Here is a 144,179-nt window from a genome sequence, read left to right on the forward strand (position 1 = left end):
GATAGTGCTACCCACATTTTCATTACAATTCAGAAAAAAATCATTGACATGGTGTCCCTGACAATAGCACTTGCATCAATCTTGGGCCAATTGCAAAATTACACTGGGAGTTATGAATATGACAAAATGCTTGAATGTCCCTCGTGTATTTGTTTTATATTAGTGACTATTAGGAACTAAGAACAAGTACTAATCCACATTTTACTGAGGTGGGTGAAGGAAAGTACAAACAAACATGTAACAACTCATTTTCAGTTCAATTAAAATTTTGGATTAAGTTAATTCTATCCCTTTTATCAAGCATACAATATGACTTTGTCAAAACATAGGTGTTGGTTATCATTATATTACCTCAACCCCTTCAAGTTATCCCCACTATCCAAGGAATTAAACAAACATTGAGCTCACTTTTTGATTAAAACTCCTAACGATCACTCTATTCCATGCAAAAACAACAAAGCCATCATCTGTCTGAATTCAACAGATACAAATTTAACTGTATTAAAAATTAACTCATTATAATTGAAAACTTCAGGACTTACTGTATACACCTTGGCCACAAAAAAAGGTGGGGTGGGGGTGTGTGTGTGGGGGGGGGGGGGGGGGGGGCTGACTTATACACTGGTGCAACTTATACACTGTTTTTACAGTAACTACAGAACCATCACTGTAACTGTTCATGGGTTCAGTGAACGCTGATGAAGCCTATGGGCGAAACATGTTCGTGACTGAGAACTGCACATTAAAAAAAATAAAAATAAATGACATTTAAATAAAGGAAATCATTTCTAATTTTTGAGAGCTGACCTTTTTTGGTTTTCTTCCACTGAGTTAATAAGACGTTACTGAATAATAGACAGCAAAAATAACCTTTAATATTTTCTACCAGCAAGCCTTCTCTAAAGTTAGACAGAAAACATTTATATTGTAATATAATTTATGACACACCTGGGAGCTATCGGATGCCAAGAAAAATAAAACTCTGAAATGGCATTAATCTAAATCAAATATCTCTAATTAAAGCTTCAATTAAGAAAACAGATTTTAATCCTATTGGCTGCCTACTCTATTTTACAATGTTCTACTTCTAATTTACCCTGCAGAATGTTTTACTAATTGTTTCATTAACAATGCCCACAACTGATGCCTTCAGTAAAGAAGATGTCAACGTGAGTTATCAAATTCTTTTACCTAAGTGTCTTAAGTGGCAGGCATATTTCTGAAGTGTCATATGTAAACACATCAAACCTCAAATTTATGGAACCTAGTCAAAAGGAAAAAAAAGCTCTTATAACACCCTTTATAAACATTCCCCACAGTAAAAGCATAGAAAAGTGTAATAAAATAGAGGGAAAGCGTGGTAAAGCAAAGGTAAGTGTTGTAACAAACAGCAAGATATTGTAAAGCATATTACGGCACTACCAGAGTGAACAATTGTAAATGCATAGTACAACCATGGGAAACGCCAAAATAAAGTGCAAAAACTTTCATAAGGGACTCGCAGACCATCAAAACTTTTCTTTTTTTTTTTGTTTTTAAATAGTTGAACTATAAGGTGTATCTTTATATTAGAATATTTCACAGAATAAGCCTATTTTGTCTTCATTAGCTTTTGCTGTATGGGAATGTAAAGCCAAAGAAAATAAGGTTTTCTATCTTGTAAAAATCTCCTATCCTTAAGACGTGAGCAGTTGACTCACAAAAGAAATGTATGAGTTTGGAAAATAAATAGTTAACAGTACTGCATTCCATTACTAATGCAAACAGAACACACACAGTATGTACTCTTCTGAATTATTAAAATATTAAAATGACAAATGCCATTTTAAAATATCTGTCCCAAAAAAAAATCAAATAAATCAATAATTGTGAAAAAATAATCTGATAGCAGAAATTATAAGTCCTCAATGTTGAAATATTTACTCTGATAAAACCCCAAATATACACATAACACCATTCAAGACAGCAGCATATGCAGTTCTTATACAAATGTTCAACATGCACTGTAAAGTATAGCAATGTTAATTACCTGTGCAATGCATTAACAGCGGTATCTCTCCAGCACAACGGATGGACGCTGAGTCCATTGTGCCCATAGTGAAAAAGAAATGGATAACTACAATACAGATACCAAAAGTGTCTATCACAAAAGTAATTGAGAATAACAAGTTGTTTCACAACCATGCAATATACCTGACTGACAGTAAATGAAATAAAATACACAACCACAGGTGTAGATAGAAACCAGCTGCATTGATAATGATAAACACTCAAACTATTTAGAGTTTTGGATGATTTCCTAAATGAAAAGAACAACTTAATTAAGGCATACTGTCTTAATTCGTCCAGCGATACCGCTGTTAATTAAGGCATACTGTCTTAATTCGTCCAGCAATTGTTTTAGGAGACTGTTGATCAGGAATCACCCTTTTAAGAATCACCTCAAAACCTATGTACTAAAAATTCTGTGTTTATATTTCTTAGCTTATTCAGGCTATTTGCCCCAACTTTGGGGAAAAAAAAGGAACATGGCACATTGCAAATAGAAGATAACAATAAAAAAGTACAATAGAATATGTAGGAATATGGAACTTCACATACAAACTCATGCATGGAATGCAGTCTGGATGGGTTCTAGAAAAAAAAAAAACAAAGAGATACAGATCTCTAAAGAAATTGAATAAATAATTTAAACTGTAAAATGTTCTGAAAGGACTCTCTTAGGAGAGTCTACAGACAGCAACACTGTACTTTAAACTAATCTTCAAAGTACTGCTGTTTTACAAAAATAAATATGAGACTGGTTGTGAGTTTCCTATCCGTTCCGTCGCGGGTTGGATACAGGATAGTAACAGTCAGCTGGGTTACACCTTCCATTCAATCCTTGGGGCCCTTGTGGGCCTGCAGGGCCAGGGGAACCAGGTAGGCCTGGATGACCTGTCCCGGTCGGGCCTAGGAGTAAACAGAACAGGTGTTAATACAGTACATTATCCAGAGCTTCGAAATACACAATCATTCTAAGGTAAAGCTTCTAAGAAACAGGCATGATCAATCCATAACCCTCTGGGTACACAGAATCAAAAAGTACCCCTACCGACCAATAATGTTTAATGCAACAGGTGGTAAACGCACAGCTGGAATATTTAACAACCTATGAAACAGCTTGTATTTTTATAGCTTGCTCCCTTTTTAAATGAAATGACCTCTGCATTTCAGTCTAAAAATAGGTATTTCTAGATATTTCATGATTAAACATAAAATCAGAAAAAAACTACAACAAATGTTCCTAAATATTTAAATGCTTACCTGAAAAACAGTAAATGATACCTTTTAAAGATTCTATTTTCACCATCAAACAAAATAAAAACAGAAATAAATGTAAGAATATCAAAAGATGTGAAATGTCCCCTTCCTTACTGGGCAGAGTGACCTTTAGCAGAAATATTTCTAATCTTTGATGCAGCTGGTGTCTTTTTTGTTGAAAACATTTTAAAGAAATCGTGCAGCTCTACGTAGTGTGTTCAATTATTTACCGAAAGCAAACTAAACTGGATGCCAAGTTCCTATTGTAAATGCAGTGTAACAGGTAGTGTGTCAATAAGGCAAATGTTTTCTGGATTTATTTTTAAGTGATAAAAAATATGTATATTTACACTATTCTTTCAGAAATGTGAAGTGAATAATCAGATTTGTTTTATCTTTTTATTTCTGTTGTGTCTTTCCTTTACTGTCTTTTGTGATTTTTATTAATCTTTATCCAACAAAATGGACGCTTTTCAGATTGGTGCATCGAATGTTAAAGGGGCCAGAAATCCTCAAAAGAGAGTGGCGTTTTTTTAAAATTTGTAATGCAAAAAAATGTAATGTAAGAAACGCCAGGCTGTTCCTGGGTGAGACCGGGAAGACCCAGAAGAACTGTGCCGGGCTTTTTGAGAAAGTCCAGAGCAAGCTGAGGTTGTGGCGTTGGTTGTTGCTCCAGCTCTCTTTCAGGTGCAGAGCACTGATTATAAACAACATAGAGGCCTCTATGCTCTGACATAGTTTCAACAGCCTGGACACAGTGGATGAGTGTTGACAGCCTGGCTAAGAGGCTGGGAGTCAGGTCAGAAAGAATTGTTTCCAGGTTCCTCTCTGCCCTGCAGGTGGTGTTCACCCCTGGTGCTATGGAGAGTCTGATTCGCTGGCCTGATGGCACAAATATTAGTCCCTAATATTAGACTGCTTCAGACTATTTCAGCCACTCTCTGTACTGAGGAAAGTGTTCAATGATCTCACCCTGGATTTCTCCCCCACTGTGTTTATTTTCAGGGTGCAGTACAGAAAGCGCTACAAGCATAAGTACCAAATGGCAAATTTCCTGGTGGGGCAAGCCAAGCTGGCTATCCTGAAAAGTAGGAAGAGTCAGGACTTCAACTATTACACCCTCACTAAAGACTTGGGAACTTTTGAGCACGTGTGGGGAGCACAGGTGACTTTGTGTGCCATAGATAATAATGAGCTGCTGCTATTCCTCTGAGAGTTTCTTCTCCTGCTTTTTAATTAGGGATCTTTTTAATTGTGTGAGAAAAAAACAAAAGGTGAATGGTTTTATGATTTTTTTTTTTTTAATGTTTTGTGGTTGGTATATATATATATTGTTATTAACTGCATGTTTGCACTGTGTCAACGGGGAGCCACTGTCTGTATTGGGGCTGTATTGCCTCCCTTCTTTAGGGAGAGGGTAAATGTTGTGCATAGTAAAAATAAAGGTTTGTTGAACATCAAATAGTCTCTCTCTCAGCTTTCAATGTCACATTAGTTTCACATTGCCACAAGACATTGGAAACAGTGTGCAGTAGTAATGGCTGGAATGAATCATGACTCTCTGCTTACCTGGAGGCCCTGCTGGACCTGGATCTCCTAGAAGTCCTATGCCAGGTTGTCCTCTTTCTCCTTTCTGGCCGCGGTAGCCTACACAAAAAACAAAGTCGACTGTGAATTTATATACAGTTATATGCTAGATACCTGTAACCCTTTTGTGTCATTGTCTAATGCTTTCCCACACTGTAGATTTGCTTAGCAATACGTTTGCACACCATGGATGATCTGGTCAGAGTATTTATTTGTTCTCTTTTTCCTGCAATATGGGACCGACATTTTTATTTGTAATGTGCTTTCAAAGTCTCTGAACATCTTTTTTTAAAATTTTGTTGTTGAACTGTTTTTCAAAACAGCATCACCTGGGTACGTGCTAGAGATGTGGTGAGTATGAAAAGACTGCGTATGTGTATTACATATTTCAAAATGACATACTTGCGATTGAGTATGCGAATGCGTACACACGACCTTCATATTTGCGTATTGAGTACGCGTATAGCTCGGAATTTGTACCGCTTTTACTAAATTCTATGCCAGTAATTATGCAAATACAAGCATTTTATGAAAACAAAGTAATAGACCACATGTAACAATAACAACAACCTTCCTCAACCTTCAGCCACACCTTCTGGAAATGTCCAGTAAAAATTCAAACGGTCCGCTAAAATATCTAATAATGCAGCCCAGGGGTCTTTCTCTCTTTTTTGTTCTTTTTTTCTTTCAACGCACGGGAAGTTGTGTGTGGGCATGACGCATTATGACACACTATAATACAGGTGAGTTACAGCACAATGCGTTTATGTACTATGTATTAAAATCATTCTGGACTACATTTCCAGCAATGCTAATTCTGTCACTCTGTTCTGTCTGTGTATTCTGGTTGCTCAATAAAAACTTCTCTGTCCAAAACATACTTAAGCAAATACGCAATCTATGCGCAATCCAAAAATATTGCGTATGTGTATGTGTAAGGAATTTTGATTTTGTGCATCGGTATGGGTATGCGTATACGCAATGAAAAATAATGCACATCTATAGTATGTGCTTGTACTTTTTGCTGAATAAAACAAAAACACTCCAAATGAAAATGCACAATGATAATGGGAGGGCTGGAAGTGGTACTAAATGTGATACATTCAAGAAGCGTTAAATGCCATGTGTATCACGGGCTCTGGCAAGGATGATAACCCCCTTCATTATCAAAACGACTAATTGCTACCGCTAACATTAAGCTCTGAGAGGAGGATCCTCTCTTGAAAACGCCAATACTTTATGCTTCGACCACTGTATAAAAAGCACTGCATCTTTGTTTGATCCCTGTTGACAGACTCTGCTACAGCTTTATACTTTAAAGTGTGGTAGGATTAGGTCTGGTAGTACTCTAGTAAGAAGAAATGGTAGAAAAGCCAACATGTTTTACCTGACCTTCTTATATTCGTATCTAATCAAAGAACACCAGAGCTAATACATATCACGTATCTTACAACCTATAACATTAAACATGACTTTTACATTGACACAAAGGAAGCTGATGACTGCATTCTGAGGAAGCTGTCTGGCTGAGCTAAATAACAAGCATATCAATACAAAGTATACAAACCAAAGGCAGGCCACAATGCATACTTTGAAAGTGGAATAGAGCGCAAGCAGACAACAGTATCAGTATACTGTATACTATTTCCTGTACATAAAAAAAAAAAAAAACAGGACACACCTTAAAACTCTGAGGATACAATATGTGTATGCTTGCGGTTTACTGTTACTACTGTATAATATACTATACTAATGCATGTATAGTGCACAGTGTAGTAATATATTTATACTGTATATGTATTAATTGGGTACTTCCTACAACTTTTAAGAACTGACATTTACAATTACCAGCGACCATAAAGAAAACATTTGAAATGATTCTGCAAAGCACAACAAGCAGACTAATTCTAACCTTCAGAGCGCCAGTCAATGACGTAAAGGGCTCTGCAACTTCATGACCACAATGCAAAGCAGGCAATATGACTGGTTTAAGATGCCAAGCACATAAGCAAAACAGATGTCTGCTTACAAAATGAACAAAACCAACAACATTCACAGCACACTTGGTGAACACCCAGCAAAATGCAACATCAAACTTGTACTTTCGATTGCATATGTACCTCAATTATCAACAGAGAGGAAGCCACATTTGAAGCAAAGCAAGCCACAGGACCTGCAATTTAGGCCTACAGCACATATAACTTATTTCTGAATAAATCCAGTCAGGGTAAAGGTGTCCTTAGGTTACAAGGGTGGGAGAATAGGTTAAACTGTGAGATTATACTGTATACCGCCACCATTTCAAACAGTAAAATGTCCCTTCCTGACGTCACATATTTTGATTCAGAAATCAAGAGCAATAGTTGTTGTTGGTTTTTTTTGAGGGGGGGGGGGGGGGGGGGGTCAGGGATCGTGAATGTGTTGTGTATGCTTCCACTGAAGAGCATTCTTGCAAATATTAATACGGACACAGGGGCTTTGAAAATGGAAAAAAAACACAATGACACACTATACATTGATATTGGTTTGAATAATCTTGGTACACAAAGTTCCATTCTTAATGATTTACATTCTGTTACAGAATGACTGGCTAGGACCACGCTGTGTTGGTATGTTTTGCTGCATAGTTTCTGGCATTTTAACCATTTTATACTAGTTTTGCACTATAATATGGTATATTGATACTCTGATACAGGTATCTTAAAAGATACATGATTTAATCTAGGCCAGCAAAGGCATTTTATATAATAGATGCACTGCCTATAGCCAGCAGAAAAACTAAACAGTGTATGCATGAAATCAGTGGAGCATTGTGAAAGTTGCCTTTAGCAAAAAATGTGTCACTCTCATACACTGAAAATTTGAAGCACACTCAACAGCACTGCCAGAGGTTCCAAAACAACAGTAAGGGTAACAATACTTATAAAACCTATAGATTAAAAAAAAAATCAAACATGAGATAATCATAGTATTGATTTGTAATAACCAGGCTGCTACGGTACAGACAATACTTCAACTTAGAAATTAAGACAAAGCACAGGTGTTTCAGACTGATTATAATGATATTATATAATTGTTAATCAAATGCAACAGTTTTCTTTGTTGTTGTAATAATAATACTAAAAAGAGACATTGTGGAAATGTTTGTCTGAGTTGAAAGTTATGGTTGAACACAGAGTTAAGTATTATTTACCTCAAAACAAATATATTATTTGAAATAGTCTAATCTGAACTTTAATGACAGCACAAGACAACAGAACATTTAAATATATCTTATACATACTATACCTAAGTACAAAAAGGCCACACACTGAGTCAGGGGTTCCCAGACTTTCCTAGCTCAAGGCCCCCATGACATTAAGCATCCTGGTTGAGGATACCCAACTCAAATGTTGATATCTCTAGTTAGAGGTTGTTCATGTGTATCGGTAGAAGTACTACTGCTCTCATTATGTTTGTGGTTGTGGTTTATTTATGTACTGGAGGTGGAAGAAAATATCAAGAACAGAAAAACCACACATTGGCAGAAATGTTGCATTTATTTTTTAATAAAGTGCGTTAATATAATAGTTTTGGTGTATAATGATACATACTGTTAGCATGGGCACAAGCTGACTTCAATGTAACATTTGAAATATCTCCAAGCACCTAACAACAGCATCCGTGTAAATGCATTGATCCCCTGTTCTGGGGAGCATTGCTGTCAGGGTCATCTGGGAGAGAATTTTTGTATGTGCTACTGCCCCCGTGAAACCATATTCGAGGGCCCTGGTTTGGGAACCCCTACTGTATGTTACATAATGCAAAAAACACAAAACACATTTACAATGTAAGAATCTAAGCAGCTTTAAGTTGTGGCTTTTTTTAAAGAGAAAGCTCTATATGGTAGGTCACTAGTTGAGGTAGGTGTCGAATCAGCCCTGATACAGGTATTTATTTCTGTGGTCTTAGTGCAAAAGAACTTTAGATGTCTGTAAAGTTAAAGGTAAAATATCCCTTTAAAAAAGGTATCTGCAGACCCATTTGTAATCCAAACAGGTACAGACATTAAAACAGCAAATCATCATTGATGTGAGAGATATCACTAGCAACACAGAAGACAGGCAGAGTTTAAATTAATTATCTCCTTGGTAATGCTCAAAACAACATTCGCCTTAGCTTCTTCTAAAGTGGGTTTCTTTCACAAGACTGTCCACATTGATATGAGATTCTCTTATTCTCAGACAATTCTTCATTTATCTTCATATTCACTTGAGTCGATCTCACTTGGCAATTCTTTCCTGGTCTTCATTCCACATCCTGCTCAGGTCTCAGATCAAACCAAGATATTCAGCTAGCAAAATACAATAACTGTGAATCCTTACAAAAAAGTTCAATCTAGTTTCATTAATCTCACTGGCGTTTTTCTTTGGTCCCCTTTACAAATCTTTTTTTCACCCTTCTTGACTGCACTATACGTTTCTATCATTTCTTTCTCATTTTGCTATTGCACAATGTTTGTATGCCCTTTGGATAGAAACGACAACGTAGAGAAATATAAATAATGGTGCTACCATGATGATCACCTGGACATTACTGATTGGGTCAATTCTAAACACTATCAGTTATTAGTAGGGGCATGAACTAGGCAGTACTCTGCATCGATTGCTACAAGTGCTATAATTCTGATAAAAGCCAGGCACAGCTTATTATTCTAAAAGTGTTTAATAAGTAGAACTAATTGTCATGATCTACCAATGAGAAAAATCTGAGAGTCAGCACCTCAAGTTGCAGAGTAAGTGTAAATGCTTCTACCTTGAGGTCCAGGTGACCCAGGCTCCCCTGGTTGCCCAGGTAACCCATCATTGCCTGGAGGGCCTGGTCTTCCATGAGCAGCTAGTATTGCAGCTGGGTACTTCATGTGTGGGGCAAAGCCAGACATCCTCTCTGCAATACAAGATAGGTGGAATGTCAAGATGCAACACCAAGGCTGGCACCACCAGGGCATTTGTGTTCTAAACTGTATCTAAACAATCATTTCTGGTTTTCTGGTGCACACTTGGAAGAATGAAAGAATAAAGGCTGATGATGCACCGTGTTTTATTGGGCAATTTATTCGCTCACTTAGGTAAATGAAATAAACATAAAATAAATAATCAAAAAGTAAACATTTTAAGAAAAGTATATTTCAGCTAGCTGGATCTAAATCAAGCTCGTACATCCACTTTTGATGCAAATCTCCATGAAATGTTTTAAGGAATCATATTAATGCAAGACTACACCTTCCTAACCCCCCTTGATACATACAACACCATACAAAGGTGTTATAGATTAATTGTGCTATTTCCCCTGTGAAACCATTTCGAGGACCCCCAGTTTGGGAACCCCTGCTGTATGTTACATAATACAAAAAAACAAAACACCTTTACAATGTAAGAATCTAAGCAGCTTTAAGTTGTGGCTTTTTTTAAAGAGAAAGCTCTATATGGTAGGTCACTAGTTGAGGTAGGTGTCGAATCAGCCCTGATACAGGTATTTATTTCTGTGGTCTTAGTGCAAAAGAACTTTAGATGTCTGTAAAGTTAAAGGTAAAATAGCCCTTTAAAAAGTATCTGCAGACCCATTTGTAATCCAAACAGGTACAGACATTAAAATAGCAAATCATCATTGATGTGAGAGATATCACTAGCAACACAGAAGACAGGCAGAGTTTAAATTAATTATCTCCTTGGTAATGCTCAAAACAACATTCGCCTTAGCTTCTTCTAAAGTGGGTTTCTTTCACAAGACTGTCCACATTGATATGAGATTCTCTTATTCTCAGACAATTCTTCTCAGGCAGAATTTAAATTATTTATCTCCTTGGTGATGCTCAAAACAACATTTGATTAATCAGTGCTATTTGGGTGGTAACAACATTATCAATACCTGACTGACTTTTTGTAAGTGGTTGCATAAAGAAAACAACAAAAGACAAACATGATTGCTGGTATTCCAAACCACTGGTAGAGAAACCGCAAATGTGCATAAATGTATATAAACGTTCTTGTAAAAAAAAACTCCACTTACGACTTACCTTCAAATACCCTTAAAACTTCTTCTCGAATAAATCTTCTTAATTCCTCAAAAAAAGCCGCATCAGCCTAATGTGATAAATGAGAGTTGTGGTTAGATATTACTTTAAAATGATAACAAAATTGGGTTGTGAACAAAATCACACTCTTCGCATCAAATACATTTTAAAATACTGAAACGACCCTGGGTCTGCTGTAACCATGTTCAGGGAGGTTCTGTGACCCAGAGTCAACAGTTCAATTGCAGCAGGTGTTCAGGGACATCAGATACGGGAGAATCGCCACCAATCAGGGGCTCTGTGCGAGTGGTACCCAGTTGCAATATTGTTGGAACAAACCAAGGGACGAGGTGTTGCAACTATCAAGGGATCAAGAGCGGGAAGCCGTGTCTGCTTGGGATTGGTGGCTGGTGCACCGGGAGCGTGCCCTGGATACGGGGAAATTTAGCAGGCTGCTGCTGGGAAAGAGAGACAAGCTGGAGTGAGAGAAAGAGCGCAGAAGAAACAGCCAAAGAGAGCAGAAGAGAAGTGGGACTACAGAAAAGAGTAAACAGAGACAGTACTTGGTGGCTGCAGCACATGGCCGAAACAGTGTATTTTTGGACTTTTTTTTTTTTTCTTATTTGTCACAGTCTGAGTAGCACTACGCTGTTCAGCTGCAGTTGTACCACTGGCTGGTAAAGCAGCATGCTTAATGTACCATGAATTCGAGAACCTGCAAATCCTGTGTGAGCCTCCTTCATTTTCACGCAAACGCTACATTGGTGTACAGAAGTGAGATTATGGACCGTATGCTGTGGGAAATGGAGGCGAGGATCGTTGTAGACCTTGCCGTGTCAATTTACCCTGGCACCGCGGCAGAGGCTGGACTATGGGGCATTGATGGGGGCATTGCAGTGCTGTTATTCGGAGCAGCCTACAGCCTGGTCTGAGGAAGCCACTGAGGGTATTAGCAACAGAGGTAGAGGAACTAACTAGGAAGGCCTATGCCCACATGCCGCAAGCGGTCCAGGAGCTGGGTGGGATCAGTTTTTGGAGGCCCTGGGGCTCAGGGAGCTACGTGTGCAGGTCCAGCTGGCCCGGCTACAGGAATCGTTTGAGTTAGCGACCGAGAGGGAAGATGTTTGGGCCCATGCGAGATCGGGGAGGTCAAGAGAGGGTGGGTGTGGCAAAGTGGTTTGCAGGGAAGAGACAGACAGTGATAATGCAATCAGAAAGTGATTTATTTTGTAATCCAGGTCTGGTGACCTTAACCCTTTGCGGTCCATTTATTAAATGCGCGTCAGGCACGCCAGGTCTAATTTATTTTCACACGCGCAGTTAATTTTAGACGCGCTGTTTAAAAGTATTTTTTTTCACAGTCAAACGGGTTTAAAAGGCCCTGCATAACAACAAAGCACTCACTAGGCATCTCCAGCCCCGCCCCACCCTTTCGTTCGCTATAGCTTTCACATATGCTAAGAAATAAATAATAATAATAATAATAGTCGTACATACCGATCAATCATCTCCTGATCATTCGTTTTATCACCAAACTCCTCAATAATGCGATCCGAGTCATTATTTTATTACTATAACATCTCAAAAAAGCTCTGCAAATGTCTGTGTTCTCTGTGCGCTGACTTACTATCAGCCAGCTTGTTTACTTACGACCGCCCCGTTATCTGATACCAGGGCCATGTATGACTATTCATGAGATACGCCTTTTTTTTTTTTTTTTTTTTCGACTTGTCTCGGCTCCTGTCGTTCCCACTCGGCCATTGAATGGTTTTCTCGACTTTTTCCGGAGAAAAAACGACTAAAACCTGTTTTTTGCGTTTCTATAATGATGTCGGACAGGGTCCGACAATGGACCTGATAGGAATAATTGCAATGTCGGACCAGGTCCGACAATGAACCGCAAAGGGTTAAACAATAATCCCAGGCAATACAAAGCCATGTAAATGAAGGGTTTGCATTATAAATAAAGGGTTTGCAGTCCCAAATAATAAAAACACAGTCAATTTACACACACAATATACAAACACAGTCACCAGTCCTGGGTGTGTGATGTAATGCTCGTGGTGTAAATACAATCTATATCGTGATACAAGTGCAGTGATGTCTGGGTTGGTGCTGGCCTCTGGTGTCGGCTCCAGAACGTGTTAGTCGTCTACTAACAACAACAAGCAAGGATTAGAGACAAAACAAACAAACACTCATGGTACGATATATGGGCCACGTCCACACAGGACCTCCGCTCGGCCGGTCCCCACACACAACCGGGACACCTGCAGCAACGGGAGCTGCGCCCATGCAGGGAAGAGGGACCATGGCGATCCAGGTGGGCGGCTGGATGGTGAACCACCCCATGTGGGTAGCTGAAGTACAGGACCCCTGCATCCTCGGCCTGGACTTTGAGAAGCACCAGCAGCCAGCTGGAGCTCCATACAGGGAGCCTACACTTCCAGGAGGGCCCGGCTGTCGCCATTGCACACCTGGGAGAACCAACCACCCCCCCCTAGGGTGGCCTGGCAGGGGCCAGAGCCCCCTTGCACGATGACTGCGAATGAGACCAGCTCCTGTGGGGGACCAGCTTTGGGTACCAACACAAACCCGAGGACAGACCCGCAGGGGCCGGCGAGCTATGCCAAACAACCACCAACACAAAGTCACAGAGCACCTCCCAGGCCCCACCCTAGGCCGAAGACAGCCAAGACGGGGACCCAACCAACCCAACCAACCCAACCAACGTGCCAGAACTCGAAACTACCACCGTCTTCCACCAGGGAACCACCACCGTCTTCCACCAGACCCACACCAGCCACCCCAGCCCAGTCGCCAACTCCAGGAGAGGACGCTACTGTAGCAGCAGTGACTGCCGTCTGGTGTTGCAGCTGTGAGGGGCTGCTTTTGGAGTACCGTGACAGCTTTGTCACCAGCTCAGAAGGAACAGGCCGGACTCACATAGTACAGCATCACATCGAGACGGGGGAGGCCACACCTATCAAGCTGCGATGTCGCCACGCCTACCCCTGGCCAGACAGGAGAAGGTACTAAGGGAGATGCAGGAAGCGGGTCTGATTGAGCTGTCAGAGAGCCCCTGGACATCACAAGCGGTGATGGTTCCCAAGAAGGACAGAGAGTGACGCTTCTGTGTCGACTACAGACGGCTGAACGAGGTGACCAAAAAGGACTCCTACCCCCTCCCGGGCATCAATGAGTCCCTGAACCTGGTAGCAGAGTCTACGTGGTTCTCGTTGCAGAGTGGCGGTACTGCGTGACCCGGAGGGAGCTACTAGCAGTTGTCGCGGCAGTCCGGCACTACCTTCCCTTCACCATCCAGACAGACCACATAGTGCTGCAGTGGCTCCTGACCATCAAGGAGCCGGAGGGGCAGGTCTCCTGCTGGATTGAGCAGCTCCAGCCCTTCCACTTCAAGATCCAGCACCGGGCTGGGGCTTGCCACACCAATGCGCCCCTGCGTCAGAGAGGAGTGCAACCACTGCCCGAAGAGGGAGAGGGAGCTGACAATTGGCAGAGACAGGAGAGGACCATGACCAGGAACTGAGCTGGGAGGCATCGGTGAGTGGAGTCGGGGCAGTTGCTTGCTAGGAGATGACCACAGTCGGAGCCGAAGAATGGAATCAGCAGCTGGACTGGAGCATGCCAGGCTGCTACAGAACAGCCTGGAGTTGGCCCATGGCTTTGCCAGGAACCAGTTGCAGGCTGTGGGCTGCCAGCAGAAGAGGAACTATGACACTAGGACACGAGGAAGGTACTTCACAGCAGGGGAGATGGTCTGGGTGTACAGCCCCTGAAGGATGTGGGGCCACTGCCCCAAGCTGGACAGCCATGGGCTAGGAGCTTGCCAGGTCTTGGAGCGAATTGGGGAGGTAATATACTGGATTCAGTTACCCCCCTGTAGGACGGTGGGTGATGCTCCACCATGATCGGCTTGCCTCCTAATGCAGACAGGATCCTGTACAGCCCGGCCCTGCAGCACCTGCCACCCTTCAGCCCTGGCCCTGCCCTGCTGGATAGTCCCCCTTCATCTGGACCTGACAAACCACCACCTGCGGATGCAGGGTGTCCCAAGTCACCTGGGGAGCTAAGACCCCGATGCCAACGCAGACCTCAGTGTTGTTTTTGGGACTTTGTTGGTCCCCTAGGGGATGAGGGACTTTAAGGGGGGAGCTGTGTAATAACCCTGAGTCTGTAACCGTGTTCAGGAAGGTTCTGTGTCTGCTTGGGATTGGTGGCTGGTGCACCGGGGGCGTGCCCTGGACGCGGGGATATGTAGTTGTGAATAAACCGTGAATTCAAAAACCTGCAAGTCCTGTGTGAGCCTCCTTCATTTTCCTGCAAATGCTACAATATAATGCTGTCAAAGATTATATATTGAGCAAGTCTATGGTTGTTTATGCACATACTGTTTCATGTGGGTCTCAATGATTTATAAAGCATATGTAGTAGCCGAAAAATATTGAACATAATAATAATAATAATAATAATAATAATAATAATAATAATAATAATAATAAATACAGTAATCAGTCGAGTATCCATCCGTCACATATCCGCCCTAGCCATTTATCCGCCATGTTGAACCTCTTCAGCAACGTTAATTTATTATTGAACAGAGAATATTAGTTCAGAAAATGCAGATCCTACCAAAGGTTTCGTACACCGTGTTGTATAGACTCCGTGCGCTGCCATTGCTAGTAGTTCACATGAGCTGTTCAGTGTGTTGATATGTAAAGAAATCCTGTTTATCTGCGGGGCGTATCAACTTCAATCTCCGTCTCGATCTCCTGCCTGTCACTCGGCAGCGAATGCACGCATTCCACACAGCAGAAGGCTACCCTGTTACAAGCATTAATACCCTATAGCTTTCTAAACAAGGAATTTAGGGGAGCTCCCTAATAAAAGCTGAATCCCAAAACTATAATTGTGTGACTATAGTAATTGTTACAGCTGAGTAGAATGGTATTTAAAAGAGGATTCATTCATCCGCCTTTTTACATATCCGCTCTTACTCTGGTCCCACCGCAGTCGGATATTCGACAGATTACTATAATAATAATAATAATAATAATAATAATAATAATAATAATAATAATAATAAGGTTAGAAAAATAATACCACAACCTGGCTCAGAGTGCTATTATAAATTACAACATGTTAGTTTATTTATGCAGTCTTGTTTTTAACAAGAAACTGATAAAGGAAATGCATCAGGTGCCAATTAATCCCAGTTAAATTACCAGAGCCCAATTCATTATGAGGGTTGAAAGTGGTTTGAAAATCATGAGGCAATCCCATAAGAAAAAACAAGAGGTGGCTTAGATTGTGATGGCCCCATAAAAAACATCTGAACAATTACCAAGCTGTCTTACCATCGGGCCTGGAGGACCAGGTGAGCCCAAGGGCCCTGGATTCCCAATGTCTCCTGGTGGACCTTTGGGTCCTATAGGTCCCACATCCCCCTTGTCTCCCAGTCGTCCTCGTACCCCCTGAAGACCTCTTTCTCCAGGTATGCCTGGATCCCCCTGTAAAGAAAAGGGGAAAACAGATGATTTGTGGTTTGCATTACAGTGTATTTCTAAGGTACAGGTAATTATTATTATTATTATTATTATTATTATTATTATTATTATTTATTTCTTAGCAGACGCCCTTATCCAGGGCGACTTACAATCGTAAGCAAAAACATTTCAAGCGTTACAATACAAGTAATACAATAAGAGCAAGAAATACAATAACTTTTGTTCAAGTAAAGTACAAGTTTGACAAACCACAATTCAATAATACAGCAGGTAATAGTGATAGTTACATCAGGATATGATTAAATAGTGATAGTTACATCAGGATGTGATTAAATACAAAGTACTACAGGTTAAAAACTTGGCAGATTACAGTATTCTGAAGTACAGGATTAAATGCAGTAAAATAGGGGCTGATAAGAGCAAAATAAAGCACATTTACATGAAGGGTGATAGTGTCCCAGGATACAAACAGAGGAGTTCTACAGGTGCTCTTTGAAGAGGTGAGTCTTAAGGAGGCGCCGGAATGTGGTCAGGGACTGGGCAGTCCTTGATAGTTCACCAGCAATAAACATTTCTAGGTTCCAGTTAAGTCAACATGTGTAAAGTTCAAGTGAGCCTTCACTCTGTATGCAGATCTTGCATAGATACAGAAATAAAAGCTAAAAAAACAAAACAAAAAAACATGCATGGAAACTCCACCAGTAACACATGCATACCCTCACTTTGTGGTGTCTCCTTGGTGGAGTTTCCATGCATTTTTATTTTTTTTTTAGCTTGAGACATTTGCTCGAGAAAAATGTCTCATGCAGAATGCATTTTTGGGTTTCCATTCGCTCCGTTTATTTTACTCAAGAAAACATGGCTTTTTACCAGGCGTCAAGCAAATGCAGGGGAAAGGTGGGGGTTGATATGTAAATTAGTTGTGTGTAAAGTTTTCTTGCTGTTTTCACAGATGGCTTGTGGAAATGTTATTTCCATGCACGTACAGAGAACTGGTACACGAGAGAATCTAAGCTGCAATTTCTAAATACCTAAGTTAGAGAAAGGAGACAGCTGAGGAAGCAATGGAGAAGAGCAGAACAAAGTCAGAAGGAGGGACTCAATCTCTTACAAAGGGTCATAAAAGATAAGCTTGCAACATTGCGCAGAGCTGAGCACCTACGGAAACGCTACAAAAAGAAGGAGCGTGCGAGAACTAACTTTTATAAAGACCCATTCAAATTTGTACAGACGTTATTCACCAGTGAGAAGAATGGCACACTAAAAGTATCTAAGTTTGAGCTGGAGAGATATTTGGAGGAAACACATACAGATTCAAAAAGGCAGGAGCCTATGCCAATTCCTTCAGACATCCAACCTATCAATCCACCAGAATACCAAATGGAGGACTGTGCATCTAAGTGGAAAGTAGAGCAAGCTGTGAAAAAAGTAAGGGCTTCATCATCTCCAGGGCCTAATGGAGTTCCATACAGAGTGTACATGAGTGCTTCAGGAGTTCTACGAATTCTGTGGAAATTGATGAAAGTGGCATGGGAAAAACAGGTTGTACCAAGAGCATGGCGTCGAGCAGGTGGAGTCTTTATACCTAAAGAAAAAGATTCTACAAGCATCAGTCAGTTTCGTCCCATTTCCCTATTAAACATAGAAGGCAAGATTTTCTTCAGCATTATTGCTCAGAGATTGTCAGCTTACCTATTAAAGAACTGCTTCATTGACACTTCAATACAAAAAGCGGGCATTCCAGGTTTCCCAGGTTGCTTAGAACACATCAATGTGATCTGGCAACAAATTCAATCAGTTAAAAAGGAGAGAAAGGAGCTCCATGTGACATTCCTGGATTTGGCTAATGCATATGGTTCAGTGCCACATGAACTACTTTGGGCAGCATTTGATTTTTTCAGTGTACCGATGACAATAACAAATTTAGTGAAAGCCTATTTTGGAGATTTGCAATTCAGTTTTTCAACTTCAGAATTCAGCACTACATGGCAATGCCTAGAGGTTGGAATAATGGCAGGATGCACCATTTCTCCACTGGCTTTTACCATGGCAATGGAAGTAATCATTAGGGCATCAAAATGGGTAGTAGAAGGAGAGCGCTTGGCTTCTGGAATGCGACTACCACCAATTCGAGCATACATGGATGACATGACAACCATGACTACAACAGTAGCCTGCACTAATCGATTATTGGGCAAATTAACCAATAACATTGAATGGGCACGAATGCAATTCAAGCCCACTAAATCAAGGAGCATCTCTATAATTAAAGGCAAAGTAGTAGATAAAACATTCTTCATTAATGGTGAGGCAATACCAACAGTGTCTGAGAAGCCAGTGAAGAGTCTTGGGAGATGGTACGATGGGGATCTAAAGGACACAGTTCGTGTGGGAGAAGTTAGACAACAAGCAGTGGAAGGGTTGAAGAGCATAGACAGCTGCGCTCTACCAGGTAAACTAAAACTCTGGTGCTTTCAGTTTGGTCTACTGCCGAGGTTGCTGTGGCCACTGACTGTGTATGAGGTTTCTTTGACAACAGTAGAGAAGCTGGAAGCTTTAATCAGTTCATACATCAGGAAATGGTTGGGAGTTCCACGCTGCCTCAGCAGAGTGGGACTTTATGGTAAAGGAATACTGCAGCTACCAGTCTCTGCTCTAACCGAGGAGTTTAAGTGCGCCAAGGTCAGACTGGAAATGACATTAGTAGAGTCATGCGATAAATGCGTAAGGGAGGCAGCACCTGTGTTGAAAACTGGAAGAAAGTGGGCGGCAAAGAAAGCTGTGGAGGATGCAAAGGCTGCCCTTCGAATTGGTGATATCATGGGGCAAATTGCTGTAGATGAGGCGTATGAGAGGAAGAAACTGCGGTATGCTCAACTAGCCACTGAAGCGGAACAGCGAGGATGGAGAGTTCGGGTTTACCCAGTGGAAGTGGGTTGTCGAGGATTTGGGGCACACTCTACAACCAGGTTTCTCAGAGACGTCGGATTCAGTGGCCAAGAGTTGCGTCGCACAGTGAAGAACTTATCTGAAGTAGCAGAGAGGAGCAGCAACTGGCTGTGGTTGAGACGGAAAAATTCTGGCTGGGGATCTCAAGCATAATAGAAAGAAAGAAACGCTGATGTACAGGTAAGTAAGCTGGGCTGAGTTGAGTGGGGGACGGAGGGGGGTGATGCTGGGACGCCAGAATCACCGTCGAGCCCTCTTGAGGTGTCGTGGGCTAGTCGACGAAACACTGAGGATGGAAGGTGCCCACTTGAAAACCCCAGAGATGTACCCTACTTAGCTCAATCCAGACGGTTGTCATGCTGATGCGCTGGGAAGGCCGCACTGTGGTTGATCCCCGGAGCCAGCATCGCAGCCGTTGTGTGTGCTGATGCGCCAGGGAGGCAAAATAAGCTGATCCCTGGAGCCAGCATTACACTTCAGCCATTAACACCAGACAGAAGGATATCTACATCATCATATGGAAGGAAACGTAAATGGATGGAGACACATATGGATCACATTAGTTTACTGTAAAGCTACGTCTTAGTTGGTGCTTATCTTGGCGAGAGCCGAGTTCAAATCAGCATGAAGTTTTAACATCTACTCTCGTGTAATGGAAATCATTAACGTGGAGGGCAGACACGCGTTGTCTTCGGACATAGCTGGGATCAAAAAAAGCACGGGAATTAATTCAGTTACAGACATTTAAGCAGCTCACTTGCTCTTTGTGTTTAACTTTAGCGTAGTTTTCACAGCAAGGGTATTCTCAAACAGCTGCTTTAATACTATAACAAGTGTACACCGCAGTTCATGGTATATTTGTAAGTGGTTTTATACAGAACTGTAAACCCACTTGAGATATACAGCATGACAGGGCAGACACAGCAAAAAACAACAATAAAAAATTGCCTGCATTATCATTAAGGTGAAAAACACTATTGCTAACCATAAAACCACCCACTTTCTGCTGTCTTGGAACCCACAGTAACAACTGACCTGTTCCCTTGCAATATTTAGAGCTGTGTCACATAAGGATAAACAAGCTCATTTACATTTTCACGTGAAATGTGGGTTTCCATGTGAAAATGGGCGTGTTTTCCAGTGTTTTTCATCATTTACACAAGTAAATGAGGTTTACCATATCCCTCTCTTTGGCTGTTTTTTTCGGCCACAAACCTGATTTACGCAAGTAATTCTCCCAGACTTGCACGCACATCGCCATTTCACGTGTAAATAGCCCTGCATGGGAACTGGCACATTGTCCCAGATCTCTGTCCACGATCCCCAGTTCACTGTTCTTTGTACTGCACAACATCATTTTAATATTATGTAAAAAAAAAAAAAAAAATTGGTGTTTTTTTTTTGTGTTATGTCCAAAAGAAACTGGAAATGACATTTGATCACTACAAGTCTTGGCTGAATTTAAATTAAAGACCTAGATGTGAAAAAAATGTATACCCTAAAGCCAATCAGCTCAAACCCATGGCAGAACTAGTTCAATTCCGAAAACTAGATAACTTACACGCTCGCCTTTGGATCCTCTGTCTCCGGTTCTACCAGATGCTCCCTGTAATAGGGAAACACAAGTATAAAAAAATGTATTCAAAACTCTTGAATATGTGGTAACCATGCCAACATCAATCACAGGCAGCCAGCAGCTCAGATCAACATCTTGTTGCTGGACCCTGGAGCTGGAGCTGGAGAATTCACTCGAGCAGCACATTACGCATAACTAAAACAGGCTGCCAACTTTGGTCAGACACTTCACCACCCCCAACATTTCAGAAAGCCACTTAAAGGAATTATTAAAATGCTTTCAATTTTGCTGGAAGCCTGTATTTTAATTGCTGTGCTGTATTTAAATGATGCAATTGTGTAAGGTTAATGTAATCAATGTATGGATGCTGTGGCTGCTGCCCTATTTGTACCCGCTCCAGGACATCTTGGTTAATGAGATGTACATCTTGGTCAAAACAGATTTTTAAATAATTACATTCTCCAACGGCTGTTACAGCATTTCATCTTTAAACATTTTTTTTTTCTCAAAGTCGTTTCAGCACGGAAGGTTTGGTATCTTTTAAGCCGGTCCCTGAGTCTGTATGTTCTGCTTTTACCAGTAAGACAGATTTAGAATATTTTCAAATGGTGCTGCAGCAGGAAACAAGGTGCTGCATCACATTAGCAGTTATGACATTTATTTATTTATACAAATGTATTTTTACAGGGGTGTTCTTGCAAGGCAATATCTCTTTTACAAGGTATCAGCAATACAGATACACTTAAAACACAGTAACAGCAAAAAGATACAGTGCAATATATAAAACATGCCTGAATACCTTTCGGTATATATACACTGCTGTGCAAAAGTATTAGACATGTTGCATTTTTCTACTCTGATGCATTGTGAGCATCAACAATTTACTCAAAGCCTCCACTACTGTTTTCTACTATTATAATAACATTGACTTGCATAAAGAAGGAAAAACATTGAGTGTACAGAAGGCACAGGTGTCGTTGTGCATCCATCAACAGTCCAAAGCAATTTCTGTGTTCTTGTGCATATTTTAGCCTTTTAGTCTTGTTCCCTTTCTTAACAGAGGGATTCTTACTGCAACACATCCTTTAAGTCCTGATTTCAAGAGTGACCTTCGTACTGTTGATTTGATGGACAACGACACCTGTGCCTTCTGCCAGTTCTGTTGTCAATTCAACGCTTGTCTTCTTTCTATTCCTTAAGGATATTATCTTCAAGTATTGCTCATCCTTGTTAGACAGCTTCCAGTCTTGGGTTTGTCAATTGCAGATGATGTTTCTCTGTACTTGTTGATTATGCTTCGTATACCACACCTTGAAAATCAAGTGATGCAAGCTGTTTCACTCAATGTTTTTCCTTCTTTATGCAAGTCAAGGTTGTTATAATAGTAGAAAACACTAGTGGAGGCTTTGAGTAAATTGTTGATGCTCATAATGCATTAGAGTAGAAAAATGCAACATGTCTAAGACTTCTGCACAGCAATGTATATATATATATATATATATATATATATATATATATATATATATATATATATATATATATATATATATAAGTAATAATGTAAATACAATATATACATGCCTCATAGCCAGGTATCCCATCTTTCCCTGGTCTTCCCTAACAAAATAAAAATAAAGAAATGCATTATTATGAGCTGTTCGAATATACTGTAATTGAATATGTTACAAGGAAAAAGGTGGATTTTGTCTTTAAATTGGCTTCCACTTACATAAATGTTTTCAATGCTACAGTGGTTGTGTTTCAAAAAGATATGTGACAACGTTTTCAGGATAGGAGATACAACTATAAGAAATGTATTCACTAGACCTTTCTTGATTTTCTTAATTTTAACTCTAAATGTATGCCTTGAAGTGCTTGAGGTTATGGCTGTAGTTAAATCATGGTTCATGCAGATAAAGCTGTTATAATCACTCGCTCTTTTACTTGATCCAGCATGGTCTCTGAAGTCGACATGCAATTCAGATAAGCTTGGTTAAGTCCAAACCCTAATTCAGATAAGCTCTGATAAAACCCTGACAGTGTGTCCATCTTTAACAAGTAACAAGCCGATAACCACCAAAGCAATATACTGCCTAGATTCCTTAGCATTATCTTGAAGCTATATTTCTGTTGTGGATGTATTTGCTTATTGATTATACTGTATTCTTCAAATGAGAGATATACATGTCACATTCTAGTTGTGAAGGTGACATTAATAAAAGTTTGTCAGATTAAAATATACTTTACTGTAAAATATATCTTTACCCTATGTCCTCCCATGGATACAGTTTAATGCCTTCTAAGGTACAACAATATAGATAATATAGCATTGTAACAAGTAGTTTACACTTGCTCTAGATTTACAGTGGTTCACAGTTATGTGTGGTTTGGGTAGTCCATTTACATTGATTTTCATTAAAACAACTTGTGAGAATATATATCTTGATGATGTTCGGAACTTACTGAAGGTCCAGAAGGTCCTTCAGGTCCAGGAAAGCCAATCTCACCCACAGGTCCCCTCTCCCCCTGTCAGATCAAAAGGCACCCTGTTATTAGTATTGTGTGACATTGATCATGAGCACAATATGATGTTGAACACAGACTTGGAAGAAAGAAACTTACAGGTTCCCCCGGGAGTCCTGGTGTACCTGGAGACCCAGGCTTCCCCTATTGGACAGAGGAGAGTAGTGTAAGGAGAAGGGATTCTTTAACACATAAACCAACTTCCTTCTATTTATAACGCAATAAACAGTTCTGTAAGAGGCTAGCTGGAATAGATGTGCACTTACCGGTGAGCCTGTTTCACCTGGTGTACCTGGAACCCCTGGATCTCCCTTTAAAGGAAACATTGAAGCCATCAGTGAACATTTATGAGCTACGAAGCACCTTTGACCATTGTTCCATAATCTAATTTCCGTGTTCTTGTGCATATTGTTCCCCTTTCTTAACAGAGCTATTCTTACTGCAACACATCCTTTAAGTCCTGATTTCAAAAGTGACCTTCGTACTGTTGATTTGATGTCAATTCAATGCTTGTCTTTTTTCTATTACTTAAGGATATTATCTTCAAGTATTGCTCATCCTTGTTAGACAGCTTTTTGTGTCTTCCAGCCCTGGGTTTGTCAATTACAGATGATGTTTCTCTGTACTTGTTGATTATGCTTTAGATACCACACCTTGAAAATCGAGTGATGCGATTTATTTCACTCAATGTTTTCCTTCTTTATGCAAGTCAAGGTTGTTTTAGTAGTAGAAAACACTAGTGGAGGCTTTGAGTAAATTGTTGATGCTCATAATGCATCAGATGAGAAAAATGCAACATGTCTAAGACTTTTACACAGCAGTGTACTTCCGGTTGAAAGTGGGGTGTTCAGCAGACTGGTCAGTTTGTAACTTTGGAGTTCGTAACTGTATAGTTATTTCCTTTAAAATATAAATCTTCGTCAGCTCCCTACCTTTGCTCCTGGTAGTCCTTCTAGTCCTGGCAATCCCATTGCACCTGGTTCTCCCTACAGCAAATATAATATCACATTTACAACAGGCAAATTAGATTATACCTTTTAGTGTACTGAAGCAATGAATTGTGCAACATATACTGTACAGCAGTGCTTACTAAACATTTTATAACAGGGACCCACTTTAAAGTGACTTTGGTCTAATGCAACTACTCTATTGAAAAAGTATTTGAAAATCTAAATCTACATTTGAATTGTATATACAAGAAATGTATTGATAATAAAGCAAAATGGCATTTTGTATCTACCTTCTATAAAATACTTCCTGCCATGCACTGTAGGCATTATATACAGTAGGTATGCTGATAGCTGTAAGAATATATACTGTATCTATGTTATTACACTGTAGGAATTTTATGTATGGCAAATAAACAGTAAAATAGAGCATCCCATGGACTATTCTTTAAAATGTTATTTATACAATATACCTACCGCTAAACCTTCATCGCCTTTTGGACCCTGGAATTAAAAAAAAAAAAAAAAAAAGCATATTGGTAAAATATATTTGTGAGTTCACAGATGTCTACACTAGTTCAGCCACAACGACAACCCCTCCTAAGGTTAAGTTTAACTTACTGGAGGACCTGGGGGACCAGGATAGCCAACAGCACCTGCACCTCCCTGGAAAATAATTAATAGTTGGTTTTAAAAAACAGAAGTAGAACAAAAATCCACCAATGATAAAAAAACAACCATTTCACTGGAAAGTATACTCTACCTGCAATTTGTAGAGGCTGCTCATGCCATTTCCCTCAAGATATGGATGGCCCTGAAAAATACAACCAGCAGAATTCAAAGCATCTTCCACTTCAAGGTATCACAATACAGTACAGTACATTATGTCACCTCTACAGTGCTAGGAGTCACGTACAAAATCCATGGCCATATTTACTCAGGCATCTTTGATCATAGACATTTTTACATGATAGCCGCCATATCAATAGCAACGTATGGTGGGGAATCTACTGAAAGTTATTCCCAACTTGTTCTGTAATATTATCAGTTTCTAAAATCTTCTGTTATAGATAAATCCCAGAACCCATACATGCAGGAGTTTAACACTGACAAAAGAAAATATGGGCAACTTACGGGAGGTCCAGGAAGTCCTGGTCTGCCAGGCGGCCCTTCACTGCCCTAAAAAACCAAGGTGAAACAATGTGTCTTTGTTATTTAACCAACATGACCATTTTTTGTCAAATAGAGAGCGTATTAAATAACGTTCTTACTCTTTCGCCCTTAGTTCCTTGTTGACCATGGGGTCCAGGTCTTCCCATAAGGCCCTGTAAATAAACAATGGCCACATATTTTAGTTCTGGGTAAGTGATTTAAAACAGATTTATTTTCAGTGAAATTGAGGGGAACACTTACAGGAGTTCCAGTGCGACCTGTGGGACCTGAGAACCCTGGCACGCCTGGAGAGCCCTGCAATGTGAGATGTCATTTATTTCCATTCAATGGAGGTATTTAAGTACTTCAACACCCAATCATGTCATAGTCAGGAAAACTAATAATACTAATGTTGATCTATGCAGATGATGTATGGATTTATAGGGGCCATAGGAGAGGGGTTAGCAAACCAGTGAAAATATGGATTCCTTTATGAATTCTGTGATTTCATATCTACCACCTTATTGATACATACAATAAAATGGTGCTATACAGATTTGACAATGGTAAACACATAATATATTTAAAGGGCATTGTGACAGGCTAGCTGTTGGGATGATGTCAGGCCAGAAAGAAACACTCAGACAGGCAGCACTTGCAGTGAATCTGAGACGCGGCAGCGCTCAGTGTTTTATTGTAGAGTAAAAGGTTTAAACAGAAAACAGGACACGGCTCTTGAGGCCAAAATAAATAGACAAACAAAACGGATTAACACTAAACAAACAGTGGACAAACAGACAAACAAACACGGTGAGTAAAAATAAACACACAAGTATCGTGCTGGTCCTTCCAGCACGAAATAGCAATGGTATGCTTTGCTTTAAATTTACTTTACTTTAATTCTTACTTTCTCCTTCTCCACACCCGTTCTCCACTCACCGAACACACAACCCCGAGTGAGTGCTTTGTGCATCTATATATACTGTTGTGCCGGGATTCAATTACTAATTAATTATTCACTTGAATTCCAGCACGTGAACTAATTCTGTGCAACCCCCGTGCTCACATATTAAATACTTTAAATGCACGTGAAGTGAAGTGCAATCCCCGTGCCTAAATACAATTACACATTTTAAACACTCGTGCTCATTACCCGCATTATATTCCGTGTACCAACTACAATACACCATCATTAACACACGCAACATACAATGTAAAACACAAAAATACACACAGGGGCGGGGCACATTGCCACAGGCATACACACTTTCTTTTTACATACCTCATCTCCCTTTTCTCCAGTAGGACCTGGAAATCCGCGTTCCCCTTTAACTCCCTGAAGGGGAGGAAACACAGTTGATTGTTCAACATGAATAAAGAATAACACCTCGGGCAGATGTAAATAAAGGTATATACACACTTCAGATAAATCATAAACATAGAATATCAACAAATACAAGGTTTAGACAGAGAAAGGGTGTTTCTTTGGTACAGCACAGTATGTACAGAATATTTATAGTAGTCTTTCTTTATTTTCTATAAATTTGCTCAGTTGTTTAAGCATTTTAGAAACATGTACTGTATCCTACCTTGGGGCCCTCTCTCCCAGGATTCCCTGGAGGCCCTCTCAATCCTGGGTCACCCTTTGAAAAGAAACAGAGAATGAGGGGGCAAAAGAATTTATTTGATTCTATTCTACAGGTGAAAATCTATTGTACAGTACTTTTTTTGTAATTACAGGGCTGCAGTACTAAAATATGCAGATGTTTAGACCATTAAAAGTAAATAGAGAATACTGCTACCATGAGTAACAATGAAAATATGAGTTTGTGGTATAAACAGCGATGCCTGAGATGAAGCACCTACCTTCACACCTTCCAGTCCTTCGGCACCAGGCTCTCCAGGCACCCCTTTGTCTCCTTTCTGTCCAGGCAAGCCCGGTGCTCTCAACTGGCACACATGGCATGCATTCTGTTTGAAGCAAACAAAACAAAACATGTTCATTACTACTACCTGTGATTAACCGATTCCTGTAAAGCCTCAATGTCTAACTGGGTACACAAATAAACCAAAGCCAATTGTGATGTTCATTACCTCATTGAAGCTCTTTACTACAGCATTATTATTACTATTTCCTACTATTATTATATTATACAGGGCCTATGTTTTGATTTATTAGAGCTTTAATGGTAGGGCCTTTATGTGCAGATGAAGTTTAATTATTCAAGAGCTTTTTTTTTATTTTTAAACAAAGAAAGCCGTTTATCTCACTATCTTGTAATAATGAACCTGCCAATCGCTGACCGTTACAATTTCTTATAAGTAATGCTGTTTATGTAAAAGTTGTAAATGTGTCACTCCTGGAAGTAAAAAAAGGCTTTTAAAATAAATAATGCTACATATTTTACATGGTGTAGGTGTTCATTTAATCGTATATAGTAAATCCTAGAACCGCTAAAGATCTAGGAAATAATTTCAGGAAACAAATAAAATCAACACGGAGGCATGGCACGGTAAAGACTGGGTGGATACATGACAATTCAAATGAGCAAAACATTTTTACATTTTTATTTATTTGTATCAGTCATTTAACTTAAAAGGTGCTAATTTTACAAATGGTTCAAACTTGGCGTAGAATGAATAGGCAAACTATAAATCATAAGCAAATTTAAGAGACCTATGAAGCAGATGCATACACATCTCCTGATGTCTTGCTAAATTTCCCATGTTAGCCTCGGCTAAGAATTTCACTTCCATTACGAGGTCGAGAAAATGGTCTATTAGGTGCATTGTAAGGCAGCATGTTTCTTTTTTCTTACTTTTATCTCTTTCCACATTTCTTATGGATTTCTAATCCACTTCAAATTTCTTAATAATAAATTGCTTGGACTTAGCATGCCAAATCAGGCCAAACACTCCAGGAACTGTAAAATTAAATTTGATTTGTTTCCCCCTTTATTACAGAATATCCTGTCCATCAACTGTTTTATTTGAAATCGATCACACATGTGATCATGGGCTTGTGCTTTCCACAAAGATGCGTAGTATTACTTTAAAAAGAAAAACTGAAAAACAAAACTGAAAAAAGCTATTACCTGTTAGCTACAGTGGCTTGTTAAACTCAAAACCCATTAAATGCCTGCTTTCTTCTCTTCGAGTGACATTATTAAACAAAGGCAACTTGACAGCGAATGCAGGTACGCTTTATTCTACTAGATTTGAAAATCGCCCTTATGACATAACTTTTTGATGTCTGCTTAAAATATTTTTTTTATTTGATTTAATGTACTCATTTTATTCAAAAATAACCTCACGACCCACAATCAGGTCTTTTATCTTTCACAATCATTAGAGGAGTTAAGAAAATGCATTAGCATGTACATGTACATTCCACCCTGACACTTACCATAAGAGACCTTCTCCCCCAACTCAAATTGCTCAAAACATGTTATTCTGAATATATACCATTCGAATTCTTTAAGAATGTATAGACATATTTTCTGGTTAAATAAATAAATACATGTTAGCAGTATAAAACTAAATGTATGGCTGTCACTTGAAGATGTCACAGAATGTATTAATATACTTACCCTTTTTTTAAGGTAACCGTTTCAAAGTGTGGATCTGTCTTGGATGTACTAACCACAAAGGCAAAACGGTTGTGACTATTCATTGTTACTCAGAGTATGCAACTGTTAAAGCCCCTGCATATATAAATACTCCTAGTTCCAGACAAGACTACAAGTTAAGCTGAAGAAGCTCTTTCCTGCCTTGAATTCTGCCATGCATCCTGTGTTTGTGATGCTGTAGGATTGGATAAGTCTCTCTAGGTGGCAGTGTTGAGCTGTACATACAGACAGGAGCCTCCGATGTGAAATTCTACACTTTAAAAAGATAATTACTTTTTATCATATTTCTAAGAGCCTCCAAATATCATGCAGCAGTGAGTACATTTGTTCTGTTCTTCAGTCGCAGCTCTATTCATCAGGCTGCTAAAAATATTGATCGGTACTGTAGCTCCTAATTACCCCTTGCAAGGAATGCAGACAGTATTCTTAGACTACTTAATAAGATCCTACTCTCCATGGAGATAAAATAAAGATTGAAAAAAACACATTTTTCTCTCTCTGTGAAAGTGCAAACCTCTCATTAACACTCTGATCTACCATTGTGAAGAACAACTTCACCCACATCATTACACTGCCTCTATTTCAAGACTCAAACAGCCTTTTAATATTCTAAATGTTTCTTATTGTGGGTTTAAACTACCGTCAATTAGAAAAGAGGCATGTGTGAACAATTAAAAGATGATCACTACCGTGGGACATGTAAAACTTATCATAGATGACCACCCACACATTTTAATACCATGGTAAATTTGCACTTTAATTGCGTAGTGCACGGTGTCTTTTCCATTCTTACTATGCATTTCTAGGGATTTTCCATTCGTTTACTATACATCCATTGTATCTAGAGTTTACCATGCCTGTGTGTTCTTTAACACATCTTTACTATGCTGTTAATATATTTTACTGTACTTTGCTACATGTTTACTGTTCTGCAGTATATGTCTGTAAGGTTTAGTACAGGTTTACCTGTACTCAGGGGAAGGGATGAAGACAATTTTGTTAAAAACCTAAAATGTGTTTCTTTCAATATTACTGAAGGTTTTTAAACTAGATTAAAAATAAAGGACCTTTGTGGGAGAACTAATCTACAAAAAATATATATATTAAAAAATTAAAATAGGGAAACTTACCTTTAAAAGAGCACCCATGTCTCGAACCATTGGCAGTGCAGTCTGCAACATGCAAAATTAAATCAGTTATTTAATTGTATTTTTAAATTACCAAATGTTATACAAGAACAATATCAGCTGTGTTCATGGGGCACATGTTGGTACTGTAAGTCTACTACAAATAGTTTTTGAAAGAAAAGTGGTACAAACTTTGCACTGGAGCAAAAACTTTGTAATTGTGGCCCATTATATCCAAAACATTATTTCCTCCAACATACGTTTGCTAAATACCATTGGAATATGACTATTATTATTATTTATTTCTTAGAAGACGCCCTTATCCAGGGCGACTTACAATTGTTACAAGATATCGCATTATTTTTTACATACAATTACCCATTTATACAGTTGGGTTTTTACTGGAGCAATCTAGGTAAAGTATCTTGCTCAAGGGTACAGCAGCAGTGTCCCCCCACCTGGGATTGAACCCACGACCCTCCGGTCAAGAGTCCAGAGCCCTAACCACTACTCCACACTGCTGCCCATAAATACCAGTGTAACTCCTGAGTAGCATTACTAGGAACAAATATTTCACAGTGGTTCTATTTTATCAATGGCTTACAGCATTGTACAGTAGCTGTCTTAGTGCTATCATTGACACACCATTTCATTACAGTGCCCTAGCATTGCCATTGAACATTACTGGCAAGGGTCTCAGACGGGCACTTACTGGCTCTCCCGGGGGACCAGGGGGACCTGCTTTCCCATCCCTCCCTGGTGTTCCCTGGTTTCAGAAATGAAAAAGCATTGCTTATTAGAAGCAAAAAACACCGGAAATGATTTTCCGCAAAAACTTATTTGCATTCAATTGAACAATCTTGTAGTTAAAAATATAACTTCTTCCAGGATCTGGTCTGTTCTGGATTAATGATGACTAGGTGATAATGAGAGTATTCTGAACATGAGTAAACCACCATAAATACTTTTATCCCATCTTACTCTGTATTATTATTATTATTTTTTACCACACTTCTATTTTACCATGCTTACATTGTGCTTTGCTGCATTAAAATGTTTTAACATGGTTTTAGGGACTACACAATAAATCCTACTTACTTCAACTCCAGGTATGCCTGCTGTCCCTGGCAAACCTGGTGGTCCTCTGGGCCCCTGGAAAACAGCAGCAGCACAATTGTATATGTCATTGTGCAATGTATTAATCTATACCCTATTCTATAATCTATTCTATCACTAGTGACCAGAATGGTGGTGAAGGAAAATACTGAAAACCAATGCTCTTACCTGAATACCTGGTTCTCCAGCTGGACCATGGGGACCCTGAAATAATATTTTATTAATGTTGATAAAAAGTTAATTATATTTATTCTGACTTTTTTTGTTTTGTTTTCCACAGTCAATCCCTGTCTTGCTAAATTAATTTGGAATAAGAAATGATCTTCCCTGTAAAATAAATATATTTTTAAGACTGAGCAGTAAACTGCAATCTATTAGATGCATTATCGTTTCCCTTTTGGACATTTCTTAGTCCAGCAATGGTTGAAGTGCAATGAAAACTCACTGGAGGTCCTTGATGCCCTATTCCAGGAAGTCCTCTCTTCCCAGGATCTCCTGCAACACCAGGCACACCCCTCTCGCCCTGCCGAACACACATATTGAAATAAATACATTATTTTATATTTACCAAACAAAAGAAGATTTATGATCTTGGTGTTCTGAAACAGTCTGACTTGCTCTGTGTGAGTAAAGGCCCATTTTTATACTAACGGCCGCTGGCAGGTGACTAAAGTCAGCATCTCTGCACTGAGCTACAGTAAGTAAGTCAACTCTTTCTGTTGACTTACTTACTGTTGTAACAAGACAAGACAAGAGAATTTTGGGTAGCCACATTATTAAATGTTATTCCCTTTTGGACCTTTCTGATCTAAGGATCCCGAGTACAAATCTTGCTGTAGGCGTTTACTTAGCACAGCCTCCTCTTATTTGGCCAGAAAATATTTTCTGCCCAAATAAGTGTCTGAACCCAATAACTCTCTCTCACCAGCAGAGTGGTCGAGACACCCAGCTACAGTAGCCTGATTGTGCCGTCATATTCTCAAAACAAGAAGTAGACAACAGGGCCCAATTCAATTGACTTTTAATTGGGAGGTGGGAGCACTTTAGGAAAATATAAATTCAAGCAATAAATAGAGAGAATATGGAACATAAATTGTATTTCTCGTGGATGAAGTGTTTATCAAATCAAACATTTGCTCGGTTTATTACATTGAATTTTTGTTATAAAATCATTTTTTCCCCCAGATACTGAGGTTTATTGAATTGTTCCCACAGTCCCCATGGCTGTGCTGTTTATCATCTGTCTTATCAAAGCATACCTTAGACCCTCGAGGTCCCCTAGGTCCTGGTGTGCCTTCTCCCTAAATAAAAATAAAAGGAAAGCATACACTTTGAAATAAACTTTAGTAAAATAATAATAATAATAATAATAATAATAATAATAATAATAATAATAATAATAATAATAATAATAATAATAATAATCAAAACAAAAATATAACAATAATCCTATCAAACTACAATAGGATCATACAGTAATATATGATTGCTGTAAGTAGCTGTGGTCTTTCCTAAAGGATTAAAAGACAACCTACACCCCATGCCTACTTCAATGTAAATTGAACAGCATGTTATTAATAGTGTAAACAGTGTTAGGCACAGGTTACTGTCAGGTATCACAGTTCAAACACTTTAATTATTGTGGAAATGTCAATTAATCAATGTATTATATTGCTGATCGCAGCTAAACAAATTCTCCAAACAAAACATAACTCCACATCATTAACAAGAGGGCACTATTTAAGAAAGCATAGGTAGTGGCTGGCAAAAGCATTAGACAGTGTATTTTTACAGTTATAGATGCATCAGTCATTAAATAAATAAACTACAACATTGTTTCATAGCAATACATTTATAAGACGTTGCCTGCCACATGACTCTTCTAGCATAGCAAGGTCACAAGAAATACAGCATTTTTCACAAGTTTAGGCACACTGTTTCTACTTAAGACAATTAATAGGAATCCCCATGGATCCTGCACAAGTAGAATAATTTCTTAATTAAGTCATTTATAAATGTAATCATGTTGTGCCAAGTGAGATGTATGTGTGTTGTTTCATAGCCTGCTGTGCTTGACCTCCAGAAGTTTTGGAAATGGAAAGAAATCTACCATTAAATGGCAGCATTGAGCTGTGTTTTGTTTGAGTTCTGTGTACTCCACAATAGTAGGTAAACAGAAATATCTATCCATTGTGATGGCTTGGATATCCTGCTGCTTTTTTCACTGTTTTTCGAATTTCAGTGCAAAACCCTAAGGTCCAAAAACCAGCATTTAGCACCCCTAGTCATCCTGTTCCACCTACACCCATCTTGTTAATGTATTTTTTCTTCTACAAAAAATATAGACAAGAATATATTGTTTTATGTTGAACTGCTTCTCGACTTGTGTCCTTCACATTCATAACTTTCAGGAACATTGAAACCTAAAACATAGACCCTGAAGCGAATAAGCACATCCTACAACCAAAAGTTGTCACACGCTGGTCAGGATATATCATGTCATAGGTTTGCAATATGAATGACAGCATGTACTGTAAGATAAAATATGTTAGCATTATACCATAACAACTTTTATGACACGTGGCTTTTTAAATCTACTGTATAACTTTACTCAATAGACCCACAGTAAAATGTTAATATTTATAGTTTCTGTATTTTTGTGTCACTAAATTACCCTATACAGCCCTTTTAAAACTGTATCATAGTAAAAGCAAAGCAAAATGTAATAAAGCATAGTGAAAACATGGTAAAGCAGAGGTACATTTCATAAGTCCAGAGATGTATTGCATAGTAAACATGGCAAACCATGTTAAACTATGGTAAATGCATAGTATAACCATGGGGAAAGCATAGCAGATTTGAATCTTCTATTTTAAATAAAGACCTTCCTACTAGGCAATGATCTTAGCTGGAGAACGGCTAGACAGAAACATTCATCAAACATTATGGCATTATGTTTTGCATACAAGCCTATGAGTAGGGTGCAGTAACCCACCGGTTTTCCAGGAATTCCCAGCCCTGAAATCCCATGTTCTCCTTTGGGACCAGGGAGTCCTGGAGGCCCTGCCACCCCACCAGAGTCTCCCTAAGATCAGAAGAACCCAAACAGTTCAAAATATTGCAGATTTACAAAATTACCATTGACTGAAGCAATGTTTAGGACAATACATGGTGATTACAGAAAAACAAAACAAGCAAACAAAAAAAAAACACGTACTTTATATCAAATATCATTAGCATACCTAAGGTTGATATTTCCTACAGTACAGAACTGCTAAATATAATATTTTGATTTGGTCACCAGTGGGGAATGCAAGTGATACAGTAGGGCCAATCAGAAATAATGTTGCACATTCATAGTTTTTGAGAGATGTCAGAATGGTAAATAAGTTATCTGGGGATTTATTCACCTCTATCCAACACTTTGTAATGGAATATGAAGATAATTACATCTATCAGATTAATTTGTTTTGTTTCAGTCAGTAAAAATGATTTAATCTAATAAGGACTGGGTGAACAACAAAAGGTACAAATACAATTCTAATAAGCCAGGATAAGTTATGATAGATATCCAAGCTTACACTATTGCTAAATAATTGATAGGACTGTTACCTTTTCACCCTTCATGCCATTGTTTCCTGGTACTCCTGGGTCTCCTGGTAATCCCTGTAAAATGAGTGCAACACAAGGATACTTAATTCATATCTTTGTCTTTTTTAACATCATTTACTCCTCATAACAATTTAATTTTGCAAGAACTTGTGCATGCAGTCTTTTATATCGGAAAACATGTTGAACAGGTGTGGAGAACCGATTGGGCCGATGCCTACATCCTTGCATATAAAAAGTTTAAATAGTAATGTATCCACAAATTTAATCTCCAATTTGATTATTGGTCATCTGTGTAACAATTCAGGCTGCAGTTTGGCTACCAGTGATAGCAATATAAAATAACAATTAGCGACAAGTAGCAAAACAGTCTTGCCAAACTCAATATGCATAATGTGAGAGTGAAAACTCTTACCGCTTCCCCTGGGATACCTCTGGGCCCAACAGGGCCTGGTGGCCCTTCTTTACCCTGAAAAGAAGATATTAAAGGATTAAAAATGAGGACTTGTAAATGTGTTAAAGGCTGTAATAAGTCCTACACTTCTGTTAGAAATAATGCTGACCACTGCGAATGAGGCAAGAACATCCATAGAAAATGTCTCTGCCTGTCCTTTACCATTTTCTGTATTTGTGTATATAACAATCCCCTACCTCTGGTCCTGAACTTCCAATAGAGCCTGGTGGACCCATCTCCCCCATTTCACCCTGGGGTTAAAAGAAGAACTCAGATGAAGAGAAAGACACAATACAATACGTGTTGAAAAGATCAGAAGTAAAAATAAAAGCTTTTTACCTTTAGTCCTTGTTGTCCCTGGATGCCCTGAGGAAAAATAATAATAAATATAACAATAACAATAACAATAATTAAAACTGTATGGTTTCAGTTTAACAAAAAATAAATAAAAGGTCAAAACCAGCTGTTTTGTGAACAGGCAACTCTGATTCCTTGCACAGATTACATTTTTTAAACCATTATCACAGAGGAACTGTTTTTTGAAAATAAGCCCATATTATATCAAAATCTTAGTCTTGGAAAACTGATATGCAGTACTGAGAAATCTATGTAATCAGCCAACTGACATTATTTATAAATAATGTACACTTTTACTACATGTTACAAACTGTAGTATTAGTTCAGCTGTATTTTGCTACTTACTGCATCTCCTTTTTCTCCTTTGAGTCCTTTCTCCCCCGATTCTCCCTTTGGAAACAACAAGAATTTGGTTAGCAACATATTTCTATATATCAGCCATTCCTCTGGTGAGATTTAACATATTGTGACATTTTCTTCTTTTTTCTTCTTTTTTTTATATAACAGAATGAGGGACAGTATGGGACTAGAGTATACCTGGATTTAATCAGACCAGTACCTGCCACCATTCATGCCCAAACAACTGCCAGATTTTGCTGTTATTACTCATGGACAGAAGTATTCCTGTTGAGTTACCGTGTTGGCATTTCCATTGTCCTTTGTAACAAGTAATAATTATGGAGTTTGGATCTTAAGACATCCACCATAGACCATAAAGTTACCTGCAGCTGTAGTTAGAAATGTAGTTGCACCCACTGCTTAATATGATCAATCAGTACGTTTACATGCCACAAGTATTGAGAATACTAGGTAAACGTAATATTCCTTTTATGCCATTGTAACGGGGGGAGGTCTGTGCTGACTATCTGGCACATGCGTGGTTCTGCAGGAAGAGGGCAGCAGCCTCGTAAGATCTGCCTGTCAGTCATGGCAATGACACGTAGAGGTGGGGAAGAGGGTGTGTTGGCTTTCCCTCTGTACTGCGCTTGGTTATGCATTCGGGTGGCTGGAGAGAGGATACCCAGTGACGCTGGCGGAAGACGCCAGTGTAAACAAAGACCAGGCAAACACAGCTGAGGGAGACAGCCTGCCTCAAAACAAACTATAAAGTAAAAGAAATAATTACATACCCAAGGGGATGTGTGTAGTTATACGGGGAACTCTGGCCACCCCAGTGTATAGAAAATAGCTGAGCGTAGGTCGGAGGCCCGTACTGACCGACTTAGCGGCAGTGGGGGCACTGCGTAAGCAGCACTTTTGTTTTGTAGTTTTATTACTGTGTTTTATTTTCCCTTTTTCATTTCGCCTTTGGTTTTCATTATTATTTTTGAGCACCTGTGAGTGCGCCTGCCAGTACCTGTATTGGTATTACTGTGGACCTGACTACCGTTGTCGGTATTCAGGCCACAGAAAACAGCACCCTCTGCAGGCTAAAGAAAATAAAGCCAAAAGAAAATAATAATAATAAAACTTCTGTCTCCCGTGTGTGTCAGTGAATTGCCCACCACCCTTCCACAGCCATTAACGCATGTGTACCGTGCTTCCCACTGCAAAACAAAAGAGTGCAGATTGCAGGAGAATATTTTGTTGTTTATTGTAAAGAGCTGGTGGTGTGGACGCATATTTCTGTTATTTGTTTTTGTTATTTCAGATGTGGAATCTGATATTTTGAGATTGTGTAGATGCTTGTGGGTCTTAATTCAGTGCAATGTGTTCACGCAGATATGCACGCTTAAAAACAAGGAGACAGATTGAAAATTAGTTGCCCTTGTTTAGCCAAGCACATCATCAACAGAGCCTACAGTAAACACATGTACAGTAGAATAATAACCATAGTAAATAAATAAATAAAGCAAATACTGTGTATATATATATATATCTGCCAAGCCCCCGCCCTGATCACACCAGATTTTTATAAGGAATTCCTCCTCCACACCGACACTTCGGATGTTGGTCTGGCGGCAGTCTTGTCCCAGCAGGTCAACGGAGTAGAACACCCTATCCTGTATATAAGCAAGAAAATGCTCCCTTCGGGGCGCAACTGCTCCGTCATAGAAAAGGAATGTCTGGCCATTAAATGGGCCACTGTAGCAATGTGCCCCGCCCCTGTGTGCATTTCTGTGTTATATGTTGTGTTGTGTGTTAATGTTGGTGTATAGATATGGCTGCACGGGATATAAATGGGTGTGTGTAGCACAAGTTATTTAAAATGTTAATTGTATTTAGGCACGGGGATTGCACTTCACTTCACGTGTATTTAAAGTATTTAATATGCAAACACAGGGTTTTCACAGATTAGTTCACATGCTGGGATTCAAGTGAATAATTAATTGGTAATTGAATCCCAGCACAATTGTATATATAGATGCACATTTCATTCACTATATATATATGAGAGTGAGGAGATAATTAAAGTTAAAAAGCAATTGCTACTTGGTACTGGAGAACCAGCACAGTATGTGTTTGTTTCGTGTTCGTCCTGTTCGTTTTGTTTGTCTGTTCATTTTGGCCGCAAGTGCCGCGTCCTGTGTTTTGTTTTGTTCAAACCTTTTATTTACAATAAACCGGTGCAAGCAAGCGCATTTACCATTTCATCCATCCTGTCTGTCTTGTACGTTCCCTGGTTCTGACGTCACCACTCAGCCAGCCTTGTGACAGCCACTCAGACCTTTACGCTATTACCTCTTGGGACATTCATTCAATCTTGTCACTGACCACGCCCCACTCAGATGGTCAAGCACGATGAAGGATAGCAACGCCCGGATAACTCGGTGGTATCTGGCGCTGCAACCCTTCATGTATTTCATGACACACCGTGCAGGGAAAGATCACCAAAATGCAGATTACTTTTCCCGGGAGGTGGGATAAATTCAGCCGAGTGTTCCTTCAGCTCCACTCTGAGCGGTGGGATATGTGTCAGAGAACAAATTAATCCGAATCAACAATGTCCCTCTCGACTTGTGAGGGCACTGTATAACAGGAACTGTGTGCCTCGTACTGAATGGTTGGGCAGTTAATTCCGGGGGCAGTCGGAAGCCGGACATTCAGGAAGGGGGTGGCATCATGGTACCATCGCCCTAGTACGGTGAGCAAAGTTTCAGTCATGAATTGGAGGAGACGTGATTGAAAAAAAAATGGCGGTATGCCATACCAGCAAAAAAAAAAAAAAACATAATAAAAAAAATAACATAAAGTCTTACTATTGATGCAAAACGAGGATCTTGTTTTCCATCAACAGAATTACCTGAACCAACTTATTTGACAACCTCAGTTATCATGGGTTGATTGACAGGAATTCCCTCCACTCAATCACTGAGACTGACATTTGCTCTAGCCTGTTGAGTTGTTCTGTTCTTGTTTGAACAGGTGCAAGTAAAATTCATCCAGCTTTCAGTAAACACTGAGCTGAGAAACGCCACAAACTGGAATGTGAACTATGTGGTGTGTTTAATGAAATTAGATCAAATTGGCTACCTCTGCTTTTATTTGATTAATTATTACAGTATACCGGTTTTCTTTTTTGTCTACCGTTGTAACAAAAAAAAACAAAAAAAAAAAACATTTCGCACCGCCACAAAACTGCTTTGTCTGTTTTGTCAAAGAAAAGTGCATGGATTAGCCTGCTGCACTATACCGGAGAATATAGTGTTCTTAAAGACAAGTGAATATGTAAGTAAAAAAAAAAACAACAAAAAAAAACATGTTCAGATATGTTCATATTACTATGGTGTTTGTAAAGCTGTTCTGGAAAAAATCTATCAAATCCTGTTTCAAATCACAGCATGTTTAACTGTCCCCAGCATGTAGTCCAGTTAACTTGGTTCAAGCTAATATGCTGCAGTACAAAACTTAGCCTAGTTGTGTAGAGTATGCAGGTGCACATGGAGAAAACAGGACACATTTTTAGCCTTTTTTTTCCATCGTATCCCCTTACATGACATGACGTGCGCATGTTAAATGCACACTGCTGCGCTGAAGGGGTGCACCATCTCACAGGGTGCACTTTCGAATGCTACACCGGGTCGGTGAAGACAAAGGGCAATTTACCAGTATGTCCTTCATAAAGTTGAAGTAAGGAAAAATGTATAGATTCGCCCCACTTATGTTATCTTTTTATTTTGCTTTTTGCTTTTAAAACCTTACATCGATGACGAACTTGATCCACAGTTCTCTCAAATCCCCTTCATGATTTTTTTCCACCACCCTTTTAAACACTTCTGCACATCTCTGTTTCTTGCCATCAAGCTGTTTCACGACTTTAAAAGCCTTAATAAAAGTGATGTCTCCTCATCAGACCAAAGTAGCTGCGTTTTCTCGCATGTGCCATCATGTTTACTGCTGTGAGTATTTATTATTGTGTGTGTCTGTTGTGGGTTATGCTTCATAGTGCTGTTTACATGGCTTTATATAGTATTCCGCATTCTAGTGGAATATGCCAACTCCAGTATTCCGAATACGCAGAGGTGTAATATTCCTCTTCATATTCCGAATATGCTGTTTACATGATGGAATATATATTCGGATTATTCAGTATTCCAAATACTAGTGGAATATTACTGGCCATGTAAACGCACTAAATGTTTGTCTTGAAGTGTTAGTGAACACCCTGTAAAGTTTAAAGAAACGCAATACGTTACCTTTGCTGTTTACAGTGTTGTCTGTATCGCAACATTATATTTTTACATATATTTACATACATTTTTTAATCATACATCATGTTTAATAAATTATCACATTGGGCAACACATTTCTAAACATTAACTTGGGAGCTTTCGCCAGGGGAAAAAAAAGTAAAAGTAATCTAAGGATTACAGTGTATCCAGATTTTGCTCCCTCCTGCTCCCCCCAGCATTGTTGCAGGAGGGAGCACGAATTGGATACACTGGGATGTGAAGAAGAAACATCTTTTTCTCCTGGCAAACGTTCCCAAGTACAAACTGAGAAAAATCAATTCCCCAGTTTATTTACCTATGATGTGTGAATAAGAAAAAAAATATTCTGATGAACAACATCAAATACAGCCAAGGCAAGTAATGCGTTTCTTGTGTTTCTTGTAAACACTGCAGGGAGTCTTTTGCCATAAAGATCCTTTATATCAGTAATGAATGAATTTGTTTTATAACCATACTGTGCACCAGGAATCACTTTGTTATGAGTTGCCAGAAGGTATGGAAAGAATGGGGATTGACAAGAAATATTTTATACAGCATATCACTAATAATCACATTCAGGATGCAGTACATTTCTGGCCTGTTAAAAAGGTTATTAAAAGGACTGAAACCACTTTTAAACAGTATTAGGTTTTTGGAAAATATATTTGTAATTAAGTTAAACTTACAGATCCAGTTAGATGTCTGAGACCATGGAGTGTCATTATCTATGAAAAACAAGTTATATTTTATTTGAATTCCCATGGCAGCAAATGGATTACAGTCTTGGATCAGTAATGGCTCGACTCCTCTTCACAAGGTGTCTAAACTATAGCATGTATCTTTATTGTTCATGTTGTTCCCTACTATTTCCTATATCAACTGTTACAACTGTCGGGATTTGGAATGCTTACATCTGGAGCAGCACTTTAAACTCTTATTGGCTTGTATCAAGTTATTATTATTATTTTTTTCTTGTGCAACTGTATTTAAAAGAAAAACTAATAGTTTTCATTTAAAAAGTTATTATTTTATACATGTAAGTAATCAAATAACCTAGCTCTAGTAATATAATTCTTAAAATGTTTGCATGTATAGTAATAATTATGTATTTTTAGTAAGTATATATTACAGTAAATTGTATACATTATATATATATATATATATATATATATATATATATATATATATATATAATGTGTGCACTTTTTTCTGTTTACTGCAATCTAATTTTCTAAGTTTTCAGAATGAACAGACTGAAATGAAAACCACCTCTCCAATCTCTAAATGAAATGTTCCATACTACTGTGACAATTCCAAGCAGAGAGCAATCGCTTCAGTACATTTGGCCAAGTCTCAGGGCTCCTACTAATGTCCTGCAGTGATAGCCTGCCATCCCCTTGGCAGCAAGTAGAGAGCTCTGGAACTGGCGACAAAGCTGATCTGAGTTTACCCTTGGCAGGCATAGACTATACTGCGCTCCCCAAAGAGACTGACCGCCTGCTGTGAACAATCAAGATCCTGAGCCTCAACAAGCCTCAGAGGGAATCCCAATCCCAGCCTGAACAATGCAATTGACCCACAACCTAAGGAAAACTACAAACTGTTCAAATAACCCTGTTTGTTCAGAAATACCTGCTTACGTAAGCAAACTGAAGCTAGCTTATTTCCACACACAAATCAATTTTCTAAATCTTTAACATACCAATAACTTGCTCAATCCACTGAAAACGCCACTATCTTATGTGCAAACGGGTCATCAGTGGATCCAGAGTGAAGGGTGAGTCATGCTAGCATGGTTGGAATCCCATTCATGATGAATTGCCAATCTTGGCTGGGGGCCTACTGAGGGTACTGTGTTGGCTTTTACACTGGGGACAGTTTACCTCATTTCTTCTGCAATCCTTACTGTTCAGGTGCGTGACAAGCTTGCTTTTAGTTGGCGGGAAAAGCTTGATAGCAGCTACTGAGGTTGTACACTGATCATCAATCCTTCAATTTCAAACTTGGTAAAAAAAAAAAAAAAATGGGGGAAACTATGATATATTTATATGGGTGTATGTAAAAAATAACTTTCATTTCTGTTGCTGCCAATTATAAAACTTTTATGCATTTGCTATTAGCCACAGTACTGTAAATTACTATAAAAGGAATTGTTTCATGGATCTTATTTATTAAATTGCTAAATTCTGACTACAATAGTTACATGCTTTTTGTGCAAGGGACAAAAAGAAATGCGCATGCTTATTAAATGAACATTTGTTGCATGTTAAATTTGGATATAGAAACGGATCCCACGTGTAATGGCAAAAAAGTTGCCGCTTTAAACCGTATAAGCTGTTTGTTGAGACCTTGAATTAATTTAAAATGTAAAACTCCCTTCTCCTTGGCAAGTGTTGTACACATAGGACAGCTGAGCTGACTCTCTCTCCATCCATTATGCACCACTTTCCACAGTCCGTATTACTTTCTACAATAAGGCCCCCAGCAAATAAACAAACCAGAAAAGGTTTATTCAGCGAGTAGCAACTCACACTGTTTGTTTGCAGAGTGGAATGTAATGATTTTATCCTGGGGCCTTTACTTTACATAGCATTCAAATAGCATCCATTACTGACCTTGTTTTCTACCAGAATCTATTACGATGATTTCTGGAAGAATACTGAAATACAACTGTTCCTTATATCAAATTGGTGTGTAATACTGTACAATAAGTATAAGGATGTTTTAGCTTTTATTGCTTTTATTGTCTGGGGTGAATGCAAATCATAATGGCTCAGGTGCAGCTCTGGTCTGATCATCTGTGTAACAATTCAAGCTGCAGTTTGGCTACCAGTGATAGCAATTTAAAATAACAATTAGCGACAAGTAGCAAAACAGTCTTGCCAAACTCAATATGCATAATGTGAGAGTAAAAACTCTTACCGCTTCCCCTGGGATACCTCTGGGTACTACAGGTGCAGATCAGATACTTGAACCTTTTTTGCACCAGGGAGCAAATTTTACTCTCACTAGCTAGACAGATTTAGGCTCCACCAGTACAGTAATTTCAGAACAAGAGTCAGTCATAATTTCTATACAGTTCTGTGCAACATTTCAACATCAGCTTCATTTCACGCTGTGGACCGGAATGCACAATATCAAACACCTCTATGATGGGGATTAAATTATCCTTAAAAAAAACCAAAAAACAACAACAAATCCTGCATCACCTGGTAGGCAGAACACAAGCAGAAGAAACACTAGAATGGGGATTCATTTATTTATAAGCTTCCTACTGTTTTGTTAAATAGCATTACAACATAACAGATCACTGTGACCTAAATCCAACATGTGCAGGTAAAAATGTGTGACACACAGAGGAACATATCATTCTTATATTCCTAGATTCGGATGACCTCTCAATAACTTCATCAGTTTCACCTAATCACCTAATCACAAACCGACAAAGGAGTTTGGCAGAAATACTTACTGGTCCCGGTGGGCCTCTAGGTCCAACTTCCCCCTTATGAAACACAATATATAATATATTAATATTTGAAATATACAGGTTTTGTTTTTAATACCCCAAATAAGTTTAATCATTAACAGTTATCAACTAAATCATTTTTCACTGGCCTTTCCACCGCCTCCTGAGGACTGTCAACTAAAATGTTAACAACCATTTAGTCTACAAAAAACGATAATGTATAAAATCTTATGAATTACCTTTTCTCCTCGGGGACCGGTTTCTGCTGGGTGACCCTGGGGTGAAAAATTGTGTTAAATGTATATATATATAAATATAAATGCAGTATATATATATAATATAAATGCAATATATATAAAATGCAGAAAAATCAATGACTTAAACTCTTACAGGATCGCCTCTCTCTCCTTTTATCCCATCCTTTCCATGGTCTCCCTTTTCTCCCTGTAAGAAAGTAAAATACAGAAAATGTATGTTATTTTTTTTATTAACATTCCAGAATAATCAGGAAATAAATGTATTCCATAACATAAAGTAAATTCACCATTTTCATTAAATTTACAAGCACGCAACACTCATCAAGTGGAGAATTGGGCTGTTATAATTTGTTTAAGATTTAACCCAGAAATATGCATACACAGAAATATAATTCAGTTACTCCTATTCCAGATGTGAATGTAGACCAACCTGGCTTCGTTTTTTGAAGCCGACAGGATTAGGCAAGGTGCACTGTCATTAAGCCTGTAAATATTTTGTTTCATTGATGATCCTTGAATTTCATCTCTAGATCCTGAAATTTTTAACATACCTGTACAATCGGTTATGTAGAACACTTAATTTGTACAGCACTGTAATAACATTGCACATGCAGTATGACTATTTAAGTATATTTCGTGTAGCACTGCATTGTAAGTTTTAGGTTCTGAAATTGCAATGGTCAATGTACTTTATTAGAACTTGGATGTGGCACAAAGAAAATACACTTTTTCACCAATAGATGGCACTTGATCCATACAGTTAAATTTCATTTGCTGCTTTTAAAAGAAACACTTCTTACTTTAGAGATAAAGACAGGCTAGTTTGCATAAATGTACTTGAATAGATGCATAAATGCATGAATATCACAAAATAATGAAGAATTAAATTCATTTTGCTTTTATACGAGTTGTAAATATTTTTTGTGAAATGCGACAGTCAAGTCTGATAAATAAAATGTATATTTTCATCATGCTAACATATTTTTCATACTCCAAACATAACATGACCATATGCGTACTCGCTGTGAAAACAATTTTTAATTATCAAGTATTTCTGGGACTTGCTATATGTTCAAGTGTTTTTCTGCTGCTCTGAAATTGAGGGAAATCTAAATAATTGACATCTGAAAACTGTTTGAACATTTTCAATAATCCCATCTCTATGTCTCTGACTAAACCCTTAAAAATGCTCCTTGAATTGGAAAACCTTAAATCAAAATGTACAATATTTTATTTAGGTTACTTGTAACACTTTTTCAATGAATATGCAGTAACATGAACTTTGCTAGAAAATGCATTTAACAACTTGAGAATCCTGCTGTTTTTCATTTCCAAGCCCATTTCCCATTACATGACAGACTGTTCTATACATTGAAAATACACTTTCAAATAAAGGCCCAGACACTCCTGTCACCCACAGACTCCCCTAAATAAATAAATATGACTAAAAATACTGACACCAGAAATGATCAGCAGCAGGTGTTCAGAATAAAACTGAAGGCTGTTAGAAATTTAAAGCCCCTTAAAATGAATGGGGGAGGGGGTTGACTGTACATTTATAAACCTTGATGCTCAATATTAACTCATGAATAGGTCAATGAGATATATTCTCCACATACATACATACACAGAATGCAAGTTCAAGGAATAGAAAAAACACTAACGCCTCTTGGCAAACACATGGTTAAATATTGTCTATATTATCTGAATTCAGCTCCTAATGTACTGTTGCCTTGGTACCTGCAAAGAAGAATGAGGTTGATTCAAGACGTGAAATATGACTCTAGTCAAAGTCAAGGAAACCAGGCAGTAGTAATGCATCTTGGATGTTAAAAGGGGAGGGGGTTACTGGGCTATAAGTGTATGATGTATCTTTCTGTGTTGAACTGGGATAAAGTCAGGCTTTACTGTACTGCACAGATGTGCAGTTTCAGTCATTATCTTATTAATATCATTATTGTAAAGGGCTACACCACCATTCATGTGTCTTGTTTCTGAAATGTCTCAATTTATATCACCCCAAGAAAACGAGAACAGATGCATGTCGAAATCCCAGAGGAGAGTCTAACTCCAGCTTGGAAGCTTAACCCACTATTAATTCTGGAACACACACTGTAAAATATCTTGGTGGGTGACAGAAATCTTTAATGGCTTGATACATTTGACACCCTTAATATTTATTCTTCCTTTCCTATCCTACTATATTGACACCTTTTTCTAGCCATTTTATAGGTCCCTTTCAGGTGATGCAAGATTAAATTACATATCGACTTGCAACATTTAAATTATCATACAACTGGGTTATTTCTTAAATGTATCTCTGTTATTGTTGACTCAAAGAATAAAAGAAAGCTGTGAACAAAAGCATGATGTAGTTCGAGCGCTGCATTAACCCAATCTCTGCATTACAGAAGGTTTATCTTCCATGTGGGGTTTGTGACACTGTGAGAGGGCCCTGTAAATGTGCCATGATGGTTTATCTGTGTTAGAGGACCTTAATTGCTTCACACCTACTGTAATTGCTTCAAACATCTGCTCTTGATTGGTTTACCTAGTTCATGATTGTCCACAAGGGAATACATCTCTTAATGTTACATACATCTTCAAGGGTTTTAAAGGTAAATCTTTAATTACTCACACAATACCCAAGAGGTCCCAAACATGAGCATTCCCAGTATTCCAAACAAGCTGCACAGTTTACCCCTGGAGATTGGTGCATTTAACAATCTATATTTATTTAAGTACTACACTTTACATGTTTTAACTCTTGTATCCTGACACACTATTGGGTTCTGTGAAATACACAATGTTAGTGCAATGTGTCCTGATTTGGGATTTCTATTCGGTGCACTTACAGTAAATGATGGAGAAAATTCGGTTCTTTCTTTTTGCTGCATGAGATGCTGCACCCTACGCTCAATGAAAAGTATTGCAGAACTTTACAGACAAGTTGTGCCTTGTTCACCATGATCATTGTTATATGCCATCTTTATTGATTCAATTACATATCACATCTTCATATTATTATTTGTATTATTATTACTTTCCTATATTTGTATTTGTGGAATAGTTTGGTCAGCTTGGTGCAACACTTAAGGTTTTGAAATGCATCATGGTTTTAAAAATGAAGAATGCTTTACTGTGGTTGTTAAAATACCAGGTCCAGCTGGTAGACATTTACTGCTGCCAACAACATGCCCTTGCAACTAAAATGTTGCTGAGGGGTTAATGTTTTTATCCTCAGTCAGATACTTAATCAGTATATGAAACCTAATATTAATTGTGATTCTTTTACCTTGCTTCCCGATCCAGTTAATGCAGCCAGAGGACCCTAAAATCAAAGAAATAATGAGAAGTTTTACAGGATGCAGGAGGTGTGTGCCCTTCTTATGCTAGAGTCTGCCAAGTACTTTATGTTATCAGCTTGGTTCAGGTTCAGGTCTTTTCTCTGTTCCTAATGAGCAACTGCTCTCTATACTGTACTGTGTAGTGTCGACAATGTTCTCCTTCCCTTGCAATATCAAAAGCAAAAGCTCGCCACACTAGATCTATGATTCTGAAAGCAAAAGCTCGCCACATTAGATCTATGATTCTGAAAGCATACCACATGTTTTAGCTGAAATTATGGGCCAATGGTCATCAATATGGCAGAAACAGAAGGTCAAAAACACATCTCAGAAAGCTGTTTGTGGGTGAAAGAAATTTAAAAGTTCCAAGGAACTGAAAGTCTGTCTCTAAGAATCAGTGTATTTCTGTCAGACATGATGTTCAGTGAACCCAATTAAAAATGTACGTAATATTTCATAAAAGGAGGAAGAACACCAAACTACAGGGTGTAGTCATAATATCGGTGATACAGTGATTAAAACCATAAAGAAGGACACAGGCAATACGCAGAACACACCTATGTGTAAGCAGTAGGTGTGTGCTGTTGCTCGTTAATCATACTTAAAAAAAGAATTGCTTTTTTTGGCAGGTATTCCATGTACGAGTAACAAGATACAGCACACCCCTAGTAAACAGTCCCTCACATGACTTGATTTATTTGCTATGCAAATGTGTGATCCCTGACATGCATTCTGTAACATACAACATCTGGACCTCCTAGTTGAATATCAGTTTCAGTCATGAAAGGCAAGACAGTGTAAGTTCTCATTGGCAGATGCTTCTGCACTACTGAAAACATTTCAAATGTGACAGTTCTATTGGCCATTCTGAAGAACCCACAAGCAGTGGTTATCCAACCCAACATGAAAGAATTTGAAGCAGTAACCACTGAAGAACAGTCCTGTATCCCTCCAGATGATTACATAGCAAATGTAACTATAATATTCTGTATATAAAACTACAGTACGGATATTACAAATTCCTTTTACTGTACAAATTTTGATGCTCCTGTATGAGCTTTTAACATGCACTTTGGATAATCTAATTTTAGGCCAAAGCATAAATCATAGTGGCTTGCATTAGTTCTAAGATATGGTGCCATCTACTCATAAATATCCATTAACTCTGGGGCATCAAGTTAAATGATGAGTTGCTTAGCCTAAGCAATGGCATAGAGAAGCATCACATACTGTATTACAATCCAACACAGTAAAAGAGCACCATTATTACACTTGTAAATCTTCCTGCCATTAACGTGGTATCTGTTGAAAACAGGTTTAGGTATTTGAGAGAGAAAAAAAAAGACATCTGTAGACCTGAAATTATGTAATTCATTAGGAAGCTGAAAAACTTTAAACACCAAAAAAGTGAATAAGCTATAAGTCAAATATATTTGACATTGTACATTGTACAAAGTATACAGATCTATAATGAGACCCTCAATATAAAGAGGTTTACAGTGTCAAAATTACAACAAAATGGTATTTTCTCCCCAATTTGAAATTCCCAATTATTTTTAGGCTCAGCTCACCGCTACCACCCCTGCGCTGACTCGAGAGGGGCGAAGATGAACACACGCTGTCCTCCGAAGCGTGTGCCGTCAGTCGCCCACTTCTTTACACTCTGCAGACTCACCGTGCAGCCGCCTCAGAGCTACAGCGTCGGAGGACAACGCAGCTCTGGGCAGCTTACAGGCAAGCCCGCAGGCGCCCGGCCAGACTACAGGAGTCGCTGGTGCGCGGTGAGCCGAGGACACCCTGGCCGACCTAATCCTCCCTCCCCCGGACGATGCTCGGCCAATTGAGCGCCGCCCCCTGGGAGCTCCTGTCCACGGTCGGCTGTGGAATAGCCTGGACTCGAACCGGCGACATCCAGGCTATAAAGCGCATCCTGCACTCTAGCGAGTGCTTTTACTGGATGCACCACTTGGGAGCCCCACGTAAGGTACTTTCTGTCGGGAAAATGTTATTTTAAAGTTTACTCACTGGAGGTCCTGGGGATCCGGGGCTCCCAGCAACACCTGGCCTTCCTCGTCGTCCCTAAAAGAACAGAAGAGGTGCCTCAATTCACACTTTTTGCATTTGTTTTGATGTAGTATTAAAAGTTTTCCTATTCATGAATCTTGGCTGTTCTCGGTTTCCTTAGTAACAGTGTAGAAAAGTTTAATGTACTGTATACAATTTCTGTATCTTGATTTGGGGGTCACAGAGAGTGATGCATTCGTCTTTGCACTTCTGTGTGCTGGGGTGGGGCTGGGGTTTGTGGGCTGAGATTGGTTTGGCTTAGTTCACCTCATCACGTTTCAGTGACCCCCAGTGGTCAGGTGCAACTGCAGGATGGGAATTCCCTGACAAGGCATTCACCTCCAGTGCTCAGTAACTTGGTAAAATCTGTTTCTTAGGTGGGTGAAAAGAGGAGATTGGCTTGACAGCGGGAATAAAGCTTGCCAGTTGATCTTTAGTCCTTTAGATTAGTGAGTGGGTTGCAGTAGTGAGGTGATCAAAGAATTGTACTACTTAACTTTCTTTTAGTATTGCTCTGTAAAACGAAGGGTGAATTGAGCAGTAAGTTGCATTCATTTGCATAAATAATTAATACAATCCTGACTTTCTACTAAAAAATTGAATACTGAAGCACACGCAGATATAATTTATTTAAAACACATTATATAATTTAAAGCTATAGTGAGACCTTACACCTGTGTATTTAAATAGTAACAAGATACAGACATTTATATTCATGTTTGACAGAAAAATCCTTCAGATTATTGACATTTTTCTTTTCTAAGCTTAAGAAAGCTGTACTGAAACATTTCTGAAAGATTTATAATGTTAGCAGTAAATATTTCAAACACTTTTTCTACCCAGATAACGATATTCCTGGGGCATGTTAATGTGCATTTTAAAGGTAGGGGCTTAATGATGAAGACTCATATATGTCATTGCTTACAGTACTTTGAAGCAGAGCCCACTCCCCAAGGAGCGAACAAAAATAGGTGGTGTGCATTGCAGCCTGCAAAAAGGTGTTTTGATGAATCATGATGTCATTTACAGTATGTTCCATATTTATTATAACTTCTGACAAGAAACACATGCTTTAAAAATTGCTGCATTACAAAACTAGAAAATAATGTATACTGTATACAAAATGAAAGTGACACATTGTGTTGCCATAAGGTTTAAAAAATATCTAATAATATACAAATGTGGATCATTAAATTAAGACACTGAAGTCTTATTGCTTAACAGGTGCACTGCTGTAATCGATACAGCCTGTAATGTTTAGTCTGTTGACTTTCAGATGTCACAATCGTCTAAAGCTGTTGTCTGCCTATGACAGCTTTCGACAGCACAACACCTATCAGTGGTCTGCCATCCTCTGAAAACGTACGTCAAGGCATGGTCTTACAGATGCAGCAGACATTACAGCTTGTCAGACTCTGCTTCCACTACCTAACAGCTAACTAATCTGGTACTTATATAGTTTGCTGTCCATTGTGTGACACATTACATGGCAAGGTGTACTTGTATGTGGATTTTGGTGGCACGTACTGGTTAGACTACACCGTTCAGCTGAGTTTAGGAGGCTATGGAATTAACACATGTATGAGTAGCTAGTAGGTATTGTTTTTTGAGATTTCAGCTTTTAAGGTCTATTCACACCAGACCCGATGAGATTTGTCCTTTGATAAAATTAAACTTTCGGTGCGACACTTACCTTTAACACATGGTGACAGACGCACGTGGTGTGATGATAGTCCTGTTATATAGCTAATACAAATGTAGAATACATAATAGCTTTTTGCAGGGTGCTTATTTCAATAAATGTAAATGAATCATACACACCAAATATATCAAGTTCCCTGGAAATAGAGTCCCAGATGTTCTCCCTCATCGCCATGTCTTTGTCATTTTTTTGTCCTTTATTATACAGCTCCTGGTATTTTGGTACTCCAAGAATTACATTTTCTTCCAGAAAAAGGTGCACAAGGGAAGCTGTTCTTCGCTGGTCAATTCTCTAGTTGCCGCACGATAAAATCTTCAGTGTTGCCTCAGTGTCGCCCGTCATATTGCAGGTAGTGTGAATGTTTTTTTTTTTTTGTCATGGTGCGGTGTGTCATACTACACATTCGCTTGTCGCATCACGTCTGATGTGAATAGGCCTTTACATTGCAGCTGGTAAATCAGTTGGTTGAACTTGTTTTAACAACAGCACAAGCTCCACTTCCACTTGGACTTTGCTATACTTACAATTACTTGTTCTAGCTGGAGGCCCACTTTCAAAGACAATTTGACTGGTTTAATTCAGAACTAGGCATGGCACAGAAGCAGATGGTTTACTTAAAGATTGAGTTATCATATTAAATTAATCATTTGTTTCATGAAAAAAGCTGGGTATGACACAAACATTTGTATTGAAACAGCTCCATATTTAAAATGAGTCCTATCATTTGTGTCACAATTTATGCTGCCATTAAATATTTATTTCCCACAAGGAACATTACTGGGTTATTGGTATAGCCCATTATAATCCACACGTGCTTCAAAAAATCTGTATTTAATAAACAATAGTCTTTCAGAACATTATAATTAGAAGAATTCTAATACTAATTATTTGATATTTTCCATGGCAGTGTTAGTTGCTATGCAACTTCAAAATCCCCACAGTTTAAAAGCACCACTTCTTGATTACTATTTAAAAGTAACAACGTACAGTAATCTGTTGCGTATCTGCCTGTCACATATCTGCCTTATCCGTTTATCCGCCATGATCAATCTCTTCAGCAACGTTAGTTTATTATTGAACAGAGAAAATTAGTTCATAGATTGTAGATCCAACCAGTTTCCGCACACTGTGCTGTATGTACACTGTTCGCTACCATTGAACTGTTCAGTGTGTTGATATGTAAATAAACCCTGTTCGCCTGCGGGGCGTATCAACTTCAACCTCCGTCTCGATCTCCTGCCTGTCACTCAGCAGCGAATACACACACCACAAGGCAGACTGCTACCCTATCACAAGCATTAATACCCTGTATCTTTCTAAACAACGGATTTAGGGGAGCTCCCTAATAAAAGTTGAATCGCAAAACAATAATTGTGTGGATATAGTAGTTGTTAGAGCTGCATATAATGGTGTTTAAAACAGGATTCATTTATCCGACTTTTTACATATCCGGTCCCACGCGACAGATTACTATGCTTCATATCACTGAAGTAGATTTTAAAACTACTGTTAGTGATAACACTCAATTACTGCTCTGTTCGGTAAACAATTATGTTAATTCAAAATGGCTCTGAATTCAAAATATGAGGTATAAGTATGATGAAAAAGGTGATGACCATAATACATATCAACAGTGTGTACAGAATACAAATTAGCAATGACAAGTTTAATCATAATTTGATAAGCGATTCTCTAGATATAAGCCAAAATGTAGGTGTGACATACAGATAGACAGGTGAACGGACAGACAGACACCCCCCCCTCTATATCTCAGAATAAACTAATTCATGTTAATACCAAGTTTCATGATAACTGGATATCCCCAGATACGATCGCATTCCACAATATCCCCTTTATAGGGAATTTTGTGGGAAATTAGACGATGAATATCTTCACATATCACTGCTAGCATGTATTCTGCTATATTAAAGGCTATTAATTAAATACTTTAAATTGGTTTTATTATCAGAAAATCTATGTTGTTTAAGTCCTTTAATGTTGCACTAGGAAATGCTGGGAAATATCATTAGATTTGTACAGTAATTAAGTTTGGCTTCAAAGTGTGCCCACACAGAGGGGCAAGGAGCAGAAACATGATAACTGCCATTTACTTACTTTAGATTTTTCACTACCTTATATACATATAAGATTTAAAAAATAAATTGAAATAAAGCACCTGTTCAATAACAAGATAAACAGGGCTTGTAATGCCAAGGGGGAGTTTAGATATTTCAGATTGTAATTCACTGAGACAGAAAGGTGAAGGATTTAGGAAAGTAAGAGGTATATTATTGGCTTTAGGCCAAAGAAGCTATTTCAAGAGCTGCCACTAATCCACCAAACACTGAGACATAAGCCAAAAGGTCAGATGGTAAGTCACAAGGGGTTGTCATCAATATCTGGCTTTAACATTTATCTCATCTCTTCAACACATAAGAAACAGCAGAAAGACCATAAATGATCCATGTACTGTATTTAAAGGGGTTATAGCTACGTAAATAATTCCAAAATTATAGTATATGTAGATATCATATGTGCAGTTATAGCCAATATAAATATAAAAATATATCTGGTACCACAAAAAGTTAAATAAAACTCAAACTTTGCATGCCAAAATTTCCAAAATTACCATCAGCATTATTATTATTATTATTATTATTATTATTATTATTATTATTATTATTATTATTATTATTACTACATGATTCATGGGGTTTCCATGCGGGTCAATTTACACGTGAAATGGCGATGCGCGTGCACGTTTGGGAGAATTACTCGGGTAAATCAGGTTTGTGGCCAAAAAAAAACGGCCAAAGAGAGGGATAGGGTAAATCTCATTTACTCGTGTAAATGACGAAACACATGGGAAAACAACGCCCAGTTTCGCATGGAAACCTGCATTTCACGTGTACATGTTAATGAGGGTGTTTACCCTGAACTATAAATATTGCAAGGGAGCAGGTCAGTTGTTACTGTGGATTCCAAGATGGCAGAAAGTAGTGGCTGATGGGCGATTTTACGGTTAGCAGTGGAGTAGTTCACCTTAATGCTAATGCTGGCAGTCTTTTTTTATTATTGTTTTTTGCTGTGTCTGGTCTGTCATGTTGTATATATCTTGTGGGTTTACAGTTCTGTATAAAACCACTTACCATGAACTGCATTATGCATTTGTTATAGTATTAAAGCAGCTGTTTGAGAATACCCTTGCTGTAAAAACTACGCTAAAGTTAAACACGAAGAGCAAGTGAGCTGCTTAACTGAATTAATTCCCGTCCTTTTTTTGATCCCAGCTATGTCCAAAGACAACGTGCGTCTGCCCTCCACGTTAATAAATATAGTTGGTGAACTGGATGTCATAAGTCAGCTTGATAGCGCAACAACATCCAAGTTGTTGATGCCCTCTCAGAACTGACCAAATAAAATTGCAAATGCACATATTGATTGTGTTTTATTTGTTTTCATCATTAATATTTAACAAAGCAGTAAATTCAACACAAGTTAAAAGAAACGAGAGCATCTTTGACAGCACGAGCCTCCTCAAATTGAAAAACAATTTGGTCAAGAGCAGTAAAGCACATTATTAACCAAGCAGGCACAGGGTATTTTGCTATATTACAGCAGCTTAGATTCACTCGTGTACCAGTTCTCTGTGCATGGAAACCACATTTTCACAAAATGTCACTAGTAATCTTCAAAAACAGCACAAGTACTTTACGCATAGTTAATTTACATATCAACCCCCACCTTTCCCATTCATTTGCATGACGTCGGGTGAAAATCCCAGTTTAATAAACTGAGCGAATGGAAACCCCAAAGAGCATTTTACACAAGACATTTTTCTCGTGTAAATGTCTCGAGTTAAAAAAAAAACTCGCATGGAACCCCCATGATTGATGGAGCAGAACCAATCTGTATTTTGGAAATGATAGCACTTTTAAGAAAGCACAAATTAATACAAAAATTATACTGACAAAGGCTGGGACCAAATCAAAACTTTGACAACCCGCTAATCGCACTTAACAAAACTGTATTTGATAGCGTTTCCTTTTTATGAGTAGAAGAAATAAGATACTTACAATAAAAAGAAAACACTATTAAATACAGTTTTGTTAAGTGCGATTAGCGGGTTGTCAATGTTTTGATTTGGTCCCAGCCAAAGTTAGGCTGAAAGTTACAAGGAAGAAGTATTTCTACTTTCTGCCCCCATATTTTTCTGCATGCTCAACAAAATGTTCTTCTACTTAATAATAATAATAATAATAATAATAATAATAATAATAATAATAATAATAATAATAATAATAATAATATTTTTATATAGCACCTTTCATAGTGGACCATCACAAAGCACTTTACAGAGGTAGGCTGTGAACTGTGCATTATATGCAGAGTCACTTACAACAGGACATTGATTTAACATCTCATCCGCACAAGGAGGTTAAGAGACTTACTCAGGGTCACACAACGAGTCAGTCAGAGGAAGAGGTGGGATTTGAAATGACAACCTTTTGGTTACAAGCCCTGCACTTTAACCACTGGACCACTGGACCACACTGTCTCCTTAATTCTCGTAGCCACTCTTCATTTCATCCTGTAACTACTCTAAACACAGGTGAGGCGCAGCTGCTTCCTACTTTTAGAAATGAGACTCCACTCATTTAGATGATTTAAATGGAGAAGCAGAGAATTACCCTTTCAAAAGTATAATGTCACCAAAGTCTAAAGTAATCCTGGATAATTAACCTCTCGCACAAGAGCTATTAATAACATCAGAAACAGTTTTTTTTGTTACAATCCAATTACTCTCCGGGATACTTAATGGCTATAGCAATGTTTTTTTTTTATTTTATATATATATATATATATATATATATATATATATATATATATATATATATATAAACAAACAAATAAATAAATAAATAGATAGTATATTTATTTATGGCATCTTAAATCCTCCAAATTGATGTGAAGAGTGATCACCTCCCGTTCTAAATCTGATGGGTGATTTGAATACTGAAAATTGAAACCAGTGTCTCTCTGCTTGCACATAGTAAATAAGGAAATTAGTGAGACCTGAAGAGACCACCAATCACATTTTTATACTCAAGCAAGGAACATGCCATTTGCCTCATATGCATTTTACTCATCCCTACATATACTTATATACACATAAACCCTATATACTGTACCCACTTGCTTTGTATTTCAAGCACAGAAACCACTGAAGTAGCACACATGAAAATGGTGACTATGCCCGGATGAGAATGTCAAAGACATTTGGAGAACAGTGCAGCAATCGTTCTGTTCTGAACTGAACTGAACAGACTTACCAGTCGTGAAAAAGTTCTGCCCACTGCTATAACAACACACTCATCCTCAAATTCTTCTGTATAAAGTATTGGCAATGAGGCTTCATTTAAATAACTGGTTTTGGTTGGGTTAAGTATTGCATAGGTATTTTAATTCAAACCCCAACTTAGTCCAAGTGTGGCCGAGTGTGCTAAGAGTTTTGAATCTTGTTCCTTTAAAGCACATATTTATCAATGTTATTACCTTCCATCTGTAAAACACCATTATCATCTAACCCTAATAACAAGATAGCTGTACAGTTATTTCACACAACATATGCAACCCAAAAAAACTAAAATTGTGTACACACAAATAAATGGGTAGAGTGCTTATGTCTATGTAATTATATAAAAAGAAATGCAGCTTAGAGTACTGCAGGGCAAGTGATGAAAGCTATTATCATGAATATAAGTAACACGAAAGCTGAATAACTAAGCATTTTTTGTATTATATTATAGGACCATAAGAATGGAAAATAATTATTTAGTAACAGTGATACAATTTCCCCAATTAAGAATAAAAGAATAAAAAAATATCTTGAAGGTACCAACAGCTGTGAATGTAATTTACCAAGTGTATGCACAACAGGCGGTAAATTGAGTGATTTCAGGACTAGAAAACTGGAAAAATTGATGGTGTACACCAGCATACAACAATATTATGGCTGCACAATTTCTCTTCATTTAAATAATGTATACTGAATTTCTCATCATAGAAGAAAATGTCTGTAAGATAAAGATACATTTATTCTAAAATAAATAAATAAATCTATATATATATATATATATATTTCTACTTAATGTATACAATTTAAAGTGTATGTCGCCATTATCATGTGTTGACATAAATCTACTCAAAATCCTCCAAATGTCTCTTGCGGTTTCCATATATTTTAAAATGCCAGGGCTTAAAGCTCCTTGGGGTCCTTCATATTCTGAGATCTGAACTAAAATCGGATTTGTTCCAGTAAGGGGTTAAGAGCAGGCCAGAAAAGGAGCTGCAAAGCTGACAGCTGCTTGGCAATGTATCAAGGACAGCTTAACAGAATGTTAGCATCATACAATATTCACTTTGGCTCTTCATATCTTAATATTTATGAAAATGTGGGGACAGCATAAGGGACCTGCAGGCCCATGCCAACACCAGCCAGCTCCACCAACATTCCCAAAAAAAGTATTAGACAAAAAGTCCCCTCTACCTATAATTACAATTGTATACGCCTTTAATAAATAGGGGTTTTAACCTTTTTAAATTAAATTTGGAACTGCCAAGGTGCCACACGTATGAAAGGCTGTGTCGCTAGGTTCCATGGATCCAAATAAACATCTCAGTTTTCTTAAGCTATGTCTATTGTGTATTTGCGTGTAATTTTTTTCCTGTCCCACACTGGTTACAAACTGCTTTTGGGTAAACAGTCAATATTCTAAACATGACATAATATTTAATAATTAGTCTTTCTCATTCAGTGTCACCACTTTGCCTTGCTTCCCTCCTAAAATGGACGGCTGCCGTCAGATATACCGATAAACCTGGGATTTTTTTTTCCACCTCAGGATGCAGTATATTTAGGAACATGTCAATTGTTAACAATGCATCATTAAAAAGAATCCACCTTGTGATGGAACAGCTACATAAATGACTTGCTTTCAGCTCCTGTGCTATGTACCCTGTGTCAGCCAGCGGATTATTTCTCATAATCCCTCGTTCCCTGTTGTGTATCCAGTTCCCGGAGAACGTGTAATTAAACACCCTCCCTCTTTCAATGTCCTTCTCTTCTACATCACTTACAACTAACTAATACAGCTGATGTATTTGGTGTACATGTTCTATATAACTGCCAAATACGCAGATCCATGGCAATTATTCTAGTAGCACAATTACTACCCTTTCATCTGTTGGAATAAAAAGAAAAAGAGTAATAAAGCCAGCAGTATCCTTGGTATGAAAGATAAATTCACCCTTTTCATCAGACGTAAATCATAAATCAAGTGCGTGGAAATCCAGTAGTAAAACCTCAGCTGTCTATTATTATTATTATTTGTTTATTTAGCAGACGCCTTTATCCAAGGCGACTTACAGAGACTAGGGTGTGTGAACTATGCATCAGCTGCAGAGTCACTTACAACTACGTCTCACCCGAAAGACGGAGCACAAGGAGGTTAAGTGACTTGCTCAGGGTCACACAATGAGTCAGTGGCTAAGGTGGGATTTGAACCGGGGACCTCCTGGTTACAAGCCCTTTTCTTTAACCACTGGACCACACAGTCTAACAAAGAGACCTGTAAATTCTTCACAATGTGTCATCTGGTTATGCATTATTAGGTGCATATGACTAACTTCTGCTACTGTACAGTACATACTGTATATCTGTGTTTTCAGTCTCTTTGCATTTTTTGTCTAATCTGCATATTTGTGTTCTCCAGAACAGTTATTGTTAGTTCTTATAAATAATCAACTGTCATAGATGCTGTAAGTCATTATTATCGATGCCACAAAAACAAATGCTGAGTTACTAATTTTGCTTTATCTCTTTCCATGTTGGACTTAAATAAGAGCCATCTTTAAATGCTATTAAGGATACAAATGTCAAGGGCTGCAGGGTGTTTGTTTGGAAGATATCATATAGCGTACATAGGCTGCCGTAATAAACTGTTCCTCCATGATTCTGGTAACTTACCAGTCATCTAAAGCTTCAACTTTACATTGCCTCCAGTCAAGAGTAGTTTTGAAATAACTTACTTTTAAACACAATCTACAGGATACAGAACAATATTATTGTTATATACTATATATTATTTAATATATTCAGTATTATTTAATATGCTTTTCCTAATATCTAAGTTAATGTGTACTGTTGATCCAGATTAGTGTGGTATAAGACTGCTTTCTTGTAAGCAGCACCAACTGAATTTATTGTACCCCTCTGCTTTTTGTCAGACAGAAACAATTAACCCATAATGTCACCAAACCAGAAATATACAACTCATTTAATTTAGGCACTTGTAAACAGTCTTAAGTTATTTATTTATTTATTTATTTATTTATTTATTTTAAAATTATGTTTTGGAGTAAATAGCTTTGAGAATCATGGTGCTTATAATATGTGAAATCAAAAGATATAATTATGCAGCAGAGTAATCTTAAGGAAAACAAGCAATTAGTACTGAGCTTCCAAAACAGATATGTTAAAGCCAGCTCTCATCGGAAATTGTGCATTTGCTAAAACAACACAATGCTGATCTGAGCCACCTAGTCTCTAAAGCTGTCACTTGTTTTAATATATATAGATACCCTTTGTGTGCCTTTTCCATTTGTTGATAAAGTGACACATGGACAAGTTACAAGTCACAGTTTATTGACACCTGCCAGAGATCCAGCATGCCTTTCCTAATGGATAACAGACAACTGTAAAGACCCGGGAATTTGAGCACTATATCATTACAACTTTGTTTTAACTCTAGATTAAGAACAGCTTTAAACTGTATTCTGGTAATACTTGGAAACCAAGTTAAAATAAACATTAAAATAAATAAATACATTTAGTATGGTATATTGCAAATATTGGACATTTCTAACGCACTTTCCTTTACTTTATAAGACCATCATGGACTTCTTCGGCTCTTATTACAACACATGTAATAATGTAACATATATCATTATTGCACACAAAATACTCATCTTCCTTGGATCCATTAACTGCATACATATTTAGTTAATCACACATACTGCAGTAAAACAAAGTTTATAGATGACATATTTTGAAATTATCTTTCTGTCTGCACACATGTTGAAGCGTTTTTCTATTGAACTAAGAAAGTTCTAAGATTTTACGAACAAGTGTGTTCAATCATTAGTTCTGTTTGTTACCAATATGGGAGGTGGTTTGTTTAAGACCAGACATATTGGGCTCAAATAATGTATTAAAAAGCAAAATGTTTTTAAAAGAATGTTATAACTGAGTAAATAAATCTGAATTTATCATAAAGTACGGTATCTGTGTAGGTTCTTCTCATCCCCCACACTCATAGGCAGCTGTTATCGTAAGTGGTTGGCATCTCAGCCAGACATTATACAGAACCAAAAGTAATATAAATCAACTGAAATGAATTGGTTAGTTTTGTAATTTTATTATATTCGATGTATAGAATATATAGTAATGCATGCCAGTAATGGCTTGAATGGTCATGTCTGCTAGGCCTGCTTATGTTACATGGCAGTAAAGCTTTACTGACTGACAACTTTCTATAGCAGCTGGTAGCAACCTCTTTACATGAGATAACTATTTCCCAGTTTGTTAAACTTAACATAAAACTTTTTTAAATCCAAGGAAGTCTGTTTATATTGATGTAATTTCATTCATATGATGACCTTGTACTATGAACTTTTTAATGATAATGTTCTACTCGCACATTATTTGTTTATTTAGCAGATGACTTTATCCAAGGCGACTTACTGAGACTAGGGTGTGTGAACTATGCATCAGCTGCAGAGTCACTTACAACAACGTTTCACCCAAAAGACGACACACAAGGAGGTTAAGTGACTTGCTCAGGGTCACACAGTGAGTGAGCCAGGATTTGAAATGGAGACCTCCTGTTACAAGGCCTTTTCTTTAACCACTGGACCACACAGCCTCCACATAAGACAGGCTTGAATCTGTACAAATTGGTATACAACAAATTATTATATACTTGCTAAGCATGATCAAGGCTGAGTTTACTTTGTTTGAAAATTATTACAACACAATGATATTCCAGGAACAGTTGATTTGTGACATGAACCTATTAGGTAAAGCTGGTGGGTGGGAGGCTATAGCAGTTATCAACTGATGAAAAATATTTAACTGTTTTTATCCTGAATCCTCCAGTGGTTATACAGTATTGGCAGCTATGGGAATTCTATTCTAGTTGTAGTTAATAACTACCGACTAACAAAAAATGGGGTTCAAATACAAAAATAAAAATCCTGTTTTCTATGAAAGGAGTTGTGACAGCAAATACACCTTCAGGTGTTTCTAGTGCAGGTAACCATTACTAACATTTAATTAGATCCAAAATATATGTCTTGTGTTATGCAACTGTCAGCTTAGACTTGCACAGTATGTAATGTATGTTATACATTAATATGTATATTATTTATACATAAATCTTCTTACAGCCTCAAGTTGTCCATGGATATTTTGATTTCATGCTTTCATACTACCATAGCCTTTGAGGAACTGAATCAAAGGTAAAAGTAGCAGTCTCCTTGTGTGGCAAGCCTCCGGGATGCCTTTTAACTAGTCAAGAAAATGATCTTGGGTTAGCACAAAATAACATTTCTTCCTATTTAAACCACACTTTAAATGATTTTAATAAATAAACAATATAGTCTCCAGGGAGTGCATAAAAAAACTAGCATTGGTTAATTATTTAGTTGTTAAAACTCTGAAAGATTATATTATAATGGCCCCAAAATAATGCCTGAAGAAAGCAACATTTCTAGCTATGAGTACTGGGCCACTAATGGAAATCATCATCTAGTATGCAAGTGCATTTATGTTCTATGAATTTACTTACATGCTAGTTCTTTATTCAGGCTGGCAACAAAGAGCTGTAGATTGAAAGCTGATTGGTTTGATCTATAGACACTAATTCCATGACTGACTCCCCATTGTTAAGAACTTGGGGCTCTACTTGGACTTGACTAAACAGAATTAGATTCAAATCCCACAAAGCACAATTTCATTCCAATACCTCCTTATAACATGTTTTTTTGTATCACTGCTAGTAAATGTAAATGTAATAATTAAATGAGGCCAAACAGAAGCTGTGGAGGTTCTCTGTTCCTGAAAATAACACATGTGAGGTTTTAAATCCTGTTGTACTGTATGTTTTGAAAGCCATTGCTAGATAAAACTTGCCAAAAATGTTTTGAACACAGGTCGACCGACAAGTTAGAAGTCTGCGTGTGATTCCTATCTTTAAAAATAGCAGAAACGTTAGTGCATTTGCAGTCATGAGGAAGCTGTCCAGCCACCAAAGAGTAGTTATAAATAGGAAGCAGCGTGCAGTCCTCCCGTTTTCCTGCTCTCTAACTAAGATTGGATCCTTATTATTGTTAATGAAGCAAAACTATGTGTCACATTTTGTATTCCCAGACGTGTTTATTGTTCTTTCTGAATGAAAACTTGATGCCAATTTGTAACCATAAGGAAGATATGATTTAATCCCAGTAAAGCCTTCATACAGAAATATATGAACCTTAACCAATTAAGAAAATATTTATTGGAACCGGGCAAGATGTTGTCATGAATTTCTATAAAAGGTCAGCCATTGCGAGACCTTGTCTTATTCTCTTTACCATGTTGTTTAACACTTTAGCTGCAGTTGCTGAGTTTATACTTGATCACCAATTTGTTGAGTATAGCCTGTTTTTGGTTACTTTTTGTCAATTACAATTTTAGTATGGCAACTTGTAGAATATTAGTCTATTTACAAAGCTTACCTGAAGTGTTTCCAGTACATTGGTCTTCTTTAATAATTTTTTATGTGTGCTTTTGTACATGTCTGAGAACAGACAGGACAGCAGGTACAGATACAATCTTTGCAGACCATGACTTATGTCATTTTTTTGATTAGATGTGGTCAGGTACAATCAAGTGTTTAAAGCATAAAACTGAAGCATAACAAGCAAAACATCAAGGCACTTGTGACTTTCACTTTATCCTGCCAAAACACAATTCATTTTTATTTGTTTTCTATCCCATTACACATATTTTCCTAAGGGCAGAATGAAAATGCTTTCAATGAATTAGTTCATATGACATTGGAGAACCACATTTTATTCTGAAACCTATAAAAATAGCACTAATTGAAAGGGTAATCATATATGACAGATGCAACATTTGCCAAGAGTGTCCTCAATCTCTAAAGGTCCTTGAAAACATTTAAAAGCACATTACATGTTCGTAACAATCAGCAGACAAAAAAAAAAAAAAAGTAGCCAGCTCAGGGAGTGTGGTGTGGTCACCTTTCAGGTTAACGACAGTTCAGTAAGCTGGCATGGTTCATTCGAACGTGTATGAAGCTGACCACCACACACGATTAAGGAAACACTACACAACCTGATTATTTTCACAAGAGTCAGATTTGAGTGGTGTGTAAACTCCTCAAGATCACATTTCCAGTATAGGATGTTGAGAATATGTTTGGCTAATGTGATTCATTATCTATATAAGTCCATCGTCTGTGCTGTCAGTCACAGCAGGAAGTGCACTCAGGAATGTATCAATTATTAAATGTCGTTAAATTAGAATCCCCAGATCGTTTTCTAGTCTCAAGTATGCTCCTTGTCTTCCACAGCTGCCAGTATCTCAGTTAAGACAGTTAACACACTGCGCAAATGTTAACAAAGTTTACTCACCCTTTGACCTTCCTTGCCTGGTGAACCTGGCTGACCTTCTGGCCCTGGTGGACCCTGCAAATATAAATATTAGCAAACATAACATATCAGATTCATTGGTCGGTATGGCATTCTTTAAGCCTGTAGCTTGTGTCTTTGTTTGTGAGTCACAGAGGCAGATGTCTGGGCTAAATGTTCATTCCGAACTTGGATCTTGTGACTCAGACAACAACTCATGAGTCACAGGCTTCTGAGGAGATATATTTTAACTTTATACATCTGGAAGCCAATATAATTACCTTTTCTCCCAATGGACCAGGTAAACCCTATTAAAGAAAAAAAAAGACTTTAATTAGATTTGAAAAAAAAAAATACTTCAAATACAACTATAACAAAATAGCATTTTTAGCTTTAGATGTTCTATAATGTACAATAATAGTGTACATGCTGCTTAGAAAGAAATCCAAGAATCAGGAATGCACATAGGCTATAGCCATACAGCATTAATGTACAGGTACAGTGAGTGCATTGCAATTGGTTTGAAAATTAAGTTCAATCTTTTTAAGTCATTTTTTAAAAACTGTAACTGAATTTTGATTCAGATTTAATATGAATACTTACTGGTTCTCCCTTCAGTCCTTCAGATTGACACTAAAAGAAAATAAAGGTTGCATGTTACAGGCAATGCTTGGTGAGTTTTTTGTAAGTCAATTTTTAATAATAGCTATTTAGATATATTTTGACTGGATTCAAATTGAAAGTGATGTTAGTCAATATATCCAAGGAAGATACATATTTTTTGGAAACAGATATGAATATAAAAATCTCCATTAGATGAACCCGCTTTATATCATGATTGCCTTGCAGGCATAATTTGTGATATAAAGTGGGTCATGATATAAAGCGGGTTTCATGTTTGCCTATGACAGCACATTACGAGTGCGAAAAATAAAGAAAACTAAGAGCAGTGTTTTAATACTGTACATTTTAATACTGTACATTTTAATACTGTACATTTAGTCGTTCTTTACATTTAAACAAATGCATATAGTTTACTACAGGACAAATACGTGTTGTATCATTAACTGGAACGAAACAGTTTGTGTCATTATCTAAAAGGCATGAATTGTCGACTGATGAGAGCTATCAATTAGGCGTTGACCTTGGTGTTTTTTTATGTGCACTTGTATAAGACTGACTATGGGCCGGACCAAATCAAACCCTGATCGCTCTTGCGAAAGAGTATTTATTCAATAATATCGCTAGTTTCCATACCGCATTTTCTTTATCACAAAACCAAAACTAGCCATTTCCAATCCGTGAAATAGGCGGAGAGAAGGTTTGCAGGAGTAGAAGGGACCGCCGAAAGCAACATGAAAACATGACCAATCCCCAGCCGGTATCTGTGACATTTTGAAAGGGCGGAAACAAGGCGATAACATGCGAAAAGACAGGCGAAGACAGCCAGGAAAGAAAAAAAAAATATATAAAAATCTGTGTTATACTACTGTTTCGTTTAAATATCAGTGAATGAATGCTATTGCATACAACTACTATTAGTAGTAATAATTATAAAAATATGTTTATTATTATTATTATTATTATTATTATTATTATTATTATTATTATTATCATTATTATTATTAATTATTTTTTCATGATTTTTGTAAAAATCCATACCGTGCCCTGGCTTGTGTCAGCACCATGCAATGCCAGCATCCTCATACCCGACTGGCACGGTGCTGCCCAGAGCCCTGTTGTGGACAAAGCTGTATAGTAACTGCACAAGAACGAAGATTAAAAAAAAAAAAAGGTTAGCGAGTATTATAAATTAAAATGCTGATTAAGAAAAATAAATATATATATATATATATATACACACACACACACACACACACACACACAGTGAATAGAACATCCAAAAACCAAAGTAACACTGTCGCCAGGATCAGTACTGGTACATCATACAATAAGAAGTCGAATGAAATGCTGTTCAGTGCCGTGAAAAAATTTTTAAAAAAGTTTTTAAAACAGACAGAGTCCGGGTAGTTGTATTTGTTATTATTATTATTATTATTATTATTATTATTATTATTATTATTATTATTATTATTATTATTATTATTATTTATTCTGCCGAAAACCCAAAGCAAATTTAAAAACTTCATCTTGATGCTTCTGAGATGACCTTTATAGGTATTATGTAATTTTGTTCTCTACACGGATTTATATGTTTCGAGGGGACCGCTTGGCATGCTGACACGGTATAGCCAAAATGTGCTCCCTTGGAACAATGGGCTTTTTCTTACATGTCGAGAATTTGGGCTTCATAATGTTTCTGTGTAGGCCAACATGTTGAAGTACTTTACGAGAGTAGCCAAATGTTTAAAACTAAAAGTTTATACCTTTAAAGTGGCTAAAACATTCATACATTCTTTATTAATATTCTAGTTTGTTTACATTTGTTAGCCTTGAGTTTGATCGAAGTTCAATGTAATGAAACACTGTGCCTTTAAGAAATGAATAATTTGAACAGAGGTAGGTGACGTCGCAGATCATGGATGAATATGTCCATAGACTTAAAAAAAGTGTACCGTCCGCAGTTGTAGCTTGCTACAAAGATATAAAATACAAGAAAATATATCTAAAAAGCTTTACCATCACTGATAGAGACATTGCTTTAAGCAAACCTCTCCGTGAATAGACAAGTTTATTGTTTGTACGTATTAAATAAATAATACGTATTGTTTTATAAAACATTTAACTCGAACTGTGTCAAAAACAAAAAAAATAATAAAATAGGCTAAAGAAGAAAACGGTCTTGTTCGTGTTTCGTTTAGGGTGCTACAAACACACAAACACATATGATAATAATAGGAATAATACATATACTAATATTTGATACTGTAAATCATTAATTTTAAATTATTCAGTGTTGTCTGCAAGTGTTCGATACGTCTGTGGAGCGTCTTGAGGCATGTTTTTTTTTTTTTCTTTTGCAAATATCAGGATGTTTAGTGTTATTTATTTATTTTTTTACTATTTGCTTAATACGCGATAGCTTTCGACAAGTTTGAAGTTGACTATAAAATCCGGTCCTGCGAAAGTCTTTCGATTTGATTTAAAGCTTGAATTGAGTAGTCCCCCTTCACAACCCACTTCTAGTCAACAAGCGATCGCTGCTTTTTGAAAGGTGAAAAGGGCATGTTTTGGTACTGCTAGATTTCGCTTGGAATTTTTCTCGTGTTTTATTACCGCGAATGCTTTCGTGTCCTCGTTCGCTAAGTGCTGACTTTGTTTGATTTGGTTCGACCCTATTGAATAACACTTTAGTGACGTTAGTGTTTTGTAACTGAACTGTATCCCGTTAAGACCACCGATGCAGCATTTGATAGGCTGCACACAATGTCAAATTATCAGCCGAGATGATTATTGGTCATTTTGAAAATTAATTTAACTTGTGGTTATTTAGTATAAGCCTGCCACACAGAATTTGACAGGCTGCACAAAACGTGACAATAAGCTGGTTTGTGAGATGAGAGAGGTAATTTCTCAAATAACCTATGGTGCATGGCGACTGGTTTTTGAAAAATCGTGATAATAAACGGGGTATGATATTAAGCGTGGTTCATCTGTGTGTGTGTGTGTATATATATATATATGTGTGTGTGTGTGCTTTTGTCATTTGTACTTTAAAATAATAATTGTTAAAGGTTAAAAATTAAAATATAAATACATGAAAACGATTATTAATCTAATCCTTTCAAAAACTAAAAAAAGTTCCTTTGTGTATTCCTGTTGCCTGGTAACGGATTCAGCAATCACACATAGAAAGAAAATAATGAAATTATGAAGACATCTGACTTGAAAACAATTCAAGAGAACTCACTTTCTGGTGACATGTCTAAGGTTAAGTATCTGACATGTCAATAGAGGTTAGAGGTCACATTAGTTAATAAACTCAGGACTGGACAGAGATGTTTGCATTTGGTAATGACTGGACAGTGTTAAATACTTTATTTGTTCATCTACTTAAGCAATATCTTTCCATGTTTCAGACAGCATCCAATTACAAAGAGTACGGTTTCAAAACCTGCTGACTTTTCTGGGAAATGGATACAAATATCCAGAAACTATTTGAAACATTTACCCAGTGTTTCACTGACAGTCCTGCCATTAAAAAATGATTCATAAAATATACTAGTCCTTGTCGTGGGTGATGAAACTGATATTCTTGTTCAGTCACTCCTCTTTGTAATACAATCATATGTAGAGCAAATAAACACAGATGCAAAAATGACCTCTGATTGTTACGCATGAAATACTTACATCAAATAACTGTTGTAAAAATAATCACTACTTCTAAACATTCTGTGTTATCCTGATAATAAAAGACGTCAAACTTGCTCTTTTGCATACTAATAGTGAATGTACATTGTTGATAAGTACCTGTAAAAATATGATAGTTCATGTAGTCACATGTACAATGTTACGTGTCGAGAGCACTTCCAAGCAAAACATTTGCATCGCAGGTCACCAATACCAGGGCACAAGGGTCTCGTATTACTGGCGCCATCATACAGGACCATTACACCAAGCACACCGATCCTGCTTTTCTGTGTCTGATAACTGAACGAGAATGCTGTTTGAAGTCAGTGTGAGGTTTAATCTTATCCTGGCCAGGGCTGAGTTGCAAAATAAAACTGCAGCAAGCACCTACCTCTCTGTTGCAAAACACTTTTTTGGTATCTCCATCACAATCCACAATACGTGCTTAGGGCTGGATTAACCCATCACTGGGCCCTAGGCAAGCATACACTAGCCCTGAACAAACAGCCACACACACATATACAGTACCTACACACACCTCTATATACATTATAGCCTTTATAACTAGCCCTCCACCATTTTACAACAGGTAGAATTCTCAGTTTGAAGTTATTATGAACAACTGAATGAATCTGACAGAAAATTAAACTGTAGGAGATATGCTATATACATTTCAGAATAAAACCGGAAAAAAATGAAGCTTACGTTAAATCCTGCAGCACAGCTCGACAATGGCTTTAACTGATTTAGCTACTGAATAAAAAGGCAACAGTTCAAACAAACAATGAACACCATATGAAGGTGTTTAAACTTTTTTTCACCAACGGTAGCTTCACAATAGTCCACGAAAATAAATATTAAAAAACAAACATACCTGTACATTGTTGTGTAGTCAGATATGTTACAGTTTACTGCACGCAAAGTTGTCAATGTTTCTGTGTTTTTTTGTTGATCGGGTGGGCTTTGACTTGTTTCATTAAAGAAAATGCCCTTTTCTCAAGAGCAGAGAAATCACCAATGTTTTGGCATACAAGTAAGTTTAGGTGTTACGTATGGTAGATGGCTGTAGGCCTACCCTATAGAATTCTGTACCCTTGATGATTCCACGCCGATGCAGCTGAATTTATTCAGAGACCGCTGGACGTGAACGCTTGATGGTTTTGAACAGTAGTTACATGTAATACAATGAAAATGTATATGTAAAAAAACAAAAAAAACAAAAACAAAAACGCACACATAACCGTTTTGGGGCCCCCCTTGAGTTTGGGCCCTAGGCACATGCCTAGTTTGCTTATGCGTTAATCCGGCCCTGTATGTGCTACTGCTAGCACAAGCTAAACAACAGCATGTTATATTAATTTGTGATAAGACAAGACCATATCAAAGCATTTTCTTCAACTTAAAAAAGTGCCAAAAATAAGTGCATGTTCCTCCCATACATATGCTGCTGTCTGCATGACATGACAAAAAATATCATGTAAAATATGTCATACTTTTTATATTTGTATGATTGGTTAACCTCTTACAGAACGTTAAAGCTTAAAATTACATAGCCTGTGGCCACCACTCCCACACTGAAGGGCAATTTAGGGTTGTAAATTGAAAATGGACATGTGCTTGTATCCCTTTAACATAGGACTTTGTCCTGTATTGCCTTTTCCCTCAAGCGTCTTTTAACAAGACTTTTAAAAATGGCATTCCAGTTATCTGTTTAGTAAGCAGTTACTGGGTACTTGCAACTGATTTAACTCCTGGCTTCTGTATAAACACATGGTGCCATCTGGGTGAGTATTTTGTAACTCCTGAAAGAGATTGGTCCAAAGGAACGTAGAGACGGATGGTCATTTTCCTGGGAACCAGAATCAGGGGATCGAATGTCAGGAGACAAGGCTGTCATATACTGTACAAACAGCCTTAGTGCTCTACCTTTCACCTGTTCTTCCTTTGACAGGTTACAGGCATGGGCTGTTAGTGCAGCAGTCTAGTGTGTCAGTTCACCAAAGTCTACAGCCCTGGCCAAAGGTTTTGCCATACATTAAATATTAGGATTGAAACATAATTTAAAAACAAAAAAAAACTATATGAACATAATTTAGATCATGGAATCAAAGAAACTACAAAATGATATCGCAAAAGTCTAGAAGCCATAATAGTACAGTATTTCATGTTAGATTTTGAAATGTCAAATTTTTCAATTTGTGTCAGTTTTTCGTTAAGTATATGGAAAACTACAAAGCGATATGTAATTCAATATGTAAACTTAACATTATTCAGCAGGTTTCATTTGACTTTATTCAGCAAAATTAGTTCATTCTGCAAAGCTTTTGGCCATAGCTGTACATACCTTTAGTTAAATCATTTGCATTTTGTCCTCTACACATACTGTACTATCTGTTTATTTTTAGTTAATAAGAGAGCCATTGCACTACAAGCAGGTGTAAGGATCAATAATCAATAAAATATAATCAATAAAATATCAAATGTTAAAATATTATAATAAACATACAAAGTTATATGCATACAAACAGGTTGCTATGCATACAATACAAAAATATGTATTATTATAGCATATGTATATTCTGTACCATATAAAAAGCCCATGATTCTTATTTAAATTATGCTATTAATGGAAAAATGAATGTATAAAAAAGTAATTGCTGAATGCACTTACAGATAGACCTGGTGGACCTGGAATACCTATATCCCCCTATAAAAAAAATAAAAAAAACAATGAATCAGCTGAGACTTTGTTGTATATCATTGATCAATAAACTTGCAGTAAAAGCACGATGTGTGAAATATATTGAAATAGACACAGTCAATAAGTCCTGCAATTTAGTTTCAAAAAGGTAAATTAGCACTGTGCAAAGAGATTTTACTGGGGCAAGAGCAGAATTAAAATGTCCACAAAACAGCCTCTCAAGGATTCTTAATCTGCAGAAAATCAATGAACATGTAACACACAATGTAACTCTCCTTACTAGCCCTAATGCAAGTTTACCATGGTATGTGCCGACAGTAATTTTGAAACTGTATCATCTTTTTTCCATACTAACCTCATATTCAAAAATACAACAAACAATTATAACCATAAACTACATATTGTTCTTCTTTTGGAAGAAACACCCTAGCACTTCCTGTTCCATACTAAAAACTGAATTTGAACCAACAGCAAGTGCATTATTTCTTTTAACAACGCGTTAAATGTTGCTGATTATTTCCAGTGTAACACAGTCCTAATTTCAATGCAGTTGCTAATACAAAATCAGAAGGATTGTCTGCGGCCTACATTCATGCAATTCGAGTGTGCAATGTACACATGACAGAAACACAATGTGCCGCTAGACGATGGTATTGACATCTCTATTCATTCCAAGTTCATTTTGTGTTCATATTTGGAAAACACAAACTCAGGTCAAAATGACTTGGAATTTTTTAAAAAAATATAGATGTACGTACAGATCTGACATACTTACTTTTTCACCCATGGGGCCGCTAAGACCAGGAGGGCCAGGATCACCTTTCAAACCCTGTTTAAAACATTCAAACATAGACCATTTAAATAAAAGAAGAATCACAAATCATTTGATAAACTGTTACCATATTGTGCATCCAGCAATGCTGTTGTTGTCATCATCAATCATGTACACTTAATTCTCAAGTCTTAATAAGACTTGCAACATAAACCTGTTGGGAGGAGGCATATTAATGTCCTTTTCTAAAACAGTAAACATATATGCCAAAACAGTTGTGGTGTTCATTTCAGGGAGATGTCTGATTCAATCTCTGCCATTCCAGTACTTCAAGTACAGAATTTCAATACACACTCTGGTCTGTAAGAGGGTGTGGAGCTTGATTCCCTGCCACTTTGTGGCCAATATCAGAAAGGTTGGTCTTTGCACTGTGGGGTGGGAAAGTTACTGCTGAATAAATACTGTGAATAAAATGCTAGAAGTAATTACTCACGGACAAGTGCTTAATTTAACAACAAGCTGTGTCTGAATTTACTGCAACCCATGTCAGCGTCCCACTACACACATTAGATAAATCTTGTAAAGACAAATTCATACAGTGATGCAATATGAATGTGTAGGATTATATCAGTAGATTATTAATTAATATAAATGAAACATGAATTACTTAATAAATAGGGCAGCAATGTGGAGTAGTGGTTAGGGCTCTGGACTCTTGACCGGAGGGTTGTGGGTTCAATCCCAGGTGGGGACACTGCTGCTGTACCCTTAAGCAAGGTACTTTACCTAGATTGCTCCAGTATAAACTGTATAAATGGGTAGTTGTATATAAAAACAATGTGATATCTTTTAACAATTGTAAGTCGCCCTGGATAAGGGCGTCTGCTAAGAAATAAATAAATAAATCAATAATAATAACACTGTGTAACAATTTTTTTTTTTTTTTGTTCCTGGGTAGTAAGTGTTATTTCCTAATTGCTTATGCCTCAAAAGTATAGAAAATGGCTATTATTCCCCACAAACTTTGCTTTTGTGACCAGGACAGTGATATTTTGAAATTGACCTATTTCCAATGAGAAAACGGGCGAATTTGTGTCTTTTCGTTCACATAAAGATTATACTGTAAATCACTTTCACGAATCAGCCCCCAAATGTAGTCTCCCATCATGTTCTCGTTATACTGTCCTTCACTGACAGCTCATCCAGGAGCCTCAAAGCCGTGCTGCTCCATAATGGTAACAACTACCCGTCTCTTCCCCTGGCTCACTCGGTGCACCTCAAAGAGGATTACAACAGCATCAAGACCTTGCTGGACGCCTTGAAGTATGATGAGTACGGCTGGGACCCCCGGAAGGTGCTGATGCCACCACTGCACATCAAATTGGGCCTTATGAAACAATTTGTCAGAGCTCTAGATAAGGAGTCGGCAGCCTTCAAGTACCTTCAAGACTTCTTCCCTAAGCTGTCTGAGGCAAAGGTCAAAGCCGGTGTCTTCATCGGACCACAGATAAAGAAGATCCTGGAGTGGAATGAATTCCCCAAGAAGCTCACTAGTAAGGAGAAAGCGGCTTGGAACAGCTTTGTCGCAGTGGTTCGGGGCTTCCTGGGCAATCACAAGGCCGAAAACTATGTGGAGCTGGTTGAGACTCTGGTGAAGAACTACGGCACAATGGGCTGTAGGATGTCCCTCAAAGTCCATATCCTTGATGCTCGTCTTGATAAATTCAAGGAGAACATGGGAGTGTACTCGGAGGAGCAAGGCGAGCGCTTCCACCAGGATATACTGGACTTTGAACGCCGCTACCAAGGACAGTATAACGAGAACATGATGGGAGACTACATTTGGGGGCTGATTCGTGAAAGTGATTTACAGTATAATCGTAAATCTCGAAAAACTACTCACTTGTAAATCTTTTATAGTCATTTTTGTATTACTTTAGTATAAATACATGTTAATTTGGATTCATATGTTGTTTTTTTCTGACTTTATGTGAACGAAAAGACACAAATTCGCCCGTTTTCTCATTGGAAATAAGTAAATTTCAAAATATCACTGTCCTGGTCACAAAAGCAAAGTTTGTGGGGAATAATAGCCATTTTCTATACTTTTGAGGCATAAGCAATTAGGAAATAACACTTACTACCCAGGAACAAAAATTGTGTTACATAGTGTAATAAATACATTTTAAATACAGCCATTTATAAAGAGCTACTTTGTAACAAGGCTGTCTTACAGTTAAACTCTTTTAAAAAATACAACAAATGTACAACGGAACAGGTGCATATACAGTGGCTCTCAAAAGTATTCACCCGCTTGGACTTTTCCACATTTTATTGTGTTACAACATGGAATCAAAATGGATTAAATTAGGAGTTTTTGCCACTGATCAACACAAAAAAAGTTCATAATGTCAAAGTGAAAAATAAAATCTACAAATTGTTCTAAATTAATTACAAATACAAAACAGAAAATAATTGATTGCATAAGTATTCAACCCCTTGAGTCAATATTTGGTAGAGGCACCTTTGGCAGCAATTACAGCCATGAGTCAATTTTTGCCCATTGTTCTTTGCAAAATTGCTCAAGCTCCGTCAAGTTGAACGGGGACTTTTGGTGAACAGCAATTTTCAACTCTTTCCACATATTCTGAATTGGATTGAGGTCCGGGCTTTGACTGGGCCACTCCAGGACATTGACCTTTTTGTTTTTAAGCCAATCCAGTATGGCTTTGGCTGTATGTTTGGGGCCATTGTCCTGCTGGAAGATGAATCTTCTCCCAAGTCCCAGGTCTCTTGCAGATTTCAGCAGGTTTTCCTCCAGGATTTCTCTGTACTTTGCTGCATCCATTTTGCCCTCTATCTTGACGTGCTTTCCAGGCCCTGACGCAGAGAAGGATCCCCATAGCATGATGCCGCCACCACCATGCTTCACGGTAGGGATGGTGTTCTCAGGATGATGTGTGGTGTTACGCTTGCACCAAACATAGCGCTTAGCGTTGAGGCCAAAAACCTCTATTTTGGTCTCATCAGACCATAGAATCTTCTTCCACTTGGTCTCAGAGTCTCCCACATGCCTTCTGGCAAACTCTAGCCGAGATTTGATGTGAGTTTTTTTCAACAATGGCTTTCTTTTTGCCACTCTCCCATAAAGGCCAGTTTTGTGAAGCACCTGGGCTATTGCCTTTAGAGTTGCCATAGGCCTCTTGGTGGCCTCCCTGACTAGTGCCCTTCTCGCCTGGATACTCAGTTTTTGAGGACGGCCTGTTCTAGGTCATGTCATGACCCACATGCAACCTAAGTTGCGATGATGGTTTTCTATAAACGTTGCCATTCCAGGAACAGTATACTGAGATAGGTATTTTTGCCTAAACATTTGATGCAGTTTTATGCTCTGCTGATACAGTGTCCTGTATGCAATTTCAGTGCTCTCCCAGAAAGATCCTGAATTTAGCAGCAGTATTGTGCTACTTTATTACTTTACTACCTCCATTTGGAACAACTCATCCAGGGAAGTGAACCATTTTAAATGACTTCCACAGAATCACAACTGACATTGATCTGACATCCGTTCCTGAACAATTTTATATGCAATTTAATAAATATAAAATGCATATGTATGCTCATCTGAGACAGGCTAATTGCATTTTTATGTATCAATCATTGAAAGGTCCTGCAAAGACGTATTGCAAGCTACAGCACTGCACAAGCTTCAGCAATTAATATAAAATACGATGGCATTTCTTACAGAAATTGTTTGTTTTCAGTGTCCCCTGTGCATTTAATGAATTTACTGCCCTCTATTATATTTGCTTTCTCTGCAGCAAGTCAATATTTATGGCATAATGAATAAGCCATATAGACAACCTCTGACAGCTCATCTCCAGGACCACCTGCATGGACCTTTGCTACCCTAACTCACCAATCTGGGACATAAACACTGACCCTGCAAATACTGTAGATTTACTATGGAAACATATTTAATAAATGAAAAAGGATTTTCATTTTTTTTTTACAGTTATGATTTATATTATTATGATTAAACATTTCTACTTTACATAAAGGGCAGTTTTGTTGATTCATATATGGCAATGTATTTTCATGTCAGATAACTTATTGTAAAAAAGATTAAGAAAGCTGTGTATGCTAGTTTTTCATCCACATGACTATCTATATCTATATCTATATATATATATATATATATATATATATATATATATATATATATATCTATATATATATATATATATATATATATATATATATATATATATACACACACAGTATACTGTTTTTTTTGTTATAGAGGTGGACATTATACAAGTAGTGCAAATTATACAAAAACAAAATAATATAACCCAAGGTAGCTCAGCCTATTACATTAAAAGAATTACGGCATACATTCAAGCAATCACAAAAAGACATCTTAGAACATAAAACATATAAGAGAAAATATTTTTCCAAAGGTCCCTGATCCCCTCTAGGAGATCTCTGCTTCGCGCTGCCCTATTGGGAACTCAGTTGCTGAAGACTTCTCTATAAGCAGCCCCATCTTGAACACTCATGTGCAGCAGTGACTGGTTTGTGATTACATCCCAAGGTTGCCCTGCACACACAGTCATTGTCAGGAGACGATGTTGCATTGTTAGCCTCTGTTCAGATTTCAGCATGAATGGGAGAATGGGGATTTGGAGTTCTGATTTTCTGAGACACAGGTTTAGCACACCAGGGCACAAGTGTCCTCAGCCACTGGTATAGCAAGGCTGATTGACTTCTAATTATAAACATCCTGTGTATATGACAGAAAACTGCTGAAATACTGTATCAGCTTTCATATCCAAAAACCTGCTCCACTTGGAAAGAATCTGCCCAGTAGCTACCTTCTTATGTCACCCTTTTGGAAAACTGCTACAAAAAGTTAATTCCTAACACTTTTTATGCAAACCATTTAACTTTTCAAGGTCGCGTGTTTTATTTTCTAGATCAACACTGTCAGACATGGTGAAATGCACATGAGATATGCTGAACCATATCTCTTATCCTTTGAAGATCTGTGGAACAAGATCTCACCAAGTAACAGAAATGTCTTAAAGGGTGGTATAGAAATGATTTAGGGGTTACGGAAGGAAATGCATTTGTCATTTTCCATGCTGTCAGCATAATGAAAGATTAGAATGTACCTGTACAGATGTTATGAGCAAACTTCAAGCAATAGTATTGCAGGAAGAGATTGCACAGCTTGTCATCATAATTTCTTCCAATACAACAAAAGGAGAATAACTTCTTTGGACGGCTATATTTAATTTATAATAAATATATTATAAATGTGTCATTGCAAAAGCTACTGTTAACTTACTTCTTTTCCTGGTTTGCCTGCAGGACCATATTCCCCTTTCTCGCCATTTTCACCCTGAAAAAGAAAACAAGACAAAAAAGACCACTGTTTTATATGTCGTTCTTACTGTACATTAATAACATGCAGTTACACCCTTTTTTGACTTTCTGACATTTATTGCATAAGAATAAAGCATTATGTCCATCAAAATCCAGAACTAGCAACATAATATGTTTGTAAAATAAATGAATAAGCTTGATGGCTCATAGATACAGCATATGCATTATTTTCCTGTTCTATGCTGCCAATCAATCAGAATTTCTTTCTTTTTTTTGAGTGGCTTGTCATAATAAGCTAGACTCCCAGTCAGATTGTCATTGTAATGAAACATACTGTGCTACTTCTACAATTGTGATTTCACCATTTATTATAACAAATAACATACACCAAAACTGTACATATAAGGCTATAATTCTCTCTCAGGTTTCTCATGATTTATATGTCACCAAAAACCCTTGATAGATTTACATCCTTATTATGCACAGTTGGGTGTAGATTATTATTATTATTATTATTATTATTATTATTATTATTATTATTATTATTATTATTATTATTGTCTAAGTTGAGCTAATGCGAGGTTATCGTACCATCACCCTGTGGCTTGGACATGCCTAGCTGTTGACCTGAAGGAGGATGAATAATTTCTCATTGCAATACATTAAACAGCATTATAAAACGGATTGTTAGAATGCTGCATGCTGATTGGTCCATCAGTGTTCCAAGCTGTTACAATATCCAGCATAATGTCACGATTAGGAACTAATTAGGAACAAAGGCAAATCACTGCACCTGTGCTTAACCACGTATCACTGCACCACCAAAATCAATGAAAACACCTGTCAAAATACCTGCTGTCATGGAAGATAGTGAAGACATCAAGGTGTCTTTTCATATCTTCCAGTTTATATTAATTTGCACTACAAATCAGTTTGCAATTTAAACAAGACGCTGTTTTGGTATTTTATTTGTAAACCAGTAATTTTCTGTAACTTCGGTCAGATCCAGTTGTCAGATATTCAGTTTTATTTTCCTCCTTTTAGTTGGTATCAGCGTCATTTTGTTAAACTGACTCTTGAATAATTTTCAACTGTGGACATTTTTTAAAAATTATGACTATTTACATTATTACACGCAATGTCTTATCCATCCAGCTCGCCTTTTTCACTGCCTCTCTTCTCATTTACTACAGTGCACTCACTCTCTTTACATGTTCAAAAATGTAACACTGATGTGATAGAAAAAAAAACTTGAAATGAAATTAATACCACAAAACAAACAAATTTGTCTGTTAATGCTTAAATGTCACTTTGCCTTGAGAATTCATCAAGTTCATTGCATAGGGCCTTAATAACTCAAGATCCAGCGAATGGGCAGGCAAAGGTAACCTGCATTTCCTTTTGGTTGCTGTGAATCATTACTTTCCTGACACAGGTGGGTGTATCAAGATAATAATGCCCCCACCCATCAATCCAGAAGGTTCAAGGACTAACTGACAACCCATAGCCATCTTGACGTGCTTTTCCCAATCCAATTAAAGCCCTATGGGATAAACTTGACATCTGGGACAGGCAGCCTCAACCTCATTTTTTGTTCATTAGAAATCTGCCCCTTCTTAATCTTCATGAAGCTCCCAAGCAATGGTTACTTGATGAGCGAAACCATTACAGTAACAACCAACGGCCCACTTACAGTAATACAGTAATCCATCACATATCCGCCCTAACCATTTATCCACCATGATCAACCTCTTCAGCAACGTTAGTTTATTATTCAACAGAGAAGATTAGGTCAGAGATTGTAGATCCTACCAAAGCTCTCGTACACTGTGTTGTATGTGCTCAGTGCGCAACCATTGCTGGTAGTGTCATGAGCTGTTCGCTGTTGTTGATATGTAAATAAATCCTGTTCGCCTGCGGGACGTATCAACTTCAACCTCCATCACAATCTCCTGCCTTTCACTCAGCAGGGAACGCATGCACCCACACGGCAGACGGCTACTCTGTCACAAGCATTCACCCTGTATCTTTCTAAACAAGGGAAAAAACTGTGTATAATGGTATTTAAAACAGAATAAACTTATCCGCCTTTTTACATATCCGCCCTTACTTTGGTCCCACCGCAGTCAGATACGCGATGGATTACTGTATTAAAATCACTGGACAACATACATCAAAAATTGAACAAATTTGGCTAAGCAGAAGGTAAAGTAGATGGAGATTTCTGAACCTAAAGACTTGACTTCATTAAGATTGAGTGGAGAGACCAGTAGACAGTAAATCTCTCAATACAGTGTGGATAATCTCTTCTCTTAGCGCTACACAAGAACAATGCAGGGATCTTATTAAACGATAATGTGCCCCATAACGTTGAACAAAAAGATACTCACAAAGTCAATGTCACAAATAATCTACAATTGCATTTATTACTCTGCAACTCATTTCTCTACAGAGTGTACTTATGGGATCCCTGTGCCCAAACAAATACACTGTAATGTAATAAAAAGGAACAGTAATGTGACACGTGAAGAGTAATCTAGAGGTAAAAACTGAAGAATTCCAGCAACTTTTTCAATAATTCATCCAACTTTAAACACTCAATGATGAACTCTAAACTAATTAGACTATTAGTGTTATGATGAAGGTACTGTATTATCTGAAATATAATAAATAGGTGTTTTAATTGAATTAAGATCAGCTGATTAATCACACCTGTGGGCTTTGATCAATTAAAAAATAATTGATTAATTCATCTTGTCTATGTATGCGGTATCAAAAAACAATGCACGAAAAATACATATTTAAAAAGGGCAGAGGGCACTTCCAAAGACCTTGGCAAAGGGGGAACTGGAATGTATGCGCAATATTTCACAATATATCAGATGATTAATCAATCAATAGGAAATGCCAAGATTAAAACCTCTAATAATAAACAATATTATTAACTTTAAAACCAGACAGTTTTAGACAGACTATAGCCTTAAACTAAAGCAAGAATGCAACACTGCATATATTGTACAACTTAATTTCTGATATATGCACACTACAGTACCTCATGCATCTACTTTCATTCCGTACTACGACAAAGATCATTCTCCATTCACAGCCAGCCAATGTTATTTCTAATAAGAGAGGCAACAATAGTTATTGGATTTCATATAGTCTGATACCATGCCTATCACAAGTACCACATTTCTCACTCTGCATTCCGGACATTACATATTACATAGTGCTACATAGGGTCATTCCCTAATTACCAGTAATTCCATTATGTGCATGTTCACTACATAGTTTCCTACACATTAATATATGGCTATTCTAAATTTGAAGTCTAGTTTCCTGAATTTAAGGCTTAGGAAGTTGACAGGCACAGTATGGTACTATACTTGCAGTCAAGGTATGGCTTGGTCATACTGCTCTATAAAGCTAACCGTTTACCTCTTTCCAAGCACAGCATACCGTGACCCACTGTCATGTAAATTCTAGAAGCAAGCCAGCCCCCCAGTTTTGGTTACATTCCCATGCCAATGTGAACAATCTTTCTGATGCAACAAATTGGCAATGTGATATCTGTCATAATGTCGGCCCAAGAGTATCAAATGCTATTATTACACCATTGCTGCTATATTGTTGTTTAATACATTTGATAATTAATTATAAATAATAATTGTAATTGTTAGCAATGAGTGATTCCTGTATTGCCTGATCATAAAATTATTATTATTATTATTATTTATTTCTTAGCAGACGCCCTTATCCAGGGCGACTTACAATTCTTACAACATATCACATTATTTTTTACAAAACCTCCAGGTTAAAATTGACAGGAGAAAGGCCTTCAAGAAAAACATAAAATGTCCACTTACAGATTGCACTTACAGTATCCAGTTATGAAAAAAGCCTTGTAAAACATTTTAAGTTAATTATCTAATTCAGTGTGTTTCCAATAGGCCTCCAGCTTGAGTTCCCATATCTCTAAGTTGAACAAGTTAATTTGTCTGATTTTACCAGCTCAAGTTGAATTCCAGTTCCTTGTGCATCCATTTCAAAGTATTGTCTGCATTTATTTGACTTGTGGAATTTGACAAATCTTGACCCAAGGTACAATGTTAATTGAGCCAGACTGGCACTGGCCTACCGCTTTCAGCCGTTCCATGCTAGAAACATGCATTTCTAAAATTGAGAAAAGCATTGTACAATGACGGTATGATGACATCATAAATCTAGGAAAAGAATGTTCCATTATGGGTGCCAAAGTTTGCGGTAGTTAAATCCAAGAATCTGATCATTACTGATTTATTAGTGTACATCTTCAACATTCTTAATGGTGTCATGAATGCATCGTTCAGCATATCACATATTGCACACATTCTAAACTATATCAAAACTGGACAGCAGACTCTTTTCCTACATCCCAAAGGTGGTATTTACAGTTCGATCTTGTAGTCTAACAACATACAAAGTTTCAGGCCAAATGATATATTATAGCCTGGTGGACAGGTATTTTAAAATGTATTGTGCATTATATGTTAGTGCAGCGCAGCACCTGCATTTGTATGTGACCTATGATTACAAATACATTTCCTCTGCAATACAATTCCCCAAAGCAAATCAGAGCTCCCTGCTCCACCAGTTTCAATAACCCAGGGGTAAAAAGCATATAACCATAAACCCCCTACATCAATCAGTGCACTCAAAACCAACAAAAACCATAAGCTTTTAGAGGATTCAGGTACAGTCTATAATGCAATACTAATGCCTTGCTGGACAGCAAAAGAATAACTCACTTTTTCACCATTGATCCCATTATTACCCACAGGTCCCGATTCTCCCTAGAATAATATGAGAAAAACATGTAACTAAAAGACCTTTAAATTCTTTCTACAGCCTATTTCTTTTTCTTTTGGTTTGTTTTAGCAATGGCTATAATTAAAAAAATATAATTAAATGCTAAGAGAAAAAATATACAAAATATACAAAATACACTAACAGACACGTTACTGAGCAACTTTATATATATAATACAGTGAAGGAGACACAACTTAGAATTAGAAATGGTTCTAATAAATCCATGTACTTCTAAACTTTATTGTTAGTGGAGTTTCCAGAAGCCAGCGGGAAGCACTGCACTGGCATTAGTCTTGTGTTTCATTACCCTTCTGGGCTGATAAAGGCCATACATCCTGATCTATTTCAGGTAGAGGGTTGTGTGTTTGTTACATTTTAAAAATATCATTAGGAGTTGTGTCTCTTGCCAACCACAACTTGCTCACAGTTATCACATACCTATGGACATTTAAACACACACCTGGTGCAGTGATCATATCTTAATTGTTTTGTTGTCTGATGTGCTTAAGTGAGAACAGACCTCCCCCAAAGTTATGTGTCTTACCTGTGGCCCTGCCTGGCCTCTTATCCCAGGAGTACCATCAGATCCTTTGTCACCCTAAAAAAAAAAAGATAAAGCTATGTATATAATTGGTAGGCAGCAACAGCAGAGATGAAGCAACACTTTTGTGGCAAGTTCACAGTAACACTGCCTCTCCTCTTTATCATGTTGCTTAAATCAAAGGCTATGAAGCCAAAATAGGGACTTTGAAACAATTTGTTTTTCCAGAAATCAGTTTAATTTAAATCAAGGAGTTCAAGTCTTCATGGAGTTCAAGTTCTATGAATAAGGCCCACCAAGCCTATCAGGTTACATATTTAGTGTTTTAAAAAAAAATAATCAATACCTCTATACAATTTTAAATGATGCTGCTCTAATCCACAATGTGCTTATAAGACATAGATGGATTTACGATAATTACATTTAAGGAACCATTTAATAGATTCATGAATCCTTAACAACAATGTGACATAAATAATTGACTCTGGTATGACTTTTCAATGATAGCTATTATTAGTATTACACCAAGATCATGACATAGTGGTAGTCTGTGACACAGTGGTCCTTGTTTTCCTGATTACAGTAGCTGTGTCAGATACAAATGCTCTTACTAGTCAGGCAACGGCTATTGCACCTCTTTCAAACCTAGCTTTTACCCATTTTAATTACAATAACTAACAGAATGTACAGCTACGGACAAATGTTTTTCATCACCCAACATAATCAACTAATTTTGCTTCATAACGTCAAATGAAACCTGCTGAATAATGTTACGTTAACATATTTAATTACATACTGCTTTGTAGTTTTCCATATACTTAACGAAAAACTGACAGAAATTGTGACATTTCGAAATCTAACATGAAATACTGTGCTACTGGTACTAAAAGTAGACTTGTGCAACATAATTTTGTAGTTTCTTTGATTACATAATGTTAAATAAACTCTCTCCAGTAGCTGACCAAGTTGAGTAATATACGGTTGTGTCAGTTGCAGTTGGAACCTGGCAGACAGCCTGCCGGTCTCTCAGTCACTGCTACTGTGCTGTAATAAAGACACATATGTACCTCTCTCAAGCTGTTTGTAGTTTATCTCCTTTGTATAACATTGTCACGCAATGTGCTACTTTATTTCCTAATAGTTGTAAATAAAATGGTCACACAACTTAGGAATACAAAGCTTGGTTAGAAAACAAGTCAAAGAACGTGTTCAAAAAGTTATAATAGCAAAAACCCTGATATGTCATCAGTTAATGAGCAATTGAATTAAAAAAAGAAAAAAATCTGTTATTTGAACACTGGGATTAATCAATATAAAGGAGAATTTGAATCTTTGAAAGGGTTGTCATTTCTGATGCTTCAGAATGTTCTCCTTCAATTAGTCTCTTTGATTTTCAACATGATTTTGAAGAGCGAAACCCAACGTAAACATGCAGTGCCTGTGGGATTTTGAAACAAAGCCAGTCGCATATCAGCAATTAAGGAAATTAACAAACTGCATCAATATTATTATAACCTTGCCATGTGTCACTTTTGCACAAACAAAAGTTCTCATTGTCATAACATTGTAAAACATAGAACAGACAGAACAACAGACAAGCACCATACACCCCCAGAGATACTCAAAAACTTGTGCTAAAGATGGTTCTTACTGCTGGACAGAGAAAAATGTAATTTGAATTACTTACACTATGTTCACCTTTAAATTACAGGTTTGAATGTATGCACATTTGCATTTAGACTATTACGGTTCCCCTACTTGTATTGAGGTTGACCTTTATACAGGGGATACACACTTTTGCTCTGGACACCTGCTCACCCAATAACATCTTTGGAACCCACTCATTGTGTATCAACAATTAACACACAAGCCTTACATTAGCAAGTTTCACCTCAAATGTACAAGCGTTTCTCTACAAGTGTGGCATACAGATAGACAATCGGACAGGCAGACAGAAACTCTTTCTAACCCATTATTATTATTAGTTTATTTAACAGACGCCTTTATCCAAGGCGACTTACAGAGACTAGAGTGAACTATGCATCAGCTGCACAGTCACTTACAACAACATCTCACTCAAAACGGAACACAAGGAGGTTAAGTGACTTGCTCAGAGTCACACAATGAGTCAGTGAGTGAGCCAGGCACTTCCTGGTTACAAGCCCTTTTCTTTAACCACTGGACCACACAGCCTCCTCTGTATTAATACAATTAGAAACTTGACTGACATAACAAAACAAAGTATAGTATATGTATTATTTACGCAGATTTCTACCCTTTTAACATAATAGCCTACAAAAGCATTTCTTTTTTTGGATAATTGTACCAGTTATTATGGCTGATAACTAGACTGTTTCGATTTCAGTTTTTAAGATGTGTGTAACTGTCTTTTTATAATTCATTGGTTGCTTCAATTTTTGTAGCTCATTAAGATGTATGAACTTTATGGGTCAAACTCATTCTTTGCAAGACACTATTAAATGTTCATCCAAATTTCCCTAAAATCCCATTTTAAATGAATCTTCTACAATAAATAGTATTATTATAATGAGTTTTCATGAAAGGTTACCCAGTCGACAAATGTTTCAGTGCAGTACTATGCAAGAAATACTATCTATCATAACAATACAATTACATTCTCATAGCCTTCAACAGTCGTTTGTGAAAAAAGGCTGGATGTCCAGTCTTTATGAATATTTATTACATTACTTTAAAATGCTGGACACATGTATACAAATTGAGACCAAAGTCTACTACTCATGTTTGTCACAATTCAAGGCTAGACACATGTTCCAAGTAGATGTCTGTTTTTTTTTTAATTAGGAGAATGAGAAATGCCGTAACGTAATGCATCCAGACTCATCTTGTTAACAGCAGCAATGACCTTAACTAGCAGATCACAATGCAGTTTTCAGCAGGGAAGCTTGCACAGGTGTAGAAGTTGAGACTAACAATCAATTTAGTCTCACTCTCTCAATTTTAGTCTCACCTCAATGACGTAAAAAGCCCTTGTGGGATTTTGAACCAAGACTAGTTTAAATGTTGGCTTGTGGCTATGAGCTTTGATGGAGTTAAACATTTAAGGTTTAGTGATGTGATGAAAAACAGAAACAAGACACAAATTGAAAACCAAATTACATGAATGATAACCCATTTTAAGCCCTTTCCACTGTATCTTTAAATTTAGCCAAACTTAATAAATATAATGCATTCATATTTACCTTCATACCAGGGTTTCCAGGAAATCCATCTTCACCTGTTTCTCCCTGTAATTAAACCAAAACAATAAAAACAAGAATACAACCAAATAGATGTGCGAGGCTGGAGCTGCCCTGCATCTTCACACTACAGCTGTTACTAGGTCTTATATAACAGGGCCTGCTGAAGCTCTGGACACAATTACCTGATCATTTGAAAATATAAAACGCATGCTATACTTGACTTGTTATTCCAGATACAGCTTTTACAGAGGCTGGAACACCAAGATGCTTGTTTCTTTGTGTGTTAATACCAAGGTTTGTATAGAAATAATTATTTCTTATGCTGAAAAAAGTACCATCTACTGTTAGCACATTTTAAAGTAGCTCCCCGAAAAAACTTATACTGATTAATTTAGCTTCATTGTGCTTTTGATGTATTGATCACTTGAACATTTTTAACAAAAACAAAAGTGATAGATGTACCACATATTAAATACAAAAATGATGGGCTCAGTTGTACAAGTACAGGTAGATATGACATTTAATCTGCATGAATCAAAATAGCCTCCAATTACATTTTTATGAGCTCTCTGTCGTCTAAGTAACCTGGTATGTTACAGAAATATCTCTCTTTGTCTAATCCCCTTTTTATCTCATGAAATGCCCATGAAATGTCATGCCTGTGTTAATTGCTATTGCTGAAGTGATATTCAGAGTTTTCCCCAATATACAGTAGCTGTATTTGCCATTAATTCAATTTTAATTGCCTCAAACACAAGGCATGGAGGAAGCTGCGCTGCTAACTCTTTTGGGCCACATTTACAGAATTCTTCAAGCAATATATGAAAAACTGTGTTTGAAAAGTAAACCAAATGTTTTTTTATACGGTATGTAACTGAAACCATGAGATGGCGGAGGTTAGATCTTGTAATTTGGAGCCAAGATGTTAGGAATTGTATATAAATATTGAAAATGAAAGTCCATCATTAATATACCATTTCATCCACACGTCAGATGAGATGTTTTTTATGGGATGTTAGAAATACACAGGAAAGGTTTCATGCATGTTGCAGGATTGGGGTCATTTCATTACATTTTTATTGTACAGAATGTAGTAATGTTGCTAAGGGGGTCAATAAATCACCACTTAAAAATGATGTTTAACAGGTGGTGGTATTGTTTAGATCATTACCATACATCCTATCATATCTTCTAAAGATTGCTGCTGGCCCCATCTGAACACTGTCAGAGAGTGTCGTGTTCTTTCCTGTCTGATCAAATGCTACAGTAGACTATAGAACTTTCCTGTGAATATGGTATTAAAACAATCAGATATAACTCTAGACAAATATCTGCCATGGTCTCATTTTGATTTGTTAAGCCCCATGAAGATATTACTTGTTGCAACTTCAAAAGCAGGGCTGTGTTTCAAACAGCTTCCTTCAAAAGCTCCCTTTAGTGTAAGTGGTATACTTAATTTAATTAAAAGGCTTTGTGTCAGTAAATGTCAAAACAAGTGTTTCAGAGATAAAATTGTATAGAACCCTGATATTGTTTTCATCCACTTCCAGATTGTTTGAAAGTACAAATCTAATTTTAGCTTGACTGCAAATCAATACTGACCACTATTGGTAGTACACCGGTGCTGAGAATTTATACGGGCCAATCCAATTATTGTATGGAACACTTAATCAATAAAGTCTGCTAGGAAATGTTAAATATGCCTCACACAACATTGCTGATCCATGTCTGATGGCATCACTGTTTTTTTAAGTAATAAATTGGCAGAATTGCATCTAAACTGATTAAAATGGAGATTAAACACTTCTGTCACCTCTCAGGCAGAATTCAGTTAGACCCCTGCTCTCAGATGTATTCATGCTTTACTTGAAATGTGTCTAATTACAGCTGAAAACCAAAATCTGCAAGCGTTTAATTAAAACGTAAATGCGATAGCACAACTTGCTCTCACAATAAATTGCCATACTGCTTTGGTTTATTAAATACCGAGAGGGAAGGTAATTGAACAATCACATCCTTTGCCTGACAATATTGGCCAATTAATTGGTTCTGGTATTACAAACAGCATGGATTTTATATGATCTGTTTTTCAGTTTAGCTTATTTTTGTCTTCATAAGATATATGCAGTGCTAATCAAAGAAATGAAAGGCATTCCATAAGTTATTTTAATGTCTGCTTAAAGACCAAGAGCTAGACCTCCAAAACTGGATCTCAATACAAGGATGGAAGCTGTTTTAGGGCTACTGAAATGTGTTACTGAATGTCCGGAGCTTGATGAGTTTGCAGATCATATTTATCTCCTGGAAAAGCCTTCTTTATTTGACAGGGGACTGAGTTGCATACCTTAATGTTACTGAACAACAGAACCCTGATTATAGGGCATACTGCACAGAAGCTAACCAGGGAATTAGACTGATTATCAGGCAGGTAATGTGATTAGTTTTCTTTTAAAAAAAGCATGCTGTTACTTTTGACAAATGTCTTTATTCGAGGACCACACATAAGTAGACACAAAACTGACCTAATTGACCATCTGGTGGTAATAGCATATGCCAACACCTGTTCATCCTAATGAGTTCCAGTCATTCCAATCCTGATCTTCCTTTGTCTTGAACTCCAGGCTCATGTTGCGCAATAATATCAATCTCACAACCATGTTATTCAGACAGTGTGTAATGTGTGTATGGTTGTGTTTAAAAGTAAATAAAATAGATACCGATAGACTACGCCATCATTCCTGAACAATTCATGAACTCTTGTGTCAGAGCATTAAGCAGCAGTGTGGAGTAATGGTTAAGGCTCTGGACTCTTGACCAGAGGGTTGTGGGTTAAATCCCAGGTGGGGGACACTGCTGCTGTACCCTTGAACAAGGTATTTTACCTAGATTGCTCTAGTAAAAACCCAACTGTATAAATGGGTAATTGTATGTAAAAATAATGTGCAAAAAATAATGTAATTGTATGTAAAAAAAATAATGTGATATGTTGTAACAATTGTAAGTCGCCCTGGATAAGGACGTCTGCTAAGAAATTAATAATAATAAATAATAATTAAGCTGAGGTTGAACAGCAATGGCTCTTTATTCTGTCAATCAGCTCCAAAACTGAAATAGCATCTGCTTAAATAGTTGTCCCTACCTTGTCCCCTTTTTGACCAGGCAGTCCCGATATCCCTGGTAAGCCTTGCTCACCCTAGAAGAATAAAAACATTTTTTTTAGAAGCATGCAATTATCAACACATATAGCAAAACTAATTCAAATTCAGTTTAGTTATTTTTCAGTAAAAGTATGTGACTAGAAGAGAATCAAATTAGTATATATATATATATATATATATATATATATATATATATATATATAATTTATTTAACAAATAGGGTAATAACATACATCCCAGCAACATTTTCTATTATTGAAAATATTGGAAAAATGTATTTAAAATAAACAGTGTGTGGGATTAAACCCAAATGCAATACTAAAGGTTTAAGGAAGGCTATGAGTCTATGATTTGTTTTGAGCAGACAAAGGTAAAACAAAGGTATTAATTACCCCTTGCAATGAGAACTGACAACATTTAGTTTTCTTCATCAGCCAGGAACAATAAAAACATTTCACTTTTTGGTGTCTTGTTACTGGTAGTAGTAGTATTTCCTAGTATTTCTGAATATTTTTTTTACACAAACAAGATGGTTTGCATTTTGATTATATTTAAGTAGTGGAAAAATACAAATATGCATTTATGTTCACTGTAACAAATGTATTAACATTTCATTCATATAAAAAAATGCAGAAATGTAATGAATACATACTTTTGCATACATTATTAGTTTAGGGATTTAAGATTTTGAATTTGAATACAGAGCACATGATACACTCCATACTTTATTTTTTATTACATTCAAACTAGAACAAGTGAGGACATGCATGCACACAATGCTGCAGCAGAGCCCTCAGTCCCCTGTACCTTGTTTGCAGAACATTGACACCTGTCAGTTGTTAAATGGGCAGACTGTGACAGCATTCTGGGAAGGTGACTGGTAACCAGGGAAGGAATTGTGGCAGAGAGCACTTTTGGTGGGCACTGAAAAACATGTTTCAATAACTGTAAACCAGAATACAATTATACACTACTGTACTGTTGATAACTTACAGCTATAACTAAAGGACAACATTTCAGTGTCTGAAAATCTCTTTTTTGAAAAAGAAAAATTACATCTGTAGTAGATGAGATGTGATGCCCAACTGTAAAAATGTAAAAAAAAAAAAAAAGTGTATATTTTATGAGGGGGGCCCACTAGGGCCGCAGGAACTAGGGGTGCAGTACCCCTGGCTTGAAGTACAGGGGTGCTGTGTACCTGCTAGTGCAATGGTAAATTCTACTAGTTTTGTGAATCTTAAGATCTGTGTGTGCAAAGCACTGCGTCTTTTTACATTGCTTTGGAATACAAACAATAATAGACCAATCAGCGCTGACTGTCATAACGGGGGGGGGGGGGGGGGGGGAATCTTGCAATAAAAAATGCAGGTTGTATCTCCTGAGTTCGCTGGGCAACACAAAACTGTATACAAATCACTGGGGACCAGGATTTTGGTGGAAATACACTGTTGCAAGGACTGTGGTTAAAGCATTTGCTTTACTGAAATAGAGAAACAAGTGTTGATGCTGACTTTGTTTAATTAACATGTTTAACATAATAGCAACTGAATGCATGGCTTCCCTCACATACAGGGGTTACATTTTCAATGGCTCAGCACCCCTACTATAAAAATTGTTCTAGCGCCACTGGGCCCACATTACCCAGGTCCGGCTGTACAATAACAAAAACAATTTACTTTAACAGCTGGGTTGCACCATTCCTGCTTTTAAACAACCAAATTCTTATTTGTTTATTTAGCAGATGCCTTTATCCAAGGCGACTTATAGAGACTAGGGTGTGTGAACTATGCATCAGCTGCAGAGTCACTTACAATTACATCTCACCCGAAAGACAGAGCACAAGGAGGTTAAGTGACTTGCTCAGGGTCACACAATGAGTCAGTGGCTGAGGTGGGTTTTGAACCGGGGACCTCTTGGTTACAAGCCCTTTTCTTTAACCACTGGACCACACAGCCTCATTACTCTCTGAACACACACACACACACACTCTAGCACACACACACCATTCACAACTGTTTTCAACTGCATCATTGTAATTGACCTTTGAGACCAGCTATGTCTTTTCCTTGACTCAAATCAATTATGTCCTTTTCATCAGTCAGCCCTTTTACATAAAAATGTCTGGTATCAGCATAACACACTCAGCACTAAAAACTCTTACCGTAGCACCTTGTATTTCACAGCAGTTTTCCAGTTCAGCCATTTCCGAATCACAGTAAATTGTTATTTGCTGAAGTTCAATCTGGAAGAAAAAGTCCAAATTTAAACAGTAAAATCCTTCCTTATTACATATGAAAGCTAATTTGAATCCCCAATTTGTATTAGATCCAGTGTTGCTCATACACATATTAACTGCAGAGGTTTCTCATTCTATAACTATTCCAGTTTGGCCAATACTCACATCAACTGGCCTACCATCTTCAATCCGAGTCATGATGAGAGTTCTGCCTCCAACGTCAATTGAGTCCTTCTCATCAGTCAGCCTTTTTTCAATGAGGTTACAGTCCATGTAAAGGGAAACTATTTTGGACTGGATGCTGAGTCCCAGCTTGTGCCATTGCCGGTCGAACAGAGACTGAAGATCTCGACTCTTGAAGGTGTAATGGAGTGTGTTCTTCAGGAGACCCATTGCTGTAAATTCTAAAACTTTTTTACTTCCATCTAAAACAATAGATACCTACGGGAAAAATAACTGACATTAAAGAATAGTAATTGCATTCGCAAGAAGCAACTGAGTATGAAGCTACAGTCTCCTGGCGCAAGCTAGTTAATAATAACATTCTTTTAGTAACAGTCCTTGACATCTCGGCAACTCAAAAAAGAAATTGATTTGAAGTCTATATACCCTAAGTGTGTTGCTGCGCTTTTTCACCATTATAATTTTCTTTGTAGAAACTTTTAATTCAGTTTGGAGAGGTTTGAAATATATATAATCTGACTAATCTAATTACCTTTCTTTTATGTGTATTTTATTGGAAGTTTGTCACACAAGGGGTTCCTGTATCTATTTTTCTCACCATCAAATCCATTTCAATTTTACTTACTGTTAATGTTTATTACAGTTGATAAGGGCTGGTTGACTAACCGGTTTCTCCTCAGTTTTTGCGAACGACCTGAACAGCTGGTAGAACTAAATGGGAACCTTTTTTTCTGAGATAGCAGAATCAGTAAAAAAGAAGTGGATAATTTGTGGAATTTAACTATATTGGAGGAAAATAACTAATTTAAAAAATATGTATGGCTGTAGCGGGGCGGTAGAGAGCCCTGCTGTGTAACTGTATTTTGTTTATTTTTAGAACGGGGTTTCCCCCTCCGCCCCTGTGCAGTTTATTTTGTATTTGTGGTTTATTATTATGATTTAGTTACTGTATTTAAATGGCAGCGAAAGCCGTGTCTTTTTGTTGTATGATTTATTTGTATTTATTATTATCGTTGTCTTAATGACGGCGTGCGCCGTGTTTGTTATTGTTCTGTTTATTTTTAAAACGTGTTCTGGCAGAGGTGAGATTGGTGCTCGTTCTCTGCCAGGAATAATTTAAAAACCCCCTTCAGAAGGTGGCCATCTCCCGAGTTAACTGAGTGATTGATTTGTTGCTAATCGGGGGATGGTCACCTCCATAAAAGCCTGCAGCTCGCTGCACTCAAGGTGGGTGTGTCAGGAGCGAGAGCGGAGACAGCGAGAGGAGAAGAGAAAATTAAACTTAAAAGAATAACTCAAAGGATCAGTGAAGGCTATTGCCCAGCCTGATCGTGTTATTTTGTGTTAGAGACTTGTTTTGTTTCAATATTTATTTTCGCTCTGTGAGCACTTTGTTTTGTGTTAAAAATATTTATTTTACTTTGTATTATTTGAATAAAACGGCGCCACCTCGTCTTTTTCTGTTTAAAATACTGACAACTGTTTGGTGTCAGTATTTTTAGTTTCTGCCTCTGCCTGATGTCCAACCACCCTGTCACAGGCTGACAGAGGATTTTTGACCACCAAAGTATATAGTCTATATTATAACTTAAAAAAATGACCATACGGTATTTACATAACTTAACATGGTTTCTTAAAATAGAAAAAAAAGTATTTCCCACCTGTGGGCTGCCGTTCTTATCAGCAATTTGCCAGAGGTACCAGCGGTCTTTTTTAGTGGTTCTTCTCAGTCTGAATGTTGCTACTAGAGAATATTCATTTGGAAGTCCATTAGGAAAGACCAACCTAAAATAAATAAATAAATAAATAAATAAAGTTTATATGTTATCTCACAACAACATCAAACTGATAAGGGCAGTTGCTGTCTGTTCTTCAGGAGACCTTGAGATATATTCAAATTGTAACAGTTGCAGATCTAAATACTTTAGATTAATTTACTATAATTTTGCTATTCTTTTACCGTGGAGTGCTGAAATAAACCTTGATAAGGGATATTTATTTTCTGAATTGATAGGGAACAAAGGAATCCTTACAAAACAAGAAAGGTTAGAAGGCAGATGATGTAGGAGCAGTGTGGAGAAGTGGTTAGAGCTTTGGACTCTTGACCGGAGGGTTGTGGGTTCAATCCTAGGTGGGGGACACTGCTGCTGTACCCTTGAGCAAGGTACTTAACCTAGATTGCTCCAGTAAAAACCCAACTGTATAAATGGGTAATTGTATGTAAAAATAATGTGATATCTTGTAACAATTGTAAGTTGCCCTGGATAAGGGTGTCTGCTAATAAATAAATAATAATGATGTATTGCTGGCTAATCGCTTTGTGTAAGTTTTTCAGTTATCACAACCCTGACATTATGGCAATATTGATTGCATGCCTTTGACCTTTTTTTTTAAAGAAAGTAGCTTTGGTTTTCCCTGTAAAGGTATCCCACTTGGGTCTCTATTAAAAACAGAAAAAACAAGAAAAAAAAACATGTTGTACATTGAGATCTAATCTAATCTACAAAATCCATGTGTCGCCATTCACTGGTCTTTTTTTCATTCTTTTTTTTTTTTTTTGAATGGATGTGCATTTGACAAAAATTCAGCCAGGTTTCTGCGTCTTAGCATATCTTCAATCAAACAAAATTAATTCACTATAACAAATAAAAAAATGATAACACTGAGAACAAACAGTAAAATGCTTTATTCTCCATTCTGTATGACCCTTTAATCCATAACGCCTGGGAAGCCAGTGGATTGCAGCCGGCACCATTTTATTGGGAGAAGGAAAAATATCCCAAATAAGCGGCTGTTCCAGTTAAACGAGTGGCAGTGGAGACGACCTTAGTCACACTGTTTTGATTCTTAATGAAAAGACAACAAATGCAATCACATCACATTATGATTAAATGTTAAATACATAATTTAAAATACGAGTCTATGTTTTTTATTCCTAAACAAAATGAATTGCACCTGCGATGTTGACAAGCCAACTTGCTTTGCAACAACAGCCTGAGAAACCACAGGAGACACTCCAGCTCCTTCAAGAGTTCAACATGGTTTACACAATTTATGCAAGTCACAGCGTAATCACGTACTAGCTGCACTATGCTACGCTGCCTGTCTTGCTTCGAAAAGGGATCTCCGTTCACCATTTGAAAATACTATATCACAATTATACAAAGCGACGTCCCAATTCAACGACATAAATTGCATTGGGAAGAACCGTCTCCCAGAGTTGCATCCCATTTAAGCAGCAATCAGTATCCCGATTAGACGGCACCGACTGTATTAAAAATCAGCATAGATAGTTTATTTTATTTTATATATTATAATCATTCTGCTTTTTCAACAGCTGCAGTTGCTCATATATTCCTCAAAAAAATTAAATAATAATAATAATAATAATAATAAAAAACATTAATTATGTTAATTTATGGTTCAATGTAAATACTATATTCTGTATATAGAAATGAGTAAGTTCTAAAGAAAGTAAAATGTCCAAAACAAAATCCCTTCGCCTAATTTATTGTAGCTTGGTACAATTATAAATAGAAACAGACAAGGTGTGAAAACTCATACAGTAAAATCCCAGAGACAGCATTGTAGGTCAGACAAGGTTACTAACTAATTCAAAGACCTATGGTCAATGCTTTAGTTTGTTGATGGTGTACAAGTCCATTGAGCGTGTCTGGAAATACTGTTTGAGGTCGGGGGTTAAACGGGTCAGGACCTGCAGTTTAACAACAATCCATACCTCATTGTATATCTCACTTATCATCGAACACACTGCCAGCCTTTTTACCTCACTTAAGCCCTGCTTTAGTGTCAACATTTTGAGAGTCGGTACAATACAGCACACGTGGCTACACGCTCTGTTATTGAGTGTACATTTGGAGTGTTGAAAAGTCGCTTCAGATGTTTAGATAGCTCCGGTGGTGTGCTACAGTATTGCCCTGCAAAAGTGTGTAAAGTAGTTGTTGCATGTTGCATTCTGCATAACATAGCTGTCAACAATGCACTAGCAGGGGATAGTGACAAGGCCAATATTGATGCTGAACCCCCTGCAGAGGACATCGAGGAGGAACACAACATGGCCAGTGGGAGAGTAGTGAGAGAATATGTCATCCACACTTATTTTCAATGCAGGTACATATTTAACTTGAATGTAAGACAGACAAAACAAATAGAGAACACTGTCATGCGCTTAAGAATCCCCACCATATATTCTTTGTAATGCACATGCTAATGTTGAAGTATTTTGTATCACAAACACAAATGGGAGGGTATTTTGTAATTTCAAATATTATCTTATATTGGAGAATACAATGTTTTGAAAGTAATTTGTATTTTGACATATTATTCTATGTATTGTACCCCCAGAGAGTTGAGGTGCAGTCAGAAATACAATTAAACGTGAACAAAAGAGGTTCCCCGAGCACCTTTTGGAATGTAAAATGTTTAAATTGACGGAGCTAGTGATGTGCTTAGATAACATTTGATTAATATAAATACATAAACCAGAGGGATATAAAGATGAACCACACAAAATGACTTTCTTCTCTTTGACCGTCTCATAGGACGGTGTGAGTCTTCGAGGCAAGACATTCCCCGCCCGCCTCACATCCTACGGAGACCCATTGAAGGCCGAGCTGGTGGCAATGGTGCGCAGGTGCTTGGATTACCTGGCGTTGTGCTGCGGTCAGCAGTGTCGCCGGGCTGCCGTTGGAGGAACATGTCAACACCACGCTGGAGGCTGGCAGTGAGCACAATGACACTCAACACCAGCTGGCGATTGCTGTCTGCCATCTCTTCCAGTGCTGTAGCCATTTGATTCAATGCGACACTCTGACTGCATTGCCGCAGTGTGTTCAGATAAGTGTCTGTTAATATCAGGAAGGGTGGACTGAAGCAACTCATACTGCCTTCTCTGAAGAGCATATATGGCTTTGTTGTACTCCGCTGCACTGTGTGGCATGGGCTCCGAATGTGCATCCGGATCCACCCTCAGCTCCTGGACCGGGATAGTGTGGTTATCCCGAGGCTGCTCTCCGGTGTCATTCCCATTGCTGGCACACACCTCCTCCTCCTTCCCAACAGGCCCTAGCACTAAGGTCACCATCTCCTCAGATGCCACAAGCCCTGGAGAGTGGGAGTCGAGAATGGCATAGTGTGTGTCCTCAGAAGTGACAGTGTTGGCATCTGCAATGCAAGGATAACGATGCTCAGCAATATAGCATAAAACAGCCCTGGAGGCTACTGTATGTTATTGTGACTATGCAAGTACACTGTAGTAAAATAAATAAATACACATTAGAGGCCAACATCAGCATCGTCTCTCTACCTCCCTTTAAACGCCTATTAATAAAGTATCTCCATACACTAATTCTGATTGTGAACTGGGTTTGAGAATCTTGCATAAATCTTACGGATTTTAAACATTAACTAGTGTATATTCCATACTGGCTAGTTTACGATGGAGGTAATGCATCAGGCTATCTGTTGCAGTGGTTTTGAAAATAAAAGCATAACAATAAACCGACATCTAAAGCTACATTACGCAATTGCAATAATTAAATGGCAGTTGAAGTAAAAATTGGGGAACAATTAATCTACTCTGGCTAGATTAGGCTAAACATAAGTCGGACTTAAATCGTATCCTGCCATGGGTTTAAAGGCATAACTACAAATGCATACAGCAGACTATTTATTTTGCATATGTACATCATACACTCAAATGTCATGTTATGCTGACTGCACAAAAGGAGACATACCTTCGTTGACAGGCTCCGCAGTGATCCTGCTGGTGTCAATGCCCCCGTGGACACCTCCGGCAAGCTGTGGCTGCAGAATGGTTACAATGAGAGTCTCATACAAGGTGAGTTGTTGCGATGGTCCACCTCCAGTGGAAGATGCTGCAGCACGATTCGGAGCACACTTCTCTTTTGTTCTTCTCTTTGCATCTGTCCAGCACTTTGTAACCACGTCCACGCTGCGCTCACAGACACCAAGCGCATTTATCTTGTTGGTTATGTTTTGCCAGATAGCCCTCTTAACGGAGGTAGCTGTTCTGGCTGATTCAGCACTAAAAAGCCTTCCATAATTCCCCACCACTTCTTCCGCCAAAACATTGAGCTTGTTGTCCGAAAACCGTTGGTTTCTCAGTCTATCCTCCTTGGTCGCTGCCATTCTGACAAAATGTGAACGGGACTTCCCTTCCCTTTGGAGTGCCCTTATATATTATAATGAAGTGTATGTAACATGTGCACTATCACAAGTTGAAATCAATAATTTAGCTTGCCTTGTTAGTGCATATTATTAGATTAGTGAATAGAGTGGTCACGCCTTCTTTTTTGGGCACAGTATGGGTTCCCCTTGGTACACAGTATTTCAGGTATTTTACCATCGTTTAGTGCATGAGGCCCTAAATATCTTGGTAGCCCTGAATAAATAATTGTCTCCTCTTTAAAAATATGGTAAGGATTTTATTGAGCAATCTGTCACACATGTTCAGTGATACTCTAAATATGATTAATTTACTGCTATTGCAGAATGAATGGGTATGATATTTTCTCTTCATTTTACCCAGAAAAATAATGTCATGCTCAGTCAATCCACATTGTTAGTAAATTAATCATATTTATGAACTAAGCCTTCATCTCTTAAAAAACATGCTTGAAGTTAGTGTAGACTTCCATATTCAAGTGCAAGTATCAATGGACCCCATGGATTGCTGAACATTATCCAGGCAAAGTAAGATGATATTGGCTGCATTTCCTGAGAGTAAAGTGAGAGATGTTTAGAGTTTGTGGCAGGGATCTTTTTCCAGCTGACATCCACCATCACCTGTCTAATGCTCACAAATAATATCCCTGGTTGGAGATGAGACGTTAGTTGGTCTTCAGTCACCTTCCCTTGGCAGCTGGTTTTGTATGTAAAACTAGAACTTATACGTACCACTATGTATGGCAGTTTGAATCAGTGAAGATGATAGATGATGGGAACTTGTAGTTTATGAAAAACATATCCCAAATGACCTCATCTTATAATTTGACAGAGATCTCTCTGTCAGGGTTCTGTGTTTACAAATGTATTCTAAATTTAATGCACAGTCACACATATAAAACGGGGGAGAAAATGAATAGACGTTTTTCTTTCATACAGAATATAAATACTTTTAAAACGTAATCAAAACATAATTGTCATATCATTCACCATGGGTACTTTATAAAAACTAAAATAGGACAGCACGCTCATTTGTTTAGCAATCTACTTGAAAAAAAAGAAAATATTTGGATTCCTGCAAACACCCCAATGGCAGGCTATAAACTGGGACCCACTGTTTACTGTGGGCCCTACAGTAAATATTTTAATTACAATATTTGACACCAAATTGACTTCTATTTCATTTAAATTCAATTCAAAGAAAGTAAACTACAGTAAATGACACAAAATTTCAGCTATTTTAAAACATGGTTATGAGGCCAATAATCACTGATGCCCTTTTTGACGTTTACTAAAACAGTTGGATAAAAACTATGGATTCCAATCTGTTCTGCATTAAAATCGGCATTTCAAAACGTATTTGACCCTATTCACAGTACACAGGGTTGATTGAGCATTATTTAGCTAACGGTAATGTAAATTATTCGTGAACAGGGATCCAAACTGGGCGACCACAACATGGATACTTCCAAAAATTATAATAGTAATAATGATAGTAATCCTTTAAAACAGGAATTTAAACTTTTAATGGTGCTTCATATACAGCAGAGGCTATGTAAACGAGATCAGCTTTAGATGCTTACAATATTCTTCCACATATCAATGAACTGTGGGAAAACTTATACCCTGAGAAAATATTGGTTTGCACCAGAGAAATTGATATTATGCTGGCAAACTTTCAACATTTAATTTGTGTTTTACTTTTAAAATGATAATTTTAATTGCAAACATCTTGCTTTATCCATTGAATTCTCTATGGTCTGCTGATTTACTAAGATTTTCTCAATGCACAACTCTGCACTAATAATATGGCCCAGTTTTTCTTATAACTTTATGCAAGTATTTAATTGCAGCAAAGGCAAGAGTTAATTATTGTTTAGCATGAATATGTTTTGAAGAAATCAGACGCCATAGTGGCTAGCACATGTAAGCAAGCTGCTTCCATGTACCAGCAGTCAAGACACTTAGGGGTAGATGTTCTAAAGTGTTGCACCTGTCTCAATAGTCGCAAACCAGTTGCAAACGAGTCGGAAGTCTAGGGTGAAATGTACTAAACAAGTGCAATGCTGTTAGCGACTTTTTAGGGAATGCTTTGCGGCAGCAGTTTTTCTTTGCTGTTCAACCTTAGATGAATATGTAATTATGGGCGTTCCTGCATAAATTCACAAAAAGGGGTAGGGGATAGTGCAAATGAGGGCTCACAAATATTAGACAATTGTGACACTTACAATTGCATCAATTTGTTCAGAACTTTTGAAAGTACGCTTTAAACAGTTGCAGTTGTTGCTGGCATTTCCCAGTCCGCTTTTTCTCGTGTGTTGCCAGTTGTGCTCAATGCATTTTTGAGTACCTAATTTTCACTAAAGTCAGGGTGTATTTACAAGCCTTGAAAACAAATTTCTATGACATTTCTGGTTTTCCTAGCATGTAGACTGCACACATGTGCCACTAACCCCTCCAGCTCATTCTGAGCATCTGTATAGGACCATGATCTAATTGTCAGGCTACTAAGTAGGCTAAGTTAAAAATAATAATATTTAAAATAAAATAAAAAACCCTAAAATCATTTAGTTTCAATTTAAAATAATCATTTATTTGCATTGCACACCCATGTATATAACATGATTTATTTGGTGTTACCAGTAGGCTGAAGTAAAAAGAAAGTAAAAATTAATTTACTTATCAAATGTTATAAATAACTTGAAATATGCAATTGTTCAAGAGCTGAAAACAAGTAAAAAGGTCTAATTAAACAAATTATCAGTTCAATTAAGGGTATAGTTAAGTAATTGAGAGCTCGGTTGGAACGAAAACCAGCAGACACAGGGGGTCCCCAGGACCGAGTTTGAGAAGCCCTGGTATAGATGATGTTTATATTTAACAAAAACTATGTTATTTTGATTCTTACACCCCTGCATGTATAGACCACAAACCACAACTCAACTCCCACTATTTATGTGAACAATGTCGCATGACTCTCGCAATGTATGCTAGAGATCTTGCTAAGAAGATGCAACAAATATTTAAATTAGTATATTGCGGCTCTTTTCATTAACATATTTTCTCTTAGTACATATGACAAAATGTATACTCTTTGCGAATTGTCGGAAAGAAAATGCAAATTGTGGTATGTTTGTGCTGCGACTGGCTCATCATAGTACATCTACCCCTCACTGTACTACAGAAAACCAAGTATTAAAAACAATCCATGTACTTACTCTGTTTGTTTTATAAGGTGTGTGTTTCCCAGTCTAAACGATGGCCTTTCTTCTCCTCCAATCCCCTTCCTTAGTAAAAACCTTTCTGTTAGATCAAATCCTGCAAGACAAAAATACACTTAACTAATGGCCTTCCATTTTAAATGCTGCCATTATTTTACAGTGCAACCCATTTTTTTAACTGCTCTAGATAAAGAGGTGTTTATCTGGTAACATTGTTTTTGTAAACACTGCAGATCATCAACACATTGTCAACTAGAGAAAGTCTATATATTTTTTTCTTTTTCCCCAAAGAGCTAACATAAAGCTTCATCACTGCTTGGGGGGATTTACCTCCTGTTTGGATAATCAGGTGGTATGGATAAAGAGGATTTTCTACAGTCTTTTATAATTTACCAGAAGTCAGCTTTGAGGTTAATGTCTGTTTTCCAAGACCCATCTGTTGTTACAACTTAAGGCAAGACAAACATCCATGTATTTTTTTTATGTCCCTTAAAAAATCTACCACCTGAAAAATCTGGAAAAGGCATTCTGTTGTTGTTAAACAAAACAAAAAATACATATATTTTAAGGCTTAATTATTCTGTGACTTCAAACATACTATACATTTTTTATGAGAAGCTGGAAGGCATATGTACTGCCAATACAAACTTAATAAGTCCCTCAAGATCAATGTATATTTTACAAACTGCATACCCATTACTCAAAGCATACAGTTCCAACTGTTCACTTTGATGCTTTTGGACAATTTAGCAAATAATCCAACTGAGATATTGTTTCACTTAAATCAAAATAAACTCTAAGGGCCCTATTTAGCAACATTCGCAAACCCTTAAGGCAATCACAAAACACTTTTGGGAACAGATAGTGCACCAGAATCAGGCGCACATGTGGGCAAACAGACTTTGCCCACATATGTGATTTAACAACCGTGTTTTAGTGCCCACCCAGCAAGTCAGCATTAGCGCTGGACATGGGCTGAACATTAGGGGAGTGTCCTCATTTACATACAAATGTAGCGATTTAGCAAACCACCAACAGTGTTAGCATTTGCGTTTCAGTTGACAACGGGTATCTACTGAAGCGGTGCTACTGACACCGCTGCTCAACCCCACGACCCCTGACGAACAGAGGTATAACCGTACCTTTAAATGTGCTCGTCCTGTAATTGAGCGAACATTTGGAATGCGATTCCGATGTTTGGATGTCTCTGGGGGAACACTACAGTACACTCCTCAGAAGGTTATCAATATCATCCTGGCTTGTTGTGTTTTACAGAGGAAAGATTACAGGGTTTGAGGGAAGCAGATGATGAACTTCAAGCCCCATTGTTAGAGGTTGCAGATGCTACAAGTGCCAGGCAGGGCAGCAGTGTGGTGTAGTGGTTAGGGCTCTGGACTCTTGACCAGAGGGTCGTGGGTTCAATCCCTGGTGGGGGGACACTGCTGCTGTACCCTTGAGCAAGGTACTTTACCTAGATTGCTCCAGTAAAAAAAAAAAAAAAAAAAACAAAAAAAAACCCAACTGTATAAATGGGTAATTGTATGTAAAAAAAAAAAATGTAATTGTATGTAAAAATAATGTGATATCTTGTGACAATTGTAAGCCGCCCTGGATAAGGGCGTCTGCTAAGAAATAAATAATAAAGGTCAGGCAAAGCCTTATTGACAGCAAGTGAAACAGAAAAAATAAATGTATGTAACTTGCTTATAGATCACTTTTTAAAAAATTGTAGCCTTGCTTGAGGGGTTTGGTCATCCGCTTCACTTGGGCTGCTGGACATTTTAAAAAATGTTGCGCTTTTGTGTTCCTTTTGGTTTCAAAATACCCTCCGTTCGCTATCGCAGACGCACAGGCGCTCTTAAAGGGAATGTTGAATCCTTATCAGTTGTAACCTTACTCCCCCTCACTGTGCTTTGATTCGCTATTTGATACGTGTTAGCCCACGCATGAAACCCAACCTCTAAATCACGATTTTGTGCACTATCACAGCGGTTTGTTAACACTGTCATTTCTGCCATAGCGTTAGCAGCTGCGCACATATTTGCTAAATAGGGCCCTAAGCATACAAGGAACATGTGACAAATAACAATAAGAAAATCAATGTACAATACAGTATCATCATATTACAATGAACCTTAAAACATACTTTAGGCTTACCTGTCACTTCGACATTATGCCTTTGGTTTTGTTTAAGATTGTTTTCTTTACTCCTTAATATAGGGCATGAATTACCTAAAGTAATAAACAAAACAACAAGGTAAATACAGATGGCTAAATGATGGCACTGCCATATCCAGTACAGCTATGGCAGCACCATGAACTTTGATTTAATTCTGGTCCTAGTCTGTACCACCACTGACTTTTCAGATCAAAGTCACACATCCCTGAACAGCAGCCTTGGGTAGATACCCATAGATGATACTTTTTAACAATAATATAATTTGTTCTGATTCAGACCTAACATTCAAGGTGACAAAAGGGACACCACAACCATTCACTGACAAGAGACACTTACAGTTTACTATATAAAAGGCTGCTATCTTTTGGCCTTTTAGACTGCGATTACATTCTACAGTATAAGCGACTGTAGATTTTGCTGTGTGTAACATATTATGGTTTTTTTTTCCAACTAATGAGGGCTGGCCAGAGAGGTAATTTAACTGATTTCCCTTAAGACCTGCTCATTCTTAATTTCCAATGGTCTTCTGGTATGGTAGGTTGTCATACAGCCTCAAAAATAAATAACCAAGAAATAACTATTTAACCATTCAAATAATGCCAAGGTTATATAAATCTAGCATTTGAACTGTGCCTGTGTGTCGTCTCATAAGTGTATTTCTGTCTTTTGTGATTTATTAATTTGCATGCATGTTTTACTGTACATTATGCACAGATACCAATAATAATGCTTTTGAAAAACAAAAACTATGTTTAGCCTTTTAATGTTTTTTTGTTTTTTTTTTCCCCCAACAGGGAAAAATTAAATGCTGCGATTAAACATACTGAAGTGTATATGGAATACACACAACAAAATAATATGGAACAGCAAATACCATATTATTCAACTCATTTTAGCGCTGCTATCTTTACAGTGGCTTTAAATAACAAAACAAACAAGAACTATGATGAATATAACTCATATTGTTACAGGCATGTAAGGCAGTGTGAACACACAGTTAACAGTTTTGATTATTTGGCACTTTAAAAAAAGCTTCTGTAGATTAGCGGCGCCATAATTAAAATTTTGTCCTAGGGATAGAGTTTCCGCAAAGCTTTCTTTTCAATGTTGTGCTAACTACAGGTTTATTTTCATTGCAGCAGCATGTGTACATTTTTGTGATACTATTTAGATGCTTGTCTTTCAGTTTACTGCTGATGAGTGTTCTGTGATATCCATAAATGTGTCTTGTGTATCCTATTTTTTATTTGGCTTTGATTTAAAAACATACAACTGCGCTCTCCATTGGAATGCTAATTTTCAATCATCAAATCAAGTGATGTGCTGGGATTCGCAACAAGATGGGCAATACAGAGTTAATTGGAAGCACTAGAAATACTGAATCATGTGTTACAAAATTTTGAAGAGGTACCATGCAGAACCCTGACCCTCGGCATGGCATGTCTGGTCTAAACTTGGTAATTTGAGCAAGAGAGATTGTTGAAATGCTTGAGAGACCAAATAGGTGTTGTAGCTCTGATCGCTGGCAATCATGTTACAAGAAAAAAGGAACTGATAGATTCAGGGAAATTATATAACGGAAAAAGCCAACTAGTAATTATTAACTGTAAGTTGTAAAGGAAGTACACATTTAATTAAAGCTATTTTTAAAGTTATCTAATACTTTGGCACATTCTCCAAAAACAAGACCTACTGAAAACAAGTGCAGCCCTGTGCTCTAACAGTCCTACTGTAAACTAAGGAGGAAAATCCCTTTTTTATATTGTTATTCTTATTGGGTCTCTGGGTAGTTATTCAGAAGTGGACTATCTGGGTTCCATAAAAAATAAAAAAAATGTAAATTAAGACAAATTAATAGGTGGAAGTAATACTTTTAGATGTGATTAAATGCAGTAAGAAATTATCTTCTAAGTTCTGACAAGTGCAGGACATACCTGTCATCTCAGTAACAGCCATTCCAATGGTGAAAGGGCTGACGCTTGCTAGCCAAAGCAAAACAGTCCATGTTACAACGTGCTTCATTTCTTCTTTGACTCATGTGAACAGTCTTCTCCGAAATCTGTGGGAGGAAATGTGATTTTTTTTTCCTTGTTTGTAAAAGTGGATAGCAACAAAATGGAAATGTTCATTTTATTTCCAAAGAGAATAATAATAATAATAATAACAACAATAATAATACTAATAAACAGACTTTGCTTCTTGAATATCCAGTAATGCCAGACTTGTGACTGTAGCTATTCAAAGGTCTGTCTCACTGACTGATGAGTAATATTTTGTGGACAATGATACACTGTGATTTAATTACACATATAAAGATGAACCTGACCTGGCTTGCACAACGATATGGTTTTTGAAAGAGAATGACAGTTGTGGCATGTGATCCAAAGACTGACAAGTAGTTCTCTTTGATATTTCTCTTGTGTGCCTGAATCATAAAACTAGTAAAACAAAACTTTTACTGTAACTGGCATTTAAAGGGTATTGCATTCGTGTACAATAAGCTATATGTTAAGTAGGCTGGCAAAGCCTTTTCAGTTTGTTTTTTTCAGTCATTCTTGTAGGTTTCGTTTACCAAAGAACTGTATAACTTGTATAGAACATGTTAAAACTATTAAACCCGTGTTTATGGCAGTGTTTTGGGGTTTCTGAGTAGGCTTAATTTAGCGATTTAAAATAATGAACAAAATATATATTTTTAAAACATGTTATTAACATTATATTGTTTCATCCTTCAAAACAGACAGCTATCTAATCAAATGCACCATTATTTCGTGACTATTTATCTGTTCACGTTGTTAAGGAAAGTTGCTGACCTGCTCGCTGAACTTGAACCTGCTATGATCTAATCTCAGATCCTCAGTGTAAACCCGATTCCATTAATAAGTGATTTGGGGTGTCACGTGAATCGTGCTACTTAAATGGCATTGCACATGGAAAAGAGCCAAAAATCCTAAAAACGTGTCTGTCACCTTGTCAAAGCCAAGGATAAGTTTCCCGTTCTGCTAATTCTTCCATGCGGAAATAAATCAAAAAGCTGCACCACATTTTCACACGAATGCTTCCCATACCAACAATGTAAGTTTAATTTAGGTTTAAACGATGTAAATAACGGATATGTTGCTTAATAATCGATATACTCATAAGACCGCAGCTACTTCTCTTTTTAGCACCATACTTCTTTGCTTTTTTCTACCTGTACTAAAGTACAAGTTCCACAGTTACAATATTTAGTGTCCAGATTATATTTGGCCAAGTTTTCCCATCATTTTTCTCACCGCTGATACAACTTTAAAACAATCAATTGTACAATATATACTGTTTCAGTCTATATCTACTTGCAATACCATATGAATGCCATAATATGCCCAGTACACTCAGTAAATAAACGTGTTTTTTTTGTTTTTTTGTTTTTCAATTATAATAAGGCATTGGACTATACTATCGTAAAAGCACAGTAAATTACACAAACTATAGTACTTGGCTGTAATAATTATAATTGCGACCAACATCACAATAGCAAGAAATGTTACGTAGGTAGACTACTGTATATATCAATCACTATTACTGAACGCAAGCTAATATAATATATAACAAAAACTGTCACACAATGTATATACTTACTTTTACAAAGTTCCCCCCAGCAAAATTCCTACAAGAAGCATACACACATGTTTAGCATTCAGTTGTGATTCTAAAGTAGACTGCAAATAAAAACTGAGAATGGGATCTCCTGCCTAGATCCAAGTCCTTATTAGTCACACACAGCCTGACCCTCCCACTCACTCATTACTGAAATACACTAAGGACCACAACCAACACTGGCACTGTGAAATTAAAGCTCTACTCTTAACCTTTGTTTCAGAGGAAAACAAAACAATTAAATATAATAGCATGCATATTATATGTAACATTTATATCACACACACACGTGCACATTAAAATATGCACGTGAACGCCATTGTTTGCAGGTATTTTCTTGAAATCTGGAAAATAAATGTAGCGGAAATATGATTATGACATGCATGTTTATAGTATGTGTGGTCATTGGTCAATAAAAAGAAGGAAATGTATATTGCATAAACACATTTTAATTTGGCCAAATAAACTTTTTTTTTTTTTTTTAATATTGGTATTATGTTGGTCATCAACATTGTAAAGTTCTGTATGCTAATATGCTAATATAATATTTTTTCCAGATTTAACTTAAATCTTGTATTTTTTCCCCAAATTTATAAATGTCGTCAAAATAAATACATATTTTTTAAATGCATACATTCACAAATAATTTATAAATCTTAAAATATATAATAAATCAGAATTTTGTGAACTTAAATATTTAACTAAATCTTAAGTCTCTAAAAAGATGTAACATTTAGCTAAATATTTAACTAAATTTTAAATTACTTAACAAGATTTAAAATTTAAATCTGGAGTTTGTTTGGATTTCATTTCCTGGTCTGATGTCACCACCCACACTTGCTTCTGCTGCCACTTGATTGGCTGGGGGCTCCCCTCCCACTGTCACTCCCTGATGGTCCGCTGCTGCCGCTGCCTACCGAGGGATCGCTCCTGCCCTGCTCCGCATTGCCCAGGGATGCCAGTTCTCCATTGCCCGGGGATGCCAGTTCGCCATCACCCGGGGATGCCAGTTCGCCATGGCCCGGGGATGCCAGTTCGCCATGGCCCGGGGATGCCTCCAAGACACCGCCCGGGGATGCCTCCAAGACACCACCCGGGGACACCTGCAAGACACCGCCTGGGGATGCCTCCAAGACACCGCCTGGGGACACCCGCAAGACACCGCCTGGGGATGCCTCCAAGACACCACCCGGGGACACCCGCAAGACACCGCCTGGGGATGCCTCCAAGACACCGCCTGGGGACACCCGCAAGACACCGCCTGGGGATGTCTGCACGACACCGCTCGGGGATGCCTCCAAGACACCGCCCGGGGACACCCGCAAGACACCGCCTGGGGATGTCTGCACGACACCGCTCGGGGATGCCTCCAAGACACCGCCCGGGGACACCCGCAAGACACCGCCTGGGGATGTCTGCACGACACCGCTCGGGGATGCCTGCACAACACCACCCGGGGATGTCATCACGACGCCACCCGAGGGGGTGTTAACTCCAGCAGCAGCCTTTACGCAGCTGGAAAGTCTGGGGCCAGAGCCCCAGAAAAGGAAGCTGTCAACTACCGAGCGTGAGGGAGAAGTGGAGTTCCCGCTGTTGCCTTCATGGCCAGGGGCTCCCCTCCCGAGAACACCACTGGAGCTGTCGTAATCGGAGGGTCCAGAGCTAGGAGGAGAGGAGCAGCAAGGTGGCGAGGTGCCCGTCCCTTTTATTATTTATGTATGATTATTATTTGGGTTGTATTATTATCCTCATTATTAATATTACTATTGTATTTTTGTGCGGACGGACAAAAGCCGTCCGTCGTTGTTGTTTGTTGCTTTTTCACCGGTCTCATAAAGTGTAGCTGGCGGGGATGGGGTTAAATCCCCATCCTAATAAATCCCGTGGGAATGTGGCTGGAGCCTTAATAAGGTAATTGTTTAAATAGGTAATTAAGGCTCCAGCCACAGTATAACATACCCACTCCGGGCTCAGAGCGAAGAAGTATGTTTGAAGAATTAAGGAGAATAAGAACAAATGCTACCAGCCAGCGAACAAGGTACTCGTGTGCTTAAAATAATAATTATTAGTGTTTGTTTTACTTTGGCCCTTTTTAAAGTGCCCTTTTCTTTGTGTGTTTTTGTTTAAATCTTTAATTTTGTATTATTTATTATATACGAGCGCAGCAGTGCCGTTTTGCCTGAACTAGCTGTGTTTGGTTTTCATTTCCTGGTCTGACGTCACCACCCACACGCACCACTCTAGCCATTCATGACACTGTGGTATTTCAGTGGTTAAATCGCTTTGGACCACTTATTTCAAAGTTAACTCTCACAGAGGGGGGACCCCTCTATGTCCCTGTGACAGAAAGATAATGATTCTTGGTGGTAAATCTCCCTCCCGACCTGTGAGGGCACTAAGTAACAGGAACAGAGTACCCTGGACTGCTTGGTCTGACACTTCACTCCCAGGGTTAAAAGGAAGTTGGTCATTTAGAAAGGGGTCGGAGCTTCAGTGCACTAACTCATCGACCCAGAAGGGAAATGATGTGGCAGCCGCGGATTGGAGGAGCGGCTGCAATCGTTTACCAAGGGGTCATGTGTGCCGGTATAAATAAGGGACGAAGCAACATAATCTGTTCCTTCGTTTTGGTTAGAGAATAACCTGGTAGGACCTGTGGTTTGTGTAAGAGAAAATCGTGAGTGCTTTGTTTGTTTATTGTCGTGTCTGAATTATACTTGTGTGATTATTTAGACGGCTAAACATGATCCAGGAGCTGTCGCTTAAGGCCAGTATGAACCTGGAAAACACTTCACTTTGTTTACACTAAAGTACTGTATTTTCATCATGAGCACTAGAGCACGCACTGTGGACTGGTGTTTGTGTTTGTGTATGTGTTACATGTGGGTGAATTAAAACGGGACTGTGAATTACAGATAAGCAATACACGCCGCTGTATTGCTTCTCATTGACATTGTTATTATTTACTGTTGTTCGCCATCAGGCATTTGGATTACAAAATACAACCATTAAACAACATTGCACCTGCACCTGCACACCGTTAACCACTTTGCCACAGTCCCCCATATGTATTTATCCTGGCCCAAAACGGATTTATGATACAAAAACAGTGTGCAAACATGGCACAGCAAGTTGGCATGTTATCCAATTAATGCAAATTGAGTAAGTAACTGGGTTATTTCAGGGGTTAAATCGATTTGGGCCACTTATTTCAAAGTTGATTCTTAGAGAGGGGGATCCCATCTACGTCACCCATATGTTTTTATCCCAGGCCAAAAAAGATTTTGATGCACTACTACTACTTAAAGTTAAAAACTTTGCTAAGCCTAAATCCGGGATGTCATAATTTGCTAAGATGTAACTCAGTTAGAGTTTCCACACTCATCCAGTCTGCAGTAATGAGGTATGAACTGAAAACATGTCATATAGTATCAAATAACCTCAAGTGTACTTTTATTTTGTTGTATAGTGATGCTACCTTGCGGTAATAAAGCAACAATAACAATTTAGCAAAGGTTTAACAGATTTACAGATTTTTGTTTTTTCAATTTTACAAACTTGTCCTCTCAAAGTGTTTTGGGGATAATGGGTCCAGTTGGCTTTAGATTTACCTGCATCCATCTGTGCGCTGCTTAATTACAGTTGAGCCAATGGACAAACACAGACATTCATGAAAAATCAGACAACTAGCCAAAAGCAGGACAAAAATAAGATTTGACTAAACTTGTGGAGGCACCGGGACATGCTACCTAAAAAGAGGGCTATCCTGGGAAAATCGGGACGGTTGGTAGCATTCCTACGACCAGTATGACTACTGCGACTACAACAAATAATAGTAATCATATTATAATAATAATAACTTTTGAATATTTCTGTATATTGTATTTTCTATTGTCATACTTGTAAGTCACCTTGGATAAATGTGTCAGTTAAATAAATACATAATAATAATAAATACATAATAATAATAATAATAATAATAATAATAATAATAATAATAATAATAATAATAATAATGTGTCAATAAAAAACTGTTAGTGACGTGCACAGGCTCTAAAAGTGATATATTTCTTATTCATAAATACTGAGATGCTTGAAAAGTGCCCTTTTTTCTCAATGAGCCCTCTGCACATTGAGCTTGTAAATGGAAGTTTGTCCCTTGTTAAAATACGTAAGCTTTTACAAGACTTTTTTGCTGATTCAGAATGGAATTTCCTCTGTTCTATGTATTGAATTTAAATTGCTTTGTTTGTCTCACTCACTCGCTCGAGCACCTCGCAGGGACCCACCCATTGGCTCTCCAATTTCGGACAGCGGCCCCAAGTCCTCTGAGAGCAGTACATCCAGACTAATCGCCCTACTGTGATGTGTCGGCCCTTAGCGTGGGCATCATAGTTAAGTTTTTGTTGGACCCCCGCATGTTGTAGTTGAGTCCGGGCGAAGTCATGGGCCACTTCCAAGCGGTCCTGCAGCCACCGGGCATATTCGGGCCCAGCGGCCCCATCCAGGTCGTCCGGGGGTCAGCCATACATGATCTCCGGTGGCGTGCGAAGCGGTCGACTCCTGCACCGCGGTGCGGCAGGCCAGCAGTACCAGGGGCAGCTGGACATCCCAATCCCTCTGGTCCCTTGCCGTAGTCAGGGCCAGCTGAGTGCTCAAGGTGCGGTTGAAACGCTCAACCAACCCGTCACTCTGGGGTAGTCCGGGTTTTGTGGATCCCCAAGTGGGCGCACTTCCCTTGGAACACCTTCGACTCAAAGTTCCTCCTCTGATTGGAGTGCAGCTCTGCGAAGAACCCCTCCACCAAGGCGTCACTCACTGTCCCGGCCTCCTGGTCTGGCAACGCGTAGATGAAGTAGTCCATCGTTACTAGGACGAACCGATTCCCCTGGGTAGAACGCGGAAAGGGACCTAGAAAGTCCACCGCCACTCTCTCCATTGGTGCCCCTATCTGGCGCTGTTGCAGAGGGGACTGACTTGATGGACCTTTCTTTGCTGTGCGGGCATCACATCGGCGGCAGTAATCCTCTACGTCCCGGCAGCACTGTCCCCAATAGAAGGCCTGTCGGAGGCTGTGCAGCGTCTTAGAGACCCCGAAGTGCCCAATGCCCGGTGTTCCATGATGAACAGCTAGCAGTTCTTCTCTCAACCGCCACTGCACCACCACCTGCCACCTGCACTCCCCAGTGGCTGGCTCCAACAACCATCTCTGCAGCACCCCATCTCGAAGGGCCATTCCGGGCCATTGGGACCACAGTCCCTTCACTGTGGAAGAATATGCGGATACCTCTTCCCAACATGGCCTCCTCTATTGCTCTAGCCACTGTATCACCAACTTCAGCTCGGGGTCATGTTCCTGATGTTCTCGCCAACCCCCGAGCTCCTGTGGCAGCAGGACGCTGTATACTGGCTCGGCCATCTCACACAGCTTCGTCTCTCTCTCATCCATCCGAGCACAGTGCCGGCAATCGTCGTCCGCACAAGGGCATCTGGACAGCGCATCTGCGTTCTGATGCCTCTCCCCTGCCTGATGCTGGATTGTGTACTGGAAACCCTGCAACTGTTCGATCCACCGGGCGACCTACCTCTCCTGCTCCTTGAATGACATGAGCCATCGCAGTGAGGCATGGTCCGTGTGGACAACGAAGGGGAGCCCGCACAAGTGGTGTTTTAATGTGCCGGACAGCCTCCACCACAGCCAGCAGCTCTCTCCTCGTCACACAGTACTTGGAAGGTGGTGGCCTACTAAAATAGGCCACCACCTGCTCGCCCTCCGGAGTCTGCTGGGCCAGTACGGCTCCAATCCCCTCATCGCTGGTGTCGGTGTCCATGATGAACGGCCGTCGTGGGTCAGGGGCTGTCAGGATGGGTGCCTGGCACAGGGCTCTTTTGAGCGCATCGAAGGCCTCCTGTCTCTCCTCAGACCAGTTGAAGGGGACCTCCTTTCTCATCAGAGCGTGCAGAGGGGCGGCGATGGTGGCAAAGTCAGCTACAAACCGGCGGTAGTAGGAGGTGAGACCCAGGAACACTCTCAGCTGGCAGAGGGTAGTCGGCGGTGGCCAGTCCCTCACAGCTGCGATCTTGTCCGCCTCCATCGCAATTCCCCTTTCACTCACCCGATGGCCCAGGAACAACACCTCCCGTTGCAGCAGGTGACACTTCTTCAGGTGCAACTTCAGGCAGCCCGGGTTACCCTGCCAAAGACTTCGCGCAGCGCCTGAAGGGCTTCGGCGAACTCACTCCCGTGGATGAGCAGATCATCTAAGTAGACGAGGCAGTGGGTGGGCGGCACGCCAGACAGGACCTTTTCCATTAGATGGCCGGGGCATTGCAGAGCCCGAACGGCATCGTGCGGAACTGCCACAGCCCCCAGCCCATCGAGAAGGCAGTCTTGGGTCTCCTTCAGGTGACAGGGCCACCTGCCAATATCCACTCCTCAGATCCAACGAAGAGCCAGCCACCAGGTCTATAGACTCGTCGATGTGTGGTAGGGGAGTCTGGCTATAGTCCCTCGCAGCTCCTCTTCCCAACAGTGTGTGCGCCAGCAGTGGGAGGGTTGTCAAGGGCAGACCTCCTGGCGGTTTGGGGAGAGGGGTCTGGGCTAGAGACAGGGTAGACAGAAAAGGGGACGGGGTAGGCGGAACCACCCAGGTTGGCCCGCGGGCTAGGTGGGGGCCCTCCAGTCCTTCCTAGTTGGATCGCTGCCCGGCGGCGTGGGACGTTGGCGGTCTTGGGGGGGAACGGGGTGCTCCTGGCGACGGCAGTAATGGGCGTCCAACTCACTGGAAGACAAGGGGGGGGGCAAAGACCACATTGAGACCGCGGCCGAGGGTAAGCAGGAGGGCGTGAGCCGGGGGAAGCTGGACCCGGCGCGTGGGGGTGTCTCCCTTTTTTTCTGACACCTCAGACCCAATGGTGGGCCATCTCTAAAGCTCACTGTCCCGGACTGTAGGTCCAGCTGCCCCCCAGCAAACCGGAGGAAGTCCAATCCCAGTATGCACTGTTCTTGCACCTTGGCGAGCCAGACCGGGTGGTAGAACGTGCGACCAGCCAACTCAATGACCAGGCGACTCTTTCCCAGTAGGGGAGCTTCTTCCCCTGTCACCGTGCTGAGCTGGACCGTGGTCGCTTCCAGCGGAGCCTCCTCTGGCAGTAGATCAGGGTGGAGTAGGGTCACAGTAGACACCGTGTCAAGTAGGGCAATGCAGGGTACACCCTCGATCCAGATGGCAATGTGGCAGTACTCCCCTGTGGAGACACGTCGAACTGGGTGAGCAAAAGTGGGACCCGGACTTACGCTGTTGGCCTGGGGGATCGGAATTGTCACTGGTGGGCTGAACGGAATGAGCACCGGAGGCGAGGGGGAGGGGGTGTCAATAAGGGGGGTTGGGACATCTGGTGAGACCAGGGGGGGCCAGTGGTGTCCCTCCTACACTGGTCCCCTCCCGTTTCCCGGCGGCGTTGGTTTGGGGGGCGTGCTGGCAGCCATGCAGAAACCTTGGATGTGGCCCGGCCGACCACATTGCCAGCAGGCTTAGAAAAGCCTCAGTGGCCAGGTCCTCCTGGGTGCTAGTGTTAAACTGGGGGTAACAGCGATTTAACCCCTGAAATACCCAGTTACTTATTTAATTTGCGTTACATTTGTGGGATGCAAATAAGAAGCTGGAATGCAAATAAGAAGCTGGAATGCGAATAAGAAGCTGGCCAAATAAGAAGCTGGTTGAATAAGAAGCCAACTTCAGCATTGTTGTGTTTCAATCAATCAATCAATCAATAGCGCCTTTCATAGTGGACCACCATCACAAAGCGCTTTACAAGTTACAGTAAAAACAAAAAGTATAATACGTGAAATACAGTTAAAAAATGCATTAAATACAGTGAAATGCATAATACATGGAATAGTGAAAAACGGTGCATAATACAGTAAATACAAGGCTAGGATGTAAAAAGAATTCTAAAATATTGTGGATGCGAGGGGAAAAGAAATAAAATTATAGCAACAACACAACAGCTAATAACAGATATCAGACTTAAGGAGCACGGAAGGCAAGAGAGAACAAGTGGGTCTTGTGAGTTGTTTTAAAGCGAGCGACAGTGGAAGCATCACGCACCAAAGCTGGGAGAGATTTCCAAAGAGTCTGAGCCATAAAGCTAAACGATCATTCTCCAAGTGTGGTGCACTTTTGCCTGGGAATAACAAGCAGGCCAGAGTTGGAGGCTTGCGGGCAGGGACATAGTGGGTCAGCAGGTTGAGGAGGTACTCAGGACCTGTGTGATGAAGGGCTTTGTAGGTCAGCAGGAGAGTTTTGAAAATAATCCTGAGCTTTACAGGCAGTGCAGCTGGGCAAGACGGGGGGTGATGTGTTCACGTTTTTTTACACTGGGTAAGGATCCTGGCAGCAGCATTCTCAACTAGCTGCAGTCATTTTATGGCGCATGCCAGGAGACCACCATAGAGAGAGTTGCAGTAATTGAGTCGAGAAGAGACAAATGCATGACAAAGTATCTCCGTATCTGGGAGGGAAAGGTAGGGACGGACTTTGGAGATGTTTTGAAGATGGTAGATGGAAGATTTAACCACAGAGGAAATGTGGGCATCAAAGGAGAGGTTGCTGTCAAGAAGTACACCAAGGCTTCGTACAGTGGGGGAAGGCAGCAGCAGACACATTCCGAGGTTCAGGGCAGCTATATTGAGATTCTTAAGTTGAGTTTTAGATCCTACTAGAAGGAGTTCAGACTTGCTGGTGTTCAGCTGAAGAAAACTGGCAGACATCCAGGTCTCGATGTCTTGAATGCAAGTCGAGAGCTGGACCATGGCAGAGGGGCTTCTAGGGTTGCGTTTGAAGTACAGCTGGGTGTAGTCAGCATAGGAGTGAAACATGAGGCTGTGTTGGCGGATGAGGTGACCCAAGGGAAGCATGTAGATATTGAAGAAAAGGGGCCCAAGAACAGATCCTTGGGGGACACCACAAGTGACTGGGTTTGCAACGCCACTGCGTCCAGCGTAGAAAACTGCATGCGTCCAGATAGGTAAGAGGACATCCAGGAGAGACAGGTTCCGGAGATTCCAGCATACTTCTGAAGGCGGTCAAGAAGGTCAAGGAGGACAAGCACAGGGGCAGGAGATAATTCACAATCCGGAGCAGAGCAGTTTCAGTACTGTGGTGTGGCCAGAAGCCAGACTCTAGAGATTCAAGCAGATTGTTATCCATGAGATTTTAATCAGCTGACTGGCTACAGCCCTTTCCAGAGTTTTGGAGAAAAAGGGGAGATTGGAAATGGGACGGAAATTAGATAAATAAGCATGGTCAAGTGAGGTTTTTTTGAGTACCGACGGAACCCGGGCAAGCTTAAGGGCAGCAGGAACTGAACCTGAGTCCAGGGTCAGGTTGAGAGCGTGCAGAATTGAATGAGCAAAATCAGATGCACAGAGATGGAAAAGATTAGTCAGCCAGGCATCCAGGGGGCAGGTGGCAGTGGTTGATTTCAACAGTAACATCAGCAATGAACACCGCCTGGTGTTCTCTCTGCCTCGCTTCGCCCACGCTACTCCACTACTCCGCTCACTCCACTGGCTCCCGATCACCGCTCGCATCCAGTTCAAGACTCTTGTACTAGCCTACAGATGCCTTGACCAGACTGCACCCAGCTACCTCCAGACACTCATCTCTCCCTACACCCCCACTCGACCTCTCCGCTCCGCCTGCACTAGAAGACTGGCTCTACCTCCACTACGCTCCCCTGCCTCCAGAGCCCGCTCCTTCTCCACCCTTGCTCCGCAGTGGTGGAACGACCTTCCTACAGATGTCAGGACTGCCCAGTCCCTGACCACATTCCGGCGCCTGCTTAAGACTCACCTCTTCAAACAGCACCTGTAGAACTCCTCTGTTTGTATCCTGGGTCACTATCACCCTTCATTTAAATGTTCTTTATTTTGCTCTTATCTGCCCCCTATTTTACTGCATTTAATCCTGTACTTCAGAATACTGTAATCTGCCAAGTGTCTAATCTGTAGTACTTTGTATTTAATCATATCCTGATGTAACTATCACTATTTAATCATATCCTGATGTAACTATCACTATTATCTGCTGTATTATTGAATTGTGGTTTGTCACACTTGAACAAAAATTATTGTATTTCTTGCTCTTATTGTATTACTTGTATTGTAACACTTGAATGTATTTGTATTTGCTTGCGATTGTAAGTCGCCCTGGATAAGGGCGTCTGCTAAGAAATAAATAATAATAATAATAAAGAGGAGAGAGCAGGAGGAGCAACCAGAGGTGAGTCAAGGTGGTCAAGTAGTAAACTGGGTCTGTGGTGGAAGAGTGTAGAATAGATGTTGTCAATTTTGTTCTGAAAGAAAGAGAAATCATGACAGGTAAGCGAGGAGGAAGAACGAGAGATGGATTGATAGGCTGGATGTAGGATTTGGTCAGTGGTCTTAAAGACAACATTGTGTTTACTGTGTCCCATAGTTATGATTTCAGAGATGTACTTCACCCTGGCAGCAGTGAGTGCACGCCTATAGCTACGGATATAGTCATCCAGATCTCTCTGTCCAGACGACCTCCATTTGCGCTCAAGCTTGCGGCAGGCAGACTTAAGCAATTGAAGTCCGAGGGTGTACCATGGGCAGTTTCGATCTTTCTTGACCGTTCTGGTTGCAATAAATAAATGACCAAATAAATAAATAAAAACCTAAATAAATAAATAAGAAATTAAATAAATAAATAAATAAATGCACTTTTCTATGTAATGTATTTCGATGTGTCATTTTTTCATTGAGCGTCGATCACACTGGAAGGGCGGGACATCCGGTAAGTGAATCGATGATCTAACTTTGCCTTGGGGCTTTGTAGGGGCGTTGACTGCAGTTGTACAATGCTTGCAAATTGCAGCCTTGGTCTGTGTACGTTCAGTCCAATCGTTTTTCCTTTTATAAAAGGAAATTGGAAAATGGGAAAACAACTTTTTTGTTTTAGCTTTGTGAGCAGAGAAATAAAAGTTTTTCGATTTTATAGAATTAAATACAAACATGATGGCTTGCTTCACCATCAGATTTGTGTAGGGTGTTAAGACTGTTACATACATGTCATTCTTTATGTATTTTTTTTTTGTTGCCAAACCATATGCCCTGCATCCTACAGTGACCCACTAAAATATATTTGAACTTACGATCTCGCAATATAGAAACGAGCCCCATGTCGTTGTCTTGAGCAAAAAAATTCTCATTGAGCTCAAATGAGTGATGGACTAGTACTGCTGGAAACAGGGGTGTGACTAGTAGTATACAAACTTGGTTCCCATTCCAGGAAGTCCGTTTCTTTACTATGCAGTTGTGGAATTTACAGTCCTTTTAACTGTTTTTTTTAATGAGTTAAATGTTCACCTATTTAGCAACCTCTTTTTGACGATGTTAATTTGAAAGGTTTCTTCAGCTGTCAGTTCTTGATTCTATGCTGACTAACCAGCAGACCAGTTGGTAGATAATTGAACTCACCAGCGGCAGTGTCCCGCCCTTCCAGTATAATTAACGCTCAATGAGAAATACTAGAGTGAAAAGATTGTGCCAAAATTAAAAAACGGAACTAAATTAATTAATTAATTAATTAATTAATTAATTAATTAATTAATTAATTAATTTTGGCACGAATTATCCTCCATACCAGTGAGCCCCTCTGATTTTGGATATATGCACATTTTAGTAGTGGTGGACTATGCGACGAGATATCCAGAGGCAGTGCCCTTAAGATCCAACTAATGCTTTGAAATTGAATTGATGAGGTCGTTAAGGAAAGGATTTCTTGTTAGAAAAATTAATTGTCGCAGAACTTCTTGTCTCAATGACTAGATAAGGGAACTTGTTAATTAAAATGCTTGTTAACAAGATCAAGAAAAATGAATGATGACAGATCCCAAGCCCCAGTGCACTACAGCTGCAATTTTGAAAAGAGCTTTGAAACAGACTTTAAAGTTATGTGTAAAAAGTTATCAGGATGTTAACAATGAAAAGAGAAATTACAGGCACATTATTTAAACAGTTGTAGCAACACGTGGGGACGAAAATATTTTTCAGAACCACGCTACTTACTCTTTAATGCAATTATTTTTGCAAGGCAACTTGAGCATCCCGAAGCTTGGCACACAGGGCATCTATAGCTCATTTGTCGACATGCTATCTTCTTACAAGATGGTCAAGGGTCCTACAGTATATACATAATCTGTGATTTGAGCTTCCCTTAAGTTCCAACTAGTATGCTTCTCTGTTAAGCAGGTTTTTGCAGGTTTTAGATACTAGAAACGGTAGGGTATCATAATACTTTTGTGGGATTAAAATGTAGTATGTTGGTTATTTCTAACATTCAGTCCTTTCCAGTTTGTTTAGGACAACATAGCACATTCTCCATTCCCTCATAACTGTTTTCCTTTATTACTACCATGATACTGGAAGATTAATACAGCAGTCAAGGCCCTTCATCTTGGGAAAGGTGAAACAGTATAGTCTTAGCTTCTTTATCCCATCCCAGTCCAGAATCTTATTTATTTTCATTATTGAAAGTGAAGGCTATTACATTTTATTGTTGAACTTCCTGTCATTCTGTAATGTGTGTGCTAGTTTCTGTAGGAGCTGCCATTTTTTAAGTTTAACAACACATATTTACCAAAACAAAGTCGCAATAAAATAGGCAAAAAATAGACTAATTGGATTTTTTAAATATATGTTTTACCTTATTATTTTAGGACCATACTGTATTGTGGAATATGAGCACTTTAATATTTGAAGTGGGAAAAATTTGAACCTTTTCTGCTTTAACACTGCTGGACTGGTTAGATTATTCCAACATTTTCTGTAGACAACGAATAGAAAAACAAACTTGGTTTGAAATATTGTTACACGCAGGGTGAAATCATTAGCCATTAGTCTGCATTGCAGATGGCTGAAGGTCCATCTGATATGCCATGCCAACTTGGGTGTGAAACCCCGATTTTGAATCGTGGCCCAGAGGAATGCAGAGGTAAATGCAGAATAATGAAAAACAAAGTAAATATTAATGTCATGCTCAAGCTAGTTTTTCAATTATTAATGGTACTTTTTATCGTCTCACTTCACAGTCATTTCTTTAAAAAAAACATTGCTGAAGATTGTTGTTCTTGCATCACTATTATGTCAAAATAATGAATTACCAACAATAATTCCACAAAGTGCCATTCAAGCATTTTCATTGTTATAGTCAATGAATATAGGCATAATGCAGCAAAACCAGAATTGATTCAGAAAAACAACTAACAATAAATTATTAATACCAAATTATACAGAAGATTCATCAGGCATGTTTTCAGTGGCCAACTCATTGTTAATACAACAAGACACGTTCAAATCCACCAAGAGGTTTGTATCTGGCCTACTTTCAGCACACTTAAAATTATTTGAAGTTTTACGGTAGTCTGTTTTTGTTTGTTTATTTTTTTAAGAAAAACAAAACAAAAAAAACTTTAATGAATAGGCTACATTTAAAAAAAAATGTAACACAGACCTAAAGATCTGTCTATTAATTTTCCTGAAAAACACTGTATAACTATTGTTTTTTTTTTTTTTTTTTGTAAATTCAGATTCCAGGGGGGACAAGTGCCCCACCTCACACCTACCTGCGGACGCCCATGGATATCAGTAAAACAGGGTTCCTGTGGGTGGAATTCTAAGATTATGTGGGTTACTTCCCATTTGAGCAGGGGTCCCTTCAGGTGGAGTTTGTAATTACTTGGTAAAGAAGATAATAACTACAAACATAATATACTGATATTTTTCATTGCTTGTCACTGGGTTGTTTGTATTGCTATAGCAACTGCTTAACCACTGCTTGTAGAGTAAAATAAAAACCAAGCACAAGGTTTCAGTGGCATTTCCGTTATTTGAATCCATCTTATTTATGGCCCAATGTCAAATATATTCAGAGTGATAACATAAAACATTAGTTTTGTATTTAAATGTCAATGCTCAATTTATGTGGCATTTATAAACATACATGAAAATGACTAAAATAATACAATCCAGCCTGTTGAAAATGTTTGACATAGGCAGTGTGGATTTTATTTTTTGATACTACACTGAAGAAAATCTAGTGTGTGTGTGTGTAGGCTTTTGTTTATTCTGCAAATTGGTGCAGGTGGACTCTAGAATGATAAATTATTTACAATATGCTTTATGAACACTAAGTTGTTTTCCCTGAAAAATATTAATTTAAAACCGTGTACACATTTTGAAAAGGATAAATATAATGCAAGAATTTAAAAGAACAGGTATACAATATTCAACAGCATGCCCCTTCTCTTCACCAGCATCTACCGCATGTTTTCACATAATTAATCATGCTGATAAGTGTAGGTTGGAGCTTAGTTTGTGACTTACTGCACATTTGTTAGCCTATGGGACAACACTACTAATTGAGTATGGGCTTCTATTTTATTAACATGGCACCTTGCCAAAAAAAAAAAAAGATTTTAGAATCTTTACACAGGTAATCTTTTCTGTGTAACAAAATGTTATCAAACACCAGGTTACCAGACATTAGTAAAGTTTGCATTTAAAGCTAGCTGTATCTGTAAAGAATACTTCCTACCACATAAGGCTACAGAAAGACCATGATTGTAATTTTAAATGCATTCCCCTTACAATAAAAATAAAAAATGACACTAGAATAAGACCCTTCCATTAATTAAATAGGAACTTTTATTTGCAAAAAAAGACAAAGTTACAAGATGGGATCCAGTAGCAAGCACCAATGCCAAACAGTTGTTAAGTCTGTACTCGAAGTAGTTGTAACTGGATATTTGGGAAAACAGGTGGGCAAAAAAGGGTCTGGGCCCTGATAGCTAGCCAGTTCAAACCCCTGCTAGGGGTGCTTACTGTAACAAGAGAAAACTAGATGGGGCCCCTAGAGGTTCACCTGGTGGAGTCATGCTATTGGGAGTTCACTGGTTCAAATCCTGTACATGCCAAATTGTCAATCTTGGCTGGGGGCCAACAGGGATCGCTGTGTTGAACTCACACAAGTTAAAGAGGAAAATTGCAGAGAAAGTTTGTATTTGGAATGAGTTTGAAGGAGCACAGAGAAAAGCTCAGCACTTTAGTTCACCTCACTGTGCAATCCCTACTGGTCAGGAGACAAACAAGCACAGAGGAAACCTAGCTAGGCTGCATCACACCTCCAGGGATTGATAGCTTGGTAAAATCAATTTCTTAGGTTTGATAAAAGGCTTTGGTTTTACAGTGGGATTTTCAGCGCTCTATTATAAATTCTAAATCAGTCTGTGGTTTGATGCAGTCATATAGAGCAAATAGGACATTCAAAGATAAAAAATGGCTGGTGCTAGGTACAAGAGAACAGATCCTTGTCAGATGGCATACATATTAAAATGGAATGGGAAAATAATCACGTCACCTGTGAGTTTACCTGTCATGATTCCCCTTTGGGATGGATTTTTGTGGGTTTGGCATGAACTACTTCCAGTCTCTGATGGTGACACTTTCACCTGTTGTAATCTGTTGGTTATCTGGACTGCAGCCTTCACTCAAAACATTTTGCAATATTTAGAATTCCCTTCTAAGAACAAATCAGTATGCTGCTACCTATAAGGAATTTAAAGTAGCTATCGTCGCTAAGGAATCAAGTTAAAATCCAAATTAAGGCCATACATGAGTAACTGTTAAATTTAAATTTCCCTAGAAAGGCAGTCAACAAATATAAAATCTGTTTTTAATTTTTAAATGATAAAAAACTCACTGTACATTAGTAAGTTTGTTTTCACTTAAAGCTATTGTTCCTTTGAGCAAATAATGTTGTAGCTGCCTGAACAGTGATGAGAAAATAAATTATGCATGAACATTTTCCAATTGGGACACACTCCTCAGTTACTTTGAAAAGGGCAAGCAGGATTTCCAAGTGAATAGAACATAGCTTAGATCCCTACTGAGCCATTAGCTTCACTAATACAACTGACCTGAAGATACAGTATACGGATGTTGCAGAAGATGTGGTCTCAAAAGAGCAGATCTACTGTAGTCTCCAAAAGGTAAGTTCACATCCTATAAGTGATGTACACACTCGATCATGCTGCATTGTTGCTGTCTCTTGTCCCTCTGCTGACTGTTTAAAGACTATCAATTCTCAGTGTTTGTTGGCAAGCAAACAGAAAACAAAATATTTTAAAAAGCTCTCCCTCTGCAGTTTCACTGATGTGTAATATTACTGGAATAGTCTATGTATCCCTTTACCTTTGCAACATCTAAATTTAGAGTTTTAATCAATACAAATGTTAATTTTATCCTTAGCAAGAGCTGTGTGCATTTTTTAAATAGTTATCATTGTTGCTTTTTAAAATTACTTTCTAAATTTACCACTTTCCAAACATAATATTACTGATATCAGTACTATAATTCAACACATGCCTTTTCACTTCCATTTTTATATAAAATATTACATTATATATTGTTGTATCTTGTGTTCCTCGTAGTGTAATTCCCCACAATAACGACACTCTATCCAGGGTAACCCAAACAGAACAACTATTTATTATATGGTCTATAACATAGCCAGGCTGGTGATTATTCCTCTTAATTGCACACTACTGCTAGTCCTCATATTATTAACCATGACGCTACGAATCCGTCTGGAAATCTGCCCTCACGCTTCAGTTCTCTTTTTCGGAAGTGACGTCCTAGCCAGCCGACGTCACTACACTTCCTCCCTTCTAAAGTTGCTACTACTATCTCGTCCGTGAATATCTAATTAACATAGTCCTTGAGATAATTTGGAGGAATTCTCGTCCTCACTGAATGTCTTGGTACTTCCTGTTGCATAGAACTATTTACAGATGTCTCTCCAGGATTCCTGCTTTGACCATCTCTGTGAAGATCCTCTGGTGCAGTTTGTTGCTCAGCCCTTTCTGGTGACCTCATCTCAGTACCTAACCGTTCTCCCTGCAATGTGGTGCTTCCTGACTCTGTAGTTATCTCTTGGTCTATTGGAATAACTGCTGGACTTTCCTCAGGGGTGTGTTTTTTTTCTCTCTCTCGGACTTGATCCACATGGCGTCTCACTATTTGTCCATTTCCTAATTTAGCAGTATATGAAACAGGACCTGTTGAATCTTGCACGATCGCTGAAATCCACCTTTCCCCTGGTCCAAAGTTCCTGACATAAACCAGATCTCCTCGCTCAAATGTTCTGAGCTTGGCATGTTTGTCATGTCTTTCTTTGACTCGCAGTTGTCTCTTCTGAATTTTCCTTTTTAAGTCAGGCTGTAGAAGATCCAGTGTAGATCGTAATTTTCTTCCCATGAGCATTTCAGCCGGAGACAAGCCTGTTGTTGATTGTGGTGTAATCCTGTAACTAAACAACGCTCTGGCCAATTTTACTTCCACAGTGTTTCCTGGTGTTTTCTTCAAATATTCTTTCACAGTTTGCACAGCCCTCTCTGCTAAACCATTAGATGCGGGATGGTAAGGCGCTGTTGTTACATGACTAATGCCATTTGCTTTCATAAAGCCTTGAAACTCTGAACTGAGGAAAGCAGTGCCATTGTCCGACACTATGGTTTCTGGTAATCCATGTGTACTGAAGCTGTGACGAAGTTTCTCTATTGTTGCTGAAGCTGTCGATGTATTGGAAGGGTAAACATCTATCCATTTTGAATGTGCGTCTATTATCACTAGGAACATTTTTCCTAGGAATGGGCCTGCATAATCGATATGTAGTCTTCTCCATGGTTTATCGGGCCACTCCCAAGGATGCAGTGGTGCTTGAGCTGGAGCTTTCTGGTGTATTTGGCATGTTTCACAAGTTTTGATTTGCATTTCAATGTCTTCGTCTATTTTTGGCCACCAAACGTAGCTTCGAGCTAGACCTTTCATGCGTGTAGACCCAGGGTGAGCCTGGTGTAACTGATTCAAGATTTGCACTCGGCCTGGTTTTGGTATAACCATCCTGGCTGCCCAGAGTATGCAACCATCTAGTACGCTCAATTCGTCTTTTCTGGAAAAGAAGGGCCTCATCTCTGTTTCATGTACTTGTGCCGGCCAACCTCTGAGCACATATTCTCGTACTCTCGCCAGCACTGGGTCCTTCCCTATCCACGCCCTAATTTGTGATGCAGTTACCGGGGGCATGTCCAAGTGGTCCATCAATAATACTCTGTCTTCAGTCCTTCCTGCTGGTGGGCTTTCTGGCAACGGAAGGCGACTAAAAGCATCTGCATTACCATGATCTTTTCCGGGCTTATACTGAATTGTATATTCGTATGCTCTTAAGGTTACTGCCCATCTCTGGATTCTGGGTGATGCCATCTGTGGAACAGCTTTCATCTCATTTAATAGGGTGATCAATGGCTTATGGTCTGTACAGATTGTAAAATGTCGACCATATATGTAATTGTGGAACTTTTGTACTCCAAATATCACTCCTAAACCTTCTTTGTCCAGCTGAGAATAATTCTTTTCTGCCTCTGTCAATGTTCTGGATACAAATCCAATTGGTTTTTCTACCCCCTCAGGCATACGGTGCGACAGAACAGCCCCTACTCCATATGGTGAAGCATCGCAGGACAAGATCAGCTCTTTAGTTGCATCATAGTGGACTAGCACATCCGATGACTGTAACAGTTTCTTTGATGCTTCAAAGGCTTCTTGTTGTTTAGCTCCCCACATCCATTTCACATCTTTGCGTAACAGTACATATAGGGCTGTCAACAGTGTTGATACCCTGGGAAGGAATTTATTATAATAATTCAATAGTCCCAGATATGCTTTTAATTCTGTTACATTCTTAGGAGCTGGGGCCTGTTGTATTGCCCTGACTTTGTCTTGCACCGGGTGCAAACCTGTGGCATCTATTTTGTGTCCTAGAAATACCACTTCTTTCTCGAGGAAAGTACACTTACTCCGTTTAAGGCGCAGACCTGCAGCTTCCAGCCTGCTTAACACTGTTGTCAAACTCTGGAGGTGTTCCTTTTCTGTGCTTCCTGTGACCAAGATATCATCTAGGTATATGGCCACGTTAGGGATCCCCTGCAACAACCCCTCCATAGTCCTCTGGAATATAGCAGGTGCTGAAGAAACACCAAAGGGAAGCCGATTATATCTAAACAGTCCTTTATGGGTATTTATGGTCACATACTCCTTGGACCCCTCATCTAATACAACCTGTTGGTATGCATGACTCATGTCTAGTTTAGTGAATCTCTCTCCCCCTGCCAGGATGGCAAATAAATCCTCAATCTTGGGGATTGGATACTGCTCCAGTTTGGACACTCTATTTACAGTGAGTTTATAATCCCCACAGATACGCACAGAGCCATCCGGTTTCAAGACAGGTACAATAGGCGCTGCCCAGTTTGAAAACTGCACAGGTTCTATAATCTTCTCCTTTAACAGTCGTTCCAGCTCCGCTTCCACTTTAGGCTTCATGGCATAGGGGACTGATCTGGGTTTGAAAAATCGGGGGTTGGTGTTGCCGTCAACGTATATTTTTGCTTTTGCTCCCTGTAAGGTGCCCAGTTCCTCTTTAAACACAGTTCCATGCACTTCTAACACATCACATAGCCTCTGACAGCTTGTTTGTGTCAATTGATGTAACACTCTCCAATCCATTTCTAACTTTGAAAGCCACCCTCTGCCTAGTAAATTTGGCCCTGAAGTAGCCACCACCACTAATGGTAATTTATTGACTTTTTCTTTGTATGTCACTGTCACTACAGCTGCTCCTAAAGTATCCACTAGCTGGCCTGTGTATGTTTTTAATTTAATTGTGCACTTTCCTAATGCCGGTGCTTGTTTGTTGTTCCATAATTTAGAATAAGCTGCTTGGCTCATTATGGTAACACTACAGCCAGTATCCACTTCAAATTCTACATGCCTTCCATTTACATCAAGCTTCATGGTAAAGGGATCTACTTTTGGAATATCCATGTTCACTATACTGTAGATTGTGTACATCTCTTCTGTTTCTTTGTTTGTACCTGTATCGCCCCCTTCTGCTATGTGAAGAGCACTGCGGGTGTCATTAGAAGTAAATTGACGTTTCCCTTTCCCACTTGGAGACGTGTCTTGGCTTCCTCTTGCTTTGTTTCTGCAAGCTCTGCTAATATGGCCTTTAATGCCACAATTATAGCACGTTTCTAACTTAAATCTACACTCGTTTGAGTTATGCAGACCTCCACATCGATAACAATTAGTGCGCGCTGGCATTTTATACTGTCGCCTGCTAGTAAACACTTTGTTTACAGTAGACTGTGCTTGCTCTTGTTGCGCGCTGACACCCGTGTCGGTTGTATCTTTAAACTGTGACTGTAAGTCCTTTACATTTTTGTTTGCAGACTCCATAGCTTGGGCAATGTTTAAGGCAGAAATAAATGTTAACTGCGATTCAGACAGCAGTCTTCTCTGTATTGCGTTCTCATTTATGCCACAGACAAGTCTATCTCGTAACATTTGACTCAGTGCATCACCATAGTTACAGTCTTTAGCTAGCCTTCTTAATTCAGCTACGTAATCTCCCACAGTCTCATCAGTTTTCCTGTTCCTGGAATTAAATTTAAATCTTTCGACAATTTCACTTGGTTTGGGATTATAGTGGTTTTGTAGCAATTTGACTAAATCTTCAAACGATTTGTCTCCCGGTTTCTCAGGACTCAGTAGATTCCGTATTAAACTGTAGGTCTGTGCCCCCACGCCACTCAGTAGAATCGCTCTCTTTTTATCAGCAGCGTCAATGTCATTTGCAGTGAAAAAATGAGTTAATATCTCGCAATATTCTTCCCAAGTCTGAGAGTTAGCATCAAACGGAGAAACTGACCCCACTGTGCCTGACATTTTTCTTGGATTAGTTTATTCCAGCGTTTTATAATTAAGTAGTTTGCTTCTGTTATATATATATATATATATTTACCTTGAAAATCTTCTTACTTCACCCGATCCAATGTTGTGAGTAGTAAGCGCTGCTGTCTTTGTTTTCCGTTTTTTTTTTTTTTTTTTTTTTGTTTTTTTTTTTTTTTTTTTTTGTTTTCTAATTGTTTATCCTCGTCGCCATTTTATGTTGTATCTTGTGTTCCTCGTAGTGTAATTCCCCACAATAACGACACTCTATCCAGGGTAACCCAAACAGAACAACTATTTATTATATGGTCTATAACATAGCCAGGCTGGTGATTATTCCTCTTAATTGCACACTACTGCTAGTCCTCATATTATTAACCATGACGCTACGAATCCGTCTGGAAATCTGCCCTCACGCTTCAGTTCTCTTTTTCGGAAGTGACGTCCTAGCCAGCCGACGTCACTACATATATGAAATAACTATTGCCTCTGTTTGTACGCGGTATAAAATGACCCAGGAAGTAACAATATAGAATAAAAATGACTGGGGTTGCACAGTGTTTTATACAGTAGATTGGGTGAAAGGCCCAGACTAGGGATTTGTATAAAACTTAAGCAATGTATATTTAATATAAAAAAAAGTCAGCATTTGTTTGTAACAGTACAACTGGGGAATGTGAATATATTGTAATTAAATGGCTGGGAGCTATATTTTTTGAAAAGTTATTTTATCATCTTAAAGCAGTCCACTAATTTCCCTCGTTACCAAAATTAGATGCAATGATTAATGAAGTGCTGGAGCACACAGATTCACCCAAAGCTTAATTTAACATGAAATCTGAAAAGTTGACATTTACTAAAAATTCTCTCATCTATGGTAATTGATCTTGACATATTAAGCAGAAGATAAAATTGATACGGAAAGAGATTCAATTGCTTTTTAACTGTATCTTTATTTTCAGATGATTTCCAATATTATATAAATAGGCAAAGAAAAAAAAAAATGTTTCGAGAGAGTAATTAAACATACATGTTGCAGCGTGTCCATAGTACCTACACTGTCTCAAACATAATCTAATTAGAAATTACTGTATTAGTGACCTTTATTGCAGATACTGAATCATTTATAGTACTGGGCTTGAATGGTCTTTCTATATCAAGTGGTACCATATGGTAGCTGACTGGCTTGCAATTACAACTTAATAATAATAATCCATGGTTCTGTTGTTTCTGTTCTGTTTATTGTAAAGCAGCGGTTCTCAACTGGCAGGTGTGCCTCGTTAGGAGGGTGTGTCAAACTTTCTAGGGGGGCGCGGTGACCATTCTTATAATACAGTAATTGTAGCAATGCAAATAAGTCTAAATGTGAATTTTACAAACACTCACATTTTTTGTTGGTTTTTATAATTTGTTTTTAGTTTACCTATGTGAGTCTGGAAACCCAAGCTTAATATTGCAGATGCCCAATTACAAAAACATTCGGTGATGTACTGACTAATGATAGACTGCTTATAAAAAAAAAACATGTGTTTTAAAATGCGTTACGGTTTCCGTAATATTGTCCTCAGAGAAACTAGCGTCAATAAAACAAAAATGCTAAGATGGGGCATGATTAAAAAAAAAAAAGTTTTGAACTCCTGCTGTAGAGAGAGTGAGGGTAGAATAGCGAATGTACACAAGGAAGAGAGTTCAGTCTCCAGTACACTGAAAACTAATAATCCACTATAAATTATAATCCTCCTTTTATATTGGTCATTTGTTCAGAAACGTGCATAACACTTGCATGCTAGGCCATTTGGGCTATTATAAGTAAATGTTCCCTATACTGGAAGCTATATTGGGTTTACCATCTACTCTAGATGGAGTGTGTTAACAGGATTAAGATACATCAAATCCCAATAGACCTTGTATTTCCAAAACTGGGGGACACAGTGCATACAAATATCCTCTACTAAATGACCCTGGTCAATTTATTTAAATGAATGCTGCTGTTTTGCAGGTTATTTGGAATGTAACTTAGTATCTTCACATCAGGTCTATTGTACATGCATTATCTAATGTCCTATGCCTATGCTAACTGTATGCACGTTATGTAATAAAACGGTGGAATTTAGTTTTTTTTTTTATGGAATCATTGGGTGGGGGTCCTCAGTCAGGACACCTAATGGGAACACACCAACATTGAGTAATGCACAACGCAAGTGAAGCAAGCGGCATGAATGAAGCGAGCAAATATAGAAATAGATTTGTTTTATTTGTATTTTGTTACGCACTGTTCGCATCGCAATGGACCAATCAGAAATAAGGTCAAAGGTAGTGGCTGTCAGACTGTCAGTGTCTTGCTCACGCAGACATTACCACAGAAATAAAAAAATCGACATCAATGAGAATTTAATTATTAAAGTCGAAAAATATAATGTTCTTTATGATGCCAGTGTCCGTGGTTAAAGACAATAAAAAGAATGACGCCACATGTCAAGAAGTAGCAGAACAATTGGAAATTGATGGTATGTCTATCTCTCTTTATTTCACATTAATTTTAGTCAAATTGAAGGGGAGCGACACACACTGGTTTCGTATTTCTGTAAAATTATGCTTCTTTGTTTTAATAATGTTGACCAATAATAATAACCACATTAGCTCTTTCACAAGCTGGTTGTATTCCCTAAACTGTTTCATTTTTTTAGTGTGTGGTGTTCCCATGTTCTTCTGTGTTTTATTTATTTTATTTCGTCTCCACAAAAGTAGCAAAAGGAGACAGTCTCTTATTTTCATGACTAGCTACATTTCTTTGTACTCGTGCTGTATTCGTGTCGTTTGCTTCACTCCCGGTGTGCATACTGTATTTTGTGAAAACCTAAGCCTAATTGCTGAATGATAATGTTTTTCAGGTGTATCTGTCAGGTAACTGTTGAATCGCCAAGTTTAAACAAAACAAACAAAAAAAGAGTTAAGTTACATGTATTTTTTCACAGATTTATTTGTTAGAAATGTTAGCTAAACGTTGACTTGCCAAGTGTAAACAAAATATTTAAATTCACTGATTTATTTTTTAGAAACCCAGGTTTAACATGTCAAAATGTTCACTTGAAGTGTAAAAAAAAAAAAAAAAAGATTTCTAGACTGATTTCAAATGTTGAATTTGTGATACATATGTATTTAGCTAAATCTGGACTTTTTGTGGTTAAGGAAAAATACACAATTTAAAGGAAATCGGGGAAAAAATCTGTTAAAATATAAAGTTATCGTCTAACGTTTTAATATGGGGGGGGCGTGACAAAATGTATGCAAAAAAAGGGGGGCGGCATTTAAAAACTTTGCGCAACACTGCAGTAGAGCAGCCATTTTGAAAATAGCTTTGAAAGAGACTTTAAAGTAATAAGTGTAAAAAGTTGTCAGGATACTAACAATGAAAAGAGAAATTACAGGCACATTATTTAAACAGTTGTAGCAACACGTCGGGACGTATAACACTATATTTTTCAGAACCCCGCTACTTATACTTTAATGCAATAATTTTTGCAAGGAAACTTGAGCATCCTGAAGCTTGGCACACAGGGCATCTATAGCTCATTTGTCGACATGCTATCTTCTCACAACATGGTCAAGGGTCCTACAGTATATACATAATCCTGTCTGGGTGTTTAGCAAACAGATTAGCTCATAAAGCTGCTTATACAACAAATGTAACTGAGTAAACTAAATACACTATATGACTTTGCACAGTATTATGTTTTTATCTTTTTAGTATCCCATTAAATGTGTTCTTAATAATCAATTATTACCATTTCAGCCCTTAAGGATTATGGGCAATGTGGAATTTCTGTAATAATTTCTTCAAACCAAAATACCGGTACACACCCTGTCACAAGGCTGGCTGAGTGGTGACGTCAGACCCAGGAAAGGAAACATAGACAGGACGGTGAAATTAAATGATGAAGGTGGTTGCTTGTGCCGGTTTATTATAAATAAAAGGTTTGAACAAAGGTTTGAACAGCTGCAGGCAACAGAGTCAGCTGTAATCGTTTACCAAGGGGTCATGCATGATCGCATAAAGGGGGCTGGAGAATTGTAAATCTTTCCCTTCGCTTGGGTTCAGAGATGCACGGAACTGAAAGGACCGGGAGAGTTCCCAAAAAAAGTAACAAATATTTGTGAGTGTTTTGTTTGTTTGTAGCACTGTTAGTAATTGTCTTTTGTTTGTAAATTCACTAGACGGCTAACACGTCTCCGGAGCTGTTGCCTTGGGCCAGCACTACCCGGAACAACAACACCACAGTCACTGTTTGTTATCACCCACCTTGAGCACTACTGCACGCACCCGGACCGGTGATTTGTGTTAGTAGTATTGTGGGAGTGGATAACGTCTTATTATTTGTTTTGTTTACAAATCATTATTATCATTTCCCTGTCAAGCTTTACACCAGGGGTGTATTGCCGGAGGATTATTGTTTGGTCGCCAGACCAGGATTTGTGTTGACAATAAAAATAACGTTTCCACATTGGATTACAGTTTTTCACTTGTGATTATTTCTGTACTGCATCACCTCTGCACCTGTGGCAGAGGATGTTGGCAAGAGCTCTGAATGCTCCCTCTGTCTGATCGGTCCACCTGACCATGTTCGGGTTCTTGTTGCGGGTTAATTCTGTTAAAGGTGTGGCTAGGGTGGCAAATTTGGGAATAAAACGTCTGTAGTATCTGACGATCCAGAGAAAAGCGCACATCTGTTTTTTATTGACGGGACGAGGCCAGTTCTTAATGACCTCTACCTTATTTAGTTGGGGCTTTACAGTGCCATTCCTTACCACATAACCCAAATAGTGAGCCTCAGTTAACCCCACATGACACTTTTCAGGGTTGGCTGTTAGCCCTGCCATCCTGAGACTACGAAGAACAGCCTCAACTTTATCTAGATGACCCTCCCAGGTTTCACTAGAAATTACAGTGTTATCTAGATAGGCCTTATATTGGTACAAGCCTATTGGTGTAACAAATGCTGTCTTTGGCTTGGCGTGTTCAGTTAGGGGAATCTGCCAGTATTCCTTAGTGAGATCTAAGGTTGTTAGAAATTTGACCTTCCCAACTTTTCCACCAGTTCGTCTACCATAGGGTAGGCATCAAACCTTGAAACCTCGTTGAGTTTGCAAAAATCGTTACACAAGTGCCATGTATGGTTAGATTTAGGCACTAACAGTACGGGACTAGTCCATTCACTGTTGGTCCAACTGGAGCATTTTTTCTACCACCGCTATTAACTCCTCAGACTCAACCTTTTCTGCAGCAAGAGCTGCCCCCCCATCCTTCCAGGGTTTTAAGGTTCACATGATAAATCTGTTCTTTATTCCTACGGCAGCCTGTCTGATTTTATAATTAACTGGCCCAACTGCCTCAATAACCTCATACGGCCCTTGCCACTGGATGAACAGCTTACACTGGGACTCTAGCACTCTAGCCCCCGGTTGAAACACCCTGACCTGTGCTGTTCGGTTATAGTTTCTTGACGGCGCTGCTTGCGCTTTCTCTAAATGCTCCCTGACAATCGGGGTGAGCTTCTGTATTCTATTTCTCATATTAATTACATGCTCTACTACTGCCCTTCCCCCAACAGACTGACCCTCCCAGATCTCCTTAGCGATATCTAGGATTTCATGGGACTGCCTCCCATATAATAATAAGAGAAAAGCCTGTAGAGGACTGGGGTACCTCTCTTATGGCAAACATCAAGTAAGGCAACAACAAATTCCAATCTTTGCCATCTCTAGCTATTACCTTAACACAGTTTTTAGGGTCTTATTGAACCGCTCTACGAGGCTGTTAGTTTGAGGGTGGTACACTGATGGGGGTATGGGGGAATTAATAGGGGGTAACATGGTCGGTCAAGATCTCTTTCAGTATGCCGCATGAGTGAATAGCTGTAGCAATTCTTTTGCAATAATTTTAGAGGCGGTACCTCTCAGCAGAATCGCCTCGGGGTACCTGGTGGCATAATCCAAAATTACTAGTAAATATTCATGGCCCCAGGCTTACCGTGGCAACAGCCTGACCAAGTCCATGGCTATGCGCTCAAAAGGCACATCTATTATGGGTAGTGGCACCAAAGGAGCTCTAAAATTACCGTGGGGGCTGATTTTTTGGCATTCAAGACAACTGCTACAAAAACGCTTCACTTCCTCATCTATGCCGGCCCAAAAAAAACTTTTCAAAATATGCTGTGTAGTTTTCTATACATCCAGGTGTGCCCCAAATAAATGGCTATGGGCTACCCACAGCACCACATTTCTAAAGGTAACTGGTACTAATAGCTGTTCTACTTTCTCGAGCTCCATACATGTCACCATGTAGAGCAAATTTCTTTAACAACAAAGTAATCAGTACCTCCCTTGGTTTTGCCTTCTACCGGCACCCCATCAATCTCTACTTTGGCCTTCCAGGCATCTACTAGAGCGAGGTCATTTGCCTGTTCCCTGCCAAACTGCAAGTCGGGCACACACCATTCTTCCATCAGAGCCTGGTCTTGCTGATCAATGGTAACATGGGGGTCCCCCGTTTCCCCCAGTATCTCCTGTGAGCTACACTGCGTACAAGCCCCCTTGCTCACCCTTTTTGTACTTTTGCCTACCAGTACAACCTCTTGGTCTACAACTCATTTAACCCAGACACGCTTAAGTGCCCTTTACTCTTTGCGGGTTTTCCTAACCGTCACACTGTTCACAAATAGATGGGGGTCCGTGAATGGAAACATTCGCTCAAAGCTCTCAGTTGGCTCACTTTCACCAACTTCTTTTCCACCAGCAGGGAGTGCCAATTTCCCCTTTACTTGAACCAAGTTATTAAAACCTGGGTAGTCCCTTCCCAGTATCATCTCGTAGGGTAGCCTCTGTACTACGCTTATGTGGACACCCCTTTCCACCCCATCAAACACAATTACAACCTGACAGGTTGGGTAGAAATTAGTGTCCCCGTGTATGAAGGTGATACCGGTCTTGAGGCTGTGATCCAATTGACTACACCTGACAAATCTAGGTGGGACAAGCGTAATAGCACTGCCCAAATCTGCGAGACCCTGAGCCGGTTTTCCATTTACAGTAACTGGAACAATAAATTGGTGACCCCCTATCACTGCACCCACTACACTGGTTACCCCACACCATTCATACTCATTCACTTTGTAGTCCATTGATTCCGGTATATTCGTACACTGTACATTGTACAGCAATATGACCGTATTCCTGGCACCTATAACACTGGTAGTTCTGGAACCGGTCTACATTTTGCCCCCTAGTGGAAACCAGTGGTACACCCCTTTCCCCCAGTCCCTTCACAGTCTTCGACTGCCCTTTCAGTGACTCCCTCTCTCAGTTTGATCTTACCAGTATTCAGGCCGGGGCGTTGTTTCAGAGGAGGGGTCCGCCTGGTGGTCTTAGGGGACATTACTGAAGAGGCTTGGGCAAGATCCACAACGGTGATCTGTTGCTCCACTAGGGCCAAGTTTGGAGGGGTCCCCCTGACCTTCCCACTTCCTGAGCGAAGCAGGCATCGCTCTCAGGAACCGGTCCATCACAACGATCTCCAGGACTCGGTTAGCCAAGTTGACCTCTGGTTGGAGCCAGCTCTTGGTCAGGTGCACCAGGTCATACATTTGTGAGCACGTGGCTTGCTCAGGGTTGTATGCCCAATCGTGAAAGTGCTGCGCCCAGATCGCTGACGTCACTCTCCTCTCGGCTGGTAATTCTCTCAAATGCCAGCAGATACGCCTCCACATCATCTTGCGGGCTCATCTTGGACAAGAGATGGCTGGGTCTTATGGGGTTAGTCACTGACCTGGTAGCCCCTGTTGTTGAGATTTGCTGTTCCACCTCCTACCGTTCCCCTATTTCTTTTACCAGCTCAGCCATCAGCTGCTGAGTAACTGCTTGTTGTTCTTGATGCCTCCTTTCTTGTGCATCTATCTGCTACCGAGTGAGAACTTGTTGAGCTGCCAGCTGCTGCTATTGTGCATCCATCTGCTCTTGGTTCCGTCTGTCTTGGGCAGCTGAAGCTTGCATCAGAGCTCTTACCAGATCTTCCATATATATTTTTTTTTATATACTGCACTTCACTTCGAGACCTGTGGGGGGGGGGGGGGGGGGGGATGTAACGTGGCAAGTCTGTGGTGCAGTATGTTGGTGCAGTGAACACAGGCTGGAGACTTCAGATTCAGTGTAACAACACTCTTCTTCAGTTACAATAGCTCAATAGACCATGCTAGAATAAACTCATTAAAAACATCTCTGTATTAATAATAATGAGTTTAGATGAAGGAAGAAAACAATTTTACTACATATATGCATATTACAAAATAAATAAAATAACTATAATCCGGGTTAGTAACAGCCAATGAAGAATGAATTAGTATGGGTTGCTTTAAAGCCACTGCAGTTTGCAGAAGCAAGTTGGCAGGTGATCATCGAAAATATTCTAGGACCACCATCATGGGCAAGGCACTGTATTGCAAGGGTTCAATTTAAATATTTACCTACTTGTGTTCATACAGTTTGGCCCAGAATACAAAGGTGATTTAATTACCAAAAACAGTCATGATTTAAGCTTAGATGACCAGGAACATGTTGCACTTAGTTTATTATCTGTTCTGAAACCATATTAGGTACCAACATATAATGAATATTCTAATTGTTCTAGTACATATTGTACCCAATTATAAATAGACACTCTATTCCACACAGTATGTCTTACAATTGTATTTTGCCTATTTGATATGCTACCACGTACATCTCAAGGATTACACTGGTTTGAAAATGTTTTTTTTTTTTTTCTTTTTTTAAATATTATTACAGTGTTAGTGAAAGATAAAGTTCCTTTAAAACAACAATAGTAATAATACTTTTTTTTCTGAACGTGTTCCAATTTTGGTATTCTACAAAAGTCAAGAAATAACTAATCTGTGTTTGGCATACTAATTTTATAAAATATAAATTGATACTGTGTTTTCTTTTGGAAAGTTTGCAAATCAAATTGGTGTAGTGTTTAGAAAGCTGGACTGTTACTTTACATTGCATATTCTGTCACGGAGTAGGTGACAAACCAAATCACCTTTTATAAGCATTACCAATATGATCACAGGGCCCCATTTTCTTCTGTTGCGATATTGTATTTTATACTTTTGGAATTTGGAACATGCAGGTATTTCAAAGACAATTCTATAGAGCAGAAGTTACTGCTACTCCCATTCAGACCATGTTACCTACGACAGTATACAGCGTTTTATCTGTATATCCTCAATTTTAAATATGGATATCGAAAAAACCAAAGGGGGCAGCAAGTGCTAAAACCTTGGGGTCATAGACAACAATGATCAACCATGTTTTCATTAGAAAGATTGATTTATTAAGCAATAGTGCCCGTCAATGAAGGTTCTACCGTGTGGCAGCTGATTGCGACTGGAGTTATACATCCCGAGCTGAAGGCGAGGGCGCTAACGAAAGTCAGGTAACTTTTTTACTTGTCAGAGCTGCTTATATGTTATCTGAACCACACCAGATATCTGAATGGAGCAATTACTGAACCATCTGTATCTGTTTGTTGTTGTTGAAAGTTGCCTGAACTCCAGTCAAGCTGACAGGCTGTGATTGGCTGACTCTGCAGTTACAGGTACAGGACTGGTTGCTTTTGTTGGTGCAAAGTATTGATTGGCTGGTTTCGGTGGATAATAAAATACATTTGGACCAATTGTGTTCAATAGATGTGAACTAAGCTTAAAAATACACCAAGTCAAAGCGAAAAAGCCGGCACTTGCGTGGACTGATTTTAAATTTGATTCACATGTGATGCAGTGACGTTCCAGCAGGCATCTACTGTGTATTAATGCCCCCTATAGCTGAAAGCTAATTGGCTGATGATACTGAATTGTTTTCTAATTTATGATAATATTGTTGTTTTTATTATGTTGCAGGCAATTTGGGCATTTTGTTGGGTTTACATACGAAAGTACCAGTGTCGACAGGAAAGTGAAGTTATCTGTACTATAACAGCAATATGTGCCCTTGCCATTGCATTGATAACTTCAGCGCTTTTTCCAGTGGACATATTCTTGGTATCCTATATGAAAGATTTAAATGGCACTTACAAGGTATGTTAATTTAAACTGTTTTTTTTTTTACCACTCACTGTGATGCAAACAGTATGCAGCCTGGATCATACTTATTTTTGACATATCAAGGTGTACAGTGTGTGACTATTCCTCTATGATTACCACTTCTACTTTCATTCAGGGAACTTGGGAGTGGAAATCTGCCACAAAGCCTGTTCTTCAGACTGTCACTTTTTAAGACAGTTACTATGAAACATCTGAATGATTTTTGCCAAATCTGTGCATATGACAGTAAAAACCCTTTGTCAAATTCCAATGTGAAAAAAATAACTGACTAATAATAATCATTTTCAATACCTGAAATGGGTGCGTTTCTGAGTTTGAAAAACAACAACCACTGTATTATTATTATTATTATTTATTTCTTAGCCGATGCCCTTATCCAGGGCGACTTACAATTGTTACAAGATATCACATTATTTTTACATACAATTACCCCTTCATACAGTTGGGTTTTTACTGGCGCAATCTAGGTAAAGTACCTTGCTCAAGGGTACAGCAGCAGTGTCCCCCCACCTGGGATTGAACGCTGAGGGGGTAGAAATTACAGATACTCCAGTGACTCATCTGGTAAAGATATAACCTCACATGGTTGCTCCTGGGTGTAAAGAGGAACTTTAGGAATGCACCAACATGGATTAACCACTCACCCAGATTAAATCAAGGGATATATTTTAATCATGTTGCACAAAACGTTAAACCAGGTTTTATATGTAATCCTTGTTGAAAATTAATCCAAGGTTAAAACATTTCTTAAACATAAGATTAAAATATAATCATATTGCAATACTAATTTTTAATCCAAACACATATCTAGAGTTCTGTCATTTTTATACCTGATTCAGCCTTCGATTCCTTTGATTGGACAATGCATGTGCACGTACTGTTCAAACCAACGTGCGATGAGACTTCCAAGTTGAAGATTAATATAGAAATGATGGCTACGGGAACGGGCGAAAAAACAAAACATAATTGAACGACTCTTAAAAAAATGAATGCATTTAAATATCTATTGAAATATATATCACTCAAAGGATGAAATGGTTATTGTAGCCTTCTTTGGAAAAGAAGGTACAATTAAATTAGTTATTTAAACCCGGTTCAAAAACAGGAGGATGGACTTGGGGATCTAAACATCGGGTAAGGTAGATTATTTGTCCTGTTATTTAATGCATAGTGGTGGTTCTAAATGTGATTGTGAGGTGAAACATCACAGTTCCATAATAGGGCGATTTCGATTGCAAGTTTGGTGTGTAGTTAATTATTACTTACAGTTATTACAATGCTGTCAAGCAATTCATTCACTTTTCTGGCTTTACTGCATGTGTGTGTGTATGTATGTATGTATGTGTATATATATATATATATATATATATATATATATACATCTTCAGATTTTTTCAATCCACTGCTGGATGAAGGCCTCCCCAAGATTCTTCCACAGAAGCCTGTCTGCTGCGTCCCTCATCCACATTGCTCCGGTGTGTTTCTTAATTTCATCTTGCCATCTTCCTGGAGGTCTTCTTCTTGGTCGCTTTATATATCTTGGGATATATATACTGTATATATATATATAATATAAAAATATTTTAGCTTTTGCTGTCTTTCCCATTCAACTGAGTGCTTCATTCATTTTGTCAATCACTGCATTGTTGGTTACAGCCTGGTCGTCCAGCTGGAATTTAATATGGTCACTTAACAGTCCAGTGCTCACAGACCACAGGAACTTCTTCTGAATGAGCTCTGCACTGTACTGTTCATCTGCTCCAACCTCCTTGGAAGCAAATAGTCTCTTTTAAATCAATTGCTCTAAACAGGAAGTTTTGTGGAGATTCACGACTGTCTTGTGAAATACTGACCAGGCGATGGTATACATCAGGAGAGCAATCTTCCTTAAAATGCCCCTTCAGGATTGTTGTGAGAGTAAGGTCACTTTTAATTTCAAGCATGTCTCTAATATTCAGTCCAGGACTAATAGCTTTAACAACAGCTTCAATGATTTCTGCTTCATTGTGACCTTTCTGTAAGCCTATGTCAACTTGGTGCATCAGATTGATATATGTAAGTTTGTCTTTTTGGCCCCTTTCCCTGATCTGGCCACAAATCTTGGAATCCCTCCTAATAGTCACCTCTGGAACTTCCTTTGCTGGATTGTGTCAGTACAGACAGGGATTCAGTTTGCCCGGCTCATTTATTTTGAGTTTTTCACTTACATTTTTAATGTAATCTTCAATGGCTCTAGTAGATGCTTTTAAAGTCTTTTTGCAATTTAGAATACTGTCTCTTTTTAATTCATTTAATTGAACAATTTCAGACTGTGTGTTATCTCCTTTGCCTGTCTGAGCTAGCACAGCCTGTGGTTTTACATGACTGACGAAATCAAGCAAATCCAAAAGATGTTGGTGAGCTCTATCCTTTTCCTCATGTTCCACAACATTGTCTAAAGCTGCATTTATTAATCTCAGTTATGCATGTCTGTTTTTTCCCTGAATAATGTCATCTCCTTCAGCAATCTTCACATTAATACACACTTCCTTTAACTGGACAAATTACAATTTGATCAGGCTTTCACTCACCCTGTCCTGTAACCCTTCCATTTCCATTGTGTATTCTCAGCAACAGATCACTGTGTAGTTTTCTTTAGTTTCTACAGTTCGTCTGATAAGAGAAGAAAATGCCTTTCTTTCCTCAGGCTCACGGGTGTTTCTTCTCCCTGGTTGGGTCACCAGTTTTGTTGCGCACTTGAATGCTGCAGAGGGCTCAGCTGAGCTGGCTGATGAAGCCACTCCTGTGAACTCTGCAAGCCTCCTGTGCAGGGTCCAAGGCTGGGATGCTGCACAGATCAAGCAAGAATGTCTCATCTCCTAAGGTGGAGGAGGCGTGCTGCATCCCTAAGCACTTGAGACATAAGTCCTGTGGGGGAATCATCCATCTACAGGACATGCAAGGGTGGAACTTTGACATAGTGCTACCCGGAGCATCTGCAGTAGGGGTGTCTAAGCACCGATGCATCGAGGTTTGCGGGGCTGAGGGTCCGAAGCACCAAGGCACCGACGATATTGATGCAGGGGCATCTGTGTGCTGACAAACACAGAAGCACAGAGACGTCAAGGCTCTGGACCACCAAGAGTGCTGAAGCACCAATGCACAGAGGCTCTGAGGCACCAAAGCATCGAGGGCACCGAGGGTATCTCTGCAGGAGCGCCTGTGCACCGAAGGCACTGAAGCACCGAGGCGCAGAGGCTCTGGAGCACCGAGGGTGTCAAAGCACCGAGGCTCTGAGGCACGGAAGCACTGTAAGGGTGTTACACAGCCGTACAGCTCACGTTCGTTTTCGTCCTTTTACACAGCAGACACAGACACAGAACTTGCAGTTCAGCGCTGTTGTACACTTTTATTATTTACAATAATAAGCAAAAACAAAACAAACACCTAACTCCCACTTGGAGTACTTTTTAAACTTTTTTTTAACTCCCTAACTGAACACTGGACAGCTAAGCGGTTCCAGTCCAATTATTAATTATTTTTTTTTTAAACGCACACACAACACTGTTTTAAACACACAAAAGGTTTTACAACCACACAGGTCACTCTTCACTGACAGCCTCTCTCTTCTCTCCGACTGGAGACTGCCTAGAACAAACTCTTCTGAGCCCCTCCTGGACTAAATTTTTTTTTCTCTTCTTGCCCCAGTCTGTCACAATAAATATATTTACAGTATTCAGAGCTCCTGGGATTGTATTACAAAATGTCTGTAAAATGTTTTTATTGGTAAATATGTTTTCTCAATCTCCTTTTGAGTAAAATTAATCCACAGTTATTACAAATAAGCAACAAGTGCTGCTCAGTCTGCTGTGCTCTTAATAGACACTAGTCTTACGCCTTAACTTTTGGTGAAATTGGGGTCAACTGCCAGTTTGACCATTTTAGATTTCTTTCAAATTGTAATGTGGAATGTGTTTGATGAAACCATTGCATGCATAATGTTTTGCAATTTAAGCTATTGAAATGTTTGCTTCAACAAGATGCTTCTGAAAAATAAATGTGTGGATTTTGAACCTTTGGTCCCTGTCATATGTTTCAAGAATGAGTAACCATCCTTTAGGCACAGTAGGTCATTGTGACTTTTCCAATTCCAACAAGACGATCTGCATAGACATTTGTTATATGATTGTATTTTACCCTGGAAAAAGGTTACGATGACCTACTTTTCATGGCAGTGAGACATGTCTTGCAGGAGAATAATTCATGTACATCTTGTTTGTTGTCTTGGAGTACTTGTTTTGTATAACGAATAAATAAAATAGTGCTCCCTCACTATAACGCGGGTCTCCGGGGACACACAATATGAGGGTTATAACCAAAGAGTGTTATATCTGAGGCGCGTTGTAACCGAGAGCCTTATAGCGAGGGAGCACTGTACATACAAATTCTGTGTAACCTATTTGCCATGATTCTTGTGATGAAGTCAGTTTATTTGATGGGCTGAAATTCATGTGTAAGTGTTTGTACATAATATATTGAGCAAACCACTAGTTAAATAAACAGCATCTGGTAACACATAACAACCTTCTTGCTTCTATAAGCAGTTTGGTTTTGTTTAGTGCTCAAATATCTATACATTCACTGATCTGTTATGTTCAAACTTTTAACGTATAATGTAAACTTCTTCTTTTCTCCCATAAAGGAGAGGGCTGCGAGCAATAGCACAAGATACCAGATTGAGGACACTGTATTATATGGATATTGTAGTAAGAGTTTTCCTTTTTTTTTTTTTGAAACATTTGTACTTATGTAATGTGCTGGATTAGAATCTCAAACGTTTGTCTACAGAACAGGGCTAGAACCAGCTGTGTTTTTCGTGGAGCAGTTCAGTCTTTATGCCCATGCATTCGTTGTCTTCTATTTAAGACTGACTGCAAGGCGCCTTTTGCCAGTTGTTCAGAATGATACATTTGAATACAATCGATTTAAAGAGAAAATATAACCATTAAAATAAAACAAAACAAACAAAAATTCAAAAGAATACTGTTGTAATAGAGTTGCAGAACAGAGAGCCACAGTTGGAGTCCTAGCACAATACATTCATCCCTGAGATCAGGGAAGAGATTCATAACTGTACTGTTGCCTGTTGCCATGCTGCGTAGAATGTAGATTAGTGGACCTGCAATATTCTTACAGTGATTGTTGCTAACAAGATAATTCCACAAATCATACATGTTTTGCTACTTAGGTCTCAAATGTGCAGTTTTGAAATAAACATGTGTTATAGCAAACCTTAATTTCAATTTAATACACGCCTTGTACTACACTAGGTTAAAGAAAGCTCCCAGTTCCATGCCTTACTCGCAGGGAATTGTGACAGGATTAGCAGAGGATGAGACTCAGAGACAGTATAAAGTTCAAAATAAAGCTTTTTAATAAACAAAAAATAATCAAATAAACAGGCACAAGGGCCAAACAAAAAGGTTTCAAACACTAAATAAACACAAAACAAAACTTACAAATAAAGTTTCCAGGCTGGACGTTGCCTTCACTGGTTTTCAAAAACTTACAAATCAGCACACACAGACAAACAGTTACTTCCTCTCCTTCTGGAACTCTCTCCTCCTAGCCAGGACCTCTCCCCTGGCTTTTATCCCCTGTGGCTGGAGCCCAATTAATCAATAATTGCTGATTATTCAATTAGGGCTCCAGCCACATTCTCACATGTTTTCCTGGCAGGGAGGAATTTTAACCCCCTCCCTTCCAGTCCCAACCACGTTCATAAAGACGGGGCAGTCCCCCGTCACAGGAATATATTACATTTACACTTCTGAAGTGCATATTTACAGTGAGACTCTGGCAAAGTGGTGAGTGAATACAGGTGTGTGCAGTGCAGAGAGGATACAAAACACAGACAATGATTTCCAGGTGCAAGGGTGTGTATTGGTTTATTAACAATGTCCAGAGCCTTATGGCGAACACCTGTAAATAATGGTGGAGTGATACAGCGTCGTGTATCACTTGTTAATTGTAATCGCCGGGTTTGACCTGTAACCAAAAGTCCAGTTTTCGTACACCAACACTAAACACAAAACACAAACGCAGTTTTTAGTGACAGTGAATAGGTGATAGTGGTGTAATACAGTTCTCTGTGAATGCAGGGGTGAAAGTGATGTCTGGGTTGATGCTGGCTTGAGCTACAGCTCCGGATCGTGTTACTGGTAGTCTATTAAAACAGACAACAGTTAACAAACACAAGACAAACACTCAAGGTTTACAGCAACAACAGCGTCTCCTTTTAGGTCGTATCCAACCATTTACAAAGGAACAGATTACTTTGCTACGCTACTATTTTATCCCCTCCCTCATGACCCCTTGGTTAGCGAGTGCATTCTCCATTCCGCGGATGCAAT

The 144,179-nt window shown here is 38.6% G+C and overlaps 2 protein-coding genes across 2 annotated transcripts; both read right to left on the reverse strand.

Annotated features, from left to right (window-relative positions):
* Positions 1-587: 587 nt before the first annotated feature.
* LOC131737108 (collagen alpha-1(XIX) chain-like) lies at positions 588-106,873 on the reverse strand. The gene is made up of 55 exons (XM_059023921.1): positions 106,741-106,873; positions 105,054-105,178; positions 103,098-103,172; positions 100,938-101,037; positions 93,174-93,297; positions 91,495-91,770; positions 91,255-91,335; positions 89,901-90,017; positions 89,075-89,128; positions 85,936-85,980; positions 82,718-82,771; positions 82,113-82,157; positions 77,288-77,341; positions 71,938-71,991; positions 71,133-71,168; positions 64,754-64,783; positions 64,432-64,458; positions 64,154-64,207; positions 49,657-49,710; positions 47,580-47,615; positions 44,418-44,471; positions 44,267-44,302; positions 44,031-44,063; positions 36,255-36,299; positions 35,892-35,918; positions 35,750-35,803; positions 35,514-35,567; positions 35,102-35,155; positions 34,485-34,574; positions 32,749-32,790; positions 31,935-32,012; positions 31,658-31,693; positions 31,472-31,525; positions 31,086-31,139; positions 30,377-30,418; positions 27,484-27,588; positions 27,207-27,260; positions 26,900-26,953; positions 25,879-25,932; positions 25,737-25,790; positions 25,600-25,644; positions 25,229-25,279; positions 25,087-25,131; positions 24,943-24,969; positions 24,451-24,504; positions 23,785-23,829; positions 23,618-23,662; positions 23,459-23,521; positions 22,577-22,612; positions 20,981-21,025; positions 16,321-16,473; positions 10,946-11,012; positions 9,685-9,816; positions 4,873-4,950; positions 588-2,952 (listed from the first exon to the last, which is right to left on the reverse strand). The coding sequence occupies exons 2-55, from the start codon at positions 105,139-105,141 to the stop codon at positions 2,816-2,818; spliced, it is 3,501 nt and encodes a 1,166-aa protein (XP_058879904.1). The 5' UTR covers positions 105,142-105,178; positions 106,741-106,873; the 3' UTR covers positions 588-2,815.
* Positions 106,874-123,263: 16,390 nt separating this feature from the next.
* Positions 123,264-126,722, reverse strand: LOC131737109 (uncharacterized protein K02A2.6-like). Its single transcript, XM_059023922.1, has one exon. It carries the CDS (start codon positions 126,695-126,697, stop codon positions 123,548-123,550), a length of 3,150 nt encoding a protein of 1,049 aa, XP_058879905.1. The 5' UTR covers positions 126,698-126,722; the 3' UTR covers positions 123,264-123,547.
* Between the last annotated feature and the right edge of the window lie 17,457 nt (positions 126,723-144,179).

Source organism: Acipenser ruthenus, chromosome 5, assembly GCF_902713425.1.
Source record: "Acipenser ruthenus chromosome 5, fAciRut3.2 maternal haplotype, whole genome shotgun sequence".
NCBI classification, from domain to species: Eukaryota; Metazoa; Chordata; class Actinopteri; order Acipenseriformes; family Acipenseridae; genus Acipenser; species Acipenser ruthenus.

Excerpts from the sequence above, each read along its gene's own strand:
- LOC131737108 (XM_059023921.1), bottom strand. The coding sequence starts at position 105,141 with ATGAAGCACGTTGTAACATGGACTGTTTTGCTTTGGCTAGCAAGCGTC. Across the intron at positions 82,772-85,935 it reads CTGGAAACCCTGGTATGAAG|GGTGACAAAGGATCTGATGG; the intron begins GTAAATATGAAT and ends TTTTTTTTTTAG. Across the intron at positions 35,919-36,254 it reads AAGGAGAAAAAGGAGATGCA|GGCATCCAGGGACAACAAGG; the intron begins GTAAGTAGCAAA and ends ATTTTTCCTCAG.
- LOC131737109 (XM_059023922.1), bottom strand. The coding sequence starts at position 126,697 with ATGAAGCTTGATGTAAATGGAAGGCATGTAGAATTTGAAGTGGATACT.